This window comes from Ochlerotatus camptorhynchus, unplaced genomic scaffold, assembly GCF_037179485.1.
Source record: "Ochlerotatus camptorhynchus isolate MF236.1 unplaced genomic scaffold, CSIRO-AGI_Acam_v1.1 ptg000290l, whole genome shotgun sequence".
NCBI classification, from domain to species: domain Eukaryota; kingdom Metazoa; phylum Arthropoda; class Insecta; order Diptera; family Culicidae; genus Ochlerotatus; species Ochlerotatus camptorhynchus.
Window position 1 is genome coordinate 1,404,010 of NW_027040779.1, and position 144,179 is coordinate 1,548,188.

Consider the following 144,179-nt stretch of genomic DNA (forward strand, 5'->3'; position numbering starts at 1 on the left):
CTTTTTACAAAGTTTGTGGACTGTATCATCGCAACGACTTTTTTTTTGACTTTAAATGATCTTTAGTTTTTGTGTTTGTGTGGTTTACATGTATTCATTTTTCAAGTGATACAGATGCGTCTTTTAAACTTTAGTACATTTGAAATTTTAATTATTATTTACAGTTCCTAGTCCTATCAGGCCTATTTTAAAGTATGACCACCTTAGTGGGATTGGTTTGATTTGAATTGGAAAAAGGAGACTACTTATAACTACCATTTACAACTACAACTAACCTACAACTACTATGTACACCTAACCTACTATATACAAATTGCTTATCAAAGCATGTTCTGGTAAAATACATTTTTGTGTAAATTAAGTTTTAATCTCGTTAGCTTTGGAATCTATTTTAGCAATGCCTGCCTCTTCATGTAAATTTGTTATTCTAGTGTCGAAAGGACGATCAAGAACCATCCTCAGCACTCTATTCTGAGCTACCTGAATTTTGTTCCTGTGAGTCTGTGCACCTGATTCCCACACCGGAGCTGCGTAGAGGATCGCAGGTGCTATGATTTGTTTGTAGACGGCCAGTTTGTTTACCCTTGAGAGGCGAGATCTGTGGCAAATTAGCGGATACAGACACCTATAACCAATGCAGAACACTTGACTACTGTTTTCTCTGAGAGCCTTGGGGGACTGCTAAGGTGACTTGAATTGGGGTCGATTTCTTTCCATTGAACTTAATTATTTGTTGGCGGTTAGTTAAATATGATTCAAGCCATTTCAGGAGTCCTGGCTCAATTCCATTTTTTTCAATTTGAAGAGTAGCATTGGTAATTGAATTCGGTCAAATGTAAGTTTGTCGAGGTCGAACGTCCTCCGTGTTGGATGTCAGTAATTCTATTTTTGGTTGGTAATTGCCTCAAAAAGCTTTGGAATGCAAGAGATAATGGATGGGGACCAAAAAGTGCTACTCCTTCTATAAAATCTCAATCCCAATTGAAATTGTCGCTTGCCAAATAAATGTGAAGAACAAAGATCTTTGCATAGCTTCCGTATATGTCCCTCCAAGGACTTCCATAAACCGCCGTCATCTTTGGAGTTCAGTTAATATCTTTCCATCTCCAGTTCTAATACTGGGCGGTACTGGTTGGAGCGAAACATACGATTGCAATAGAGCGGGTATTTACTATGATTTGTGTGACGATTTCAACTTGACTATCTTGAACACTGGTGAAGCAACACGTATAGCAAACCCTCCTGCTCGAGAGAGCCGTCTTGACATATCTTTGTGCTCTAACTCACTATCATTAGATTGTCTGTGGAAGGTTATCTATGATCGCCATGGTAGTGATCACTTACCAATTATTATTTCAACCAAAAGTGGTCGTCTAAAAACAGATCAGTAAATTCAAGTTCCTTTTGACCTCACAAGGAAACTGGATTGGCAAAAAATTGTATCGGCGGTAACTCTTGGTATTGATTCTGCCGATCCTCTACCACCACTGAAAGAGTATCGTTTCTTTACCGAAGTAATCTACAAAAGTGCATTAGAAGCTCAGAAATGACGTGTTCCAAGTGCATCCCTCAAAAGAAGGCCCGTCTCTAGACTGCCAGCGAAAATGGTAATTTTTAATTTCGCTAACAAACCATATACAAAATGTTTATTGCCTCGAAAAATGACCCTATGCAAAATTTGAGCTCAATCGGACATGATTTAAGGCCCACGCACATTAGATCCGGATGAGTTTACACAAGAGGAACATTTGCCTGAAAAGATGAAAAAATACTTGTTTTATACTTTGTCATATATTTCCTTATAACCTACACCAAACAGATTTCCTGGTACTCTTATAATTTTTTCGATGATCTTCAACTAATTGTAAAATGCACTGCTTTTGATCTTCATCCGTTGATAGTTTTGAATTGTATGTTTTAATCAATGCTATACCACGCTCTGCATTATCATTAACTACTTCCAAACATTGAACCCGTCTTTTGGCATTTTTAAACTCGATGGAACTACTCCACTGCTCCATATCGACATTCAGCAACGACTTCGGAATTTGGAGAATAAGTTTTCAATACCAGTGCTGCCTTGTACAAACGAGTGATCGTTGAAATATCGTTGGATTCAACAATGGATCTGGCTGTAATGTTTTTATGAGTATCTGTAAAAAAAATCATTAGAAAATTAAATGCAAATGTATCAATTAAAGCATTTACCTGATAGAAGTAAGGCTTCGATGACCTTTTTCTTAACCGGGAGGTCTACATTTTCGTCGAACAGACATAGTCCGATAAGGCTGTCGTGCAAATATTGCAAGTGAGTTAAAATTCCTTTATGTACTGCTTTCGCAACGTCTTCATCAACAGTTTCATATTCCTTCAATATTTTTTAACAGGTTCAGATCGTTGTTGGGTGCCATTTTCAAAGAATAAATGATTTTGGCCATCCACCTTGCATTGTGGAACGCACCAGCAGCTCTTATTTGTAATTTTTCATCGATTGTTCCACCCAAATATAAAATGACAAGTTGTAGAACCTCTCGGTAATCACCACGGTGGTGTTGCTCTCTAATTTGTTTTTCATAAAACTCCAATAACGCCAATCTTTCTATTTCCGAAATAACTATTTTAAAAAAATCATGAAGTCTTTTCCAAAATGTGCCATTTTGATTGGAATTCCTTAAAAATCTCAACATTTGGAGACTTTGACGTTTCAAATTCCATAATTTTAAAAACTTTGCCAAGTAGCAGTTCATGTGTGTGGTGTCTACAAGGGAGGCCTATAAGCTGCCTCTTAAACAATTTGTCCAGGTTCTGACACGCACCTTTTTTTCTACCGGTGTTTGATGCAGTAGTATCAAAAGATGTAAACATAATTCTGAAAACAAACGATAAAATAGTCAGGATTCTGAGGTGAACATACAAGATTAAAGATCATACCTGTCCGCAAGCCTCCATTCGACGACTGCATTGTACACCACTTCTGCTTGTTGTGCCCCCGTAGAGTTTTCGATCGGTGGAACAGCCAATAATTTGCTAATGCCTTCGCCTGATGCAACTATGGCCAAGTGCTCGGTTTTTGGTAGAGCTTTGGATGGTAATATGTTAGGTAGCAGCTTAGAATCCCAATGTACTGTTAAATTTATATCTGGCTTAAACGACGCTTTTAAATCATGTTGCATTTGTAAGCGAATTCCTGCTCTGGCGATTCTGACAGATTCCTTGTTCAACAATAATGATGAAACATCGTGTCCTAAACCTTTAGCGATCGATGATATTAGAAACACAGCATTTCAATCACTCACTTTACAGCGGTCCAATGCAGCAGCTACCTCAACTGTAACAACTCGTATCAGTTGCGATTTACGTGTCAAAGCTGGTTTTGGAGAACCTAGAACGTTCAAAATATATTAATATGGATGGTAATAGGTGTATAATCTACAAGAAAAAAAAAAACATTAGTAAAACATCACAACGTACCTGTTTTTGGAGAAGCTCTTTTGGATGTACTAGGCGAGTACACTGACCCAGCCTGGCTGTCGTTTTGTGATGATGTTTCAATTGAGGTTGCACTACAAATTTGACCCGGTCTTTGGCTTGACCCTTCTTCCTCAAAATCGCTACACGAAATGGTTTCATTGGTTGGGAGAACCTCAGTTTCTTCTTCAAGATGAGCTTGTTCCCGCCGTTTTTGCAAATATTGCATCGCCTGCTTTTTTTCAGCACGCAAATGAAACATATAGGGGAAATGTAGGTAATGTCGGCCTACATGTCCCTAATTTGGGCCCATCGCTAAAAGTCTGCTATTTATCAATTTTATCTAGATGAACGCGTTATTGGGACGTTAATAATGGATATTTTTGATTGCTTTTGAAAATTTAGTTAATTGCAGAATTTATGTATGGGCCCAAATTAGGGACACTTAGGCCGACATTACCTGCATTTCCCCTATTTACGAAAAACTTCACTATACGTCGGCAAGTTAACAGAATGGCCAAACGACGGCAGATATTCTCCAACTAGCCAAATGTCAACCATTTTTAACAAACTGTCGTACTATTCACTATCAGTTCTCTGCTTGTTGTCTTCTTTAAACGCACTACTGATTGATCATACATCCTCAGATCGCATCCTTTTTTATACTAAAGCATAGGTAGAAAAAGCCATGGTAGAAAAGTTTACATAGAAATAAGTACTTGAGACCGTTGCTTGCCTGTAGGAGAACACTGTTAGTGTGTGTTTTTTAATTAATACCCAAAAGGAAGCCAGATAAACAATATGCTTTATGCGGGTACTTTTTTGGCACCTCTATAGGGTAGGAATTTAAAAGAAACACATATACAGGGTTGTCCCGTATTAGGTAGATATATTAAAAAGTCATTGTACTTTCGTCAGATTGTACTGTAAACTAAACAGCACTAACGGTTGTCCTGTACAGTTTTCGGAATTATTCTACGCTTTATGTCTGTCTATGCTTCTATTTTACGTGGTCTCAGATACTTAAAAGTAATATCATCAAATGTTTTGAAGTTTGGATTCTTAAAAATTCCAAAACACAACATGATGATATTTTCAGATACATGCGTTTGGTAAAAAGTAATGGTTTTTACATACCTATTTTGATTTTTGGACCACCCTAATGAAGAATAATTGGACCACCCTAGTGAATTATTGCGTATTAGATCCTAAATGATGGTTTAATTCGATATATAAGCAGGTTGGAGACTATTTTGAACAGTTTTAGAAGCCGACTCATCAATCTACTATATTCCATATAGAACTCATGAAAAAAGTCGATTTTTGAAAAAAAAAAAATTCGAGATAACACCAAATCTCGACGTTTCATGTGTTTTTAAGACATTTGGCATCAATTTTTTTTTTTTGATTTCCGAAATTTCATGTACCCCCCCCCCCCCATTGGGAGATTTTTGAGAGTAAAAAAAGTCAATCTTTGACGCGTTTGTGCCACCCCTAAATCATGTCCGGTTGAGCTCAAATTTTGCATAGGGTCATTTTTCGAGGCAATAAACATTTTGTATATGGTTTGTTAGCGAAATTTGATGGTCAAATTTTCCCATACATTCCATTGGCAGTCTACCCGTCACCTCGATGAGATGACGAATGCACAAAGTTGTATCTTGAGAAATCCGATGCCTTTAAAGATTATCGTAGACATGAAAGATCTGAGCTTTTTGAAAAGTATCTACAGCTTGAAAAAAAAAGCTTAAAAACTTACTAAAAGCAAAGAAACGAAATTACTGGCGTACTTTTATCGAGAGACTTTCTAGAGAAACCTCGATGACAACGCTTTCGAAAAAGGGTCGCTATATGCGAAACCGCTCATCTTCCAATGAGAGTGAAGAATACTCCTCCCAATGGATATTCGACTTCGCTAAAAAGGTTTGTCCAGATTCGGTTCCAGCACAACCAACTTTACGGGATACAGCCCGAAGTAACGGTTCTCTGGATGAACCATTCACAATTCTGGAATTTTCAATGGCACTTCTTTCATCGAATAACTCTGCTCCGGGAAGCGATATGGTTAAATTCGACCGTCTAAAAAACCTCCCCGATATCGCTAAAAGACGATTACTTAACCTATATAATTCATTTATGGAATTCAATATAGTCCCACCAGCATGGAGACAGGTTTAAGTAAAAGCTATTCAAAAGCCTGGGAAACCAGCGTCTGATCACAATTCTTACCGTCCGATCTCTATGTTATCATGCCTGAGGAAATTATTAGAAAAAATGAACCTATTAAGACTTGACCATTGGGTTGAATCAAACAATCTACTTTCAAATACGCAATTTGGTTTCCGAACGAGTTAAGGAACAAACGATTGTCTAACAATGCTTTCATCTGATATTCAACTGGCAATTTGCACAGTAGTGGATTACCCGCTATTTTGAATAATTTCTTGTATAGTTTGCTGTCAGAAAAACAAATGACCTTCAATCTAGATCAACTGACAACTTCTAGAATTAGCTACATGGGCTTACCCCAAGGCTCATGTTTAAGTCCCTTACTTTATAATTTCTATGTCAAAGATATTGATAATTGCTTAGATAAGCTGAAAAAACTGAATTGGTAGCGTTTACAAGGAAGCGGTTTCCAGCCCAACTGCGTCTAAATCTTTTTGGCAGAGACATTGCCCAATCTTTAACCTTCAAATACCTTGGAGTCTGGTTTGATTAAAAATGCACTTGGGGTACCCACATTACGTATTTGAAACAAAAGTGTCAACAAAGGATCAACTTTCTACGATCAATTTCCGGGACATGGTGGGGTGCTCACCCGGAAGACCTCATTAAACTATATAAAAAGCCACCTAACCAAACTGGAACGTATTCAATATCGTTGTTTACGTATTGCCCTTGGCTGTATGCATTCAACACACAATATGAGCCTAGAGGTCCTAGCGGGCGTAAAACCCCTGCAGAACCGTTTCTGGGAGCTCTCATTAAGAATATTGATTAAATGTAATGTCAGTAACAACCTTGTGATTGAAAACTTCAAAGAAATGCTCGAATTGAGCATCCAGTCTAGATTCGTGCGAATCTATCTTAATTATATGTCATCGGATATTATCCTTCCTTGCTATAACCCATCTCGTGTATGCTTTACTAACTACAGTTCTCCCATTGACTATGATCTCTTCATGAAACAGGCTATTCAATGAGTTCCAGATCAACTTCGACCTATCTCAATTCCCCGCATTTTTTCTGAAAAGTACCAACAAATCAATTGCAATAGAAGATTTTTCACTGATGGATCACGCTTTGATGGATCCACTGGCTTCAGCGTCTGCAATGAATACTCAACCGCCTTTCGGAAACTTCAGGAACCTTGTCCCGTTTATGTTGCTGAGCTAGCAGCAATCAACTTCGCATTGGGGATGATTTCCGATATGCCCATAGACCATTACTTCATCTTCTCGGATAGTCTCAGTTTGATTGAGGCTATTCGGTTCCCTCACATTGCTCAATCCCAGGCAATGAGAAGGCAGCCCCAGTAACAATTCAAGCTGAACATTGAGAACAGAAGCTGATTATTGGTTGATTTAAGGTGTACAAAGCTGATTAACATCAGGCTGAATATATAGTTGATTAGTAGTGCATGAAGCGAATTGTACCCCCATAATCCAACCTCAATAAGTTAGCTGATCTAAAGATTGAACAAGCCTTATTTAAGCTTAACACAATTCTCCACAAATCAGCAATGCGTTACACATATTTTGATAGCTTGATTTGTTAAATGTCGTCAGTGTCTGTGTCCCTCGTTGCATGTCCGACATTTTAGTTCTGCTAAATTTACTTCCTACCTTTCTAATTACATGCAGTGGAAGCAGTAGAGACAAGGAAAAGGAGATTTTTAGGAATAGCTGGTAGATGTGGGCTGCGACAAGTATACATTTGTATTCCTGTGTTTTGTCTGTTATATTGCACTGAAGTTTCAGACCGCATTTCAAAAATATTAGTTGTTGTTTACAATTCTGCATTGCTGTATAATACTCTTCCGGTTGCTGTAATTCAACTTAAATTTGACATGTTTCAAGTTAATGGTCATAACTTTTGCCACACATATGCTTAAATGGTCCAGTAGGTATGGTTGACGCCTGTGATTCAGCGACTGCCGGTTCGAATCCCAAAATCCAAAGGTAATTTTTAAACTTATATTAACAACATAAATATGTAAATTCAGTTAGTCAGCAACAATTTAAAGCAGTTCCATATAAATGCATAAGATATGAAGCGGTCCTCCATTATTATTTTTGAAATAAAACTAGAAGGCTGAACAAGGGTTGGAAGCTGAATTAAAATCGATTAAACAACACTTGTTAAGCATCAAATTGTTACCTGGGAGACTCTCTCGCAAAGGTGGGCGCACAACAAGGCGAGATTTATGATAAAATATTTTTACATGATGAATTTTTCCCATTAGTTCGTCAGAGTTCTCTTTTAAGTTGGCAAAACGATTGGACAAGTAATTCTCTTGGGCGGTGGTTACATTCCATTATTCCAAATGTTTCTTCAAGAGCGTGGTTCAAAGGTCTGGATGTAAGTCGGGGACTCATTCGAGTGATGTCAAGACTTATGTCCAACCACTACTCGCTAGACGCACAGCTCTATAGAATAAACCTCGTTGACAGCAATATATGTAGGTGCAGAACCGGTTATGATGACATCGATCACGCAGTTTGGTATTACCCGGGTAATGACGCCTCCAGAGCACGACTATTGGACAACCCTTCCGTGAAGTAAGAGATGTATTGGGAACACGTGATCTTCCCTACATGCAAGCCATCTACGAATTCCTTTGTTTGTTAGTCAGTCAGTCTTATTATCCTCCTGTTCCTGTGCTACTTGCCCCTGCCCAGCCAGGATTTGGTCAACCGTCCGAGAGTAGTATCTGAAGGAGGCTTCAGAAAGCAGTTTCCTACCTAGCTCCTTCCAATAGAAATTATTACCCATTAACCTCGAATCCGCCACGAGTAGTTGGTACCCAATACTAACCTAGAACTACTGCTATTTAAAATGTAAATTCAAACATGACTGATTTTGGCTCCGCAAAGTGTCACGCGCGGCTGAGCCTAGTGAAGAAACGAACTAGTTAAAAAAAACAGAGATAATGGCTATTCCACGATAATTATGTACTGTACAGCTTTCCGGCCAGATTTTAAAATAGATACTAAAAATGAGCTTTTCCAAATTTTTGGGAAGGTTCCACATTCAAGTGACGTATTAAAAAGCCAAGATAATGGACCAGTCAGTTTCATTGCTAGACTTTTTAAAAAAAAAATTTTTTAGGCTCATCAAAGCCTGCAAAATATCCTGCATTTGAAGTTGATTGACACCAATGTCCCTTGAAAATTCTGGATAAAATGCAAAATAATCGCGATCTTCTTCGGAAAATGTCGTAGTTTTTGAAAAAAAAAAAATGCAAGAAGATTACAATTTTTTCCGAGCTATCCCCGACACGTTCGTCAAGATGTATTATTGATGGAAAATTGTCAGATTTTAATTTGGTTTTCTACGTAATAGACAGGACAGGACCTTATTGCAAGTTCAGTTTCTGAATTAAATTCTTCAAATGCATTACTGGTGGCTAAATCCAGTTGATCGCATATATCCAAATAGATTGCCAAATTTTCACTATTATTGTGTTTTTCGTAATGTTTATGTGCTTTCTGTTTTCGATTTTTCAAATTTTTTATTTGTCTGTTATACCAGGCTGGTTTTTTAGTGCTTTTGAAGCGTCTTTTATTATTTCTTCAAAGGTATTTCTTCGATATTACAGTTTCGACGTTTCCATCATTTCTTAGAATTATTTGACAATTGACGTCGTTTAATTTATGTTTGATTTTTTCGTAGTCTGCTAATTTGTATTCAAAAATTTCCTCGTATTCCCAGTCGTTGGGTATTTGGTATTCGTGCACAAATAGAGAACATACAATTGCTGTGTTCGGCATTATGACTGGTAATAGTTCAGGGAGCTTACATCAGAGGGATGCATTTTGATTCAAAAAAGTTAAGGGCTATGTCCGAATCACGAACGCATTATTGACGTAAGACTACGAGGCCAACCCACTCACTGTGGCAAGTATTCAATCAGGCTTGATGATGGTCAGTTGTTGCCTGATGTGTCTGTCATTTCCAGGAAGAACAGTCGTTCGATTCCTTGCCGCAAGCAGGACGTCGTGATATACTGGGTCGGTATACTTCTAAAACAAAATAATCCTTTATAGTAATTTATCAACGAAATATATCATGTTAAATGTGGAATTCCAGTTATTTTGAATGAGAAATAAAAATTAGTATTCATTTTGGCACAGAAGCACAGTATGACGCTGGTTAAATGAAGTTTAATGAAAACATAATGATATAGGGCTTTCTTTTTATGATTTTGACGATGCACTCTCAAACGCTCTTCCCATTGCATTGCACATAAAATTGCACCAGGGTCCGGAACCAACTCATTACATTACACAATAACACTTTAACACTCTATTGAGACCATTTTTCTGATGTAAAGTAACAATCATTTGAAATACCTCATGCCTTTGTATTCTGTACTGGCAGGTTATGGTTTATCTCTAACAAGCGATGAATTTTACCCCAATGTTGTTGTGCATATTTCATTTGTGCTTCATGAATTTGGCTTGGCTCCAATGATAACCATTCGATTCACTTCGAATATCGCGACACAAGTTATTGCAAAGTTCGTTGAAGCTGATCCAGAACTCAAGTCATCAGAACAACACCAGAGCACCACTCGTTTAAACATTATCGTGACTAACGAAGGAACGACTTTCGAGATTATAGCGCAACAGCCAAAGGTGTTACGTAGAGAGAGTTTTTAGGATAAGAGAGAAGCGTATTCAAAACAAACGACTTGCTGCGTTGCTCGATTAGCTCTGGTTTTGACAGTTCGGTTGGCTTGAAATCAACCAGGCTCATCTCTTATCCTAGATCCTCTCTACGAAAAGCTCTAATCTAGGTTTAGTTATTTTTTTTTTCAAAGGTGTGGCCGTAGACCTTTATCCTTCTGTTTATTTGCGCATGAGCTAAGTTATTTATTCGTAGATTAATTCATTGCCTTTGCGCACCAGGTTTACCGTTGACCTTGCGTAATTGGGTTGACGGTTTTGACAATAAACGCAAACGAAAGGTCCTTCTCTGAAATTCATTTTTGTTACTAGAAATGAACATTCAAATTTCTTTGATTGTCTAAAACTGATGTAAAGCGACCTGAACTAGATATAGCGGCAAACCATGTTGATAATTTTATCCAGGAAGTATGAGATCAAACAATGAACCAAACGTACCTCCTCAATAAGACAGGGTCAATTAGAGGAACACTAAGATCAAAAAAACTGACACACTTACCCATCTTGTGCTAACGACGGATCTGATCCTATGGAAACAAGTGATGACCAAATAATAAACACAATACTAGTTGGCGCCAGCATCAGTGGTTTAAAAATGCTTCGCGCTAATGGCAAAGCTCCCCTGCCGAAGAGCATTCCATAATGGTGTCTTGGTTAGCTTTAGTTTGGCAATACTATTTGAAGTAATCATTGGTCAACAGGATCTTTTGAAGCCTTAAACACTTGATTCAACAAAATTAAGCGACACCTCCTATCCTAGCTCCTATCAATCTACCTGATTATTTTTCTACATATATACTACATCTAAACCCTAACACTGCCAAATACTCCGGAATGCGACGACCGAGCTCACCATGGTGGTCCTTCGAACTTCATAAACAAAAAGATCTTCGATGAAAGCATTCTGCCACATCGATTGGTTTGCTTGGAAGCCATTCCCAATAGGTATAGCCATCCAAGCACGGTATATTGAGTAGTAATCTACGAGAACCAGTAGATGAATTCCGTTGGAAACTTCAGTAAAATCCAGTGCTAATTTACGCCACGGTCCATCAGGAATGGGTGTCCTATACAAAGGTTCGATGTCTGGTTCCGAAACTAGTAGACAACCATCGCAAGAATTAGCATAATCTTTTACCATAGCATCAATGCGGATCCACCAAACTTTTCCCCTGAGTCGTTTCTTCATGTTTCCCTTTAACAAGATTTTCCCATCTGTTGAAAGATCATTCAACTTGTACTGATTTAATGTTTTTTGCCACCGTTTTACAGGGTATTTCATCAATTCACTAATCTGAATATCATTTTTGGTTGCCTCTATTATTTCAGATAGTGGAACAGCAATCGGACAGGAATCGGTTGAAGCTTAGTTGAATAATCCTCTCACTTTCTTCATCAAAACTCTGCACAGCAGATGTGCTGTCGACGTAAAGCCTTGAGAAAGGATCAGCAATGTTTGATTTCGTCGAATCGAAGTTTCCACCTTTCGATTCTAAGCGCATGGTTTAGCTTTATCTCCAAAAATAGAGACCAACAGTTTATGATCCGTGATCAACCAGAAGAATTTTCCATACAGGTAATAATGAAACCTCTCTGGTGCCCAAACTAAAGCTAAGGCTTCACGCTCTGTTTGCGCGTAACGTCTTTCGACCTCAGACAGCGCCTTAGAGGCGTAGCTCACTACTTTGGACACCTCTTCGTGGGATTTTTGAAAAAAAAAATAGTACGGGCTACCGGGCTAGATTCAGTAACTAAAAATGTTTCTAATCCTGGGTTAAAGAACGCCAAAGTGTTATTCTGAGCCAAACTCGATTTCAACAATTCTAATACTTGTTGATGCTCATTATTCCACAGAAATGCGAGATAGTTGATAAATCCGGTTAAATAACGATTTACAAATGTAACTAGCCTCAAAAAGCTTCTGAGTTCCTCTGTTGATTTTGGTTGACGGAATTTGGTGATAGCTTGTAGCTTTTCATTCGATGCCTTTACCCCTTCAGATGATAGATGATAACCAAGAAAATCTATCTGGTTTGCATCATTCAGAAGGACATTTTTCTCCTTAGGCGTCTGCTCTGTTCGTAGGTATAATGTTGGTTTTAAATATTAATTTAAAAAAAAATGCATAATATTAATATACCTTCAGAGTTTCAATATAAGAAGTGAAAGTTAAAATATCATCAATTAAAACAGTTAGCCAAGGAAAATCACCAAGAATTGTTTCCATGCATTTCTGAAACAACTCTGGAGCTGCTGATAAACCGAATACTAGTCGCTTATATCGCATCAATCCAAGGGGTGAGATGAATGTCGTGATATATCTGCATTCTTCTCGACTGGTAGTAAATGGTGAAATGCTTGTTTTACATCCAGTATAGTGAAGACCATACTTCCCTTCAGTTAACAAATCATTTGCTCCATTGTGGGTAGCGAACGATTGCCTTGTCCGCTTCTCGTAAATCTATGATTATTCTGACCTCATCTGAACTTCACAAGCATGGGAGACACCCATTCTGATGCTTGGTTAACTCTTTCTACGATACCCTGACTTTAAAACTCTTTTAATTTGAGAAGTGTAATCTCTTCAAGAGGTATGGGAATACGTCGATAAGCTTGTCTTACTGGAGGGACAGACTTGTCTATTTTTATAGATGCACACATATCTAAATGTTTAAGATAATATATTTAGTGCACGTGAAATGAAGCATTTACCGTAACTAATTATTAAATTGTAGACTTCTTACCTTTGATGTGAGGCAACTCCTCAGTAGACAACGCATGCAGAAACTTTACTACCTCAAGTTTTTCTGCAGAATTTCCACACAGCATTTTCCATCTTGAATCACGAAGAAGGTTGTATGGCAGTTGGCATAGCCGATTTCGATTTCTGCGTCCACTTCACCGAGTACCGTCAGAGGCTTTTTCGATCCACATCAGACGCGGTGAAACCAACCCGTTTCAGCATTTTCCAATCGTCTTCACTAAGCACGTCCTCAATCATCTTTGCCTACTACACACAGAACTTATTTAACCGGCTGGTAAAGATGCTGTGATGCCAACCCCCTGTCTACTGGTATAGCGTGGATGGTGCCTAAGCACACCAGAGACCTGGCCCTTGACCCCCTTCTATACTACAACATGAAGATGAAATGAAATGAGAAAGGCACTTGTCAGCGGTAAAAGAATTAATCAGATTTTTTTATTTTTAAATACTTTTATTTTTATTTAGCTTAGCTTATTTTTCGACAATGTTTATTTCTTCAAATGCACTGTTGCTATAAAATCAACCAACAAAGGTTTCCTACGAAAATATTTATTCTATAAAAACTTGTTTGTACGCTACAGTCCATAGCAAGAACCGCCATTACAGTTGTTGTAAGAAAACATGCAGAGGATGTAAGAAATCCAGTCTTGCCATTGATGTTCATGGGTACAGTTTATTCCTATTTCTACAGTTTATTTCTAATGGAGAAATTCAATGCTCGCATAGGTAAAAAAAAAATACGTACAAAGTAAAACAGTATTAACAACATGAAAGCAGTTGAAAACATTAAAGGGGAAGTGAGGAAAAGTCAATTTAAACCATTATTTATGTGATTCACATCTTGATCACACACTTAGAAATATTAATGTAGATTTAGGTGCTCTGAGACTGACATATACGAGCGTCAATTTTGACATAAAATTGAGTCATAATAGACGCGAAATTCAGCTCATTGAAACGTAATTTCGAACATGACATGTTTGTGTACGTCTCATCCTTTATGTCAAAGATGGATTCCGTCAAGTGTAAGATTGTGTATTTCTAACTGTGCAGTCAAGAATTTCACCGTATCCACATTTCCGTTATGGCTTGCATGATGGAGGGCAGTCCATTTCTTATCGTCCACCTCATATGGGTCCGAAGTGTGCTTAAGGGGATGCATATAAGTAAGTCGGTAAAAGAGTGCTGATTGAACCAGCGAGCGAACCGGATGTGTTTTGATTCTTCTCCTGTGTTTTTTGCTGCTGAAAAACTGGAGTTGTTATGGACTGGTGATCGCATTTTATTAGCTTTAGGTCCCGTGCGGTATTGTTTGATCTGATTGAATATGTTTTTGCAAGTGATACTTTATCGATTTGTTGATACAATGGTGCACTGCGCTGACTAAACACTCAACTTAGCTGAAAATGAAGACAACCTTAACAGATAGACCAACTTCCTGCATGAATTTGAATTTTGACATAAACACATTCTTTTGATCAAGGCAACCTCTGCGTATCGAAGTCAACATTTCAAGACCAACAATTGAAATGGCCTTAACTCCATTTTGTAAACAAACCTTGTAAGGCCATTTTCTCGCGTACCGAAGTCCGCAAAGGCAAACCAACATAATGAACAGGTAGGGGAAATTCTCCTCGACCCGATTGTGGTTTAGGTTTGCGAATGAAGGTATTATTATTATTTAGCTTTATTTAGGAGGCTTTCAGCCTTAGGCTGGTTCGCCTTAGGCTGGTTCGCCTTCAACCTGCGAATGAAGGTTTTGGTTCGCGAGAAAATGGCCTTACAAGGTTTGTTTACAAAATGGAGTTAAGGCCTTTTCAATGGTTGATCTTGATTTGTTTTGTTCATTCGTGGCTGGATGTTTAATTCGCCTGTGTTGTTGTCAATATCAATATTCGTCTTCATCTTGATGAGGATGATTTTGAGGATCAAATGCAGAAAGGATTATTTTCATATTGCACACATATAGATCTGTAGAAAGTGTTGTGTTGGTTATTTATACACAGATTGATGGAACATTATTGCATCATGCTGAATTATTGATAATATCGAGGTTTTGGGATCTCTAGTCGGCAATACTCAAAATAAATATTTTGCCCAAAATGCTTTTAAGGATCGCTTCTGATATTGAAATTTTGGGTTATATAATCAAGAAGTGGTGAATACCATCAAACGCGTATTCGTTGATGTATAATGAACTCATTTGTTCATTTTGCTCGTACGTGACAGCGAAGATATTCAAAACGAACGCAATTCATCCACACTGGGTTGAAACGATACTCCTTGCGTGTGATGGTAAATGATAAAAAAAAACAGACACTGGTGCTAATGGGGTGCTTACACTTAGGCCAGATCACTAGCGCTAATGAGCATGTAAACAGTTTCTAGCAGCTGATTTCCACTCGCGCATCAATTGCAGGCGCTTCTGAAATTGCATGCTGGTGATGAGAAGCTGGTACCCGACAGTAGTGAACAAAATGTCAGAAGAGTAAGACCTACCTGATCCGAGTTTATGAGCAAAATCCATGTTTGTGAGGCTTTTCCAATCTCAACTACAAAATAAAACATCCAAGGTCTATCAGAACCCACACTGACCGAACAGTTTGTTTTCGTTTTCTGGATTGTGTATTCGTAGAATTGCAAATTTCTTCATCTAACAAGCAGCACACAACATCATACGCACAATCATATAGTATTTCGGTCATTTTTTTTTAATTAAGCAATTAACCGGTCACGAGACGAACTGATCAACAGAAAAGCCTCTTTTGACTTCGTTTGCATAATGAACATTATCAGCACCCACTCACCAGCGTATTATCATATTGTCAACACTTTTTATCATGATGGTGGGCGTTTTTGCTAGCAGCGAACTCATTAGCGCTAGTGAACTAGCATAAGTGTAAACACCCCTTAAGTGTGCTGTTGCGTTTTGCTTTGTTGCCCGTTATAACCTCTACCGTGCTGATCTGTTTTTCTGTTCCTGTGATGAGCAGCGCCTAAGAGCGAGATGGGAAATGACAGGGGGGCAGGAACTCACGGTCTCCCAGTGTTGGTGAGTTATTTGCCGTTAATGTCCACAAAAAGTTCACTATTTTGCCATACAGAAATTCAAAACAAAAATTTTTATCTGCGTATTAGGACAGTTTTTGACCTGTTTCATGCGACCGGAAGGTGTATGCTGGTCACAAATGCCGTGCCAAACTGATTTCCTACGCAATTAATCAATCTTTGCAAAACTTGCCATAACAAAATGGGCGGTTCATTTTAGTAAACAAACTAACACTTCTTCCGACTGTGTCACCTCTCTTACTCGCCTAGGCATAAGAGGAACCTAGGAGGAAGTCTCTGACGTGTTCTTCCTCTCTCGCAGAAACGACCGTGCAAAAACTATTTCATTTTGAGCGACGCAGTTGTCTGTCAAAATACCAGAAAACAGATTCCCTGTTGTAGAAATTCTTGCGTTTCTATACTTTCGCCCGACCAATCAGGAGCTGGTTCGCGTTTGACAGAAAATTGGTTCATAAAAGACACATTCGATCATGCCGTGTAAATCATATCTAGTTATTAGTGGTTGGAATCGCTGGTGGAGGATGTGGGCGGGACGAGGGTCATGCTTGTCGGTTTCTCGGTGAATATCGTGGAGATTGATTCGGGCCTGTTTGCCATGTGCAGAATGTATACATTTTGTATTTGTTGGACGAGTTTCGGGTCGTTTTGTGTCATATTTGAATCAAGTGCAATTTGAATTCATAATGTATGAATCCGCAGCATTGGAAAACGATCATCGTTGGATTTGGTGCATTTGTTCTAGTTGAAGAACGTCCTTTATGTATTTATTATCAATGTTCTTGATATTTTGATTTTGTGAGAATTTGTGATTGGCCTTGTCGTCACTGATATAAAGAGCTCGGTGGATTCAATCTCAAACTCCTCCCCATAATGGAGCCTTAGTGTGAATCGGATTTATTCTTGATATGAGATAAAGCGTATTGAAATTCGGTTGGAGGAACGAGTACGGAAAAACAATCGTAATATTTGAGTTTTTGGGAAAGATGCGTTGATTGGAAATCTATAACAAATCCTTCTCAAGAGTATCTGTTATTGTAGTGATAGCAAGTTGAACGGGAAATTGCTCGTAATTGTTTTGTATAAGGAGGAGCTCGGTGGCCTTATGGCGACCGATTTTGCTCAATAAGTAGAAAATCATGGGTTCAATCCCAAGCTCCTTCCATTATGGAGTTATAGTTTAAATCGGCTTTATTTCATAATATGATGTAAAACGTAAAGAAGGGGTTGAAGGGTCGAGTACGTGAAGAAGTAATATTTGAGTTTTAGGACAGACGTGTAGACTGTATATCCAATAATGCAGATTATCCATCAACCTCGAAAACTTTTACTATCGCGTATTTCAGTCGTTCTTTACATACCAAGCGAAAACGTAGTCATATTTTGTAGTCCATTTAGATGAATTGATTTGCTTACTGAACAGAACACCCAACGTCACCGGTGGTGTAGTGGTAAGCGTGATTATCTCTCACCCCAGCAGGCCTGGGTTCAATCCCAGTCGGCGCGCCGAGATGTTCTGAGGCATAACATCTCTGATCACGCCTTCCTTCGGATGGGAAGTAAAGCCGTTGGTCCCCGGTTCATGAGTTGATGGGTCGATAGGTAGGGTCCAGGTGTGGGAGCTGCCTTCCTGGCACGTCGGTAGCATTGGTTTTTTTTTTTTTTTTTGTCTTTATTTTAGAGATTTTTAGCCTGAGGCTAGTTCATCTCTTCGGTAGCATTGGTGCTCAGCACGGAAAACAAGGTCGATGGAAAAAACAAACCAAAGGAAAAAAAAAAAAAAAGAACAGAACACCTTGGATGTAATCACAAGCTCTCCGTCATGACCCTCAAAATACAAAATCACTAAGCAAAATTAATATTTTCTTTCGATAATCGGCTATCGAGAGCTTAAACAAAATAAACTTTGGTTGCATCGCCAACTTGAGAGGTGAATCGTTACCGAAGACCCTACCCGAACCTCCAACTCCGTAGCACTTATGAGGGTGTCGCTAAGTTGGTGGCCTCTCGTTAAGGAAGTACTACATCAACATCTTCTTTCCTATCCTTAGTTATGGAAAAGATGGGCGTGGCCGGGAATAGCAAAATTCATGATTCTGGTATTCTCATTAAGATTGGAATCAATGTTTACACCCCAGCATTATTCCTGAAAGTAGTCTGACTGAGAGTTTCAAAAGAGTCGTGAGTGTCGCTACCCAACAAACAATTTTAGCTGCAGCTTAGCTTATACAAGCAAAAATTAGCTGCATAAGGCAAGTTTTGGCTGCATAAGCTAATCTGCAGCTAAAATTGTTTGTTGGGTAGTATCCAATCTACGAAGTATCCATGACAGATACATATTTCGACTACAATGTACAGTCTTCATAAGTGTCATTGCCACTAAAGACTTATCAAAAACCTATCCCCCTTAAGTACTCATCCCGTAGGTAAAAATGTCAAGATCACAGGTAAAAAAAATGAAACTACAATGTTTAGAACCTACCTAACTAATAATAAACAAAGGTTTTAGTAAAGTAAAGGAGAAAAATCTATTCAAATCACTAATAATCGTATCTGTCATCGATACCAAAATTATTTCAGTGGAATTAGGTACCAAAAAAGATAAAAATATTTTTACGGCACAAAATTCAGTCAACGAACATCAGTTACGAATTCGTGTTAACTAATACTGATACTAACACGTGTCGATTTTTTGGTTGAATTAAAACATATGAAACCCCTTTATCAAGAGTTTCACAGCACTCGTTCGCATGGCCATTCCCTGCAGCAATGTGAAGTAGAGTTACATCATGGATTTTCCAAGAGCGAGAATCAAGAATTGAACTATTTCCACATTTTCGTTTCGGAAGTTCATTTTTAATCGTCCAGCTAATTTTCTAAGTGTTCGCAGTAATCAATTCAACAACACTTTGATGGCCGTATTTCTTAGCAATTTGAAGTGGAGTACTACCAAACATTGTCTGAGAGCAGCTGTTCCCACCTTTATCAATCAATAATTGAACTAGTTCTACATTTCCGTTTCTGCATGCATAATGAAGTGCAGTCCATTTATTATCGTCCATCTCATTTGGGTCCGCATTATTTGCTATCAACAGATTAACAATATTCAGATGGCCTTTCCCCGCAGCAATGTGAAGTGGAGTTTCGCCTATGATTGACCGAGAGGAAATGTTCATACCGCGATCAATAAAGAATTGAACTAGTTCTACATTTCCGTTTCTGCATGCAAAATGAAGTGCAGTCCATTTATTATCGTTCATCTCATTTGGGTCCGCATTATTTGCTATAAACAGATTAACAATATTCAGATGGCCGTTCATCGCAGCAATGAGAAGTGGAGTTATACCTGTGATTGACCGAGAGGAAATGTTCACACCGCGATCAATAAAGAATTGAACTAGTTCTACATTTCCGTTTCTGCATGCATAACGAAGTGCAGTCCATTTATTATCGTCCATCTCATTTGGGTCCACATTATTCGCTATCAATAGTTTAATAATATTCAGATGGCCGTTCATCGCAGCAATGTGAAGTGGAGTTGCACCGTTGATTGACCGAGAGGAAGTGTTCATACCGCGATCAATAAAGAATTGAACTAGTTCTACATTTCCGTTTTTGCATGCATAATGAAGTGCAGTCCATTTGTATTTGTCCATCTTATTTGGGTCCGCATTTTTCTCTATCAATAGTTTCACAACGCTCAGATGGCCATTCACAACGGCAGAATGCAGCGCAGTGCTTTCATCGAGATTTGCATGGTAATCAATTAGAAAATTACATATTTCTAAATATCCGTATTTCGCAGAGACTTTTAACATATTATTTAGTGTGAGAGTGGAGAACTCTTCAAATTCTAGGGATGAAACCAATTTCAGACAACCACTCTCACATACCCACAAAGGTACGTTCCAGTCAAGTCTGCACAATTTGTTTAAAGTTTCGGAGCAGTTTTCATTTTCTCCAAGCTTGATCAGTGTCAGTTTCCTAATAACATCGTGTTGAGATAGAACGTTGATCAATAAGTTTGGTTCCAACTTGGAAATGTTATCACTTAAATATGTTGCTACGAAGTATTCACCAAATGATAAATGGCAGAACTGAACATTATTGTTGACTACTTTCACCAAAATAGATTTTTCTGCATCCTGCTCACAACGGTTTTTGAATGAGTCATATTTTTTCTTAAAATACGGCACCGTGAATAAATCCATGAGCATGTCAATGTCTAGCAGCTTTATCGCTAGCAGTTGATGTTCCAAAATGTACGTGTCAATTATTGAATTAAATTCAGCATCGTTGATATCAACCGTGAACTTAAATTTTTCTACAAATTTCTTGTGAAAACATTTCTTGGCAAACTGCTCTAACAGTTGCACAATATTCAATGTGTCTTCTGACCAATCAAACGGTTTCATATTGTCGGAATTTGCTGCTGAAATAAATTGTTCGAATTTGTCAGAGTAAATTTCAGCGAGCATTCGCATCATCAGAGGCAAACCGGAAATTTCACTCAAGTTGGATAAAATGCTGGAATGATATTTTTTTAAAAGAAGTTCCGAAAAGTTTTCAACCACTTTCTCATCAACACTGTCCTTCATCCATATTTTCTTCAAGTACTGGATCTGATCCTTATGCCGAAAAGGGACTAGGGATATTAGCTTCACATCGAATTTCCTTTGCAATAATTCCTGCACGTGGAGTCTCGAGCTGATTATGAACTGAATACTCTTTCTAGAGCTGAGCAGTTCAAGTATACTAATTACTTTCTCGGTGTATTTGGAATGTATTTCGTCAAATGCATCCAATGCTAAAATAATGGAATATTCTTCGTCATTTCGCCTTTCCGGGGCATTAAGGATGAGATTACAGTTATTCTCTGAAAGAGCAGCGCTGAGAATTCCCCGGACATCGTCTAAGTTTGATACTTTTTCAATTTTGTTTAGTGCATTACAAAGCGTGCTTAAATACACCAAGAATACTGCAGAGTGGCTTTGTTTTTGAACCTGAAATGCCAAAAACTGCAGTAAAATGGTTTTTCCCATACCGGGGTCTGCTACAAGTAAAATGTGTTGCTGGTATTTGAATCTTCCTCGAAGCTCTTCAACTAATATAGTATCACTTATCTTTCGAACTATTGTGCTAGTCCTATCCTTATCTGTTGCCTTGGTTAATAATTTACCGGTTGGTTCTAATGCCGTCTCTTCGTACTTGATATGGCGGTTAATATACGTAAATTGCCATTCTTCCACCTCTGCCATTACGCGCTTTATGACACCCGTCTCCATTCCACGCTTTAATTGTCCAAAGCATTTTTCGATACCTTGTTTGGCCAAAAAACGCTTCCTAGTTTTGTTATCAGGTTCGTTGCATTTTACAAAATAATCTTTCAGGTCGATATACACCTGATCCAAGTCCTTTTGCCCCAGCTTACCGAGAATGTCCGGTTGAATCCACGTCTTCATCCAAGCCAGTAGTTCACCAACGATGATAGGTTGCAAATCGTTTGGTTGACCCACCGATAGAGTCAAATCGCGAAAGAAGCCACGAATGTCATCCTCACCAACGAATGGTGGCAAAAGTTTGTTCCTTGAGTCTTTCGCCAGGAAATTATTGTTGACGGTTACTTCTTTCTCCATATCAACCTGATCGCTTTGCAACATGGTGTATAGCTTGGCAACATTGGGATTTTCAGCATTGAAGTTGCTTGCAAAGCGACACTTTTTCCGGTCTATGATCATAACGTCTTTCAATGGAGTGCAATAGTGAGTTAAAATTGGGCTGACCGTTCCGCTGTGAAAGAACTCTTTGATCGCATCTTTAATCGCAATGATATCTTTGTTGATGTAATTGAGCACCTCGTTGATAGCCTTTTCGCTTGGAATAAGTTCCAGGTTTTTGGCACTGGATCCAGAAAAACGTAGGATTTCATTTACTTCCCGTTCTTCGATCTTCACCCACTCGTTATCGGTCTGTTTCAGATCCTTATTGGTGAAGATGTAAAACATCTTCTTGAACGCCTTTAGTTCCAAACTTCCAGTCACAGTCATGTAGGATTTGGCATACTTGCACAAATCAAAGTCCCCGGTGCGTTTGGCACTATTTCCAGTTGGAAACAGGGCATCCAGATCGATATTTTTAACCTTTTCATCCTTGGTATCGGCGTGTTTTGCTTGAATTAAGTGGATCACCTTGTTTGTATCGTCAATCAACACAACATCGTCAAACTTGTCGGCCATCTTCATTTCATACGCCATCCTTGTAGCGGAACTTAATTCCCGCGTACGCAGCAACAGTACGAGGGCAACGTCTGTTTGGAATTTTTCTCCGTGGCCACCCGACTTAATTTCACTTTCATACGATTGTTGATCCATTTTGAACCACCTGAAAAAAAAACAGGATAAATATTTCATCAATAAGCTATGAAGGTCACCCGTAACAAAATTATCTTGTTAGAACAATATTAGATATAGTAACAGAATTTAAATTAACGCTTTGAACAGGGTGGATAAAAAAAAAACTTTACACCGACTACGAAGCCTCCGGAAAACGTGTTACGGAAAGTTTCCAATGACTTTGTTTGAATTTCTTGACAAATTTAAAAAATAGTGGTACCACAAGATTTTCTACACGGTAAGAAAAAAGTACCAAAATTGAGTTCCTTTCACTCAACGCGTGGCTTCAGTGGGGCTAGGTAAAATTAGGTTTATAAATAGGTAAACTTTACCCAACGTTGGAATAATTCATAATTTAATAATTTTCCATTCTTTATATGACAACGAATATATGACAACCAAAGTTAAATTGAATTTATTTGCAGCTATTGAAATTATTACACAACAATTAATAAGCACTTCCGCAACCACTCGTCAACGCGAAACCACTCGTTCACAGCAGAATATATCCTCATCGTCCTTATACCAAGTTCGACTTCTTCGGAAGCTCATGGTCGATGCAAATCTACAGTAGATACAAATTAAGATTTTTGTAAACAACGGAACTAAAACACTCCCTGCGCTTTGATCAGAGAGCGTAACGACATCGTTGTGCCAGGTTGGTCGTGGCACATTTCAGGTATGAGAGGTTGATTGAAGTTCCCTCAAAAGTGCCTGAGTAAAATGCAAATACTTTCGATGATTACCCGTAGTTGCGATAGTGAAGATGTAAACCCATTTCCCTGTTAATGTCCGGACGTGTTTACCATACATAAACCTTTTTATTTGATTTTGTGTGGGGATGGGTTTTGGGTGTGTATGGGCATATGGCGTGTGAGACGATATTAAGTTTACATTAGAATAAAGTTGAAACATTGAGAAATGTATCGCTTCAGTTTGAGCAGTACTTGACTTAGCAACCGATGAACCATTCTGATGGCCCACATTACAGGTTCCGTGGGTTGGCAGGGTCCAATATGGAACAGCTTGATGAGTCACTATCAGTTAAAACTGTATTTTTGAGCTTTATCTCTATATATTCTTTGGTGTCCATAGCATTGAACTGTCCATAGTTGGGCGTTGTTGAACTTGTGGTACTTGCACAGTAACCATATAATCAAGACATAACTTTAAATGTAGGTTCAGATTGAGACAATGTCACTGAGATACGATGTGGTTAGTTAGGAATTCAGATGAAACTGTTACTTTAAAAAGCTCATCATTTTCTGTTGCATGTAACACTATTTGATATTACTAACCATATCAAATCTATGATGCACCGAGCGTTCATTTCGGGTGGTGAGCGAACCTGAAGAAGAAGAAGAAGACCATACCGGATGAGTGGAACCATGAGCTCCTGCTCCGAACGATTCAAAGTTGGATTGGTGGCATCATCTTCATCTAAGTATTATTGACAATAATCATAACAATCGACTCGCATAAGTTATTCTCATACAAAAAAGGGGCACCCGATTGAAACGATTTGGACGGGGAGAGTGGGATTGTCAACTCCCTGTTGATAACATTTCGTTGATAAAGGGCGGGCTCTTCACCCCACTCATTGGGGCATCTTCCTGTTTGGGAACTCGTCTTGTTGACCAATTGGCTGATCATGTTGCTGGAAGGAGATTCTTTATTGTCCCGTAGATGCGTATAGGCGATTTTGTCTATCGATCCACCCAATCCGTTTTTGGCCCTTCATACAGCGACATGTTGAGGACAATCAGAGGTTATTAAGCTTGATCAAGATAAACAGAGAAGAGAGCCCACTGCTATCGGACTAAGCTTACGTGCTACAATGTGTGGTAAACCACTATCATGCTATCATCATCATCACCATGCTGCAATGGAACTAAAAACACTCACAACCTACCAGCATCCAATTTTTTTTTGTCGCTTCGTGCCACGCACTAACGAAGACTAATACGATGACCGATGGAGCACGAACGGAGGCAATGGAGCACGAAAATATGACAGCATCGACACAGTGCAGGTTGCTATGATTTTCATCGAAAAATAAGTTAAACGGATGAGTACTTTTAACTGAAAATTGAGTTCTTTCATGAGGTCCTGAATTTATCCCAGTTTTATCAAGTAGGAAATCCAAAATATATACATAGGACCGAAATCATAGGTTACTTCTACTGTATTTTAAATCAATATCTAGAAAAAATGCACGAGAATTTCACTACACTGCTTAACGTAGTCTACGTCAACCCTGCGGTCGTGTTTTGTACACAACCCCACCAATTTTTTCATTCCCTTCAATTCCACAGTGGCCAGAAACCCAATAGAGGTTAACTTGACTTACATATATAGGTTAACTTGATACAGTAAGTAGTAGTAGTTTTTCATTTCGCTGCGTTACATCAAAAAAAATATGAAAAATGAATCATAGCAAGACAAAAAATTAAACACAGTCTCATAACATTTCAAAGAAGCAGTTTCCAAGCTAGTATAGGTATCAGACTTTTCAAAAGTTTCACAACTTCGCGGCTACATTATATCGAAGTATGACTGTGCTTTTTTTTTATCTTTCAACACTGCATTTTAGGTTTTCGTTATCGGACTTTTGTTATCAATTCGTTTTGTGGTTGATCCGTTTGCACATAAACAACATGTGATTTCCGTCACTGCTAACCGTTCTGATAAAGCCCTGCTAATTTAAAATCAGTGCGTTTTCAATCGGATGTATCTAAGAATCATGTTCAGAGCTGAGTTCGTTCAATGATACCGGTGCAAAGGTCTCAAATTCTAATATCAATCTGAGTTAGAAATTAACCAGTAAAAGACCCCCATACGGTAGGAGAAAATACACAACTTAACAGCAACAGTGACAATGTCGCACATTTCAGAGTCAGTTGTTTATAAACAGTTGCTACCGCGTCGTCAGCGATGCGCGCTGGTTTAACTCGGTGCTTCGCGAAAGGTCAAAGTAAACATTAAACATTAAGCATCTTACATAGCCGTTCCTACCGCGGGGAGCATCAATTCTTGTAAAAAAAGCAGACACCGACTTTCCAAGAGAAAAAACTATCTGTCTCGCTTTATCTGTACATACTGGAGAAAAACTATTGTGTCGAAAAATAAAGAATCGGGGCAGTTGTTCTGATGAGTTATTATTCGAGGTATGCTAGGTGCGGACGAGCACAGTTCCAACCTCAGGATAATTGATTCATCAAAGAGCTTTTTCCATACAGTATAAATAGAATTGCACTGTCATTCTGTCTGTCTGTCTGCTCTACGTTGGGCGCTTCAACACGGTAGTGAAACATGAATGCGCAACGGAGTTCGGGCGCTTCAACCGGTATTTGTCAGGAACAGGTCTAGCGTCGATGGATTGCCCGCCGGTGAGATGAATGTTGGCTCGTCCGAGAATCAAACGGAGTACAGCCCATGCTGTGAGTGGTCGAACAGCAGATGACCGTTCTGGTTCTGCTGGTAGTTCCACCAGCTCTCATGGCGAGCATAGCCATTATCTCTTAAATCAATTATAAATGTTTGCCCAAATCAAAAATAGATTTACTACAAGGTAGCACGGCTTTTTTAAAGGTCGTTCGGAAACCACTAATTTACTCGAATTCATTAATTATTATCTAGAAACAATGGACAACGGCATTTAAGCATTTGACCCGCGCTTCTTTTTAAACTTAAAAATATGGGAATGCAGCCAAAACTTCTTAAATGGCTTGAATCATATCTAACCAACCGCGATCAAATAATAAGATTCAAAGGAAAAACAGATCAACCACTATTCATGCCACATCAGGGGTCCCACAAGGTTCTCATTTAGGGCCCCTTCTGTTCATTCTATTTGTACAACAAATCCTTATTCTTAAAAAAAAAACTCAGTTTTAATTTACGCTTTTTCTAGAAATTAAAAATGCTGAAGACAACAACACATTCAAACATGAAATACAGATGTTTCACACTTGGTGCAACAAAAGCCTTGTAGCAAACCAGATATTCAACATTAGATGAAGCATACCAGATAAACGCAATAGTCAAATCCATCGCTCATTAATTTCAATACGAATGAATCTCAAGTTCAGTCATCAAAGTTTATAGCGTTAGAAACAGAAAACATTGAACATTTTCCTACATTCAAACCCTGTAACTTTCCCACCGTCAAAAATCTTTACGTCACATAAATTGAATTATTACCATAGCAACAAATATGAACATGTAAACCACTTCAAATAATTTTATGTCATTCTTGCCACATTGGAACAGAGGTGATTTACCCGAGAGCCAAGCCCAAATGTTCCTTGCCAGACAATCGATTAGGCGTAGTTCGATCTCCTTACTTACGCTGCAGCGCATCGTTCCCGAGATACAAGTGCCCAAACGATTATTCCACGTTCACAAACACAATACACAATACGATGTTTGTCAATATATTGACATGTGTAATCATTGGTCCACCATCTTGAATTCCAAAATGTCAGTGGATGTCAATTTTTCACTTCCACTTATCAAGCCCAGTCCAGGGGTCGCCATATTGGAGTTTGGTTCACGATCTTGGATTCTTACATGGCTGCGGATGACAATTTTTCACTTCCACTTATCGAGCTAATTCCGTAGATATCCATATTGCATGGGTTTAGTTGTATATTCCCTGTAGGGGGGCCACGATATTGTGATTTTAAGAGATAATGATCTTGAAAGAAAGTTGATTTTGATTTTCTGATCTTGATTTTAGGCAACACTGTTCTGGACACAGTGTCATTTAATCACAGAAACCTATGTTCAAAACCCTTTGTTGTGCAAAAATACAACGATATTTAAATAAAAATGACTTAAGTAGATGTTTAGGAATGTGGCCAATTTTGAAGCGTCTTAATTTTCAAATTTTCTAAAGAAACCATTTTTTGAATAAGCTTTTTATAAAAGATAAACAGTAAATATTGAACAATGTCAATTTATGTTAGTGCAAGTGTTTTGCCTAATTCTTCTCATGAAATTTATAAATTATAAAAAAAAAAAACTACAACGGACAGCCCGATAGGGTTGTACGCAATGGTGACGTAGGACTACGTGGTCGTATATAATAAATTTTATTAAATCAGATATGAACCAGCCGATGGCTGAAAGTCTATTTAATAAAGAAAAAACCCAAATTGATCCACCGGGCAGGTGAATAGAACCTTTGTTACCCAGTATAATCTCGTTTTTGATATTATCCATAGATAAATATACGAGGCCTTAGAGGATATTTTTAGTTTTTACTGGTCTCAGTTTATGCACTGCTCAATTGAACAGCAATTATTATTCAATAATCAATTGATTTATGTCTTCACGTTAATTTTCTAACATGACAATAATTTTAAGATATAATTGTGGCTTATCTATGAGGAGCTGATATGAGTTTTACGTAGTGCAAAGTATATATAAATCACTTTCTTCTTCTTGGCTTACAACTGGAGCTTTATTACTTTATACTTAATGTGCTTTATTGTGCTCTACATATATCAATCTTATTATATACAATATATACCAATAAAGTTAAATAATCAATCAGCCTGATTATCTTAATCGATATACTCTTTCGCGAATAACCCGAGTGCAATTGAATTTCCCATTCAGTGTGTTGATTTAGGCGCAAGCTAACTATAGTCGCTATATTTATAGTCTGGCGGATAGAATTTCAATCTATTAAAAAGCGGAACAAATTCTATATATTGTAGACCAACAATTGAAATGGTACTATCAAGTTTTATAAATAATAAATGATTATTCTTTCCTCGCCAATCGAACGCAAATTACCGGCTTCTTCGGATAGAGGAAATTTTCCCCAAAGATGATGTTATTTTGCGTAGGCGAGCCTTAAGTTCTGTTCGCAATAGCTGATGTGCTCTCCTCTGTTGTTGGTCGTGATTTGACAGCTCAATTGGTCAAACAGATATTTGACAGCTCAATTGGTTCGCGAGATTCTATCCGGCATGCTATGAATATAGCGACTATAAAGCTAACATCATCTTCTGTCGAACTGTCTTGTGAGCTTAGCGAGAAATTCATTTATGTTGCCGTGGTTAATCAAAGAGAAAGTCGATGAAAAGAATCGATCAACGAGGATAGGTCCTTTTCAAATGTTACGTGAGTTAAATTCGAACAATTGTGGCATCACTGCCTACGGCACCCCCAATAGACGAGGGCACGGATGGATTTGAGTTCACTCACTCGATAAAAAGTGACACAACAGCGGGGCCCTGTTTTCTTAAAATGAACACATGAATAATACTCGCGTAACATTTGAGACGAGCCTATCAACTTTTGTACACAAAACTTGTAAAGCCCTTTTCGCGTGAACCGAATACGTCTACGCAAACTTACAACACCATCGGGTAGGGTGTACATCGGTTCTTGTGAAAAGGGCCTACACTAATAAAAATGCAATGCGAATTTTTATGTGTCCCACACATGAATTTTTGCAATGTGATAAACAAATTATATATATGTCTTTATATGTCGGACACATAGTTCTTATGTGTACACATCAAATTCATGTGTAACCACACATACTATTCATTTGACTCATAAATATCGTGTGTACTTCTGGGTGGATTCTGTTTATGTGTGGACACATGAAAATCATGTGATATTTTACATGGAAAATTACCAATAAAAATGTGTCGATCTTTAACAGTGTAGCAAATTGTTTACAAAAGTTGATAGCTCCTGTTCAAATGTTACGCGAGCATTATTCCGGTATTCATTTACAGTAAACAGGGCCACGCTGTTATGTCAATTTTTTTTTAGCAGATTAACATAACAACTCGGCAGGAGCTGATCGGTGAGAGATTCACGATGTACCAGTTCTAAAAGTGATTTTTAAAAATGAGGGTGATATATAGACCAAGGTTTAAAGCGTCAGTTACACTATCCTCCTTGTGAATATTATATATATTATATAATATATAGAGACCAAGGTTTAAAGCGTCAGATACACTATCCTGAACAAAACAATGCAGGATGCACGCTATTTCTAAACAACTAAGAACGACTCATATCCCCTAAAATTGAGTAAACAAAGTTGGGACTGACAAGATGGCGAATGAACACCTGACTCCGAATGTTAATTTGTTATCTTGTCAGTTACAATCTAGTTCGCTCTATATTGTTTAGCCCTAATTCTAATGGAAATGAGTAGATCTTACTTAAATTTGGATTGTTTAGAAGTAACGTGTGCAGACAGGTGGAAAAACTCTCTGCACACGGCCAACGAGATCAACCCAAATTTGATTTTACTTTACTCATTAATCGCAAAAAGTGCAATTTACTTCATGTTTTTCCAGTTTTTTCGCACTTTTTCAAGGAAAAAATGCCAGAGTTCTAACGATTGGATTTTCTTGGTCTATTGGTACTACTACTTGACTATGTAAAATTTTGGTAAATTTTCCTCATTTTCCAGCAGATTATTGAGGCTTTTATTTGGGTTGATCTCATCGGCCGTGCACAAATATGAAGGGACAACATCTGACTGGTCTTACAGAGCTTCTCGACGTCTAATCGGCGCACACTACTGTACAATTTAAATCCAACGAGTGCCAGCAAGAGGGAAACACATTAGTGGGAAAATACACCGTCGATTCATACATGTGTGATAAGAAGATAAAGACGATTAAGCATCGAAAAGGTCTATTGGAATACGTAGGGTACGATGGTTCTCAACGCACCCCTGGCTTTCCGATTGTCAATTCGTGAATTTGAAAATCAGCATTGCTAGTTCAGTGCTTGAACTAACATTCTGGCACATGATATTTCCAGAATTAGTAATAGATAAGCATCGAAAAATTGCACGGGGCCATTTTACCCCAGGGGTGCATTATGGACTATTCTCCCCTACGTTCCACGATTTTGCGTACGATTTCTTCTTCTCATCATAACGCCCAAACTAAACATAAAGCCTTCTTCTGACTTAAAAAAAAACAAAAAAAAAAAAACCAGAGGTTAACCGACATACACGTATCAACCATAATTCTTGATAAATAATTCAGATCGGTATGAATTTTTTTCTGCAGGTAGATATGGATGAGGTCTTTCCACTGCTGCAAATTTCACGTTGATGGGATGTACCGTTGATTTGTAAAAAATCGTTAACTAAAATCATTCTATCCTGTAAATCTCCGGAACCGGAAGTTAGATCGGTATGAAATTTTTTACCCAAGTAGATATGGATAAGATCTTTCTACTGTTAAAGAAATCATGTCGATAAAGTGTACCGTTGATTTTTTAAAAATCGTTCACTAAAATCATTCTGGCCTATATATCTCCGAAACCGGAAGTCAGATCGAGAAAAAATTCAATAGCGATCAATGGCGCAATGGGGCCTATCAAACGAGATATCAACCATATTGATCGCATGAGCCATCTCGAAAAAAGCTTGCCTAGATGAAACGCGTCCACAGACGCACATACAGACATCAGCAAATTTCACCTTGCTGGGTCGATTTTTCATATTCAATTTGATTCTACGACGTCGTAATTAAACTGTCGAGCCAGATCGCGCCGAGTTCTATCGATTGAGAATGTTTTATTCAGGTGAGATAGCTTGTGTGGATGGCTATCGGGCGCAGACGGCAGGACGTGTGAAAATCGATTCTAATACCTATGTTACGCTAGTAACAAAGGTAATAAGGCGGAATCTCGAACACCAAACGTCAGATCGGTATGAAATTTTTCTGCAGGTAGATATGGATAAGGTCTTTTCACTGCTGCAAATTTCACGTTGATGGGATGTACCGTTGATTTGTAAAAAATCGTTAACTAAAATCATTCTATCCTGTAAATCTCCGGAACCGGAAGTTAGATCGGTATGAAATTTTTTCCCCAAGTAGATATGGATAAGATCTTTCTACTGTTAAAGAAATCATGTCGATAAAGTGTACCGTTGATTTTTTAAAAATCGTTCACTAAAATCATTCTGGCCTATATATCTCCGAAACCGGAAGTCAGATCGAGAAAAAATTCAATAGCGATCAATGGCGCAATGGGGCCTATCAAACGAGATATCAACCATATTGATTGCATGAGCCATCTCGAAAAAAGCTTGCCTAGATGAAACGCGTCCACAGACGCACATACAGACATCAGCAAATTTCACCTTGCTGGGTCGATTTTTCATATTCAATTTGATTCTACGACGTCGTAATTAAACTGTCGAGCCAGATCGCGCCGAGTTCTATCGATTGAGAATGTTTTATTCAGGTGAGATAGCTTGTGTGGATGGCTATCGGGCACAGACGGCAGGACGTGTGAAAATCGATTCTAATACCTATGTTACGCTAGTAACAAAGGTAAAAAAGATTATGTTATTAAATGTTATTAGGAGCTTGTATTTTGTGTAGGAATAGGAATTTGAGCGGGGTTCTCTCTGTGTATACTCCTTAGTATGACGCGCTTGGCATAGATGGCCTACAGCGACTCACGAAGAGCTACTGATTCCGATTAATATCGGTGCGGCTTCATCCTCCTTCTATGGATGCTCATGTGGGCTGCAGCTCGTTGTGTACTGGAGAACAATGTTCAACGCCACGCGCCGGAAGCACTGCAGATGCCGACCGGATACCACCACACACGGTGATTGGAACTGAATCTGATCAGCGGTTGAGGGCAGCCTTGATAGCTAGCTGTTTGCGGGGAGCCTTTGGTCGTGTGCTGGAGAAAACCACCATTCACCAAGCGGTGATTGAATAAACACCGTTTGGTAAGACCAGATGGAATTCAACTTTGAAATCTGTGTTAGCGAAATCGCTTTTCGCAAGCAATCGGTGATAATTTTAATAATCATAGCAACAGTTGCATGTTCGTGTAATTTATAATAGTGACATTTTGAAAAATGATAAGTTCTCAATTGCGTAGAAATATTCCTGATCGATTGGTGATAAAATTATTGAAATTGGTCCAGGGACAGCTTTGTTATTAACGTTCAAAATCTATCATAATTTTGTTACATGTTCCATTTCCGGTTTTCTCAAAGTGTACCCCCATATAGAAATCACAGACGTAGTCTTACGTCAAAAAATTTCGTTTTTTCGAGTTTTCGAGCTATGATCAGCGAATCCAAACACATAAAGCAACCAACGATACAAACAAAACGCTTGCTACGACTACCACGACAAACTCTCACTGCAACACAGCTCGATCGGAGTGGTAGAAGGATAATGCTATATTACTTGCCTCCATTGTTGCAATAGACATGGCGGAGGACATAAAATGATCGTGTATCGTGTATCATCCTCGGCTAAACTTCGTGAAGAAGCTTGCAAACAATTTGGTCGTTTCCTTCTAAAGCTCGATTCAAAGTAAATCTGGACGCACGGTTTAATACACCACCGCGCCCCTGGTTGTTGGAACAAAAAACGTTTGACAGGCATTTGTTGATGTTTCATTGACGAAGAAATCGGTGAAAAGTTTTTCTCGATTGATCGATTGATTACGGATCCTGGAACATGATAAAAGAAAATTAATTGTGCACAAACATTTAGAGAACCAGACCACGAAAGGGGCCTCAAAAATAGCAAAAGTGTTAAAATTCCCAAAGTCAACGGTGAGTCTTGTAATCAAACGTTACAAGAATACTCTGAGTGTGGATAGAGCACAGCACATCTATCATAAAAGTGGCACTAGGGACAAAGAACTGAGGATTTTACCCTTCATTCGGCAACACAAGACCAACGTTATGTTTTGATCGGATCTAGCCAGCTGCCAATACTCTGAGGAGGTACTAGAATGGTATGCTGCAAACAATGCTAATTTCGTCGCCAAAGAAATTAATCCTCCGAATTGCCCTGAGTTCAGACCGATCGAAAAATATTGGGCAATTGTCAAGCGAAAACTTCGAGGATGCGGTAAAGAAGTGACAAATGCACAACAAATGCGTTTAAAGTGGAATAAGTTCGCCGGTACAGTGTCACCAGCGACTGTGCAGATCATGATGGCATCGATCACAAGTAAAGTGCGACAGTTTGTTCCAAACGGTGAAATGTAATAACTTGTTATAAATCGTTTGGAAGCTGAATAAATACCCTTTTGTTTGACGTGTTGATCAACCGTGTATGTTGTTGTTGTTCTTGAGTAATGATCACTTGAATGCGTCCAAATTTACTTTGAATCGGGCTTAACCTTCTACGAGCTGTGTTGCAGAAATTGTTCGTCATGAAGAAAAAGGAAGAAGATTATATCAGGCACAACATTTGATAACGGCACAAAAGCATTTGTAAACAAATTTTCTAAGGCCCTTTTCACGCGAACCGAAGTACGCCCACGCAAACCAACAACATAATCGGATAGGGGCAACTATCACCTTTTCGAAAGTGGAATTGGTTTGCGTGGACGTGCTTTGGGTCGCGTGTAAAGCGCCTTAAAAAGTTTGTTTACAAATGCTTTTGTGCCGTTATCAAATGTTATGCCTGATATCATTATTGCTTTTCATTTCTGACATAGCTTGTTTATCGTTTGCCATTTTGTCTTCTGGAGATATTTTTGATTCCTTGGCTATGAAACTGACGAATAGGCCATATTTTTAATTTGTACAAGGAAATGGCAACACAATAATGCAGCTTGCAATTGTTGCAACTCATTACAAAGTTCAACATAATTAATTATTTTAGTTAGTTTAGTTTAGCTCTGGCGACTTTCAGCACCTGGCTGGATCTTGTCTAACTTTATTATTTTTCATGTCGTAGCTGTTGTACAAAACCAGGGCCTTCTAAACCACCCTTGGGACCCAATGAGATGAACTAGCCAAGTGCTAAAAATCTCAATAATAACGAAATTAACAAAAAAAAAAATCTTGGGAGCCCTGGTCTATTGCACACATGAAATAAAAATTGCTATTAGCGACAATCCTTTTTCGTTTGTATTTCTTTCTGCAACCTGCTTTTATTTTAAGCGTTGTTTCCACTCAGTTGCTATAAAAAATGTTTTTAAAATTATAAAATCGTTAGATGTTATTATGATATTGTATACTTGTAAGTTAAAAAGAAGAGGTTGCAAAGTGTGCGTTTGACACATGAAACCTAACAATTTTGCTTTCAAAGTGTCAAAATCAACGATTTTATGAATTATGAGCGTTCACTCAGAGTAAGCACTCGAGGGCCGTAAAATCGCTGATTGTGACTATCTGAAAGCGAATTTGACAGGTTTTATGTGTCAAACACTTGTATTTCAGCCTCTTACAAGTACAAAGTATCATAATAACATCTAATGATTCTAAAATTCCGAAAACCGTTGTTTTATAGAAAGTGAGTGGAAGCAAGCCTGATTTTAACTGAATAAACTAAATCTGATAACGACTCCTCATACTTAAAAATCAGTTAATAGAAGTGTTGTTGATATGAATTGATATTATTTCGTATTCATGATCAGTCACCAATAATGGTTCAATTCACTGTGATGTATTTTAGAAAATTTAAAAAGAAAAACAATTTGCTTCGACGCATTATTAAAGATTGTGAAAAGGTTGCGTCATTTTACCCTTTTGCTATTTTACACAAAATGACGCGATTTTTTTGAAAATTGAATGTAAAGTTTATATTTTCCGAGTCTGGTTTATAACATCCCTCAATTTATTTTTCAGTCATTTCAATGAATCTTGAGAAGTTTGTGGTCATTATTGAAATCAAAACCCTATGGATTATTTCCACATTTCGGAAAACCAATTCCCCCAATAGAAATTTTGGTTCTATCACAGCTTTGCTACCTATAATTTGGACTAATAGCATGCTTTAAAACCTTGATAACACTGGTAATACTACTTGGGATCAGTCCATATGTCAATGATTCGTTTGTACAACTCGTCTTCTTCTGGTTTCCAGTTCAGGCTTACTAAAAGAACGAGATTACTTTCTAGTCCTAATGCATTGGAAAACCACACACTTACCGAACGTAAACATTTCCGAAAACAGTTCAATGTAGATCACAATCTTCACCAACTGCAAGAAACGGATTACCAATATACTATTACAGAGCCACGAGAGCCAACGTCCCGCGAGAGGGAAATCAAAACACATTCGACTTACTAACAGATGTACCCATATACGGCAGTGGTATGGACCGATAATAGACTTCTCTGAAGTTTATGAATTGCACAAGTATTAGTGCAGAACTTTGGGTGAATTCAAAGGTTTTCTAGCACTAATACTAATAAATTACCTCAAGTTCTGCACTAATCCTTGCGCATTTCACAAACGTCAGAGAAGTCTATAGTACGCGACGCGCGCAGCTAGGAAGCGAAGAGAATAAGAGTAGAGAGGGTAAGAATCAAGGGGGGGAGGTGGCTGTCAAATACGAACAATCGTCGCCTACCTCGCATAACTGGTTCCAAACGTAAACAAGCCATAAGAAACCTACAGCGTTTGTTTACGTTTGGAACCAGTTTCATACAAGATGATCAGTAGGCTGATTTGACAGCACATCCCCCCCCAGGTAAGAATGCCCAAAGAATTGTGTACGTACACGCTAACTCGAAGGTACCCATTAAATGAGTATCTTGTACTCTTTTTTTGAAGTTATTCAAACCTGTCAAAAAATGGGTATTTTCAAAAAACGAAGAGCGGGTACTTTTTCCCCATTTGAGAAATATCTTCTGCAATCAAAAATGGGTAAAAATATGCCTTCAATCAATGTAAACACATCTCTGACGAAGTGAAGACCCAGAGTGTTTAACTTTTTTTTTTTAACAAGTGAGTGTTGTGATCATTCCCGAAACGAGTATTGTTTGTTTCATTGGAAACAAAACGCTCCGAAACCATTGCAAAAATCGTTGCCATAGGAGTTTGGAACCGGTTGATACGAGGTAAGAATTAGAATCATGATGAACATTAAGACACGGTATTTTGAAAATGTGTTCCGTTTCAGGCTAGCGAAGAACTCCAAAAAGGGAAAAGTGGTAGGATCTGGGCCTGTGCGATAAGCAACGTCTCTCTCTCGCTCTGACCCGCAGTGAACTGCACCTGTGGTCAAAGATTTTTAACGCGATTTATAAAATCAAATAAATTATAATGATTGTGATTATATTCAATAAAGAGTATGAAGTGTTTTAATTATATCCGCTTTTTATATAATTTAATTGGTTACTTCCAGGTAGCCCAATAAAGCAAAACAAATCAATAAAATGTGTAGTTTTTACTCATCTACAGAACCATCAAGAAGGGTAACACTCAAAAAATATTGAAATCTAAATAGTATAAAAGTTACGCTAAATAGCAACACTCTTTGTACCGACGCAAAGGTCGGTATAAAGGGAGAGAATGCAAACTTAGTATATAAATGGTTTATGCGTGCCATAGTATAAAATCGAAATATACTCACAATGCATAGATACGGTTTATTCAAGAGAATGTATTTTTCGCTTCTTTATTTTATTTATGGTAAATATTATTGTTTTCAAATGAAAATAAAAATTGTCTCAGGAAGCTTTTTTCATTAGTTTATTTTTTATTAATAATATTAAAAAAAAAATACTTACAATTTCGATGCTGCCCTGCAGATTACAGGCGCAGTAGAAATCCGCTGGGACAAAGCCCTTCACCAGCACGAAGCTCCGAAGGGAATCCAGATGTTCTTATTCCTGTCATATTAGTAAACACTGATCGAATTCCACTCCGTTATTCGGACTTAGTATAATTTTGACGAAAATTTTAATCGAACCAATGTATAAATTTTGAAAAACCATAAAATGCATAAAATTTAATCTATACTCGTTTTGTAATATTTTTGAGTGTATTCATCGAATACTCATTAATGAGTAAAGTCTGTTTTACTCATTTCATGAGTTAAGCCACTTTTCTTCAAAATGGGTCTTTATTTACTCTTTATTGTGTACTTTTATGTTAGCGTGTAGTAAATAGGTTTTTTTTTCTTTCCTTTATTCACTCAAAAAATTGCACACGTCATCATCATGTGTCTCACACTTAATTTTGCGCATATTGTGAAACACATCCATTTCATGTGTGAATTTTATGCTATGAACCATGCCCGAACACTATGGATTTGAATTGTGACACTCTTGGATTCTATGTGCCTCATATGGTGATATCAATAGCTTTGCACATCATAGTTCAATATTCTACAATATTCTACTTTATCGACTTCTACTTTACCGACTCTAAAAATGAGTCGACAAATATATAAACAAAACTGCCAGAGGCCAGATCTGTCACATATCTTTTTAATGGATCTGATTTGGGATTCGATCATGGACTGTTGGGGTGAGCTGCTGCCGGAGTCTTCATTCGATCTCACTGTGCCACGGTTGTCATCATATATGAGGCGGGTTGATAGGATAAAGTCACAACTCTTGTTTTCGATGTTTACCTTTCTGAGCAAGCAATTCACATCGTATTGAAATGCAAAACACTTTAAATCCATCTGTTTTGAACAGTAGTGTGATTCAATGTGCTATACACTTAAATGTATAGTGAATGATTTTTAACATTTCAAAGTTTGAAACACCAGAAATTAACGTGTATAACACATTGAACCAAGGTGAAATACACTTAAAGTTAATGTGATTTTGCATTTAAAAAATCAAGTGTTTAAACACTTCGATCAAACGTGTGCAATTTTTTGAGTGTTTAACGTCGGTCTCTGTTCCGCAATCTGGTGCCAATCACCGACGGACATCGATTGCTATCCATTGACGGCAATCGAATGTGCAGGAAGGCAGCTTCCACACCTGCGTAGGATATCGCACCCATTCAACACACATACATGGGCCGGGACCAACGGCTTTACTTCCCTTCCGAAGGAAGACGTGACCAGAGATTTTTATGCCTCAGAAAAATCCCACCGACCTCGGCTGGGATTGAACCCAGACCCATTGGGGTGAGAAAGCAGTCACGCTTACCACTACACCACCGGCGCCGGCTATAAATAGGTTTAGGATAGGATCAAAGAAATCGATTAATTAATAAACGGGGAAGTATGTTCCAACTCGAAAAGGGTTGCGGTGGTTGAGCGAAAGTGAATTGGACGTGAATTATTTCCAACTTCTTATATGTGGGCCTGCTTTTTGTAAATCATTGGTCTTGGGCAGCATTTCTCAACATTATGAAATGCACATCTTTACCAAAGAAGCCAAATTGAAGTACATTCTAGGTGGTTGGAACCAGAATTAAACAGAAACCTTAAACATATGGTGCTTTGTGAACTTCCCTTTTTTTCATGATATCAACTTGCCTGATTTATTGATTCAAAAATAACCAACTATTCATTTCTTGAAACATATTATTGAGAGGATATGATTGGGGGCCCTGGTTTCAACCCACCATAATTACGGCACTTGTTCAATCGGTTTCTTTTGTTCACCAAAGCTGACTCTCATGCACCTCGAAAGCAGTGATGATTACTAAATTTGGAATTGGAATTGAATTTTTGATTACAGAGTATTTAATCTAATCAATACGCACTAGTTAACTGTTTTATGTGCACTTAAGTACTAACCTTTTAGGACATACGTAAAGGTTAGTGCGTAGTCTGTGTTCAGTTTTGAAATTAATCAGCTTAAGACTTCGAGGAGGGGTTCGATGGAATTACCTCGAGAGTACTATTTTTTTATCTCTTTATATGCTCCAAATTCAAAATAAATTTCATTTTATTTTAACATAGGTGCTCCAGCTACAACAGTAACTTACCAGCCTTAATTGTTATGATACATATCTAAGTGTTTTTAAATTGTTCCTGCAGTGGTATTTCATTATTTTTAACAGTTTTTTTTTTAACCTGCATGTCAGTAAGGCAGTTGAAATCTTAAAACTAAAACTAAAACTAAACCTTATCTAGGTATACAGGAAATTAATCGTTGCAATTGAGGATTGCAACGATTTTTGCCTGAAATTATTAATTATTTTGTTGGCCATTTGTTCTAAAGTCTCAACATTCGAAATTCTATGTACTTCGGTAGTACTGTACCAGGGAGGCAACTTCAAAATCATCTTCAAATTTTTTTTCTGATTCCTTTGAAGTGCTTTTTTACTGGTAGTGCAACAACAAGACCATATTGGCACAGCGTAAAGCAAGGCCGGTCTCAAAAGTTGTTTAAATATTAGAAGTTTATTCGTCAGGCAAAGTTTTGATTTCCTGTTTATAAGAGGCTACACACATTTTATATATTTGTTATATTTAAAAGTTAATTTTTGGTCAAGTACTGATCCAAGATAATTCACTTGGTTTGACCAGGAAATTGGAACTCCGTTCATAGTGACTAAGTGACTACTATTAGGTTGCAAAAAAGCAAGCTCTAGGCTTATGTTTATATATAATAAGTTGAGTTTTGTAAGCGTTGGGAGAAATTTTCCATTTTTGTAAATAAGAAGAGAAAATATCTAAACTTTTCTGCTCTCTGATGCAAGTAACACGAAGACTTCTTCCTTTAGCGGAATGCCTGTGTCTTCAGCGAACAAAGATTTGCGGCAATCCTGAGGTAAATCAGGGAGGTACGAAGTGAAAATGTTATACAATATAGGCCCAAGAATGCTACCCTGAGCAACTCCTTCTATAACAGGTAGTCGTTCAGATTTGGAATTTTGATAATTTACCTGCAGAGTTCTGTCAGTTAAATAATGTTGAACTCCTGATGAATGTGGGCGTCTTAGTGCAATATCTGTATAAAGAGAGAAAGAGAGAGAGAGAGAGAAAAGGATTAGTAATTTCCATTTAATTCCACTAGCTTATTTGCTTATCCTTGACAGATACGCGTATTTCGTCTACAATGTGCAGAATTCTTCAGTGCCTTGTACTAATACTCGACTACTCGAATTTTGAACTAATTTCATAATAAAGAGTGGAAATTGAAGCTTTTTCAATTTAGTGTAGTATACAGCTTTCCAAATCATTCAAATCATCAAAATTCACAAAGGTCTACTACCCAAACAATAACATGTATTTTCCAAGTTATAAACTACATATCAGGTATTTCCCGATTCGATTCCAAAACCACCTTTTCATGCAAATCGGCAAAACCTTTCTTTTAACTTTTCCTTGGACTTACCCATAATAAACAGAACACACAGAATGGATGCGCAGCCGCATCCAATGCCACTACTTTATTTAGACTACCTGTCCTAGAGCTATCCGAAAAACATACTATTGTAACTTAGTATATAAGCCGTTCTCCATAATAAAGACAGACATCTTTTTTAACTCTAACGTTCTCGCAGACGGACATGCTGTTCGTCGTTGTTTCATTTGAAGATCACCTTCTCCGCGAGCATAGCTGATTAGCGAACAAACCTTCATGCCAAACACTGTCGAATGCTTTTTGTATGTCTAGAAGAGCAACTCCAGTTGAGAAACCTTCAGATTTGTTTGAACGAATTAAATTGGTAACTCTTAAGAGTTGATGAGTAGTTGAATGTTCATGGCAAAATCCAAATTGATAATCTGCAAAAATTAAGTTCGTATCAATGTGAAACATCATTCCTGTCAAAATTATCTTTTCAAAAAGTTTACTTTTTTTTTTATTGTAGTCACTTTAACACTCTTGGGTTATTCGTGACTTGTCCGGGGGTGAGATTTGAACTCGCGACTTTGGCGTGAGAGGCAGTGATGTTAACCACTACGCCGGGACCGCCCCAAAAAAAAAATTGAAGAAAGCAAACTTATAGGACGGTAGCTAGAGGCTTCAGCTGGATTTTTTTTGCCTCTGGGAGTTTTTTTTGAAGATGATATAGAAAATTCCATCATCACGTGGAGCTATCTTATTATGAAACTTTTTAGTTTCCGAGAGAAAATATTCAGATAAGCATTCTGATTCTTATTAGGACTAGTAAGACCCAAACTGAAATTATGGGAACTCTAAAATTGCTTAGCAAGTTTCTGAGCTTTGAAACGATAAGATAATTAATTGCCCTTTTTGTGGGGGGCTTATGGCTTCTTCAGTTTCTGGTCTTAACGGCCCGGGACTACCATTCCAGTTCAGCTACAAAACTCGACTCATTTATTCATTAATTCTTTAGCGAGGGCAAGCTCGCGGGCTGTGGTGCCTACGTATAATTATAATAACAATAATCGCTCATGGATAAATATCCGGGCTCGCGCAGGGTTGGCATCCACCACACGCCCTATTTTATAATTTTTAAATTTTAAGCTATAGTCTAAAATTTAAAACTATTTTTATCTTTTTCTTTTTTTTTTAAACAACCTACCGTGTGTGCGATACCCCGTATCAGCACCACGTAGACCTATATTCTATCATGAAAATTTCTAACCATACTTGTGTGTGATACCCCGTATCATACACCTAGTCCTAAATGAGGTTTTTATGGATATCTCATACCCGTGATGAACCTCTTATCCTAGTGTGGCAACATCCACCACACACCCTATTCTACTTTTATCTATCATTACCTATAAAACTTTCTAACTCTATCCTTATGTATTATTTCGCTTTTGTTGTTCATTTCAATTACTACGTTTGGCTCTTTCTCCTCTATCACGGCAAATGGACCAAAATATTTGGGGTCGAGCTTTGTTCCGGTCTCCTGTCTGACCAAAACAAGCTCTCCCGGATTAAATTTAGAAACTGTTTTGTTCACGTTGTATTCTAGACAGCGTTTTTGTTTTGATGCCAAAAGTTTACTCCTCACTTCTGATTGAAGTGTCTGGAGTTTGAATTTTAAAATTTTACAATAATCCTCCATGTTATAAATTGGTTCTATAGGTGATTCGTCCGCTAAATTAGAAGGCAGTTTACATTGCTTTCCAAATACTAGTTCAAAAGGCGTAAAATTGGTCTCAGAGTGGTACGTAGTATTGTAATCAAATTGAAAGAATGGCATCCAGGATGCCCATTCAAATATTTTGCTACCAGCGTGAATTCGGAGAAAGTTACCCAGAGATTTATGGGCATTTTCCAAAGCTCCAATGGACTGATGATGGTACGCGACAGAATTTAATTTCTCAATCTTGAGAAGTTCACAAATATCTTTAAATACCGCGGACATAAACTCAGTACCTCTATCCGTCGCAATGATACTTGGAATACCAAAATTTAGGATAACCTTCTCAACGAAAGCTCTTGCAACTGCGCTCGACGATTTTTCCTTAATCGGAGTCGCAGTTATGAATTTAGTCAACTCACACTGTGTGGTGAGGACGTATTTATTGTCGTCAATATCTGGTGGTAATGGACCAACCAGATCGAGGTATATTTTCTCGAATGCCGTGTTGGCAGTCGTCGTTACTATCATTGGTGTTCTGTTTGTTGGTAAATTCTTATTCTTTTGACATAATTCGCAAGTTTTTATAAAATTTCTAATATCTTGCTTCATTTTTGGCCAATAGAACTTTTGTTTTATGGTGTGCAGGGTTCTATTGATCCCTGCATGACCAGCTGTCGGTAGGACATGATAGTCATTTATAATTGTCTGTCTTTCTTTTTCATCATTAATTTTTCTAACATCATCCCCGATTATGACTATTTTTGGCAAGCCTTCATATTTCAAATTTCTTAAATTTTTGATAATTTGTATAGCGCTTTTATGTCTTTTAATGAAAATGTGCACATTTTCCAATTTATTTTCCTTTATATATATCGCTATCCTTTCCATTAGTCTCCGTAGATGATCCAACGTACTTGTAGCCGGTATTTTTATTAATTCAGGGGAGATCTCAATAGTTTTCAATTCCGGACAGACTTTCATTTGGATGTATTTAGTCTCTGACACTTGAGGTTGATCAGACCCATCAGTGTCAGATTCTGTGTTTTGTAAAGTCAATGTTGAATTTGTCTTCGATCTTGTTGTTACTGGCATAGCCATAGCTTTTAAATCAGAAATAGATATACGTGATAACGCGTCCGCTATTACGTTGTCTTTTCCTGGGATATAGATCGTTTCGAAGTCGTATTCCTCGAGTGCTAATCTGAATTTGGTCAGGCGACTCGAAGGATCCGTCAGAGAGAAAAGGTATACTAATGGCCTATGATCAGTATGAACAATGAATTTCCGTCCATAAAGATATGGTCGAAAATGTCGAATTGCCCATACCAAAGCCAACAGTTCCTTCTCTATCGTTGGATAATTTGTTTCTGCTTGGTTCAATGCTTTACTGGCATATGCAACAGGTTTGCCATTATCGTTAGATAAGACAGCTCCTATCGCGTAACCAGAAGCATCCGTATGTAGATGGAAAGTATTGGTTTTTTCGAAGTTCGGGTAATCTAATACTGGTGGGTCAATGAACTTCGTCTTTAAAATGTTGAATGATGTTTCACATTCTGAATTCCACATAAATTGTGCTCCTTTTCTCGTTAGACGATTTAAGGGTGCACACAAACTTGCAAAATTTTTAATGTGCTTTCGATAGTAATTAGCGAAAGCAACAAATCGCTTTACCTCATCAGCATTTAAAGGAGTAGGCCATTTTTTCACTGCTTCTATTTTAGCAGGATCAGGCCTAATACCTTCTGCAGATATGAGGTGTCCCAAATACAGTAATTCTGTTTTAAAGAAATTACATTTCTTAGGATTTAATTTCAAGTTCACTTTTCGAAGTTTTTCAAAAACAGAAATCAGATTTCTGTTATGATCTTCGACTGATTTCCCAAAAACAATGATGTCATCTAGATAGACCAGACATTTTGTCGTATCTAGACCTGACATAGCAATTGTCATGAGCCTTGAAAAAGATGAAGGGCTTATTTTAAGGCCCATGGGCAGTCTCGTCATCTGATACTGCCCCGAGGGTGTTGAAAATGCTGTCACGGGTCTATCTTCCGGTCTTAAAAGACACTGATAGTAGCCCTGAGAAAGGTCCAAGTGTGAGAAATATTTCGCACCAGCAAGTGCGTCAATAATATCCTCGATATTAGGCAATGGAAATTTGTCATCTTCGATCACAGTATTCAATTTCCTGTAATCGATGACCAGCCTCCATTTCTTCTTATCCCCAGAACTCTTCTTAGGGACAAGTAAAATGGGGCTGTTCCATGCCGAAGTAGCTTTTTCAATAATTTGGTCGTTGACCATTTTTTGGATTTGCTCTTCCACTTCGGTTTTTTGCATATGCGGCAATCTATAGGGTTTACTATAAATTGGCTGTGCTTGTGGATTAGTTTTCTTGTGGTGCCTACGTGACCCTTTTCGTCGCATCAGCATAAATGCGTTCATCGCCCGGGTGGCGTGATCGCATTTATGCTGATCCTCAATGTTTATAATCGCTCATGGATAAATATCCGGGCTCGCGCAGGGTTGGCATCCACCACAGCTTTTTCCAAATTTGCGATCAAAATTTTACCACCTTCTTTATGCCCTAGAATAGGCTTTTGAGGTTTTTTTTTTTTTCAAAAATTTTGTGAGTTTCCAAAAAGGTTTGGAACTCGGGTCCAACCAACAGCGCAAAACAACAACTCCGATCTGTTCTCAGCAGACGAACTGATGGAAATTTTCGTCAACATGTCCGGTGCTCTTCGTAAGTGCCGCAATAAGCCCGAACAGATCCAAGTGCTCGGTAAGTTCATCATCCTCTAAGTATCGTCACCTGGAATGCTTGCTCTGTAAGAGCAAAAGGTATTGAGCTTGCCGACTTCCTCCGCAAGCACAGCGTCGACGTGGGCCTTCTAACCGAAACCCATCTAAAGTCCAGCGACAGCTTCTGGTTGCCTGACCACAACATTATTCGGCTTGATCGCACCAGCTCCAGGGGGGTGGTGTGGCGGTCGTCGTCAAGAAAGGAATAAAATACCACACTCTGTCCCATATCCGCACCTCTTTCATCGAGGCCCTTGGTGTGGAGGTGGAGTCGTCTGGACTGGATACGTCTACTGCCCTCGACAGTTTGCCGCCAGCAGTGGACTAGCAGCTAAATTCAAGAAGGACTTGTCCACCATCACCGGTAACGGTTCTCGCTTCGTAGTAGGATGAGATCTAAATGCTCGTCATGAGGCCTGGCGGAGCTACCAGCAAAACCAGAACGGTCGTCTGCTGTTGGACCACTCACAGCATGGGCTGTACTCCGTTTGGTTTTCGGATGAGCCAACATTTATCTCACCGGCGGGCAACCCATTGACGCTAGACCTGTTCCTGACAAATATCGGCTTGTCCAAGCCGGTAGCCTTGAACGAACTCAGCTCCGACCACCAACCGATGGAGGCTGAACTGGGCTGCAACGTGGCTCCTGCTTCAAGCAAGGACTATCAGTTAGGACGCGTGGTAGACAGGCACATCATCGACAACCCGCTGCTTGACTCCGCGGAGGACACCGACCGGGCGTTGGAGGGACTCCACCAAGCCTGTTACCGTTTGTAACATTTGTTGATGTATTTCTGTATGTTTATCGTATTCTGCATATCCATTTAAATTTGAATAATAATTACCAATTTGATACCCCTAGTTTTAGTAAACTAAACAATACCACAGTTTACTACCAACTGCTGGAATAGGTGATGAGCCAACAAATTGAGTTCAGTGGAACATAGGAGAATGGGTACGAGAAGTACAGAGAAAGGGAACGGCGAGTAGCACGGAAACTTCTTCCGCCACTTGCCAAGTAAACTGAAACAAGAGCAGTTACATAAGCTAAAACCCGTTAAAAGTTTATTGAAGAAGAGTAAGAGTGTCGTAGTAGCAGTAGTGGATAGAGAGAGAGAGAGAGTCAGGACCCGTTAGTTGTGAGGGTAGCTTTTGGTGGAGAACTGGCCTCTCGACGATACCGAGGTTGGACTCGGGAAGATTAGGATTTGGGTTCCACCCCAAATGGTACCTAGCAGGTCTCCACACACCCGTGAAATCCAAGTCTGCCATCTCCACAGACTCTCAGCATAGCCAACATTTGTTCGCCAAAGTCCGCCATTGTGCTAACCGACCGGCGTCGCCAGACGCTTTCACCGAGTCTTCATCAGCCTCACTGTTTCCCGCCATCAAGCTAGCCACCGTCATCGAGACCACCACCACCAGCACCATCACCCCCACCAGTAAACTCCAGCAGCCACCGGCCGGTCAGGTAGTACACACCACATCCCCCCCCCCCCCCCACACACACACACACACACACACACACACACCATGTTTAATTAGGGAAATAAATGGTAAAATTATATTTCACCAGCTTCTTTTTACTACACCTTAGCCGAGGTCTGATTTGCCGAGTAAAGTACACCAGCCGACCTTGAGACTCAGAAATAGTTCTCCAGCTCTGCTAGCCATTAAAAGAGGTTGTTGTATAACCCACCCTCATTGGTAGGCCGTTGCTTTGCCAAACCCGCCGAGGTGTTTGTCCTGGTAGCCCCCTAGGTACCCCACCCTAGCAGCAACAAGCCATAAACGTGGCTGACGAGGCGTGCGTCCGATGAGTTCCTGTGAGGGGTAAGTTTATTGCCATTGATTCCCACACCCAACTCTTGATTCGCCTGAGAAATGTTCGTAGACGCCAGTTCCAGATAACCGGAGATCTAGCGAGGAAACGTGGAATGACCGATCTGAACAAGGAGATTGCTTCCAGAATGGTCTCACTCCGAAACGACAGTTTCGGGCGGCTTGTCCAGAATCTGGACGAACGCTCCAGACCATTCTGGAATGTTGCCAAGGTCTTAAAGATGCACCCTAAACCCATTCCACCACTCAAAGATGTTAATGATGACGATCGGCTTCACCCCTCAGGAGAAAGCAAATGCGATTGGTGAGCATATTGCCAAATCGCACTTGCTTTGCTCCAACATCCGCTCGAAGTATAGGTTAAGCAATGCGTACTCAACCTTGATTCCTCCCATTGTGCCATCCCCTCGGAGACGGTTGCGTGTTCTTCCTGTTCGCAGATGATTCCTCAATAACCGTCAAGGGTAGGATGCCTCGCGAAATAACAAACAAGCTCCAACGATGTCTTGACGCCTTTGCTGATTATGCCACCACGTGGAAAATTAAAATCAATGCCTCCAAAACACAAACAATCATGTTCCTCCATCGGCAATCACCCAAACTAAAACCGGTTCCCTCTTGTACTGTAATCATGGAAGGCACAAGGGTTGAGTGGTCCGCTGAAGTAACCTATCTCGGGATGTTGTTTGACGAAAAGCTCCTATTCCGCTCGCATGTGGAGGTGTCTGTATCCGCTGATTTGCCATAGATCCCGCCTCTCAAGGGTAAAAAAACTGGCGGTCTACAAACCAGTGATGGACAAAACACCGGTACAGCACCGGTACGGATTTCTAAGTCATAACCAATGTGCTGATCTGTTGTACCGAGTGTTTGGTGCTGCTGTCGGTTCGATGCACACGGTGCGGTTCTGATTTTACAGTACCGGTGTTCGTGTTCACAAGGATTGGCGTTGACGGCGACTCTGTAGCTCTTTACTCCTATGGAAAATCCATAAGCAAACGTCAGACTGTGCGTGAAACATGGCGGACTTTGTACTATCCTTTCACTCCACCGAAAATTCTCATAAGAAACTGTCTATATTTGCTGGAAGAGAAATTTTTTCGGCGGTGCCGTCAACGCCAATGATGTTTTGAATTCAAGAACCGATCTGGTACTGTTGTGTGTTTATGTGCGTGGTGTGCATTATTCAGAATTGCCAGTGATGGCAAATAACTAAACATAATTTTGGCGGGGGAGTCTCCCGCCAGGGGGAGTTTGGTAAAGAGAGATGATAAAACCGATTTGTCCTAGCTCGCTATCTACTTTCTATATGCAATTTTCACACTGCCGTAATCTAAACGGAACTATCAATTCTATACTTTCATCTCCTCCTCATCTATCGTATAAAAACTACCACTTGAGGGATTCCATCCAGAATGAGCTGAAAAAACCTGAAATCGTGCTCGACCATCTTCGATTTGGATGATACTTTGCCCATATTTTCAGTATGATAGACCAAATATTTTCCGCAGGAAAGGAGACCCTTTTGACCCAAGGGTAATTTTCGAAAAGGGCCTATGTGTTTTTGCTCACATACTTTAAAAAAATGTAATTCGAAAACAGTTGGTTGTAGAAAAAAATTTACTAAGAAGAAGTTGTAGGAAACTAATAAGGCTTTATAAAAAAATAGCCACACTGAATTTTTTTTTCGTTTTTTTACAAAAAAAATAATAATAAACCTCAAAGTTCAAATAACAAAAAAAAAACATATTTTTGATTTTTTTTTTTATATTTTTTTATAAAAACTCGAATAGAAAACAGAAGTTTTAAAAACAACTCTAGGATGGACAAATTTTCAATAAAAAAGGTTTTCAAAGAGCAACTTTTGAGGCATTTTTGAAAATTTCATTATTTACGGCAAAATGTTCTGTTTGATATTAGTATATGATTATAAAAATCATTTCAAACGATAGTGCCAATATCGATAAACTTCCTAAATATAACCGTTTTCGAGATATTTCAAATTTACTTGCATCAAAATCATTTTTTTTGTAGAATATAAGCCATTTTCATAAGTTAATCGTGATTCTCCATCAACTTTGATAAATTTAACAAGATACACATATATTTACCTTCAATTTGTCTTTTGACGATTGAACGATCAGACAACCCGTTTAGAATTTACAGGGGAAATGAAAACACTATTATTTTAAATATAGAAACCAACACAAGTTAAGTTGCACTTATTTTCATTTTCGAGCGTAGTGTCATCCTATTTAAGTTGTTAATATTGATGTGCCTGTCCATCTTATTATCTTAGGTACATTATAATGTCTTCCATGGTATTTTTCTTAAAAAAAAAGAGCTTCTCTGTTAGAGTAGCTTCAATCCAAAAACAAAATTTATACCTGAATATCCAAATAGTACCTACGTTTGTATATAAGCGTGACCATCCTTTTGAAAACAGACATCACTAAAAAAATCAAGAAGGTCGAGTGTTGCAAGCCGTTTTCCTAAACGGTGTTCGTCAAAGCTTTCGAAAATTATCCGAAAATTTGATTGAAAAACATAAGTTCCTAGAGTGGAAATTTAATTTGGATACATCTCTATCAATCTGTGATACGTGTCGCTTGAATTTAAATAGAATCGAACCATGTGCTGAAGAGCTGGAACTAGAAGTGCAACCGTCAGTCATGGACATCGTGGAGCCACAGCCATCTACATCTCGACATGGCCTCGAAGAAATACCATCAATAATGTCCATCCAGAAATACCATCGAAATACGTCAATAACAACAGTATCATCTCAGGATAGTGGAGAGCAACAATTTTCCAGGACGCATAATATTGAGCTATTCAACAAGGGCATAGCTGGTGTCAACGTATCGACAAATCCAGAATGTTAACTATCCCCGGAGAAAGTATATGGACATTACCAATGGCATTAAGAAACGCATCTGCGGTTTTCAAGCGGAAGAAGATGACCTGGAGCAACTAAAATTAAAAGCTGCGGAACACAATGAGATGATTGGACAACTGAAGGAGAGATTTGCTGATCCAGGTTCATCGAGAGACGATCAAATAAGGATTCTGACGATTTTGCCGAAATCTTGGTCAACGCAACGGTAATGGACGAGTTTGAAACAAGCTCGATGCTTGGCAAACGGGAAAGGAGTATTGGCCACCCCCAACAAAAGGTTAGGACACGGTTTGGATCCCGAAATTAAAAACGAGGTATTGCAGTTCTTCGAAAGCGACCAGATAAGCAGAACCACGCCAGGACTAAACGTTTACGTTTCAGTGAAGAAGGAAGGTAAGAAGATTCATATTCAAAAGCGACTTTTAGTTTGTACATTGCGAGAAGCTTTTATTAAATTTCAAGAAGTTAGTAAAAATAGCATTGGATTTAGTTCATTTGCAGCACTAAAACCAAAGCATTGCAAATTACTTGGTAGTTCAGGTTCTCACAATATTTGTGTTTGTACCATCCATGAAAATATTAATTTAATGCTTCATTGTCTTAGAAAATATTCATTCGAAAAAGATATCAACCGTTATTTTGAAGAAATATTATGCAGCTCATCATCCAGAACTAAACATTGTTATCTCCGCGAATGCGAACGTTGTCCAGGTCTCTCAGATTTTGAATGAAGTTTTTCAGAAAAATTCGAGGAAAAGGGTACGTCTGAAATATGTTTTGAACAATGGGTTTCAACTGATCGATGTTGTTTAGAGAAACTTGAAAAACCAGTAAATGGATTTGTTCCTTATTTTTGCGAAAAGTTGGATAAACTGGTATCCCATGATTATATTTAAACTCAGCAGTCTAGTTTCTTGAGAAATACAAAAAATACTCTTAAAAATGGAGAAGTTGTCATAATTTGTGATTTTACTTTACTGGAATAATCAACAAGCTACTATTCATCCTTTTTGCATTTATTATTCAGAATCAGGTATAATTAAAAATTTAAGTTTGATCGTAATCTCTAAAGTTTTAAAACACGATACAATTGCGGTGCAAGTATTTATTTCAAAATTACTGACCTTTTTGCAAACAAAAATTCAAGTAAAAAAGCGATGATTATGTCTGATGTAAAATTTGTAAATTTAAAACGAAGTACAATATTGATATTGAATGGCACTTTTTTGCAACTTCGCATGGCAAGCGACCATGTGACGCGATTGGTGGCACATTAAAACGAATGGCAAGGAACGCAAGTGTGGCTGTAGAACACGAACATCCAATCACAAGTGCAGCAGAGTTATATGCATGAGCTAACCAGAAGAGTAATGATTATTTAACAAAAATATCATTTTGTTTTGTGTCACAAAAGGAATACGAACAGGGGGCTGCAGAATGGAAAAGCATTTTTGAAAAGGCCAAAACGATCCCAGGTACAAGAAAATATCACTGTATTGTTCCGATTTCCGAAAATAAAATATCAGCGAAACTATTTTCGAATGACGAATAACGCACCATTCATAACATATAAAAACGTGCAAATCAAAAGTTCATCAAATAAAAATATATCCAACGAAAAGGTTTATGTACAAATTATTATTTTTAAAGACGATCGAAAGTAATAAATGTAAGATGCGAAATAGCATCTTCAACTATGTAAAGCCTGACGAGCTTTCCGTTGAAAGTAAAATGGCTTAAGCGCCACTCCCGAGGGAGACCATTTACCAATTTTGAGGTTGCCCGACCGTATGAGACCTTGCAGGATTAGGTTCCTATTTTTCCCAAATTTTGGGCGGAAAGCGAGTTGGCTGACTAGAGCTATTCAATTAGAAAAAGTATGTCACAAATAGTGAAGTAAATGCAACTGAGGAGAATATGCTGCCAATAAACCGCCCGGACCAAGATTAACCAATGCAAGATTCCGGTTGTAGGAAAACTGGGAAATACTAGCAAATACCCTTCAATATGGGTGTTTTCGGAATCGGGATGACGTATATATACCGGATATCAATGTCAGACGTCATCTTGAAACCTAATATGGCTGCTTCCGGTTGCAGAAAAACTGGGAAATAATGCCAAATATCTTTCAATATGCGTATTTACGGAATCGGGGTAATGTCAAGAGACCAGACATCAATGTCTGAAGCCATTTTTAAATCCAAGATCGCGGCTTCCGGTTATAGAAAAACTGGGATATAATGTCAAAAATTCTTCAATATGGGTATTTGTCAGACTTCAAAATGATTTCCAGTTCCTTCGCTACCAATATTGTCTATCAAAATATTTGACAATTGAATTAACAACTGTCGTTTGGTAAAAATATTTATTCACATATTTGGGAGCACTGTTATTTAATTATTGCCAATGATCTGAACCAAGAACGGTATACCCGGTTTTGGTTACATATAATTGAACCATGCACACGGTTCAGATCTCCTGAACCAAAACCAAAATTCTAGCACACCGGTTTTCGGTTTTCAAGCTGCGGTTCTGAACATCAACTCGAAAACCGGCATTCGGTGGTACACGAAAACTCAACCGAACCAGTTTACACGGGAGTATTTTTTTTAACACGAACTAGCACACGGTGCGCACCGGTTGGTTCAGTTGCCCATCACTGCTACAAACAAATCATAGCACCGGCGATCCTCTACGCAGCTCCGATGTGGGAATCATGTGCAAAGACTCACAGGAACAAAATCCAGATCGCTCAGAATAGAATGCTGAGGATGGTACTTGATCGTTTCGACACTTGAATAACAAATTTACACAAACATTCCCAAAATAGATTCCAGAATTAAGGTTCAATTTACTTTGATACATTTTTTAAAAATTCAAAAGCAGTTTTTTTCGACGCATTATTTTAGATTGCAAAAAGCTCGCGTCATTTTGTGTAAAATATCAAAAGGAATCGATTAGTGCGAGCTTTTTGCAATCTGAAATAATGCGTCGGAAAAAACTGCTTTTGAAATTTTCACAAAAATGTATTTTATCAGAACATGCTTTGATAAGCAATTTTTATTTAGTAGATTAGGTGTACATAGTAAATGTAGGTTAGTTGTAGTTGTAAATAGTAGTTATAAGTAGTCTCCTTTTTCCAATTCAAATCAAACCAATCCCACCAAGGTGGTCATACTTTAAAATAGGCCTGATAGAACTAGGAACTGTAAATAATAATTAAAATCTCAAATGTACAAAAGTTGAAAAGACGCATCCGTGTCACTTGAAAATTCATACGTGTAAAGCATACAAAAACAAGAAATAAAGATCATATAAAGTCAAAACATCCCACTGCGTCCTAGCAAGAAGTACGGTCGACTTGTTTCGCGCTCCGTTAATTTGGAAGTTTTCTCGCTATTATCTGACGTAAATAATCAGTTTTTTCTCGCTTAGTGATTCCTGGCATAATTCCCGATACATTTTTATCAAAAAGTGAGTTTTTTTTTCTGAGAAGAAAGTGTGTTTTCGGCATCATCGGAAGGAAAATTGTTTTTGCGATTGCCAATTCGCCAACCATTTTGCGCACCATCGGTGCGTGGTAACGCATACTTGCACACGGATCATCGTCATCGAGTGTCAGCATCTGCCTCCGCATTACACCGCTCATCTATCATCGTGTGTTCAGCTGAGTGCCGACCCTCATACAAGCACACACCAATGAAGACCGCCCGCACACGCGGATCGAAGATCATCCAAGCTGCGCGTCGCTCCGCTGCTGCTGTGTAAACGCTCGGTGGTAGTAGTATAGGATTATCAGATAAGTTTTTGTTCTTGTCTCTTTCTTTCTCCCATCAGTTAATTTTTAAGTTTGTGTTTCTGTGTTAGTTTTCTTTTTTCGTGTATTGTGTCAGAGTAATTTTGATTATCGTTGCAGTGGTAGAGCGTTTTTCGCTCCTACTAGTACGGCAAAATGGACATTTTGTCGGAAGACGAAATGGACGTTTTGTCGGAAGATGACACCACTTTGCCACACGATAGCAAGAAGGGTCGAAAACGTCTGTCATCCCAGAAATCAGTTGATGCCATCCCTGGTTCGTCATCTCAGTCTGGTAATGGACAGGGACAGATAAGTCCCCGATCGCGAGCCTACCCAAAAGACTCGACTGGCCCATGGGTTGTTTACTTTCAGCCCAAAAAGAAACCTTTGAATGTAATGCAAATTACTCATGATCTGACGAAGCGGTTCTCGGCCGTGACCGAAATCTCGAAGGTGAGGTACAATAAACTTCGCGTTGTTGTCTCTAACCTGAAACAAGCTAACGAGATTGCTGCCTCCCAGCTCGTAATGATAGTATAGAGTGTACATCCCAGCTCGTAATGTGGAGATCGAAGGTGTGGTCAACGAAGCGAGTCTGACCCCCGAGATCTTGGCGAAGCAAGCGGTTGGCCGTTTCAAGAACCCCTTGCTTCCCACGGTTGAGATAATGGAAGTCCAGAAGCTGAACTCAGTATCTTTCAGCGAGGGTAAAAAGAGCTTTACCCCCACAGACTCGTTTCGAGTGACCTTTTCTGGTTCAGCCCTTCCTCACTACATCGAGTTGGGAAAACTTCGGCTACCTGTGCGTTTGTTTGTTCCTCGGGTCATGAACTGCCAAAACTGCAAACAGTTGGGACATACGGCCTCTCACTGTGGCAGCAAGGCACGCTGTTCCAAATGCGGGGAGAAGCACGAGGATGGCGCCTGCACAGTCACTGCACCAAAATGCGTGTACTGTAAAGGAACTCCTCATGGTCTCTCATCGTGCCCGGCGTACAAACAACGCGGGGAGAAAATAGAACGCTCTCTTAAGGAGCGTTCCAGGCAGTCTTTTGCAGCAATGCTAAAAACAGCCACACCATGAACCAACGACAAAAATCCCTTTGCTGTTTTGTCTGATGCCGAGTCTGACTCTGACTTGGCTGAGGAGGGAGTTTATTTCAGTCTTCCGGAAGGTTCTGCACGGAAACGAAAACGCATCCGTTCGCGGAAAGTTGCAGATAAGGAATCCCAAATCAGCTTGCCCAAATCAAGGAGTGATGGAAAAAAGGAAGTTTCAACTCCTCCTGGTTTCCGCAGAACTGACTTTAACCAGAATTTTCCATCTCTCCCGGGGACATCAAAAACCCCTGATGGCCCATTTTTAAGAACAGAAGCCCCTTCTTCATCCGGGTTGTTCTCATTTGATAAAATTGTGGACGATATTCTCAAGTATCTCACTATTTCTGATCCTCTCAAAAGCATTGTGAAGACCCTCTTGAAGCAATTGACATTGAAGTGGCCCCTCATTGCAGCAATCATTTCCTTCGATGGATAATTTTCCAAACGAGGTCGGGGATTTGATCACTATTCTACAGTGGAATTGTCGAAGTCTCATTCCTAAATTAGATTCTTTTAAGTTTTTAGTTCACAATAATGATTGTGATGCATTTGCTGTTTGTGAAACTTGGCTCTCTTCAGATATAGATCTTCCTTTTTATGATTTTAACATTATTCGACTGGATCGTGAGGATTCGCGTGGAGGAGGGGTGAATCTTCCACAATTTCCAGGTATTGAAGTTGTCGCATGTCAGGCTATTATTAAAGGTAAGAGCCTTTGTATTGCTTCTGTTTATATTCCTCCTAGAGCCGTTGTTAATCGAAAACAACTTTCAGATATCTGTTCGGTACTTCCTGCTCCACGGTTGATTATGGGAGATTTTAATTCCCACGGTACAGGCTGAGGGAGCTGTATGATGACAACCGTTCTACTTTGATATATGACCTCTGCGACAGCTTTAATATGACAATTCTTAACAATGGAGAAGTAACACGTTTGGCTGGCCCATCCTCGAATGGAAGTAGATTAGACCTCACATTTTGCTCTAACTCATTATCGTTGGATTGCACGTGGAATGTGATCCAAGATCCCCACGGTAGTGATCACTTGCCGATCAAAGTTTCAGTTGCCAGTGGGTTCAATCCGTCGGAACCCGTTAACGTCGCGTACGATCTTACCCTAATATCGATTGGACAAAGTTCAAGAATGTGATAGAAGATGCCATAACGTCGGTAGAAGGGCTTCCACCGTTGGAGGAATATAACTTCCTCTCCAATCTGATCTTGGACAGCGCGCTTCGAGCTCAAACTCGGCCGGTTCCAGGAACGTCTTTCCGTAGGAAACCTCCTTCCCCTTGGTGGGACCAGCAATGCACTGAGGTTTATCGTAAAAAGTCCGACGCGTTTAAGTTTTTCCGGAAACGTGGAACCCCCGTACATTTCGAAGCGTACTCGGCTCTTGAACGCGAACTCAAGAGCCTCATCAAAGCCAAGAAACGCGGATACTGGCGGCAATTCGTGGACGGATTATCACGCGAAACGTCGATGAATACGCTTTGGAATGCGGCGCGAAGAATGCGTAACCGGTCTTCAAACAACGAGAGCGAGGAGTACTCGGATAGTTGGATTCTCAAGTTCGCGCGAAAAGTATGTCCTGATTCTGTGCCGGCACAGATGATTCCTCGCGAAACGATGAATTCGGTAGACGAGATCAGCCAGCCTTTTTCAATGCTGGAGCTCTCACTCGCACTCCTTTCGTGTGGCAATTCGGCTCCGGGGGCTGATAGAATCAAGTTCAACTTGTTGAAGAACCTCCCAGACGTCACTAAGAGGCGCATGTTGAACTTGTTTGGTCAGTTCTTGGAGCTTAATATTGTTCCGGATGATTGGAGGCGGGTGAGAGTTATAGCCATTCAAAAGCCTGGAAAACCCGCGTCAGATCACAACTCGTATCGTCCCATTGCGATGCTATCGTGTATTCAAAAATTGTTGGAGAAAATGATCCTTTTTCGCCTGGACAAATGGGTTGAGTTGAACCACCTACTCTCAGATACTCAATTTGGATTCCGTAGGGGCAAGGGAACGAACGACTGTCTCGCGTTGCTTTCCACTGAAATTCAGTTGACTTTTGCTAAAAAAGAGCAAATGGCTTCTGTCTTCTTGGATATTAAGGGGGCTTTTGATTCAGTATCGGTTGAAGTCCTTTCAGACAAACTCCACGCTTGTGGCCTTTCTCCATTAATTAATAACTTTTTGTACAATTTGCTGTCAGAGAAACATATGAGCTTTTCTCATGGAAACTCTACAGCTTCACGATTTAGCTACATGGGTCTCCCCCAGGGCTCATGTTTAAGCCCCCTTCTGTATAATTTCTACGTCAGAGAAATTGACAATTGTCTAAGTGACAACTGTACGTTGAGACAACTTGCAGATGACGGAGTAGTGTCTATGACAGGGCCCAGAGAGGCCGACCTGCAAGGACCCTTACAGGATACCTCAGACAATTTGTCTACTTGGGCTATTCAGCTAGGTATCGAATTCTCCACGGAGAAAACTGAGTTGGTCGTTTTTTCTAGGAAGCATAGCCCAGCACAACCGAAGCTTCAACTTTTGGGTAAACCGATCACTCATTCTATGTCCTTCAAATATCTTGGGGTCTGGTTCGATTCAAAATGCACCTGGAGATCCCACATTGAGTATCTGAGACGAAAATGCCAACAAAGGATCAATTTTCTCCGAACAATTACCGGAACGTGGTGGGGAGCCCATCCGCAAGATCTTCTAACGTTGTACCGGACAACGATTTTATCGGTTTTACAGTACGGTAGTTTTTGCTTCCAGTCGGCGGCTAAAACGCACATCATAAAACTGGAACGGATCCAGTATCGCTGTCTTCGTATCGCGTTAGGATGCATGCACTCGACTCATACGATGAGTCTCGAAGTGTTAGCGAGAATGTTGCCACTCTCTGATCGGTTTTCGGAATTATCCCTCAGACTCCTCACCCGTTGTGAAATTATGAACCCACTGGCGATTGCAAACTTTGAGAAGCTTCTTGAGCTAAACCCTCAAACTCGTTTTATGACATTGTACTACGTGTACATAACACAGGATGTCAGCCCTTCGCAGCATAATCCCTATCGTGTTTGCTTCTCCGACTTCGTCAATTCTGTTCATTTTGATTTATCCATGACGCAAGAGATTCGCGGAATCCCAGAGCATCATCGTCCCATGATTGCTCCGTCAATTTTCGCTGCCAAGTTTGGCCAAGTTGATTCCGCAAGATCGTTCTTCACAGATGGATCACTAATAGAGGCGTCCGCAGGTTTTGGTATTTATAACGAATTTCATAGCGCCTCTCGAATGCTTCATGCTCCTTGTTCCGTATATGTTGCTGAGCTGGCGGCAATACATTATACGCTAGAAACGATCGCCTCACTTGCACCAGATCATTATTTTATTTTTACGGATAGTCTCAGTTTTGTCGAGGCTATTCGCTCCATGAGGCCGGTAAAGCACTCCTCGTATTTTCTCATGAAAATACGAGAGCTTCTAAGTGCTTTATCTTTAAGATCTTTTTATTTATTTATTTATTTATTTGATCACCATCTTCGACTACGTCGTACAGACTCATTACTTAAAACCTAATTTAATCTAAACGTCTTATTCTAGCACTAAACACATGTTTGGTCAAAATAAAATCAAACTCGCTACAAACATCATTAAAGGAACGCAAACAAGAATTAAAACAATTATTAAATCCAAAGTTCGTTCTGTGAAATGGAATTGCAAGTAACGGGGAATTACGGAATCGTCGAGGAGGAGTATTCCATGGAATCAGTTCCAGAAGTTCAGGACAGTCCACGTTTCCTGTTATGAGGTCAAAGATAAACAGTCGTTGCAATTTGAGACGCCTGGCAGAGAGGGATTCCAAATCAATCAGCTTGCATCGGTCGGGATAACTTGGAAGATTGACTGGATCATTCCAGGGGAGCTGACGCAATGCAAACCTTATAAAACTTTTCTGAATCCTTTCAACCGCAAGGACATGCGTAACGTAAAATGGAGACCAAACCGGGGAAGCATATTCTAAAATGCTGCGAACCAGCGAGCAGAATAGCGTCTTGAGACAATAAACATCGGTGAAACCAGAAGCATGACGACGAATAAAACCAAGCACAGTATATGCTTTAGCAGTTACGATGTTTATGTGTTCGTTAAACCTTAGCTTCGAATCGATCGTAATGCCTAGATCACAGATTGAAATTGCACGTTCTAGAGAATCCGGCCCCATGTAATATTGATGGTGAATAACGTTGTTGCAGCGAGTGAAGGATATTATTTTGCACTTTTTGCTGTTTACGCGCATGCCGTTGTCACCGCACCAGACTATCACACGATGTATATCTTCTTGCAACGCGACACAGTCAGTGGGAGAAACAATCACACGGAAAAATTTTAGATCATCGGCAAAAGAAAGTTTGGATGATGAGAGCATGTCACACAGGTCATTAACATAAATGATAAAAATAAGAGGACCGAGAACACTGCCTTGTGGCACGCCAGATGGTATGTTGAAAGTCCTGGAGCGTGCGGAATTCACCATCACGAAAGCATTGCGATTAGACAGGTATGAATAGAGCCATTCAGTGATCCATGTTGGAAATCCAATGTGGTTCATTTTGGCAGCGATGAGATTGTGCGGTACTGTATCAAACGCTTTCGCAAAATCAACATAAACCGAATCCACTTGTTGCTTCGATTCTAAGCTACGGGATATCGCTGATACATAACACATTAAGGGGGTATTCCCAATCTTTTGCCTTTTTTCGGCCTGTTTTTCAATTAATTTTTTTCAAGGAAAATGAATAGTAATGCGCCTAACTCTTTGGGATTCTTGTTTATTGAACATTAAAGTTTACAAATAAAAATTTTTCGACATAAAAAAAGACATTATTGACGTCACAAAATGGCAGCAAACAGACCCCTGTTCGCCGCAAACGCCTGGACGGGCGAAGACTTTTCTCGGAACGGCTATCTGAAACAGATTTCGTGATGAAATTAATAATCTGCATAAGATTCTCTGGAGCTTCTCCCGTTGGCAGCAAAAAATCTTGCAAATTAACAAAATGGCGGCCAGATGAAAAAACAGGCGATTTTTAGCCCGCTTTTTTGCAGCTTTAAGGTGCTTCAAACAATGTTAAATGTTAATATTTTTGGCTGAAAGTGGGAGAAGCTCCAAAGAATTTAATAAGGAACAAAATGCGCAAAGATTCAAGTCAATATCTCTTATAGTTTCTGAGAAAAATCTTCGCCGGATAAAAAAAATGTGGTTTCGAGAAAAACGCGTTTAAAGTTTTGACTTTAGTTAAAACCATTTGGGGGTTCTTACCATTAATCTGCTATGCCTGGACACCGAATTCGCTGATCGGAAAACGGCTTGGGGGGATGAAAGTATATAGTCTAAAGTACAAAAAAACGTGAAAAAAAAATTGATTTTTTGAAAAAAAAGATCGGGAATACCCCCTTAAGTTCGATGTTGTTGAACGATGCTTCATAAAGCCGTGCTGACTGTTGGAGATGATCGGTGCAGCAGCTCTGTACAAAACGGTGTGGATCAGTTTCTCAAATACCTTACTGAGACTACAAAGTATGGATACACCTCGATAATTGGTGACACACTTGTAGCTTCCGGATTTATGGATCGGTACTATGGACGCCATTTTCCATGCATTTGGGAACGTTCTGTCTTGGAGCGAACGGTTGAAAACAGCAGCAATGGGCGTCGCCAGCGTAGCGGCGCAGTTCTTCAAAAACACAGGAGGCAAGCTGTCTGTTCCAGGTCCTTTCTTTGAATCAAGCTCATTGAGAACTTTCTGTACTTCGTCTGGAGAAAACTGTATACACGGTAGATTAATGTTATGGGACGGTATCTGTTCAAAACAGTTTTGACGTTGCACGGGTGATGCTTTACTAAACACGCTCTCGAAGAAAGTAGCAAAAAGATTGGCTGCTTCTGAGCTTGACCGAGAAGTAGTTCCATCTAAGTTGACTGAGCCAGGGATTCCATTTCCAGCTTTCCGTTTCTTGATGAAGTCCCAGAAGCGTGAAGGATTTTGCTTGACGGTTGACTGAATACTGAGCAAATAGTTTTCATGTGTTGCAGAAAGAATGACTTTGTACTCCAACTCAAGCTCACGGAGTCTAGCTTTGTCAGACCCAGTTTTTGTAAGGAAATATCGGTTGCGCATCTTACGTACATTGTTATGAAGGTTACGTAGCTCAGGAGTCCACCACGGTTGGTTGAAAACAGATATCGATTTTTGTCTTTTTCGAGGTACATGACGGTTGATAACTTCTGAGAGAGATTCGTAAAAAGCTGATAGCATCTGATCTACCGTACCATTATTCGATAATCGTTCCCACTCAATATCCATAAAAGTAGAGTTCAACAAATCAAAGTCGCATGCCGAATAGTCAAATTTGAAACAATGATCATGATCGTCAAGTAGTGTTGGTGCGTCACTCTCGTCAAGTAGTAAAATAACTGGTGTGTGATGGTTATCTATAGGCAACAGCGGAGTAGATGGTGCAATCAGGTCAAGATATTCCGGTAGATTGGTAAAAACAAGGTCCAGCAGTCTGCCATTTGTGTTGACGAAACTATTAATCTGTCTCAACCCGTTGGCAAACATTGCTTCTGTAAAGTTCAACTCAGTATCAGTAGATACATTCGAAGGAATGAATCCATTAATGTCCTCGTCAAGATGCCATCGCAAATTAGGAAGGTTGAAATCGCCAACCGACAAGATTATGTCAGACTCCGATAGACGATCTGCAACAAGTTGCACTGCATTAGCATGAGCAGTATATAACTCGGTACTCGAATTAGGTGGGAGATAGATAGCAACTACGTAAAGCGAACGAAGTTGTGACTTTATGCAAACTGCGATTTGTTCTAGTTCATTACAGTTAGCCATCGAAACAGATTCACACTCCAGTGTGTTCTTAACCGCAATCAGCACTCCACCACCTTTGTCATCACCTTTGCATGGGTCCCATCTCATTGCTCGATTGCGGGCAATGAGAAGGCGGACTCGCTTGCAAAGGTGGGCGCTATGGAAGGCGATATTTACGATCGACAAATCGCCTACGACGAATTTTTCTTCATTTATCGTCAACAGTCACTCGCCAGCTGGCAAAATAAATGGAGTGAAGGGAGTTTAGGACGATGGTTATATTCAATCATCCCTAAGGTGTCGAAGTGTCCTTGGTTCAAGGGGTTGGATGTGGGTCGAGACTTCATTCGTATGATGTCTCGCCTCATGTCCAATCACTATTCGTTAAACGCTCACTTGTTCCGTGTTGGGCTGGAGGACAGCAATCTCTGTGAATGTGGACAAGGTTACCAGGACGCAGATTACATTATTTGGTCATGTGCTAAGCACCGTGGAGTCAGATCCGAGTTGTACGATTCCCTTCGGGCTCGAGGTAGACAACCTAATGTTCCAGTTCGGGATATTTTGGCTAGACGTGATCTGGAGTTTATGCAACTCATATATGTTTTCTTGAAGAATATTAACCATAGATTGTAAGTTTGACTAACCTTGTGTTTAGTTTGTGTTTTGTATGTGTGTGTATTTTTTTTGTAGATTTGTTTCTGTAATAATTGTATAATTACAGAGTTGATATAACGTCGATAGGATTAAGTATATGTTTTAGAAATAGTGACATTTTTTAATCATAAATCATATTCCAAATCTCCTTTTCCCTCTCCCGATCCAAACAATTGTCATCCACTAACCTCGAAAAGACCGCGAGTAATCGGTTCAAATCCTTTAATTTTAGATTTAAGACATTTATAATATATAAAGAAAATGATAACTTGGCTCTGTAAAGTTTATTCGATTGAGCCTGTACAAATAAAGTAATTAACAAAAAAAATATAAAGTCAAAAAAAGAAGCGCGTGGGGAAGTGGAACCGGTAGATGTATAGTTATGGACATACCGATGCTCTACCCACGTCCACCAACCAACCAACCGTGGCCTAGACGCTGACTCAACAACATCCCCGTATTCGACTCCATGCACGAGGCACCTGGCGACAAGAATCAGCATATCACACCAAACAGGCCAACGCTTACTCGACAAAGCACTTTGGACACCGAAGAATTCGATGACCAGCAATTGTCAACTTAGCAGTTGACGATCGGTTACCACCCAGAGGAGTTTTGCTAAGACAGCAGCAACAAAAAACAAAACCAGTTGCAGAGGCAGGAGCGAGCGTAGTTTATGTTAGGTTCTAGGTGAGAACAGGAGTAGTTCAGATTTAGTGTTAAAAGTGAAATGTTATTACCTTTTAGGGAATAAAGAATTTTTTTTTATGATGCCAAGAATCATCCTGGCATAAGTGTATCTCTTAGCTGAAATGAATAATCACTGAGATTATTTCTAATACAACCGTTTCAACTTGCCCGATGTACTTTAACTATTATGCTTACTGTCAAAGCATTGAACAGGTGGAGAATCTGTATACGAGCTTTTGTTCTGACTTTGAAATTCAATAGCTGAAACCCCCCAATTTTCAATTAATGTTGTTCTAAGCACCTACTTATTGGAAACCAAACGTTTGATTTGAGAAAACTCACAGTATTCAATTTTGCATCATTCTACGAACATGCTGTAAAGTACATAAAGATGATGCATGATAATTATGTTAGGATTGTCCTCCTAATTGGAGAACAAAGAGGTGCTAATTCAACCCTTTAATTTTTTTTTTAGTTTTTAGTGATGCATGATGACAGATTACACTATTAACTATGTCCAGAAAGTCGTGAAATAGGATTAATTTGTAGGTCATCAAAATTCGGAAGTGATTTTCTCGATATGGTAATTTAGAATTCTGCCCTTTTCAAATGTTAGTCTAAAACTAATCTTAATAAAAATAACGATAATAATACATAGAAAATCCACAATCTCGTACTGGCGAGCAGTGCTGAGCTTTGTCATTGTCATTGACAGACTTTTGCGCGATATTTACAAAATTGTTTTTCACATAGTCTTAGATAGACTTGATCCTCAAAAAAAAAAACCTTCGTCAGAGTCTTATTTATTTTTTCGTCAATGACAAAGATTCACCTGGTAACAAAAGGTGTAATTTCGTGTATTCTGTAAGAGCGTGTGTCACTTTTACTCATTCGTATGGAGAGATTTCTAAAAGCGTAGGTAGCTCCGGTGTCCGGTTTTAACAGCTCAATTGTAAATACAGTGCTTTCCCGTTTTTGGCAACAGCGAGCAAGGTGATTAGACCAAATGGAGCAGGATCTTGGAAGTGTGGGACGGTCGAAAAATTGGAGACAAGCAGCCACGGACCGAGTGAATTGGCGTAACCTTGCGATGCAGGTGCACTCCTGAGGGATGTCGGACAAGGATAAGTAAGTAAGTTACTTTAATGATATGTACTCATGAAACTGCAAGGCGTTTGGAAAATGAGGAAATTGGAAGTGTGGCTTTTAATACCTTTGATGCAACATGGGGCTGCAAATTGATTTTGATATTTTTCTTTAACTTTGGCGATACTAATGCAATTGAAAAGCGTTTGTTAAGTTTTATAAAATTGAAACTGCTGGTTTGAATGTCACTTAAGCAATAGGAGGCACAAGGTTCTTTAAATGAATTTGTTTTTATTTTGATGGCGTTCAGATTGCATCCGGAAATTGGAATGGTTGGTTTGTTACAAGTTATGCTACGGTCCTTATTTTAATTTTAATTCATACTTTGATGACACTACCCGAGCAGGAAGAAATGACTCATCAATAGCTAATTCAGATCCTGATACCAAAATGTTTAGCCTGCTCAGACAAAGCTTATCACAGATAATGCAAATGTTCTATTGAAGTGTAGTAATTGTCTGTCAGATCAGAGTTGTGACGAGCAGAATGTATCGGTTTCGGATACCAAAATGATGGGGGAAGCAATGAAGCAATTTTCTTCTGTTGCTAACTCTATCATCGGTCTACGAAACAACGTTGCTGCTCAGATAGACAACGCGTTGAGAATTGTCATGGAAAAAATGCAACAAAATTTGAACGATTCATTAAGTTGCTTTGAAAAATTAATTAGCGAGAAATGGAAAACGATGACTAGTTCATGTTTTGAAATTAGTACAGATAAAAATTTAGCTGCAACGAATGGCGCATCTAGGACGGTTCATTCTGAATCGGACCGAAATCCCAGACGCAAAAACAGTAAATTTCAAAATAGTGACAACGATTCGAATGATGATGTTTTTCAAGAAAATGCGAGATTTGCGGTTTTTGTAAAAAGATCTAGTCGTGCAAATAAAAGTAAAAATATTAGTAACAGTAACAGTAATAGTAGCATAAACAGTAACAGTAACATTAATAGTAACAGTAACAAACAGAGTAATCGTAAGACTCGTCCGGTCATTGTGATCAAACCAAAAGAGTCCAAACAAGCTTGCGAAGATGGTCGTAAGTTTTTGAAAACACAGTTAGATCCAAAAACACACAAAATCAGTAATTTCAGGAATGGTAAAGATGGCTCCATTATTGTTGAGTGTGCAACAGGAGCTAATCTAAATGATGTGAAAAATGGTATTGAAAGCAATCTGGATGAAAAATATAGTGCTGTTGTTCCCACTTCGGTGCCAAGATTGAAAATAGTGGGCATGAGCGATAAGTTTTCCTCCGATGTCTTCATTGACTACTTAAAAAGTCAAAATGAAGACATCGCTATAAATGATGTAAAAGTAGTGAACATGTTTGAAAATCAACGCTTCACTTATAACAAGTTTAGTGTTGTAATTGAAGTCGATGTCGATACTTATAAATGTTTGTTACGTGCGAAAAAAGTAAATGTAGGGTTTGACCGGTGCTCGATAGTTCCCGCGATTAATGTGTTGAGATGCTTCAAATGTGGAGAATTTGGGCACAAGAGCATGGATTGCAAAAATTGTGATAGATGCTCTAGGTACAGCCAACAACACAAAACGTCGGAGTGTACGTCAACTGTATTGAAATGTATTAATTGTTTGAAACCGAATAAAGAACGAAAAATGAACTTGGACGTCAACCATGCCGCATTTAGCTCGGAATGTTTGCTTTATAAAAGACTTTTTGATCAGAAGAAAAGCAGCTTGCGTTTCAATAAATAGCAGCCAAGTTCCAGGAATGTGAATCAATTCGATTTTTTATACTTGAATATTGCGGGGTTGTCAACAAACTACGTAGCATTACGTCAGATTGTTGAGGAAAAACGTCCTCTTTTTGTTTTATTATCTGAAACTCATATTGTTGAAACTGAAGCTTTTGATCAGTATAGTATTCCGGGATATATTGTTGCTGCTTGTTTATCACATTCTAGACACACTGGCGGTGTTGCTATTTATGTCAAAGAATCAGTTCAATTCAACCTTCGTACCAACGAAGTTATTGATGGCAACTGGTTCTTGGGCATTACAGTTGTACGTGGCATGAAGATGGGCAATTATGGTGTTTTGTATCATTCTGCCAGTTCTAGTGACCAGCGTTTTGTTGAAGTTTTAGAGAACTGGCTCGAGACATTCCTTGATTGAAGTAAATTAAATATATTGGCTTGTGATTTTAATATTACTTGGCGTGATAACCATAATTCGAATCATTTTAAGCGTTAAGCTGAGTTTTAAAACCTAGTAATTGCAAACCGCGGTCCATAACTTTTCATGGCACATTAGAACAGTCAGAACAAGTTATTGCAGCTAAGTTTAATGATTATTTCGTAGATAGCGTTTCATTGATTAATCAATCTATTAAATTGGTCGATGAACCTGACGAAATAAAACAGCCAGTTAATAGTAATTGTAGATTTGAAGTTTTTCACCCAATCACATTAGATGAACTTAGAGTTATTTGTTTTTCATTAGGAAAATCGGCTGGAGTAGATAATGTTAATGCTAGAGTTATTCAAGATTGCTTGCATGTCATTTGCCACATCTTTCTGGACCTTATTAATGAATCATTACAAACCGGACATGTGCTACAAATTTGGAAGGAATCCTTAGTGGTCCCTATTCAAAAAGTTGCTGGAACGATTAAAGCCGAAGAGTTTCGTCCCATCAACATGTTGCACACATTAGAGAAAATTTTAGAACTTGTTGTTAAAGGCCAGCTGTTGGAGTATTTAAATAGTAATAGTTTGTTGATACCAGAACAATCGGGATATCGGGAAGGTCATTCTTGTGAAACCGCGTTGAATTTGGTTTTAGCGAAGTGGAAAAATAACTTGGAGTGTAAAGATACGATTGTTGCTGTTTTTTTGGATCTTAAACGCGCTTTTGAAACAATTTCTAGGCCCTTATTGTTAAGATCAATCAAGCGCTTTGGAATTACGAGTATGGTTTGAAAGCTATTTGTCTGACAGAACTCAACGGACTGTTTTCAATAATTCTGTTTCCAGTCCCGTGAAGAATATCCTTGGAGTACCCCAGGGAAGTGTATTAGGGCCCCTGTTATTTATTATGTATATTAATGACTTGCGACGTGTTTTACGATTTTGCGACATTAATCTTTTTGCAGATGATACTGTGTTATTCATTGCAGCTAAGGATTTAGATGATGCCGTTTTACACTTGAATGAAGATTTGCGTTCTCTAAGTAGATGGTTGCGGTATAAGCAGTTAAAATTGAATACAAGTAAAACTAAGAAAAAACTAAGAGTAAATGAGAACGTCTCTGTTGTAATTGATGATGAGACTATTGATCGCGTTCGGGAGATTAAATATCTTGGCGTGATTATTGATGACACACTTAAGTTCAACTCTCACATTGACAATGTCATCAAGAAAATTGCCAAGAAGTTTGGAATTCTATGTGAGGCTGAAAAACGATTCAACTATTGCCAGTAAAATACAGCTATACAAATCAATCATCTCTCCTCATCTAGACTTTTGCCCTTCCATTTTATTTCTGGCCAATGCAACACAAATATCGAGATTACAGCGTTTACAGAAAAAATAATGCGTTTGATTTTGAGATGTAATAGATTCACTTCCTCAACTTTGATGCTAGATGCCTTACAATGGTTGTCGGTGAAGCCAAGTATTGTATATTTGACTGTGGTGTTCATTTTAAAATACTTAACGATTTGCTGCCTCGATATTTGTGTGATTGAATTGAAAGAGGAAGTGACTTTCATAGATATAATACTAGAAACACGGCTGAAATAAGAACACCACATTTCTTGACTTGTGCTTCACAAAATTCATTATATTATAATGGAATAAATGTTTTCAATTCGATGCCTAGACATATCAAACGTCCAGCAACACTTACAGAATTTAAAAGACACTGCATTTCACACGTTAAAACTGTCTTTTGAACAGTTATCCAGTGATTTTTTTTATGAATTGACAAATTATGTATCTTGACGATGTTATCTCTAACGGATTATTTTATATGAATAGCTGTCATAACGACTTTTTAATAATTATTTTAGCACTGCAGAAACTATTTTTGTTCACCACGAGGGTAATGATGGATTTTTAATATTTGATTTAAAAGTAGATTAATTAAAAAAAAAGTAGTCTACAAAGGTTTGAGCCTCGCGCGCTTATTACGAATATAGAGGACTGAATTTTACATTTGTTAAAAAAAAATGCAATTTTGAAGCTTATTTGGAAGATACCTTGAGTTAGTAGTAAGTTTTCTGGCAAATGTTAGGGGTTCGTGAGCATTCCTGACATTGCTGAAAATTATGACAGCATCAGATTGCGGGGTTGCTAGTGTAGGATGCTTTGTTGATTGTTTATTAACTCTTGATTGCTTGTAATACTTATGATGATGATGATGATGATGATGATGATGATGATGATGATGATGATGATGATGATGATGATGATGATGATGGTCCCACCTCTTACCCCTACAAAGGTTATCTTAAAGATAAATCGTCCAGCTCAAACCTTTGTAGGAGTAAGAGGTGGGACCATCAACTTCATCATCAAAAAAACATAGTTGAAATAATTTATACACACTTTTTGAACATTTTGAGTATGCATAAGACGTTTGTAAGTCTGAAATATAACTGTAATTTTAAAATAAGGCAACTTAAACAATACAATTGATATATTATGTATCCAAAATTCTAGTATTTTTTTGTTTGCAATCAATGCAACCACCCTCCTAGTGCGTGAGCTCGCTTGCCCTTTTCCCATACCTTACCATTTTTGGTGCAATAAAAGTTTCAAAGCTGCATTTAAAAATTTTTGTACTTCGACGTGAAGTTCAAAACATAATTCAGTGGATGAATTATTTTACAGAGATCTTCGTCTCAGTTTTGAATTATTTACTTTATAAACTATTTTTTTAAAGATTTGTGTCTACAAACAACAGTTTTTTTAAAGTTTTCGTTAAACCTCAAAATTTTTCAAAGAAAAGCGTCAAAATCTGGAAAGCGCAAGGAAAATGTTAGTAAGTAAACATTATCTCTTCAAAATTATTGGCGCCCTCAAAGCTATGAAGCGCCCCCTTTTGGTAGGCGGCTCCCCCAAATGAAGAGGACTGCACACGCCAGTGGTCAGCTTTAAACGACTTTCATATTATGATACTCACACTTAGTTGCGGCCCAATTTACGCTTCGTTAGTTTCACTAATTTGAATTCTTCTGATTACATTTTTTTCACCGAATTAATCACCACAAAAAGACCTCAAGGCACTGAGTGCTTCGCCTTACAGCTGAGCACTTTAGATAAGGACTAACTAACACCATCACATCGCTCTCATAAATTGATTGTGATGAACTTTTCTGCTCCACAGCGTCGAATTCCGATAACGATAATAAACCCATATTGAAACACCGGGCACGTGAATAGAACCGTTGTTACTCAGTATAGTTTTTGATATTATCCATAGATAGACGAGGCCTTAAAAGATATTTATATTTTTATTGGTCTCAGTTTCTGCACTGCTCAATTGAACAGCGATTGGAGTTCAAATCATAATTGAATAATCAATTGATTTATGCCTTCACGTTCATTTCCTAACATGGCAATCATTTTAAGATATGATTGTGGCTTATCTATGTGGAACTGATATGAGTTTTACGTAGTGCGAAGTGTATATACATCATTTACTTTTTCTTGGATTACAACTGGAGCTTTATGACTTTATACTTAATCTGCTTTATTGAGCTATTTACGCCCAATCTTATTATATACAGTCTTATAATATTGCAATCATATTTGTTGCTGCTAGGGTGGGGTACCAAGGGGCCTACCAGGACAAACACCTCGGCGGGCTTGGCAAAGCAACGGCCTACCAATGAGGGTGGGTTATACAACAACCTCTTTTAATGGCTAGCAGAGCTGGAGAACTATTTCTTAGCCTCAAGGTCGGCTGGTGTACTTTACTCGGAAAATCAGACCTCGGATAAGGTGTAGTAAAAAGAAGCTGATGAAATACAATTTTACCATTTATTTCCCTAATTAAACATGGGGTGTGTGTGGGAGTGTGGTGTGTAAGGTGGTTTGTAACAAATACCTGACCGGCCGGTGGCTGCTGGAGTTTACTGGTGGTGCTGGTGGTGGTGGTCTCGATGACGGTGGCTAGCTTGATGGCGGGAAACAGTGAGGCTGATGAAGACTCAGTGAAAGCGTCTGGCGACGCCGGTCGGTTAGCACAATGGCGGACTCTGGCGAACGAATGTTGGCTCCGCTGAGAGTTTTTGGTTCCAGGCCTGGAGATGGCGGACTTGGATTTTACGGGTGTGTGCTCGGTACAATTTGGGTTGGAACTCGAATCCTAATCTTCCAGCTTCCAACCCTTTGGTTGGGAAACTACGACTGGTATAGCACAACCACGCGGGATAATTATACAATTACTCCAAAGCGAGTCCAACCTCGGTATCGTCGAGAGGCCAGTTCTCCACCAAAAGCTACCCTTACAACTAACGGGTCCTAAAGGGCACAAAAGAAACGGTCTTAGGCCCGATTGTGACATGTGACCTTTTCAATCCCAGTTCCATACCTGACCCTCTCTCTCCACTCCTGCTACTACGACACTCTTACTTTTCTTCACTATAATTTTAACGGTTTTTAGCTTATTTAACTGCTGTCGGTTAAGTTTACTTGGCTAGTGGCGGAAGAAGTTTCCAAGCTACTCGCCGTTCCCTTTCTCTGCACTTCTCTGGACTCAAATTGTTGGCTCATCACCTATTCCAGAAGTTGGTAGTAAACTGTGGTATTGTATAGTGTACTAAAACTAGGGGTATCAAATTGGCAATTATTATTCAAATTCAAGTGGACATGCAGAATACGATAAACATACAGAAATACATCAACAAATGTTACAAACGGTAACACTACCACATACTCCCTCTATAGAATAAATCTTTATCAACGATAAAGTTTATTTTCGTTTAAACTTTCCCTCAGCAAATTAAGTCCAGGTTTGAGACAACACCTTTATGGGCTTGACTCGACAAATATGAAAATAAGCATTTTGAACGCGAAATTCGACAAAATAGTGAGTTTGTTCCGATAATCGAACAAGTACTATTTTAACCGCGCTTTACCCTATTCCTTTCAAGGGCGTATTGTACTAAAACTGCTAGAAGCTCTTCAATATTGATTTACTGCAAAAAGGTTGTATGACGAACGCATTGAGAACCATTTGAAAGCTACAACAAAAGCTATTTAGCAACAATAAAAACCCTTTCCGAGCCATTTCCCCTAGCCGCTTGCTAAATCCACTAGGAAAGCTTCAATAAAGATAGAAAAGGACTTATGAATCCGATCTTATCAAAATAATTTAAATAGAAACTGATGGTATGAAAATCTTGTTGAATATCCAAATTTTGTTACAATAGTTCTCATTAAGTGGCCTAGTTTTAAGTGCCTTATTAAATTTTATGTGAAATGTACGTGAAAACATCGAAAAAAATACGTCCGCCCTCGTAAAATGTCGATTTTACTAATTATTTTACATTGAAAAAAAAAAATTCTTCAGATCGAGGTAGGCCGAGATTTTTTTTATGATTTTCGCATTTAAATGTTTGCTCATTGCTAAATTTACCAAAAATATAGCTATATCCAAGAAACTTGTTCGCGACCGAACCGTTCGCTCCGGAAAGACTGCCAAATGAAACCGAACGACGCACACCAACAGAAGCAGCGGCAGCAGTAGAAGCGACGCACACCAACAAAGGCAACCTACAAGAAGAAAACGTAGAATAGCGCGCAGCGCTCCGCCCATTATACGTTGTCGGATCGGTGAATGACTGCAAATAAAGCAGCCCATTTGTGAATGAGCTCAGTTAATTTTTGTATCGCACACGGTTAATATCGGAGAATAAAAGATTAAAAGTAAAAACTTGTCCTCCTTTTATTCTGCCGCTTTCGAAACCGCTTTCGTTGGACTAGTCGACCAACTGACTCGATTCTGCTTTTTCCGGCTTGACGAGGAGAATTCACCGCCTTGGTGCCAAGAAGCGCGCCAACATATGGTCCTACCGAACCGGATAACCAACCAGTGTCGTGTCGACATTGAATTCCAGTGTGGAAAAAGTGGATCAAAATGCCGAAAACGAGAAAGTCTACCAACCAGGAGGCAGAAGATGATGCCAAGGCAGCATTAGTTCACCAGCGTCGCCAAATTCAGGCAAAGGTGACAACGATAAGTCGCACACTTGAAGAAGCTGAGGATACTCCAAGTAAAATTTGTGCATCGCTTTTGAAAGTGTTTTCGAAAAAGCTCGAACTACATTACAACGAGTTCATTTCAATTCACCAATCAATAGTTGCTTCCACACCCTCCAATGAGATTGAACTGGAAGATGATGCTTTGGATATTTTCGACGCTCTCCATACCAACACGTTTGTCTTGCTTGAACTGCTCACCGAAACCATTTCCCCTTCCGGTGCTAGAGGTGAAAATCAACCCGTGATCATCCAGCAGCAATCACTACGAGCTCCAGTTCCCACATTCGACGGGAAGGTAGAGAATTGGCCGAAATTTCGGATGATGTTTGAGGATATTGTCGGACGGAGCGCCGATTCCGATGCAGTTAAGCTGCATCATCTCGATAAGGCGCTAACGGGTGATGCCTCCGGTTGGATTACGGCAAGAATGATCGTTGACAACAACTTCAAACAAACCTGGCAACAGCTCAGTGACCAGTACGAAAACCCCCGAGTAATCGTCGATACGCATCTCGAAGGTTTGCTCGAGATGAAACCGATGACCACCCGCAGCCATAAAGATTTACTCGAGCTAGTGAAGACATTCATCCGTCATGTTGGCGGTCTCGAGTACCAGGGACTGGAAGTTGATGTACTATCTGGTCTCATCCTCACGAAGATCCTCACTTCACGATTGGACGATCAAACACTCCAGTTATGGGAGAGGACACAGCAGCATGCCAAGCTGCCCCAATACCAAGAAACTGTGGCCTTTCTTCGAAGCGAATGCCAGGTGTTGGAAAGGTTCCAAAACCGGCACCAGATGACGGCAAAAGAGCCATTGCCAAGGCAACAACAGGGTTCGAAACCAACTAACCAGAAAGCCCACGCTGCAACGACTGTGACCTCCAGCAGTTCCTGCCAGGTATGTAGTGGCTACCATCGCCATTTCGAATGCCCGAAGTTCCATCAAATGTCACCGGCTCAACGGAATGAAAAAGTGAAGGAGTTGAGAATCTGTTTCAACTGCCTTCGCCCTGGTCATCGAGCCATTGATTGTTCATCCAAAAAGACGTGCTATCGCTGCCAGAGAAGACACCACACTCTGTTGCATGAAGAAGCAGATTCGAATGCAGTGGAGGTGGCACCAACCATCCAAAATGAAGAACCAGCTTGCCAAACCTCTTCCGAGAACCACTCGGAGTCTCAACGAGTCACCGAAACTGTTGCGTCATGTAACCATTCTAAAGCTGCCAAAACCGTTATGCTCATGACCGCTGTGGTGCGAATCAAGGATTCTCGTGGATGGACAACTCCCTGCCGTGTTCTGTTGGATAGCGGCTCGCAAGTCAACTTCCTATCCAAGGCAATGGCTGACCGCTTGGCCACCGAAAGACGACCTGCACATGTACCCATCGCTGGAATAGGTGGGTCCAAAACCTACGCGAAGGAGAAGATGATGGTGGAAGTGGAGTCCAGGCATTCCGATTTCTGTACTACTATCGAATGCCTCGTAGTTCCTGAGATAACGGGAGCGATTCCAGCAACGAAAATCAACGTTTCGGCATGGCCAATCAACACCGATCTACTTATGGCAGACCCCAACTTCCACACTCCTTCCGATATCGATATGCTAATCGGTATCTCCCATTTTTTGCAATTGCTAAAGACGGGCCGTATTCAACTGAGTGATAAGTTACCTGAACTACAAGAAACCCATTTAGGATGGGTAGTTGCAGGAGACATCGACGACGTGTCAACCTCCCAGCAGTGTCTAGCTGCCCTGACGGATCCTATTTCTGAAGTCCTTCGCCAATTTTGGGAGCTGGAAGAGATCTCTGAGTCAGTAACACAACCCAGCGAGCAAGATGAGTGCGAAAAAGTATTCCAGTCTACCCATCGTCGAGATGAGACCGGCAGATATGAGGTGAGTTTGCCATTCCGCGAATCGGTGCACGAGCTAGGAGACAACCGAAACTTGGCCTTTCGTTAGAGCGAAGATTCAAGAAAAATCCGGAGCTAAAGCAACAGTATTGTCGATTCATCGATGAGTATGAAGCATTGGGGCATTGTCAAGAGGTGAACGAAGCCGATGATACTCCCAATCAACGAGTGTCTTATCTCCCGCATCAAGCCATCCTACGTCCATTGAGCTCGACAACTAAAATTCGAGTTGTTTTCGACGCCTCTGCCAAGGCATCCCGGTCCGAGAAGTCATTGAACGACGTTCTTCTAGTTGGAGCAACACTGCAAAGCGACATCTTCAGTATCCTGTTACGTTTTCGGAAGTATAGGATAGTATTCACCGCTGACGTTTCAAAATTTTTTCGACAGGTACGCATGGCACTACTTCACGCGTGTTTCCAACGAATTTTCTGGCGGTCAAGCCCGGAAGAACCCCTCCGTGTCCTGGAACTCACAACCGTTACTTACGGGACAGCTGCAGCCCCATTCTTGGCGACCAGATGTTTGATACAGCTCTGTGACGATGAAGGCGACTCATTTCCACTCGCTGCACGAATCATCCGCCTAGATTGTTACGTCGATGATGTCATCTCAGGTGCGAACACCGTAGAGGAAGCCATCGCAAGTTAAACCCAAATTCAACAGCTACTTGAACGAGGTGGTTTCCCGGTCCACAAATGGAGTTCTAACACAACAGAAGTTCTAGAAAACGTTCCAGAAGCCGACCGTGAGAAATTAGTACGTCTGGACAACACCTCAATCGACGTTATGAAGACATTGGGATTGATCTGGAGCCCACAACGAGATGAATTTGTGTTCAGCACCAATCAAACCGATCGAGAAGCAAGCCATCCTACGAAGCGAACAGTGTTATCCGAAATTGGCAGACTGTTCGATCCACTGGGTCTTGTGACGCCGGTAACCATTATCGCCAAAATGATCATGCAGAGGATTTGGAGATCCGGTCTCCCGTGGGATACCCCGTTGGAAGGAGAACTTCTACAATCCTGGAAACAATTCCGTGAAGCGAAATCAAGATTCCTCGATGCACCATTTCTTCTGATGCCACCACCATCGAAATCCATGGCTTCTCCGACGCCTCGGCGGCTGCTTACGGAGTGGTCATTTATATTCGCTGTATCCTACCGAATGGTAAGACTCGACTCAACATGCTGTGTAGCAAATCCGATAGCTGAATTGAGCATTCCACGCAAAGAATTACTCGGTGCCCGACTACTTGCCCGGCTACTCGTAAAAGTGCTGGACTCCCTTCAACTAGATGTATCGCAAGTTGTTCTGTGGTGCGACAGTCAGGTGGTACTTGCCTGGTTGCGGAAGCCGTTATCATCCCTTGAAGTGTTTGTGCGCAACCGCGTAGCAGAGATTTTGAAGAGCACCGAAGGCTACACGTGGAAGTACATCAAATCGAAACAAAACCCAGCAGATTTAGTATCCAGAGGTCAATTTCCGCACGCCCTGAGCACCAATGAACTTTGGTGGAATGGGCCGACATTTCTAAGTACCGCGCAGTACCAGTCGGAACTTCCCGATGACATCGCAGATGAAGATCTTCCGGAGTTGAAAAAGGTAAATGTAACCGCCATTCCAGTCGTTAACGAGGAGAAGATGGAAGTTTTTTTTAGGTTCAGCTCGTTTAGAAAGCTTCAACGGGTAGTCGCGTTGGTCCAGCGATTTATCCGTAACTGTCGACTGAAATCTCGCAACGAACGAGTCCTCCAACGTCATCCTACAATCCAAGAACTACGCTCGGCTTTACAGCTGATTGTAAGGGTCATTCAGCTTGAAGCTCTGGGTGACGAGATTCATCGTGTGACATCCAACGAACCGTGTAAGAAAATTGCTGCTCTGAATCCGATTTACAACAATGGAGTGCTGCGCGTTGGAGGAAGGCTTCAACATTTCCTGCTACCTTTTGAAACCAAGCATCCACTATTACTTCCTAAACATCCGATCATCGATCAAATCATCCGTACATACCACGAAGAGAACCTGCATGTTGGTCCAACTGCCTTATTGGCCGCTCTCCGATCACGTTTTTGGTTGCTGGATGGAAGGTCGTCCGTCAGGAAGATTACCAGAAGCTGCATCACATGTTTCCGGTCGAAGCCTAAAGGTTCTATTCAACTGATGGGAAATCTGCCGCCCTGCCGAGTAACACCCGCTGAACCGTTTTTGAAAACTGGCATTGACTATGCCGGACCAGTATTTGTGAAGGAAGGTCGTCACAAACCGAAAATTGTCAAGGCCTACATCGCGGTGTTTATCTGCATGTCAACGAAAGCTGTCCATTTGGAATTAGTTTCCGACATCTCTACCGCCGCGTTCCTAGCTGCACTTCAGCGCTTCGTAAGCCGACGGGGCATTTGCCGAGAGGTCTTTTCAGATAATGGCTCCAACTTCAAGGGAGCCAAATCCGAATTACATGATCTATATCTCCTATTTCGCAGCCGCAATGCCGTTGACGAGATAGCATCCTTCTGCCAGCCAAAAGAGATCTCCTGGAAATTTATCCCACCGGAAGCTCCTAACTTTGGCGGCCTCTGGGAGAGCGCAGTGAAGACCGATAAGTATCACCTGAAGAGAACTCTAAAAAATGCCAAATTGACTTTTGAAGAGTATGCTACAGTCCTTAGCCAAGTGGAGGCTATAATGAATTCCCGGCCTCTCTGCTCAACATCAGATCCAGACGACGAAATTTTGACACCGGGCCATTTTTTGATTGGCCGTCCTCTGATAGCCACGCTGGAGCCTAGCTACAATGAGATACCAACCAATCGCCTGTCAAGATGGCAGTATCTACAGTACCTCCGTGAGCAGTTCTGGAGACAATGGAGCCGGGACTACTTGTTGAACCTGCAACTGAGGGGGAAAAACCGCCAAAGACAACCAAACATTCGCCCTGGTATGATCGTGCTGCTTGAGCAGAAGGATATCCCACCGCAATGTTGGAAGATGGGAAAGGTCGTCCAGATTTACCCAGGTTCCGACAATTTGGTGCGAGTGGTAGACATCAACGTCGAAGGTTGCATCTATAGACGAGCGGTATCCAAATTATCCGTCCTTCCGATTGCTGACAATGACGACCAAAACATCGATTCAGTGAATTCTTCGCAGCCTGGGGGGAATATGTTCGCGACCGAACCGTTCGCTCCGGAAAGACTGCCAAATGAAACCGAACGACGCACACCAACAGAAGCAGCGGTAGCAGTAGAAGCGACGCACACCAACAAAGGCAACCTACAAGAAGAAAACGTAGAATAGCGCGCAACGCTCCGCCCATTATACGTTGTCGGATCGGTGAATGAGTGTAAATAAAGCAGCCCATTCGTGAATAAGCTCAGTTAATTTTTGTATCGCACACGGTTAACATCGGAGAATAAAAGATTAAAAGTAAAAACTTGTCCTCCTTTTATTCTGCCGCTTTCGAAACCGCTTTCGCTGGACAGGTCGACCAACTGACTCGATTCTGCTTTTTCCGCCTTGACGAATTCTCCACCGCCTTGGTGCCAAGAAGCGCGCCAACAGAACTACAGATTGAAAATCGAAGATTGTAAAAAAACAAGCAAACTAATTGTAACATGGCGGTGGCATAAAAGTTGATTTTCATGGGTCATTTGTGAAAAAGTTGTTTTGCTTTCAAGAAATCCTTAACAAATTCAAAAGGTTTTAAAATGGCTTTTATGATGAAAACTTGCAGCCTGAATTGTATTTATCTAAAGCCATTTTGCTTGATCCTAACCGGTTCAGATTTATAGCAGCATTTATGGAGACAAAGTTGCCTGCAAAACGTTAAACGTCAAACTTTGTTTATCTTTCGATATTTTGTTGCGCTATGCGATCCAGGGTTCTTCCAGGCAGTTTTCTCCCGATGGATTGGGAGCAGCTACTCAGATAGTTAACGACACTGTTTTGCAACATTTCGCATTTCGAACCGAAAAAGATCCCCTTCTTCCGCATGGTTACAGAAGTGCACCATCCAACGATGCAGGGATGTACGCTTGAATGAAATTTTCGGAGAGTTGATTCTTTCGCCGGACAAAATCGCTGCTATCGATCGGAAACCAGCTAATCTCCGCTAACTAACAGTTTCAGTGGTTTGCTTTTTTTTTTCCTTCCTTTGGTTTGTTTTTTCCGTCGATCTTGTTTTCCGTGCTGAGCACCAATGCTACCGACGTGCCAGGAAGGCAGCTCCCACACCTGGACCCTACCTATCGACCCATCAACTCATGAACCGGGGACCAACGGCTTTACTTCCCATCCGAAGGAAGGCGTGATCAAAGATGTTATGCCTTAGAACATCCCGGCGGCGCCGACTGGGATTGAACCCAGGCCTGCTGGGGTGAGAGGTAATCACGCTTACCATTACACCACCGGCGCCGTTCAGTGGTTTGCTGTCGGTTGTTATTTCGATTGTCATGTATTCGCAAGATCTGAAGAAGGCTGGTATGTTTTTCAACTTTCGACAATGTTTTACGATTTCGAAGTCCCGCTCACTTTACTCTTCTCCGCCAGATGGTCAGTCGTTGATGATATGATGATAAGGAAGTAAATTTTGCTGAAATCGACTTGAATTTTTCATCCTACTTCGTCTATCCTTCGAGATTTCCTTGTCATAAATTGGGCTTTTATTAACTATGACGAACCATCTTTTAAGCTCAATTTTTATACAGAGTAATTGGGAAGTTTATGATGCACTTTAAAAGGCCTAAAAAGCAACAATAAATGCTTTTTGCTCTAATGCAAAACCTAATGGTTTTATGGTTGCTTTTATAATGATAGAACACGTTTATAAACTATTTTATCAAGGCATTAATAAACAATTGCTAATGACGTTTATGCTTGAATAACAGAGCAGTTTTAAAGAGGGATTGAGAACTGTTTTAAATTTATTTTTAAAACAAGACAGTTTTTGACTTCCTTTTCAGACTATAAAAGGTTTTTAAAACAGCAAAAAGCTGAATTACTAAGTAGGAATGTTTTACACTTTGAAATGCTGTATGCTAAATGGTTTGTTCATTGCCGTTATAAAACCATCCTAAATCAGAGTGGATGCCAAATGGCTACTGAATTGTACCTTGGGCTGGCGGCACTCTGAATTTGAAAGACTTCACTGGATTGCACAGAACGGGAGCAGATATCAAGCATTCTTTTAGGCGGAGAAAAGCCTTCTCAGCTTGTTCGTTCAACACAATCATTATGGGTTTTTTTTTTCGAAGCAAGTTCGTGAGTGGAGCGGAAATTTCACTGAAATTATTAATAAATCGCCTGTAATAATTTCCATGCCCAAATACCGGCATAGGGCGCGAATTGAAGTCGGTCGTTCCCGGACTCCCCTCACCATCCCTCTCCAGAGGGGGAATTTGGTAAAGAGAGATGAAAAAACCGATTTGTACCTTCCTTAAAAGTTGTCCTAGCTCGTTATTCTAATATCTATATGCAATTTTCAAACTGCCGTACTCTAACGGAACTATCAACTCTATGCTTTCATCTACTCCATCTATCGTATAAAAATTACCACTACAGTCTGTTATTTGAAATTAACAGCATCTTCAACTTTAATTTGTTAGTTTTTCTCCAACCGGAAGCCACCATCTTGAATTTAAAAATGGCGACAGACATCGATTTCCGGCCCTTACACGTCACCTCGACTCCAAAAGTACCAATATTGTGGGATATTTGACAAAATTTACAAGCTTTTCTCCAACCGGAAGCCAGGCTGGCATATTGAATTTCAAAATGGTGTCAGACATGGGTTTCAAGTCCCTACACGTTAGCATGATTCCAAAAATACCCATATTGAGAGGAATTTGACAGAATTTCCAAGTTTTCTCTAACCGGAAGCCGCCACCTTGAACTTGAAAAAGGCGTCAGACATGGTTTACACGTCACCAAGGTTTAAAAAAATACCCAATATTGTGAGTAATTTGGCAGTATTTCCCTAACCGGAAGCCGCCATCTTAAATTTCAAAACGGCCCCAGACATCGATGTCCGGTCCGTGCACGTCACCCCGATACCAAAAATACCCATATTGTGGGGTATTTGATAATATTTTCAAAAAACTTTTTTATGAAATAAATCCCAAGTAATGAGGTTTAGTTACGTCTGGTTCGATTTACGAACCGCCGCGCCGGTTTGGTTCGTAAATGTAGGTTCCAGTGTATTAATAATTGAAAAAAAACACGATCCAAAAAAAAAAAAAAATCTTCGCTTGCAATCGAAAACAACAAACAGCAAAAACTGAAAGGGTCTAGCACAGACCGAACATTTTCAATTCATTTTAATGATATTTTAATGCATGATTTCAAACATGTGAACGCGGATTATGTTTAAGAAAAAAAAATATTTTAATCTACCTTGTTTGACATGGAATACGACTCGAAACGCATGTTTATAGTAAAAAATAAAAACCTGCTATTAAACTGATCAAACTGACATTTCGGCGAATGAACACCGAGTCACTTTGCAACTCACCTAAGAATTGGCGTTGACGGCACCGTCGAAAAATTTGCTCTTTTAGCAAATATAGACAGTTTCTTATAGAAATTTTCGGTGGAGTGAAAGGATAGTACAAAGTCCGCCATGTTTCACGCACAGTCTGACGTTTGCTTATGGATTTTCTCATAAAGTAAAGAGCTACAGAGTCGCCGTCAACGCCAATGAACCTCTCACGTCACCCGAGTCCAAGACGGTTTTAAGACAGGTGGGCAGGAACTCACGGTCTCCCAGTGTTGGTGAGTTCTTTGCCGTTAATGTTCACGAAAAGTTCACTATTTTGCTATACAGAAATTCAAAACAAAAAATTTTATCTGCGGATTTGAACAGTTTTTGACCTGTTTCATACTACCGGAAGGTGTATGCTGGTCACAAATGCCGTGCCAAACTGATTTCCTACTCAATTAATCAATCTTTGATGTGAAATTCGCTAATAAACACGAGGTGCATTTCTTATAGCAAACATGCCATAACAAAATGGGCATGGTTCATTTTAGTAAACAAACTAACACTTCTTCCGACTGTGGCACCTATGTATTAGGCGCCGAGACCCGAGTCGACTGTCAGAATAGAGTGAGAAGAGTCATGTGACTGCGAGGTAACAATTGTCGTCTCACCTCATTCGCCACGCAGATTAACCCTGTAAGGGAGAACAGCCCATAATGCACCCCTGGGGTAAAATGCCCACTTTTAGAAAAACAGCGATAACTTTTCCTCAGATGCATTTTCAGGGTAACGGTTTGTGATTGTTTTCAACTGGAGGTTTCACAAATAATTCTTGATCATAAAATCATGTATTGACCTGCTGATTCCTTAAAAGCTATCCGAAAAACATACTATTGTAACTTATATAAGCCGTTCTCCATAATAAAGACAGACATCTTTTTTAACTCTAGTGTACTCGCAGACGGACATGCTGTTCGTCGTTGTTTCATTTGAAGATCACCTTCTCCGCGAGCATAGCTGATTAGCGAACAAACCTTCATGCCAAACACTGTCGAATGCTTTTTGTATGTCTAGAAGAGCAACTTCAGTTGAGCAACCTTCAGATTTGTTTGAACGAATTAAATTGGTAACTCTTAAGAGTTGATGAGTAGTTGAATGTCCATGGCAAAATCCAATTTGCTAGTCTGCAAAAATTAAGTTCGCATCAATGTGAAACATCACTCCTGTCAAAATTATCTTTTTAAAAAGTTTACTTATTGAAGAAAGCAAACTTATAGGACGGTAGCTAGAGGCTTCAGCTGGATTTTTTTTGCCTCTGGGAGTTTTTTTTTTTGAAGGTGATATAGAAAATTCCATCATCATCTGGAGCTTTCTTATTATGAAACTTTTTAGTTTCCGAAAGAAAATATTCAGATAATCCCGAGCAACCTGATTCTCAATAGGACTAGTAAGACCCAAACTGAAATTATGGGAACTCTCGAATTGCTTAGCAAGTTTCTGAGTTTTTCCAAATTTGTGATCAATATTTTACCACCTTCTTTAAGCGCTAAAATAGGCTTTTGAGGTTTTTTTTTTTCAAAATTTATGTGAGTTTCCAAAAGGGTTTGGAGCTCGGGTCTAATTTAGATTTTTTTTATTTTGTTCCTCAGGACAGAGAATCGCCTTTTGTTTTTGCAAATCCTGCAAGATTGCGAGTTCTTTGACATTGTCTCCTACGGACATTTTTAAGACTGATCAAGAGCTGAAGATCGTCGATTGGTTAGGATTAGAAATTATTTCTTGGGGTCTAAGATTTTGTGACAAGCAATGCATTAGGCATAGGAAAAACGTCACGATAGGGGGGGGGGGGGTAAATTTCTCCTCGATTTAGCGTGACATAATTAATGCATGGGCCCTTGGGATTTTTCAAAAGTTACTGGAAGGTGATCAGAACCGAAGTCAGTATGAGTAACCAATTGGCTACAAAGTTGACATGAATCAGTTAAGACCAAATCAATAGTTGAGGGATTCCTTGTTGAAGAAAAGCATGTTGGGCTGTTTGGATATTGAATAGTGTAATAACCTGCAGAACAATCATCAAACAGAATATTAACATTGGAATTGCTTTGAGCATTATTCCATGAGTGGTGTTTTGCACTAAAATCACCAATAATGAAGAATTTAGGCCTATGACGTGTAAGTTTCTGAAGGTCACCCATGAGAAAATTCTTTTGCTGGCCTACGCATTGGAATGGCAGCTATAAACGTAAGTTGTCCAAATTTTGTTTCAACAGAAACGCCCAAAGTTTCAAAAACTTTGGTTTCAAATGAAGATAGAATTTTATGTTTCATTCGTCTATGAACAATGATGGCAACGCCACCACAGGCTCCATCAAGACGATCAGTTCTATAAATGAAATAATTTGCGTTCCGTTTAACCTTATGGTCAGGTTTTAGGAACGTTTCAGTTATTGCGGTAATATGCACGTTATGAACTCCCAAAAAGTTGAATAGCTCGTCTTCATTATCTTTAAGAGATCGAGCATTCCAATTTAAAATATTTAATGATTTAAAATCCATTGCTGAATTTCAATATCATGACAATATTGTTCGCAAATTTTACTCCAGTTTGAATAGCATCAAACATGGAGTAAGCGTTTAGCGTATCAGTAATCATGTCAATAAATGAATTCTGTAAAAATTCCATTTTGGGAGCAGTAATGCTTTCCAAGTCAAAATTTTTAAAATTTCCTTAAGAATTACGTTGGCGAGTATTTTGATTTCTACCCGCTGCACCCGTCATCGGTCGTCATTGAAAAGCAATGCAACTATGTTCTGTCCATCTAATTGAAACTTTTATTGGCTCTGTTGTCTTGTGAATTTTAGCTATAACGGCCGCTTATCTGATTTTTATCTCTCAATCTATGGAATCTATACGAAAACTATGTTTGAACGAAATTTCTAGAACAGTATCAGCACCTTTTAATATCATATGGGTGGAAAGTTCGTAGAACAAATACTTTAAAATTCTTCACTTTTTAATATACCTTCGGGCATGTAACTAAGTCAAAGTTCAATAAAATCGTTTTGAATAGTCAACCTTTGTTCACAAAGTTGGTAGATAACACATTGCTATGAAAGTTGTTACAGCAGTTTTCGTTGTTTCAGTCTTGAGATACAAATATTATAAGCCCTAAATTACCTTAAAAACATAGAATTAACTTGAAGCAAAAGCTGAAAATTAATTTGCACAGGAGTTTCAAATTAACATGACGAACAGTAATCACGGTTGACCAGGTGCATCTCACATATTTCTGTTAAAATGAACAGGTCTAGTGTATAGGTATTTCAAGATATCACCACTGCACAATTTGTTCAAGGTAATACATCTTCAATATTTTATCTCGCCGTTACAATGCATGAGCAAATTCAATTAAAACCATTTGATCGTGTTGACTGTCAGTCAGTTTTAAACGACTATTCATATTATGATACTCACACTTAGTTGCGGACCAATTTACTCCTCGTTAGTTTCACTTATTTTAATTCTTCTGAGTACAATTTTTTCACCGAATTAAGCACCACAAAAATACCACAAAAAGGCACTGAGTTCTTCACCTTACCGCTGAGCACTTTAGATATGGACTAACTTGAATTCACCGTCACATCACTCTCATAAATGGATTGTGATGAGCTTATCTGCTCCACAGCGTCGAATTCCGATAACGATAACAATACATAGCAAATCCACAATCTTGTATTGGCGAGCAGTGCTGAGCTTTGTCATTGACTTTTTCGCGATATTGAGATAGACTTTATCCGCAAAAAAACCTTCGTCAAAATCTCATTTATTGTTTCGTCAATGACAAAGATTCACCTGGTAACAAAACGTGTAATTTCGTGGATTCTGTAAGAGAGTGTGTCACTTTACTCATTCGTATGCAAAAAATTCTATAAGCGTAGGCAACTCAGCGCATAAATTTCTTCCAACGAATGACAAAAAGTCATTCACTCTGTGAATCAAATTCGTTTTCAGTGTAAGCATTTGGTGACCAGTCGACAAAAACATATTTTTTGGGGTTGTAAAAATTGAGTAAATAAAGAAGTTGATTGTTGATTGATTTATCGGTTTTATCAGCTCAATTTGAAATATCGATAACAAGCCTGCCATCAAATATATTATATTAACAATATGATCCACACTTCCGCTTAGCTGGCGAACCGAATTTTTAGCGATGAAAGCACCTCTGTGGCCAAAAGAGCTACCAATGTATTTGTTTATCGTCTCGAGGGGTAAACCAAATGAAAATTTGTTTAATATTTCAAATGAATGTATTTCAGCATTTTATTTTATTTGATGACATGTCAGATAAATTATAAAGTAATATACACAATGTAATTAATGAAAATAATTCGACTCTTACTTTTGTAAAAAAGTGCTATATTCGCACCCCTCGATTGTAATTGAATGATTGTTACTGACCCTTTTCAACGCTAGATGGTTGGAAAAGGCATGAATGGTTCATATTGTTAATATGATATATTTGCTGACATGGTGGTTACTCATGGTTACTTGTTTGTTTTGTTTTTTTTTAATCAAAACTAACTGGGCGCAGAAATATCGATCTACATGTGCGCAGTTCCACGCCAAACGACGAATCGATCAGACTCGACCTTCTCCAATTTCTATTAAACTTTGTTAAATTGTTTTTTTATGGGTAGTGATTCACATTCTTGTTAAAATTCGGGCCATTTCCATAATGGCGTTCTTGAAATTTTCAAAAAAATTGTATCATAAAAACAGCTTTCTGAACGGAATGACATCGTTTACAAAGTTATAGAGAAAAATAATGTTTATCTGGCAAAAATATTCAAGCCCAGTAGCGTCTGGTAGATTACCTTTTCGTGGTGCGTTACCGGCATTAAGATCTACCAGGAAGTCTACTCCGAACTACTTGAAACTAGGGTAACAGGATTGTTTTGTAATCAAAGGAACACATATTCGTCCTTATTACTTTTATGCCTTGTTGAAAGTGACAACCCAGACAACCAGAATGCACGTATATTCAAAGTTGTTTTCGTGATATAGGAACATATACACAAACAAACAATTCGTATTGGATGCAAATAAATGGCTTGTACGTACAAAAGTGGAGGCCATATACGTGCATATTTTAATTTAATTTTAAACGAGTTGATTTAACATCATATACGATTTAATCTGAAATAACAAATTCATTTTGAAAAGTCTTACGATGTAATCCGATTCAATTTGTGATACAGTACGACGGAAAAATGAGTCCTCGCATATAGGTCGGAAATTTGCATTCTATACGATTTAACTTAAACATAATGCGAGGTATGTCATTCTTTTATGCGATTTTGACTTAAACTGTAGCAATTTACGATACTATGTGTACATTGTTATACGATTTCTGGTTGTCTGGGAAGACTCAGCATTTTCCATCGAGGATGATCTTGAAACAAGGGAAAATTGAGTTAGGTAGTTATCTTTTTATCTACGTGATTCATGATTTTTATTCTCTGTTTGTTCACGCCCAAACGCGAACGACAGTCAGTGACCGTCGTAAGTCCCACCCATTTGTTAAATTTCTCTCAACCAACGATCGAGCAAGGCGAAAACCAGAAGATAAAGAAGAAGAAGCACGATAGTATAAAAGCGGCGAAGCTAGTGGCATTAGTATTAGTATGGTTTTAGTTGTCAAACTGTATACAACTAGAGAAAAATAAATAAGTGAAGCTATCCTAGTTTTTTAATAACATCCACTGATCCGGCATTGTGTTCAACTGAGGAGGAGCAGTATAGCGTTTTTAAATACAGTCCACCGCTGGTTGAGTGCTTGCTGTCGACGGGCTTGCGGAATCCCAACCGTCCTTATCAGGACAAGAAGAGTTTATCGTTATCCCATGCGCCTGAGCAGAACACTCATTTTACGAAGACTTCCTGTTTGAGCGGCACCCTTTCCCTTTCCTATATTGTCAGGACACGATTAGTTTTGCCGCAAGAGAACTAGGAAGTCCCACCATTCCTTTCATTGGAGTCTGGTACGGTTCCGACATTGGTCCTTCGAGCCGGATTGGAGCAACGTTGTGCGGAGAAACCTACGAGAAGCAGAGTTTCTGGAGGATGTTGGAAGAAAGCTAGTAGTGAGTAGTGATAATTGGACAAGTAGAGTGGACAATAAATAAAAAAGATACATTGAAGTGAAAAAGTGAAAGAAAGTGTGATGTGAAAAGTGAAACGTCATAATGCCTATCAATCACACGCCTAGGAAGCCCACTGCGGACGCCGAGAAGTTGCAGATGTGTATCCACCAACGTGGTCAAATTAAAGGCAAATTGACTAAAATAACCAACAACCTTGAAAAGGCTGAAGATGACCCATCGCAAATCAGTGCATCGTTACTCAAAGTGTATGGCAAAAAGTTAGAAATGCATTACACCGAGTACACTGAAGCCCACCGTAAAGTGATTGCCATAACTCCACCGGCAAAAATGGAAGAGCGAAGAGACGAATTCGACGTTCTGCACACGGAAGCACTCGATCGCCTAGAGCGTCTGATGGAGTATTTTGCCAAGCCTGCTCCTGTGGTTGCTATTGCTAGTGGAGCAGCCCAAGTAGTCGTGCAGCATCATCCCCTCAAAGCACCGATACCTTCTTTCGATGGTCGTGTGGAGAATCGGCCCAAATTCAAAGCCATGTTTGAGGATTTGGTCGTGAAAAGTAGTGATTGCGATGCCGTCAAGCTGCATTACCTTGACAAATCTTTGGTGGGTGACGCAGCTGGTCTCATCAATGCCAAGATGATTCAAGACAATAATTTCCATCAAGTATGCAGACAGTTGAGAGAACAGTTCGAAAACAAGCGTGTCATAGTGGAAGATGGATTGATCCACTTGAAACCGATGATGAAGAGCAACTTCAAGGATCTGTTGGAGTTAACGAAATCATGTGAGCGTCACGTCGTAGGACTGGATTACCAGGGTCTGGCAGTGGACGAAGTATCCGGGGTCATCATTACGAAGCTATCAACCTCCCGTTTGGACGATCACACCCTACAGCTGTGGGAACGTAAGCAAAAACATGGTGAGTTACCCAAGTACAAGGATACGTTGGTGTTCTTAAAAGGTGAGTGCCAAATTCTTGAGCGTTTCCAACATTCTCGTCATCCTGTTGCGGCCAAAGAGCCTCAGTCCAAACATTCCAATGCAAAACCTGTGTATCAGAAGGCATACACTGTCACGTCCTCTAATTCTGCGAGTCAATGTAAATTTTGTGGTGAAAACTTCCAAGCGTAATTGTTCGAAATGTCACAAGCGACATCACACCCTCCTGCACGAAGAATCCCTCACGAAAACCCTTGAGACCGAAACCCTCCCTGAGAAGGATTCTTCCAAGGACGCTGCTGAAGCCTACACAGTTCCCAAAATCGCCCTGTTCCTGCAACCATTCTCAAACCGCGAAGACCGTGATGCTGCTAACTGCTATCGTGAATCATGAGAGTGCTGATTGTCAGTTAGCTCCTTGCCGGGCAATGATGGATAGTGGCTCCCAAGTATGTTTTTTGTCCGAGACGATCGCCAACCGCTTGAAGATTTCCCGTGAGCCAGTGAACGTGCCAGTTACCGGAATAGGCGGAGCAAAGATCTACGCAAGAGAGAAACTGACAGTGACGATCCATTCCAGGTGTTCCAATTTCTCCACTGATATGGAATGCCTTGTGGTACAGTGTAAAGATTGTTATTGTAATTTTCACGAGTTTAGAAAAGCTTAAAGCTTTCGCTAAAACTGCTTTTCAGTCCAGATTTCAGTGAAAAATTAAAATAATTTTAAAGTTCCAAAATTTAATATTCCATTCGAATGCCCCCACAAATTATGATAACGAAATGTCAAACTAAATGTGACGTCTAGTTTTGACGTATAACTGCTTTTAAACTGGACTACAGCCCAGTTAATGAACGCCCCGCCCAGTTAAAAAAAAAACAGCCCAGTTAAAGAACGCCCAGTTAGCGAACAAGTACTGTAGTGCAACTACTTGACCATATTGGCACAGCGTAAAGCATGGCCGGTCTAAAAACTTGTTTAAATATGAGAAGTTTATTCGTCAGGCAAAGTTTGGATTTCCTGTTTAAGAGGATACAAACATTTTATATATTTGTTACATTTGGGTTGAATGCCCTCAACGTGATCTTTAAAAGTTAATTTTTGGTCAAGTACCAACCCAAGATATTTCACTTGGTTTGACCAGGACATTGGAACTCCCTTCATAATGACTATGTGACTACTACCAACAATCAATACGAAACTAACGATTTTAAATTGGCTCACTACTTGACTAGCGTATTGGTCCCAAGCAAATCGATTAACGTACCCCATTCTAGTATAAATTCCAGTACTACACTATGGCTCTGAACCATTTGGTGGATTATTCTAACTTTAGGTTAAAATTTGACAGATGGAAAGTTATCGATTAACCCTGCTATCCGAGCGTGGTTATTTCTGACAGACAAGAAGTTAAATGTTGACAACCGTGGCTGTGTTCTTCTCGGAAACCGGTCGATCGACAGCACAGGGATTTTCGAACATCATGAATAACTTTCGAAATGTCACTTTTAACCACGAGTTAAATTTAACTCGGCAAATGGTTCACAGCCTATATTTGTTTTGATTCGCTATGAAAATTTGACAGATAAAATGAGGGGTTCGTTGATTTGCCTATGATTCGAGGGGTGCATCGATTAGCTTGGGTCCGAAGATAGTACCAGAGCTGAGCCAAAAAGTTGAGCTCGTTTCTTCGGAACCTTCTGGTCTTAGAGTTACCTCTATGCTACTACTAGGCTTCAAAAAGAAAGCTCTGAAGTGTTATGCAGGTGTTCCACTAAGGAAGATTATAATATGTATTAATGAAAATATTATAAAACCTTTAATCCTTCAATTGGAAACCACTGGAAGTTAATTCTGTTCTTATGGAGAAAGCTTATTGGAAAGCGGTGGATAAGGTATTTTTTGTGTTGTACTTCTTGACTGAAGTTTTAAGAGCAATTGCATTTACATATTTATTGCATTGTATAATGAACAAGAAACTGAGGCTCTGTAAAGTTCATTCGATAGAACCTGATCAAATAAAGTAATTAACAAAAGGCAGCATTAGTTCAAACTATAAAATATGTAATACTCGAAACGAAAATCAATTATTTAATATCATGTGTTCACTAATACATTTAGTCTAGTCTAGTCTAGTCTACACATACACAGCCAGTACTTGAAAGAATCCTGGAAAATGATACATCTATCATTTTTCTTGTCATTATTAATGCTTACTGCACATCAAGGATGTGAAACAAACAATAAAGCGGCCAGGCCTACTGTGTAGCGTTTAGTTAATTTTTGTGGAAGTGAATGTTTACCATGTCTACTTAATAAGTATAGACAGTGGTTAACATTTAATCCACAGGTAATCAAAGAGCGGGGACATACCGTACCAACCGCTCCGTATGCAGGATTTGAAAAAAGGCTATATAAATCGTTGAGAGTGACAGAGCTAAGAAAGTTAATGTACACTCCTTGGTTGTCCGATCTCCTGGGATGGAACACAGGTATTTACCCCTTGTGTTCGAGCGTACAGTCCTCCCTCCGTACAAGCGTGGACGGCATCGCCAACCCACTGCCATCCCTCAATCGATCCAGCCGACCTCAGTCGAAGGACAACAGAGAGCGGTGTGCGGACGTAACCTATACGGAGGGAATGCTGTATTCGCCTAGGTTATAGCGCCCTTGCTCGCTACCATTTTCTTCTAGCGGTTGGGACCTGAGCACTAACTCTTGTCCTAGCCCTATATGGCATATGGTTATAGCGCCATTACTCGCTTTCTGAAAAGAGAAGAAGGGAAGGGAAGGAGAGGAAAAGGACTTGGGAAAAGGAAATGCGGAATTCCTTTCCTCGTTAGTATTTGTATCGTCAACTTTTATGAAAACTATATAAATCATTTTTCCTTGGTCAGAGGTATTATTACGACATTTGAATAAGATTGTCTTATCATTTGTTATTCAAAATTTAATGTTATAATGATCAACATAGCTTTGGATTATCTAATATAAATCGGTAACACTGTCCTGCAACCGATGATTTTTCTAATCCGAAAACTAAAAGTTACGAAAAAGCACTGATGCCTTCATTAAGTTCCACTTTCACGTGACGTTCAATGGTTAAACAAGTAAACAAGTTATTAAAATGAAATCACGTTCCCGAAAGCAGTCAACAATGTATCTTAAACCGGATCAAGCGTGCGCAGGCATGGAAAATCATTTGCATTCATTTTGTGCATTCACTCACATTCACTTGCCCCTAACCCTTTTCATCAAAAGATTTCCGCAAAATGGTCTAGGAAACTTTTGTAGGCTTTGTTATTAGCTACAACTTTTGTTAACAACTCAAATCCGTATCTCCCATGCATCACGAACCAGAGTGAACAGAAGCCAGTACTGTTTTTCAGTGAATGTATTTTACATTCACTGAAAAACAGTAACAAGTTCTGCCCGCTCTAATTCGTGATGCATAAGAGATACAGATTTGAGTTATGGGCAAAAGTTGTAGCTAATAAAAAAACCTACTAAAACTCTGAACAACATTTTGCGGAATGCTGATGATGAAAAAAGTTAGAGGCAAATGAATGTAAATGAATGCATGAAATGAATGTAAATGATTTTCCATGCCTGAGCGTGCGCCCTATTTTTCTAAACATTCCGACGCGTTCCGCCCAATATCTATCAAATATCATGTGTTCACTAATACATTTTTGCCAAAACATCAGCCTTATAAGACAAACTACATAGGTTATATAAGAATGCATAAAAGGTATGTGTGACCGCTTATACATTTCATTTGACACATGGTCTTCATTAAATTTTTGCAAGGCTTATTAGTTGACTTATACATTTTATGAATAATCAGCAATAGAAATTTGCCAAAAGGTATAAGAAGATTTCTATATGTGTAGAGACAGGTGTGACATATGTGACATATGTGAAAGTAATGTATTCTCAAAAATTCTTTCCTAATTCTCACTCTATCCTAATGTTGTGCATATGTTCCTAAGCGGACCTACACACAAAATCACGGCCTCCCTGTTCGGTAATTTTTTACTGGGTTTTTGAACAGCTGAAAAAGTCAGTAAACTTAAAAAAATTGTAAAAAATTGTATAAAAGTGATTTTTTCTTGAAATTTATACAGACTGTGTTCTTATTACATTTATTTGATGATAAAAATAAAATATGTTAAAATTGTTCGTTGCATTACGTGTGACCGTTATTTTCAGTTTACTGACTTTTTCAGCTGTTTGAAAACCCAGTAAAAAATTACTGACCCCAGTGAAATAATCTCTGTGTGTAAGTGTTTTAGTAAACCCTTTTGCCCTGAGATTTAGAATGCATATATACAAGAAAGATATATTCTAGTTAAGTTTTGATAAATATTCCTACAGAGCTTTTTGACGTTTAATCGGCGCACACTAATGCAGCATTTAAATTGAAGGAGTGCGAGCAAGAGGGAAACAGATTAGTGGGAAAGCAAACCATCCATTTATCCCTGTGTGCTAGATAGCGTCAAAAAAGTTTACAGATCTATTTTTGGGGTCAACGCCCATGTCCAATGGGAAGGAACAATTAAATTACTATTGATTTTAAACAAAAATTGTTTGGCAGATTCGATAATTTCTAACTGTATGGAAAACCTTTTGTATTAACACATTTGCACATCTCAAAACAACGAAAAACATTATAGAAAGGAAAGGGTTAACCACCAAGTCGGGGCTGACCTCATCTTTGATTCTGCATGACTTTTTAATTTCAAAACTTTGTCGTTAGTGTCATGCAATTTTTTTTATTGCAGGAAACTTGTTGCAAAATTATGCAAAACGTTTAATGTCCAGATTAGTAATGCAAGTCCCGTAGACTACCTACATATAAAAGTCCAAAGGTTATATTCAAAGGATTCCCTGAACAAATTTAGAGAACGTACACGAAACGAAAATCAATTATTTTATCCATGTTTTTCACTTATACATTTTTGCCAAAACATCAGCCTTGTACATTCCATAAGACAAACCACATAGGCCCTATAAGAATGCATAAAAGATATGTGTGACCGCTTATACATTTCATATGACACATAATCTTCATTAACTTTTTGCAAGGCGTCTGCTTATTAGTTGACTTATACATTTTATGAATAATCAGCAATAGAAATTTGCCCTCGAATTAGCCAAAATGTATAAGGAAATTTCTATCCTAGTACTTTAATCCAGATAGTTTTTCTCTTAAGACCATGCACCCACTACTGGTGCGGCGGTAGTATGGTATGTAGTATTGTACAACAAATATCATGCTGAAGTCGTGTGGCGTGAAAATGAGGATGATATTGGATGCCAGATTGATCACTGATAAAATTTCAAAGATTGTTTTTCTGTGTCCCACACATGATTTTTTGCAATGTGATCAACAAATGATATCTATGTGTCGGACACATACTTAATATGTGTACACATAAAAGCCATGTGTAACCACACATACTATTCATTTGACTCATAAATTTCATGTGTGCTTCTGGGTGGATTCTGTTTATGTGTGGTCACATGAAAATCATGTGGAATTTTACATGAAAATTCGTCAATAAAAATGTGTGGAATTCTATTAGTGTAGGAAATGCAACTAACATTCAATGTAATACATTTTTGGTTTGCGTTCGTATATAAATTAAGTTTACCCAAAATATGGGTAAATTTGCATCAAAACAATTCATACATGGTACATATTAAAAAAAAAAACTGGGCTTAAAATTTACCTATATTTTGCTTTTTTCGCTGAGATAATGACTTATCCGAGTCAATTGAAATCAACCGAATATTAAATAAGGGTTAAGTTGATCCTTAACATAAAAGCGTAGATGCATACCTATAGGTGAAGGATAAGAGAAAGGAGATTGAATGCGCATGTTTAAATAACGTTGATCCAGATACCTATTGGATAAATTTGCATATCATCTAGTTATAATTATTGTCAATAATACTTATATTTCGATAAAGATGATGCTACCTATTTTAATTTTTATGTGATACTCATCATCACAGAATCCAACCTTGAATCGTAGACCAGGTCCATCAACAATATACTCGTTCCAAAAAGGGGGTCATGGTACCACTCATCCTGTATAGTCATCTTCTTCTTCTTTAGGTTCGCTCACCACCCGGAATGAACGCTCGGTGTGGTTAGTAATATCAGTAACAGTGTTACATGCAAACGAAAAAGAGATACAACCAGGATTAGTTTTTCAAAGTAATAGTCATCTGAATACCCAACTAACCATATCTCAGTGACTTAGTCTCACTCTGAACCTACATTAAAAGTTATTTTGTTATGGTTACTTTGGTACTCACATGAAATGTTGTGCAAGTTCTACAAGTTCAATAACGCCCAGCTATGGACAGCTCAATGTTAATACCATTTACTCTTTGAATCAGCGTACACCAACATGATAATCGTCTAAGAAACACCTAAGAATGTATAGAGATAAAGCTCAAAACACAGTTTTAACTTATGTTATAACATCATACTTTATAAATATCAAACTATCCAATATAGGACCCTCTTGTAAAAAAAAGAACCGTAGAGGGACAATTAAATGTATTGTAACCGTACAATAGAGTGTATTGTATTTACAATAAATCGTATTCTCCACAACTATAAAATTGCAATAGAATGTATTGTTTCTACAATAGAATTTATGGTAAATGGAGGAATACACAATAGAATAAGGGGGTCGTTATGTATCTTAACCATACGAAAAATCACTTTTCCCGAACAAACTTGAGCCATTTACCATTAATTGTATTGTTGTTCTAATGTTGAAAACTCTTACTATATGGGACGTATTAAACATCTATTGTAATAACAATCTGTTAAAATTTCGTGTACTATATACGCACAATAAGATCGATTGTTGCTTATAATTGTATTTTATTTTATGGTAATTGAATGGTTATTTTTTTCCGGGCTGCCACCACACGGCGTCTGCACGGTAATGTGGGCCATCAAAATACTTCATCGGTTGCGAAGTAAAGTGCTTCTCAAACTGAAGCGATACATTTCTCAATTTTTCAACGTTATCCTAACGTAAACTTAATATTATCACCCATATGCCCGTCCACGCCCGAAACTCGTCCACCACACAAAATCAAATAAAAATGTTTCTTTATCGCAAACACGTCCAGATATAAACGAGAATATGGGTGTATATCTCCACTGTAACCACTACGGGTAATCATCAAAAGTACTTGCATTTTACTCAGGCACTTTTGAGCAAACTGCAATCACTCTCTCATACTCGAAATGTACCACGACCAAATTGGCACAACGACGCCCTATACACTATCTTACCAAAGCGCAGAGGAAACGTAACTCAAAATATAGTAAATGTTTCTAAAACATCAGTAATCGTTACTAAGTAATTAATTTTTAAACTAAGTTGTGTTTCGGGCTTAATAAATTCAAGAGAAAATGTTCATTATGTCGATTCCATATGTCATTTGCACCGATCCGAGAAAATATAAAGTTTTGTTTTGATGTCACATATAATCTCATGGTAATAGGAATGTTAAACATATTAAGCAGGGTTTTAATCATACAAAGCAGATCGCTAGCTTTCATGCTAAAAAATACTGGTTTTTGAGTCAAAAGTTATTATATTGGCCCCCTGATGCTACTTAAGTCAATGTATTTACCAGGATATTTGGGAGAATTATCACTTACGTCTCCTTACGTGCAGCCCAGCCTCATTTTAGGACAACCGAAGTCATCAACGAACAGTTCTATTTATTCACTTTAATAATGAGAAAGCGAAACGAAACGTACACGTTTTACGGGTTGCTCTGCGTTGTTACTTAAGACTACAATAAAGAATTAAAAAAAAAAGTTACTTAAGACAAATGGCATCTCCATAGAAATCGGGTGACATAAGTAACATCGAACAATATTTTGATCGGAAGGTGATTACGTCAAACAGCAATTTGGTTGGCAAATAAATTTAAAAATGGGATGTGATCCTATATTTGGACAGTAAATAGTGTAATAGTAGGAGTATCGATTGACACTGATAGCTCTACTTTGTTTACCTTTGTTACTTTCGACGTAATGAAAATTTGTTTTTGACATATCCTTGATGGGGACGGGTCCGGTGCAGTGGTTAGCACTCATGCCTCTCACGCTAAAGACCACTGGGAGGATACATAAGCTGGTTCAACTTGAGCGTTCCATGCTTATTCGAAAAACTCAATAACAAAACGGCACCAAGCGCTCACAGGAAACAAAAAATAAATTTGTACCTACATCAACAACAACGGTCCGAAAGAATTTCATATCTGGAGGCCACTGGATGCCAAACGTCCCCAATCCTACACTAGCCACGTCGTAGAACGGGTAAAAGACAGAGAAAACAGTAGAAAATCAAAAATCAATTCTACGGAAAACAACCGGAGAAAAAAGATGCACTCAAGGGAAACTACGAAGCAAACTAAACTCGTTTTCTATCGTCAAAGATTGAAAGCTTCTTATGGGAATTTTCGAATGAGTGAAAGGATAGGATTTAGTCCGCCATGCTTCACGCACAGACTGACGTTTGCTTATGGGAATTTACCATAGGAGTAAAGAGTTGAAATCCCCAGATGGGTTTCTAGTAAAGAGTTACCTGAGTCATGCAGCCCGAGCATAATTCGACCCGAGTCATGCAGATCGATCATCATGGTCACGTCTAACGTTGGTCTAACGCTAACATTTTTCCTTCTGAGTAGTATCCAATCTACGAAGTATATCATAGCAACGCTAACGCGTTAGCTAACGCAAAATGGTGAGATGCCAACCTGGAAGGAGCGAAATACCTAGCTCTGGTGCTCACAAGTTTCTACTTCACGCCTCCCCGAGTCATACGATAACAAAAGACTGCCAGCTGAAACATGGACACAGCTGGGTGGCAAAGCCTGGGCAATGTTGCCATTTCGGCAATAACAAAGTGAAGAGGAGCCATGCGAACACTGGTGCGGTAGCCATAGTACGGTGATAGAGGAAATGCTTCACCAAACCCGGCTCAAAACAGCGTCTGTTCTCCATGTTAGGAGCGGCTGATCACCGTCCTTGTGCCAGCGTGGGACTCTAAACAGAGCTGTGCACGATGGTCCCCCGGCGAGACAGGGGGTTGCGGCAGGCCCAACAAGCCGCCCTGGAAAAAAATATAAAGTTGCAAATATCGAAGAAAGAAATACGGATCGGAACATTCGGCACAGACCTACGTGACGAAATAAGGACTACGATTGGAAACTCGAAACATGGAACTGCAAATCGCTCGGCTTCCCGGGCTGCGATAGGTTAATCTATGACGAACTTCAACCACGCAACTTCGAAGTCGTAGCACTACAGAAACTTTGCTCGCTGTATACAATTCCTAGACTGAACATGTCTTTAATGCGGTATATTCTTTTATGTGGGCCTCATTTTTGTGAATCATTGGTCTTGGGCAGCATTTCTCAACATTATGAAATGCACATCTTTGCCAAAGAAGCCAAATTTAAATACATTATAGGTGGTTGGAACCAGAATCAAACAAAAACCTTTAAAATATGGTCCCTTGTGAACTTCACTTATGTTCTTCTGTAATCTTTTTTTTTTCATGATATCAACTTGCATGATTTATTGATTCAAAACTACCCAACGATTAATTTCTTCAAACATATTATTGAGAAGATATGATTGGGGGCCCTGGTTTCAGCCCACCATAATTACGGCACTTGTTCAATCGGTTTCTTTTGTTCACCAAAGCTGACTCTCATGCACCTCGAAAGCAGTGATGATTACTAAATTTGGAATTGGAATTGAATTTTAATCAATACGCACTAGATAACTGTTTTCTGTTCACATAAGTACTAACCTTTTAAGACATACGTAAAGGTCAGTGCGTAGTCTTTGTTCCACTTTGAAATTAATCAGCTTAGTGGTTGGAGAAGGGGTTCGACGGAATTACCTCGATACTACTAATTAATTGTTCACCATATAAGGGAGCGATTAAAAGACTGACTGTCATTTTGCTGCTCTGAAAGGGGGTAGGAATATCATGGCAAAATTAATACAGTAGTAGCTTGATATAATGGAGCTTTATTTTTCATTTCACTACGTTACATCGAAACAATATGAAAATAAAAAAAAAAATATAGCAAAACAACATATTAAACACCGTCTTATAACATTTCAAATAACCAGTTTCGAAGCAATAATGTTTAAGTTTTGAACACAGACTTCAGAAAAGCATTTGACCGCATTGACATACGGCCCTTTTCAGGGCCACCAAGTTCATTTAAGAAAAGAGTTAGAGTAGAATTGTTGAAGAACTACAAAAATAGTTTCCACCAATTAAGTCAAGCCTTGTTTTCTCATTGATGTCGCTGTTCCATTGATACTAAGTTAGAAATTTGGAAAAGTAGATGGAACGTTTTGGATGCATATTATGGTCAAAATAAGTCAAAATAAATCATTCATTATCGTTCAGCTTTTTCCTAGAAATTTTTGATAAATAGTATTTTCTTGCAGGCTTTGCAGCAATTTGAGATTTTTTTTATATAATTTTGATTTTTTTTGTATATAATAAAATAATTATTTACAGTGTATATGTTTGCTTGAAAGGCACAATACTTGCCCGCAACTTCGCCGAAGACACATTCCGTCTCGCACGCTGAGCCGGTCAAGTCGCATCGGTCTCGTTGTACGACACTAGTATTTGAGTTTTTGAGTTTTTCCCCACGCGAGGGTTTTTTCTCGCTAAAGTTAGTTGGCATAGTGTTAAGACAACTAGTGCGCCGAGCGCTTTGATTACGGACCAGTTTTATCTCATCATCATCGCATCATCACATCATCCCATTGATAGCAACAACGAAAGCACGTTAAATTGCCTACCGAGGCGACCGAGGCATACCAGCTACAAGGTTATCGACCCAACAGCCGTTGGGGCGAACAATAGCATCGCACCAGTCATCTGCCGCCTCAGTGCAATAGGTATAACGTATCGCTTTGTTGTCACCAGTATCGCATCTCCCCGCATGGTCCAATATTAGATTAGGTTGATTCATAATTAGGGTGATCCAAAATTTTGTAAATAGTATATTTCTATAATTTTTTTTTTCTTGATTTTTTTTTTTCTCGTATTATTTATGAGTTTAGTTAGGGTGATCTATTTTTTTTTAGTATATGTATATATTTTTTTCCTTTTTCTTGTTTTTTTTTCTTTTTTTCGTATTACTGTTTAGTAAAGTAACACAACATCATTTTTTTTTTGTTTTTTTTAGCATTTTTTTCTATTTTTGATATTATTTGAAATTACTGTAATTATTTGTAAAATATTTATCAAAAACGCCATTGCAGCGATATTTAACCGCAATGGATGAAAATGATAAAGGCGGGGATGGTCGCTTTCCATCTCAGACGACGAAACTCTTAATTCCACCTCACACGAAAGTCTCGAGGAAGTTGTGGAAATGGAAACCCTTGACGTTCCAGTTGACTCGCTCTCCAGCAAAAATACTGGAGCATATCCCAAGAAAAGGAATCGCCCACAACCCTCTCCCCCACCATCTCCTCCTCGTCCACCGTCCACCCACATCATTGCCCCCAAAAACCTCTGCGCTCCCCCGCCTAAAGGCTTACCCAGAAACCTCGAATGGGTTGTTTTTTTCCGGCCCAAACAAAAACCTTTGAACATTCCGAGGATCTCTAAGGATCTAACAACACATTTTTCGGCCGTTACCGATATTTTCAAGGTAACACCAATTAAGGAGTGGTCACCGAAGCGAGTTTGACTAGTGATGATTTCTTGGGTCCCGATTCCTTCGGAATCTTTAAAAACCGTGCTCTGCCGAAGGTGAAGATATTGGACTGCCTTCAAATGCAGTCAGTATCCGTAGTAGGCTCCAAAAAAACTTATTCCTTGTCAAACTCGTTTCGTGTGACCTTTTCGGGTTCAGCGTTACCTCACTACGTCGCTATTGGCAAGGTTCGGCTGCCTGTACGTCTGTTTGTACCTCGGGTAAAGAACTGCTCGAAATGTAAACAACTTGGTCATACATCGGACTACTGCTCGAACAAAACACGCTGCGATCAGTGTGGCGAGCAACATCAAGAGGGCCCTTGCGGTGCTCCTCCAAAATGCGTGTACTGCAAGGAGAGCCTGCATACCCTGACTGACTGCCCGAGGCAGGCATGGAAAATCATTTGCATTCATTTCGTGCATTCATTAACATTCATTTGCCCCTAACTTTTTTCATCAATAGAGTTCCGCCAAATGATGTATAGAGCTTTTGTAGGTGTTGGTATTAGCTACAACTTTTGTCAGCAACTCAAATACTTATCTCTCATGTATGACGAACCAGAGCGAAAAGAATCCACTACTGTTTTTCAGTGAATGTATTTTACATTCATTGAAAAACAGTAATAAGTTCTGCCCGCTCTAACTAGTGATGCATAAGAGATACAGATTTGAGTTTTCTGCCAAAGTTGTAGCTTATAACAAAACCTACTAAAGCTCTTTTCATTATTTTGCGGATTGCTGTTGATGAAAAAAGTTAGAGGCAAATGAATGTAAATGATTGCATGAAATAAATGTAAATGATTTTCCATGCCTGGCCCGAGGTACAAACAGCAGGGAGAAAAACTTAAGCGGTCTCTGCAAGCTCGCTCCAAGAGAACACTAGCAGAACTCTTGAAGAATACCGCTTCATCTTCTCAGACCACACCAAAAAGCAGTAACACGTTTTCCATTTTGCCAGTTGATGATCTAGACTCTGACTCAAAGGGCGGTGAGGGTAGTCCGTTTGTCTTTAAAGGCAATACGAGAAAACGAGCAAAAAAACACACCACCGAAAAGCCTCGTAAGGCCACTCGTACGGACCACCCTTCCACCTTGGAAAAATCAAGAGGTAACGGAAATGCACCGAAGCCCATTCCACCGGGTTTTCAACCTTGTAATTATGACAAGAACTTTCCGTCACTTCCAGGAGCATCTAAAACCCCAGGTGTCCCAGTTTTTCGGCCAGAAAAGCAGCTGAATAATCAGCAAGAACATGCCCCCATGTTCACGTTTTCTGGTATTGTGAATAGCTTCTTCAATATATTCAATATCTCTGACTCAACGAGGAGCATTATTAATTTAGTGCTGCCAATGGTGAAAACTCTTTTGAAGCAACTAGCTTCTAGGTGGTCCTTCCTTGCATCGATCATATCCTTTGATGGATAATTCTCCGAATGAGGTCGGGATATGATCTCTGTTCTTCAGTGGAACTGTAGAAGTCTTATGCCAAAACTTGACACATTTAAATTTTTAGTTAAGAACTCACTTTCTGATGCATTTGCCCTTTGTGAAACATGGCTCTCTTCAGACAACGATCTTGCTTTCCACGATTTCAACATTATTCGCCTTGATCGGGCAGATTCGTATGGAGGGGTGCTTCTGGGGATCAACAAGCTCCATTCCTTCTACAGAATCGATCTGCCTTCGGTGACAGGCATTGAAGTTGTTGCATGTCAGGTTAACATTCGAGGTAAATGCCTCAGTATTGCCTCAGTATATCTTCCACCGAGAACCGCGATCTCTCGTCAAAGTTTCTCGGATATCTGCACGGCTATGCCGGAGCCACGGTTGACCTTGGGAGATTTTAACTCTCACGGTACAGGCTGGGGGGAACTGTACGACGACAACCGCTCAACCTTGATATACGACATGTGCGACTTCTTCAAAATGACAATTCTGAACACCGGGGAAGCAACACGAGTAGCCAAACCTCCAGCAAAAATAAGCAGATTAGACCTCTCACTTTGTTCGAGTTCACTATCGTTGGATTGCTCGTGGAAAGTAATTCAAGATCCCTACGGTAGTGACCATTTGCCAATCAAAATTTCTATTACCAATGGTTTATCTTCTACTCGCTCGGTCGACATCGCGTACGATCTTACGAAAAACATTGACTGGCGAAAATTCGCGACCTCGGTTCTTGATGCCAGTCAATCGGTTGACGTACTTCCTCCGCTGGACGAGTACTCCTTTCTCGCGCGTATCATCATCGATTCTGCGCTGCGAGCACAGACGAAACGTGTTCCGGGTGTTTCCGTCCGCAAGCGACCTCCCACCCCGTGGTGGGATAAGGATTGCACCGACGCGAACAGCGAGAAGTCCGCCGCGTTTAAACGCTTCCGCAAACACGGTAAGGTCGGGGATTTCGAGCGGTACACCGACCTCGAGAAAACCTTTAAGGACTTAATTAAAGCAAAAAAACGCGTTTACTGGCGTCGGTTCGTCGATGGTTTGTCGCGAGAGACTTCCATGAGAACACTCTGGAATGTCGGCAGGAGAATGCGAAACGCGTTCTCACCGATAAATGAAGACAAGGAGTACTCGGACAGATGGATTTTCAGCTTCGCGTGGAAAGTTTGCCCGGATTCGGTACCGGTTCAAACCAACGTTCGTGATCGTCCGTCTGGTAGTAACGAAATAGATTCCCCATTTTCGATGGTGGAATTCTCACTTGCTCTCCTTTCATGTAACAACTCAGCTCCAGGAATGGATAGAATCAAGTTCAACTTGCTCAAAAATCTCCCAGACGAAGTGAAGAGACGCTTGTTGAACTTATTCAATCAATTTCTGGAGCACAACATTGTTCCGGATGACTGGAGGCAAGTAAGAGTTATAGCCATTCGAAAACCTGGTAAACCCGCGTCGGATTATAACTCGTACCGTCCCATCGCGATGCTGTCCTGTAGACGGAAATTGTTGGAGAAAATGATTCTTTTTCGTCTAGACAAATGAGTCGAGTCGAATGGTTTACTTTCAGATACGAAATTTGGATTTCAGAGAGGCAACGGAACGAGCGACTGTCTTGCGTTGCTTTCAACTGAAATTCAACTGGCCTATGCGCAAAAACAGCAAATGGGTTCAGTTTTCTTGGACATTAAGGGGGCTTTTGATTCTGTTTCCTTTCGGATAAACTCCACGATAGTGGGCTTTCACCAATTATGAACAACTATTTGAGCAACTTGTTGTCTGAGAAACATATGAGCTTTTCTCATGGAAACTCGACAACTTCACGAATTAGTTACATGGGTCTCCCCCAGGGTTCATGTTTAAGCCCTCTTCTTTATAATTTTTATGTAAAAGACATTGATGGTTGTCTTGATGAAAATTGCTCGCTAAGGCAGCTTGCAGATGACGGGGTTGTGTCCGTTATAGGGCCAAGTGCACCGGACCTGCAAGGACCATTGCAAGATACCTTAGACAATTTGTCTACTTGGGCTATGAAGCTGGGTATCGAATTCTCTCTGGAGAAAACTGAGTTGGTTGTTTTTTCTAGGAAGCATCATCCTGCACAGTTACAGCTTCAACTAAAGGGTAGAACAATCACTCAAAGTATATCTTTCAAGTATTTAGGTGTCTGGTTCGATTCCAAAAGCACGTGGGGAAAACATATTGCGCACAGCAAAAAAATAATGTTGATATCACGTCAAAGTGGATGCACTACAATCATGTCGAAAATATGGTGTAATATTACTTGCTAAAAAGGACAAAATTATCATTAATACAATGCATGAACTGACATTACGCTGCTTTTACTGCATTTGTTTATTTATGTGGTCATAAAAATTACATGAAATTTTCGACATGATTGTAGTGCATCCACTTTGATGTGATATCAAAATTATCAAATTGTGTGAAGCTGCAACGGGTTCAACACCGTTGCCTCCGAATCGCGCTTGGCTGTATGCACTCGACGCATACGATGAGCCTCGAAGTACTCGCGGGTGTTCTCCCACTGACAGATCGTTTCGTGGAACTGTCCTTCCGGTTTCTTATCCGTTGTGAAGTAATGAACCCATTGGTAATAGAAAACTTTGAGAAGCTGCTCGACAGAAATCCTCAAACAAGATTCATGAGTCTCTATTACGAGTACATGACGCTGTAGATTGGCCCTTCTTCATTCAATTCCTCTCGTGATTGCCTCCAAGACTTTTATAGTTCCTCTGTAAATTTTGATCTGACCATTTTGATCATGACCATCACCATCGGTCGATGGTTGTTCCCTTAATTTTTGCAAACAAGTACCACCATGTCAGTAACAATAAGAGTTTTTTCACAGATGGGTCAACTATAAACGCTTCCACTGGATTTGGAGTATTCAACGAATTTCATAACAGCAAATTGTGCGCTTGTGGTAGTGGCTATCATGATATCGACCACGTGCTTTGGTCATGCACCCTCCATTGTGTTGCTAGATCCGAGTTATCCGCATCCCTCAGGGCCCGAGGAAAACAAGCTATGCGGACCGTTCTCGAATATTTTAATTTAATTTATGTGTTTTTAAAACGGATCGATCTGAGGATTTAGTAGTTAGTGTCATCTTGTGTTCCCCCAAGTTGTTAGCTGCCCATCGGTGTACCCCCATGTTTGTCTTTTTCATCAGTTGGTCGCTTAGTTCGAGATTAAGCGCACATTGCTCTCCAAACCTTGTGTTCGCAATCCCTACCCTGCCATCCATTTGTTACCATTTGTTACCCCTAACCTCGAGATAGCCGCGAGTAATCGGCCCCCGCTTTACTAACGTTAGTTTTAAGAAATTTTGTAACCTAAACAATGAATATCGGCTCCGCAATGCTACGGCAAATGAACCTGGAAAAATAAACGCATAAAAAAAAAACGTCGCTGAAGACACCATCTCGGTCAAACAAATATGTCTTTCTGTTGATGCAGATCATTTTTGCATAATCCCTAGTCGTGTACAAAACTAGGGAACCAAATATGTAAAATAATATGTTGGACAATAATAAACAACTGTGTAAAACAACAAGTAATCCTAAAAACATCGATCCGAATCGATTGGCGAATCTGTGTGGAACTACTCAACTGGAAGAAACGGATTATCAATACATTATTGCAGAGCCACGAGGGCCGACGTCTCGCGAGAGTGAAAACAAACACATTCGACTTACATAGCATTTAAGGTTCAATTTACTTTGATGCTTTTTCGAAAAATTGAAGAGCAGTTTTTTTCGACGCATTAGTTCAGATTGCAAAACTCACGCACTTTTCGATTCCTTTTGCTATTTAACACAAAATGACGCGAGCTTTTAGCAATCTGAAATAATGCGTCGAAAAAAACTGCTTTTGAATTTTTCGAAAATGCATCAAAGTTTATTGAACCATAAGGCAGTGGTATGGGCCGATAAAATGTACGCGACGTGCGCAGCTAGGGAGCGAAGAGAATAAAAGTAGACAGGGTAAGAATGCCCAAAGAATTGTGTACGTAGTAAATAGGTTTAGGATAGTATCAAAGAAAATGATTTATTAATAAACGGGGAAGTATGTTCCAACTCGAAAAGGGTTGCGGTGGTTGAGTGAGTGTGAATTGGACGTGAATTATTTCCAACTTCAAAATCCCAATAGGGAAGTCCACTTCAAACATTATTGCGAAATGCTCCATAGGTTTCCTTCCACCTGGTGCTCAATCTTATCTCATCCCCAAAGTATCGCAATCCTAGACTGAAAATGTCTTTAATGCGCTATATTCTTTTATGTGGGCCTGCTTTTTGTAAATCATTGGTCTTGGGCAGCATTTTTCAACATAATAAAATGCACAGCTTTACCCAAGAAGCCAAATTTAAGTACATTCTAGGTGGTTGGAACCAGAATTAAACAGGTTCACATATGGTGCTTTGTGAACTTCCCTTATATACTTCTGTAATCTTTTTTTTTTCATGATATCAACTTGCCTGATTTATTGATTGAAAAATAACCAACTATTCATTTCTTGAAACATATTATTGAGAGTATAGGATTGGGAGGATAAAACGGCATCTAATCTATTCGCACTAGTTGACTGCAACGATTTTTGCCTGAAATTATTAATTATTTTGTTGGCCATTTGTTCTAAAGTCTCAACATTCGAAATTCTATGTACTTCGGTAGTACTGTACCAGGGAGGCAACTTCAAAATCATCTTCAAAACTTTGTTCTGAATCTTTTGAAGTGCTTTTTTCGTGGAAGTGCAACAACTAGACCATATTGGCACAGCGTAAAGCATGGCCGGTCTAAAAACTGGTTTAAATATTAGAAGTTTATTCGTCAGGCAAAGTTTGGATTTCCTGTTTATAAGAGGATACAAACATTTTATATATTTGTTACATTTGGCTTGAATGCCCTCAATGTGATCTTTAAAACTTAATTTTTGGTCAAGTACTAATCCAAGATATTTCACTTGGTTTGACCAGGAAATTGGAACTCCGTTCATAGTGACTAAGTGACTACTATTAGGTTGCAAAAAAGCAAGCTCTAGGCTTATGTTTATATATAATAAGTTGAGTTTTGGAAGCGTTGGGAGAAATTTTCCATTTTTGTAAATAAGAAGAGAAAATATCTAAACTTTTCTGCTCTCTGATGCAAGTAACACGAAGACTTCTTCCTTTAGCGGAATGCCTGTGTCTTCAGCAAACAAAGATTTGCGGCAATCCTGAGGCAAATCAGGGAGATACGAAGTGAAAATGTTATACAATATAGGCCCAAGAATGCTACCCTGAGCAACTCCTGCTATAACAGGTAGTCGTTTAGGTTTGGAATTTTGATAATTTACCTGCAGAGTTCTGTCAGTTAAATAATGTTGAACTCCTGATGAATGTGGGCGTCTTAGTGCAATATCTGTATAAAGAGAGAAAGAGAGAGAGAGAGAGAGAGAGAGAGAGAGAGAGAGAGAGAGAGAGAGAGAGAGAGAGAGAGAGAGAGAGAGAGAGAGAGAGAGAGAGAGAGAGAGAGAGAGAGAGAGAGAGAGAGAGAGAGAGAGAGAGAGAGAGAGAGAGAGAGAGAGAGAGAGAGAGAGAGAGAGAGAGAGAGAGAGAGAGAGAGAGAGAGAGAGAGAGAGAGAGAGAGAGAGAGAGAGAGAGAGAGAGAGAGAGAGAGAGAGAGAGAGAGAGAGAGAGAGAAGGATTAGTCATTTCCATTTAATTCCACTACCTTATTTGCTTATCCTTGACAGATACGCGTATTTCGTCAACAATGTGCAGAATTCTTCAGTGCCTTGTACTAATACTCGACTACTCGAATTTTGAACTAATTTCATAATAAAGAGTGGAAAATTAAGCTTTTTCAATTTAGTGCAGTATACAGCTTTCCAAATCATTCAAATCATCAAAATTCACAAAGGTCTACTACCCAAACAATAACATGTATTTTCCAAGTTATAAACTACATATCAGGTATTTCCCGATTCGATTCCAAAACCACCTTTTCATGCAAATCGGTAAAACCTTTCTTTTAACTTTTCCTTGGACTTACCCATAATAAACAGAACACACAGAATGGATGCGCAGCCGCATCCGATGCCACTACTTTATTTAGACTACCTGTCCTAGAGCTATCCGAAAAACATACTATTGTAACTTAGTATATAAGCCGTTCTCCATAATAAAGACAGACATCTTTTTTAACTCTAACGTACTCGCAGACGGACATGCTGTTCGTCATTGTTTCATTTGAAGATCACCTTCTCCGCGAGCATAGCTGATTAGCGAACAAACCTTCATGCCAAACACTGTCGAATGCTTTTTGTATGTCTAGAAGAGCAACCTTCAGATTTGTTTGAACGAATTAAATTGGTAACTCTTAAGAGTTGATGAGTAGTTGAATGTCCATAGCAAAATCCAATTTGCTAGTCTGCAAAAATTAAGTTCGCATCAATGTGAAACATCACTCCTGTCAAAATTATCTTTTTAAAAAGTTTACTTATTGAAGAAAGCAAACTTATAGGACGGTAGCTAGAGGCTTCAGCTGGATTTTTTTTTGCCTCTGGGAGTTTTTTTTTTAAGGTGCTATAGAAAATTCCATCATCATCTGGAGCTTTCTTATTATGAAACTTTTTAGTTTCCGAAAGAAAATATTCAGATAATCCCGAGCAACCTGATTCTCAATAGGACTAGTAAGACCCAAACTGAAATTATGGGAACTCTCGAATTGCTTAGCAAGTTTCTGAGTTTTTCCAAATTTGTGATCAATATTTTACCACCTTCTTTAAGCGCTAAAATAGGCTTTTGAGGTTTTTTTTTTTTTTCAAAATTTATGTGAGTTTCCAAAAGGGTTTGGAGCTCGGGTCTAATTTAGATTTTTTTTATTTTGTTCCTCAGGACAGAGAATCGCCTTTTGTTTTTGCAAATCCTGCAAGATCGCGAGTTCTTTGACATTGTCTCCTACGGACATTTTTAAGACTGATCAAGAGCTGAAGATCGTCGATTGGTTAGGATTAGAAATTATTTCTTGGGGTCTAAGATTTTGTGACAAGCAATGCATTAGGCATAGGAAAAACGTCACGATAGGGGGGGGGGGGGGTAAATTTCTCCTCGATTTAGCGTGACATAATTAATGCATGGGCCCTTGGGATTTTTCAAAAGTTACTGGAAGGTGATCAGAACCGAAGTCAGCATGAGTAACCAATTGGCTACAAAGTTGACTGAATCAGGTAAGACCAAATCAATAGTTGAGGGATTTCTTGCTGAAGGAAAGCATGTTGGGCTGTTTGGATATTGAATAGTGTAATAACCTGCAGAACAATCATCAAACAGAATATTAACATTGGAATTGCTTTGAGCATTATTCCATGAGTGGTGTTTTGCACTAAAATCACCAATAATGAAGAATTTAGGCCTATGACGTGTAAGTTTCTGAAGGTCACCCATGAGAAAATTCTTTTGCTGGCCTACGCATTGGAATGGCAAATAGGCAGCTATAAACGTAAGTTGTCCAAATTTTGTTTCAACAGAAACGCCCAAAGTTTCAAAACTTTGGTTTCAAATGAAGATAGAATTTTATGTTTGATTCGTCTATGAACAATGATGGCAACGCCACCACAGGCTCCATCAAGACGATCATTTCTATAAATGAAATAATTTGCGTTCCGTTTAACCTTATGGTCAGGTTTTAGGAACGTTTCAGTTATAACGGCAATATACACGTTATGAACTCTCAAAAAGTTAAATAGCTCGTCTTCATTATCTTTAAGAGATCGAGCATTCCAATTTAAAATATTTAATGATTTAAAATCCATTGCTGAATTTCAAAATCATGACAATATTGTTCGCAAATTTTACTCCAGTTTGAATAGCATCAAACATGGAGTAAGCGTTTAGCGTATCAGTAATCATGTCTATAAATGAATTCTGTAAAAATTCCATTTTGGCAGCAGTAATGCTTTCCAAGTCAAAATTTTTAAAATTTCCTTAAGAATTACGTTGGCGAGTATTTTGATTTCTACCCGCTGCACCCGTCATCGGTCGTCATTGAAAAGCAATGCAACTATGTTCTGTCCATCTAATTGAAACTTTTATTGGCTCTGTTGTCTTGTGAATTTTAGCTATAACGGCCGCTTATCTGATTTTTATCTCTCAATCTATGGAATCTATACGAAAACTATGTTTGAACGAAATTTCTAGAACAGTATCAGCACCTTTTAATATCATATGGGTGGAAAGTTCGTAGAACAAATACTTTAAAATTCTTCACTTTTTAATATACCTTCGGGCATGTAACTAAGTCAAAGTTCAATAAAATCGTTTTGAATAGTCAACCTTTGTTCACAAAGTTGGTAGATAACACATTGCTATGAAAGTTGTTACAGCAGTTTTCGTTGTTTCAGTCTTGAGATACAAATATTATAAGCCCTAAATTACCTTAAAAACATAGAATTAACTTGAAGCAAAAGCTGAAAATTAATTTGCACAGGAGTTTCAAATTAACATGACGAACAGTAGTCACGGTTGACCAGGTGCATCTCACATATTTCTGTTAAAATGAACAGGTCTAGTGTATAGGTATTTCAAGATATCACCACTGCACAATTTGTTCAAGGTAATACATCTTCAATATTTTATCTCGCCGTTACAATGCATGAGCAAATTCAATTAAAACCATTTGATCGTGTTGACTGTCAGTCAGTTTTAAACGACTATTCATATTATGATACTCACACTTAGTTGCGGACCAATTTACTTCTCGTTAGTTTCACTTATTTGAATTCTTCTGAGTACAATTTTTTCACCGAATTAAGCACCACAAAAATACCACAAAAAGGCACTGAGTTCTTCACCTTACCGCTGAGCACTTTAGATATGGACTAACTTGAATTCACCGTCACATCACTCTCATAAATGGATTGTGATGAGCTTATCTGCTCCACAGCGTCGAATTCCGATAACGATAACAATACATAGCAAATCCACAATCTTGTATTGGCGAGCAGTGCTGAGCTTTGTCATTGACTTTTTCGCGATATTGAGATAGACTTTATTCGCAAAAAAACCTTCGTCAAAATCTCATTTATTGTTTCGTCAATGACAAAGATTGACCTGGTAACAAAACGTGTAATTTCGTGGATTCTGTAAGAGAGTGTGTCACTTTACTCATTCGTATGCAAAAATTTCTAAAAGCGTAGGCAACTCAGCGCATAAATTTCTTCCAACGAATGACAAAAAGTCATTCACTCTGTGAATCAAATTCGTTTTCAGTGTAAGCATTTGGTGACCAGTCGACAAAAACATATTTTTTGGGGTGGTAAAAATTGGGTAAATAAAGAAGTTGATTGTTGATTGATTTATCGATTTTATCAGCTCAATTTGAAATATCGATAACAAGCCTGCCATCAAATATATTATATTAACAATATGATCCACTCTTCCGCTTAGCTGGCGAACCGAATTTTTAGCGATGAAAGCACCTCTGTGGCCAAAAAAGCTACCAATGTATTTGTTTATCGTCTCGAGGGGTAAACCAAATGAAAATTTGTTTAATATTTCAAATGAATGTATTTCAGCATTTTATTTTATTTGATGACATGTCAGATAAATTATAAAGTAATATACACAATGTAATTAATGAAAATAATTCGACTCTTACTTTTGTAAAAAAGTGCTATATTCGCACCCCTCGATTGTAATTGAATGATTGTTGCTGACCCTTTTCAACGCTAGATGGTTGGAAAAGGCATGAATGGTTCATATTGTTAATATGATATATTTGCTGACATGGTGGTTACTCATGGTTACTTGTTTGTTTTGTTTTTTTTTTTAATCAAAACTAACTGGGCGCAGAAATATTGATCTACATGTGCGCAGTTCCACGCCAAACGACGAATCGATCAGACTCGACCTTCTCCAATTTCTATTAAACTTTGTTAAATTGTTTGCTATGGGTAGTGATTCACATTCTTGTTAAAACTCGGTCCATTTTCAAAATGGCGTTCTTGAAATTTTCAAAAAATTGTATCCCAAAAACAGCTTTCTGAACGGAATGACGTCGTTTACAAAGTTATAGAGAAAAATAATGTTTATCTGGCAAAAATATTCAAGCCCAGTAGCGTTTGGTAGATTACCTTTTCGTGGTGCGTTACCGGCATTAAGATCTACCAGGAAGTCTACTCCGAACTACTTGAAACTAGGGTAACAGGATTGTTTTGTAATCAAAGGAACACATATTCGTCCTTATTACTTTTATGCCTTGTTGAAAGTGACAAGACTCAGAATTTTTCATCGAGGATGATCTTGAAACAAGGGGAAATTGAGTTAGGTAGTTATCTTTTTATCTACCTGATTCATGATCTTTTGTTCTCTATTCCCTAGTTTGAAGTGGTTAAGACTAGGATTCGGATGCATGGTCAGTATCGGTGTTATTGCTTGATTTTGTTGCAAAGGAATCCTTTTTTTGACTGACAAAGGGGTGCACCTTTGGAGGGTGCTCTCACTCTTCAAAGGGTATAAAGAGCGAGACCTTACAATGAGAGTCGGATTCTTGCGATAAAGGTAAGAATGACAACTGTAAAAAAATCAAATACTTCAACATTTTTCAATAATGATGGAGTAATTCGATTTGCACTAAACTATGGACATGATCACAATAAATCAGCATTAAATAACTGGTCGCAGTGGATTTATGTCCCAAGCAGAGGAAAACAATATTCAAATAATCCGTTTTTTACGTAGAATTGCGTCTTTCGGAAACATATTGGGGGTTCAATTTCAAAAAACCAAAATCGACCGCGGTATGCAAAGTGGTCAGGTTTTGACCAATTATAACTCTGTCAATAGCGGATGGATATTAATTCTAAACAAGCCAATCAATTGGAATGTCATCTACATTTTTTCTTAAATGAACACTTTAACAATTTTCCAAAGGTCACTATTGAAAATTACACGAATGTGCAACTGTTGCTATAATAATGAAAATTATCACCGATTGACTGCGAAAAGCGCTTTCCCTGACACAGATTTAAAAATTGAATTCACTCCGGTCTCACCGCATGTGGTGAGTGTTAGTGTCCAGTGGTCATCATCATCAGCAGCAGCAGTGCTTTCGGTGCGTGGTTGTAGATTGTTCTCCAGTACACGACAAAAGACTGCCCGCAAGTGCGAGCTGCAGCCCACTGAGCGGTCCATTTACCGAAGAAGGAGCAAAAAGTTGCAATAAGTGATCCGCTGATATTCATTTTCGCTAAAAGATACACGTAACGTTTCAACTTACCCCGGTTTACCTTAACTATGATGCTTACTATCAAAACATTGAACAGGTGGAGAAGCTGTATACAAGATTTGCTCTGACTTTGAAATTCAAGAACTGATTCCCCCTAATTTCAATTAATGTTGTACTAAACACCTACTAATTGGAGACCAGACGTTTGATTTGAGAAGAAAAGTCACAGTATTATATTTTGCATCATTCTACGAACACGCTGTAAACTACATAATGATGATGCATGATAATTTATTTTAGGGTTGTCCTCCAAATTGGAGAACAAAGAGGTGCTTAAGTCCCGTATGATCGTTATACCAACCGGTATAACTACTTGACTAGCCTATTGGTCCCAAGCAAATCGATCAACGTACCCCATTCTAGTTGATATTCTAGTACTACACTATGTTTGTTTTGATTCGCTATAAAGGTTGAAAGATAAAATGAGGGGTTAGTGGATTTTCCTACGTTTCGAGGGGTGCATCGATTAGCTTGGGACCGAATAAAGTACCAGAGCTGAGCCAAAAAGTTGAGCACGTATCTTCGAGACCTTCTAGTCTAAGAGCTACCTTTATGGTTATACCCCTTCCTCCCCTACTTCGCTGACATATGAACCAACATTTTGTTCAATATTGAAAGTACCGTCTTCTGATTTTTTTGATGACAGCCTGTTGCGTTATCATAAAATGCAACCTTCTCTGCTACAGAGACCAAATTTAAAACTAATGATGGAGCAACTGAAAAAAAACGTATTTTTTGGCAATTGTTTTATCTTACAACATGCATGGCGTCTTTTTGAACTATACTGGGGTGCTACTCCAATATATATATAATTTTAATAATTTATTACATTCCACAAAAATACTTCAACCAACATTACACCATAAACGAAACATTGTAATACTTGAAAAATTTAAGATAAAGTATAATAGTCAAAATTGCATGTCATACATCACGTAGTTCTCCGTCATACTGCGGTTGTGTCTAGAAAACAACCCTTTAATTTTTTTTTAAATAATAACTAATGTTAATGAATCACTGAACGCTGTTAGTTTTAATTTCTCTAATATCATGGCGCCACCCACCTTTCTATTGGCATGGAGAGTTTATTTTCTGTCCATGTTTATTTTATTATTTTTTTTTTTTAAGCGTTATGAGAGAAAACAATATTTTGTCCTTGGGTTCCGCAAAAATATATTGAACCACCAGTGTAAATTTTTACATTCAAACCAGTATTTCCCATTTTTTCATTTGGCAAAAACAAATCGTCGTATCTTTTTCTAGCGACATCGGCGGCATTGGCTGCGTCTAGAATTAAAACTCAATTTGACAACGTTAATCGACTGGAGATTTTTACAGTATTATGGAACCAGATCACAGTATCTGCTGTTAGACTCGGACAATTTCTGCAGCAAAGCCTCAACGCGATCATTGTTGGACACAGGAGTTGAAACGGTTGACGTTTTTACTACACTCGCTTCGTTGTCGTGCGCGACAGTCTGTTTGTATTCATACACTCATGCTCTACCGTCGTCTCTCTCACACAACACAAATGGTAGAATAATATTCGAGCAAAAAGAAAATTATCAAATAACTATCATTTGCAAGGCGTATTCAACTCTGCACACCTCAATCTGTACCGAGCACTTTATCTGTGCCGAAAACTGTGGCAAGCGATGGGTCGAGTGTGGCAATCAAGCTGTCGATCTCAGTATCCCATGAGTTAGGAAACCATGCAGTTATGACTTTTGAGATTGTTTGTTTACATTGCCTAGTTCTCATGGATGGTTAAACGCAACCTGGTCTATACAAGGTGTGGAGATCTAGCCCTCACGTATGTGTTGGTAGAGGGAAAAAGGTAAACATTGCTGGAGAGGATGACCACGACGTCATAGCAGTCGAAAGCAAATTTGTGAAATATGAAGTACAGCAAATTCTAGATATGTTTGCATGATGATTGCTCTTGCTTGTATGCTTTTGTAAAGTATCCGGGAAATATCAGCAGCCGTTTTGTATTTTTATAGTAGCTACTTACTTGAAAACGGGCAAAAACTGACCAGGAGGCTGCTTTTTCCTGGTATACAGTGTGCTAATAAAATAATCAATACATTATCTCAAAATTCAGTAGAAAAAAAAATCATATAGGGTTACGGTATGTAATGTGGGTCTAGTCCTTTCATTCGGCCTATCACGCAAATAAATAATTAATTAAGGAATATTACACAAAAAATAAGGAAAATATTGATCACTGATGATTGATAAATGTGTACCACACACAAATCAATTTATATCACAACATTTCAATACATTTTCAGCTCTCGTAAGTAATAAAACTGGTTGAGAATATCACTCTGTTCGGAGTTTTTAGCCGCCATGACTTCTAAGGTTAAGATGGGAAGGTTGCACTGACGATCATCAAATGGCCTGATTATGGCATTTATTGAATGGAATTACCTGATAATACACACTAGACGTAAAACTCACAGTTACTGTTTGAATATTTTATGTTTATTTTAATTGTTTAACAACGTTTTCACAAGTAAATCATGGACCCAACTTTAGGGACACATTTCTTTTCTATGTTCCTAACTTTGGCCCATGAAATTCATTTGACAGCATATAGCAATAAGAGTAACGTCAACAATGTGGTTTGCATTTGGATGATAAGGAACGAACAGGAAGGGAGATTTTTTCTGCCAAATCTGTATAATGAACATCACAATGTTTTGATTTAGATATTCTGCGGTCGAAAGACGATAAGCGAAATTTTTAATTTTTAATTTTTAACTTGAGTGATTTAATGTAGTTTTCGTAAAATTTTCTCTACGAAATGTTTTGAGGAATGAAGAGTATTAAGTTAACAGTGATAGTGATAAAAAAAAATACATAAGAAAACGTTACCAAGAGCGTTTTTTTTGAGAATCAAACAGGATAGGACGAAGTTGCATCCATAAATAGACCCAATTTGGGGACAATAGACCGATATTACATACATTTCCCTGGTGAGTTTTTGTCTTAAAAAAAGTAAGTTTTTCAACTTTTTGCGGTTCCTGATAGCAAACGACATGATAAGCATATCTAAGCATACCATTTAGCAGTAGAATATCGTTTGCAGGTAAATTAATTGATGAGTTATGATTAAAAACGTAATCTATGGCTGCATATTAGACCGAGGTTAGGGACGTATACCCTATGTTGGCTTCATACAGAAATTCTATAATTCATATTCAATTTCCAATGCAAACGCTGATTGAAACAAACATTATGACGTAACTACGAGCGTGTTTGAGCGTACGGAAGAAGCAAATCGTGCGAAGCCGACTGAAAGCCCAGTGAAAAACGAACTGCACCAATACGCACAGGCCATCAATTCCACACCTTGTATAGACCAGGTTGGGTTAAACGAGCTATATCTGTGTAGGGTAGAGCTCTACTTCGTCGTAACCGCCCATTTCCGTTCTATCGATCAGAAAAGATCAATAATATCAATGATTTCACCATGCACAAAGTATTAACGGCGCCGGTGGTGTAGTGGTAAGCGTGATTACCTCTCACCCCAGAAGGCCTGGGTTCAATCCCAGTCGGCGCCGCCGGGATGTTCTGAGGCATAACATCTCTGATCACGCCTTCCTTCGGATGGGAATTAAGCCGTTGGTCCCCGGTTCATGAGTTGATGGGTCGATAGGTAGGCTCCAGGTGTGGGAGCTGCCTTCCTGGCACGTCGGTAGCATTGGTGCTCAGCACGGAAAACAAGATCGACGGAAAAAACAAACCAAAGGAAAAAAAAACATGCACAAACCAATGATAGGTTTGTTCAGATACGTTAGTTCATTAGCTACAACATAAATCCTATTAGAGCGCATTGTATGAATATTTTCGCTCATTGTTCTCAAAACAAAAGAAGCGCTTCAAGAGAATCCCCTTTTTCTACGTTTATCCATAGGACGAAGAAAATATAATGGCGTTTCAATGCGTTAGGACGGAATTGAAACTCGTAGAACGAATCTAGAATCAAGAAGCAGTATTAGATTTTAAACAATATCTCAACGATTTGTGACTCTTTATCAAATCGGTACGTATGGAAAGGTGAATAAATGTAAAAGTCATCTTTGACAGCAATTTTCTATTTTTTGTTTAAGCTCGTTCAAAAAAAGAGAGGTAAAGCGCGGCTTGTGCGTAGTAGGATGGAAATAAGATCAAAAACCCTATATTGCATAGTATATACGAGGGTAATCACTCTGCCTGTCCTGTTAAAAAGTAAAACGTGCATCAAATAACACGAATGTGCGTTTTTCTTTGTACAACATTCATTCCTCTGAGCGGTTCCATATCATTAAAGCAACGAGTAATTTTCATCTGTTTTGATTTGCATGAAACCTTGCATACAAGTTTTTGGGGAAGAAAAACGCCGTTTTGCATACTTGGTTCGCCATTTTGAATCTAGCCTTACTTATGAGAAGGGCCTATGAAAAATGCACATGATATCTTCAAAAAATTGTATCTCAGAAACGGTTTGTCCGATTGGTTTGGTGTCTTGCGCGAAGTTTTAGACAATTGTTGGTGTTATATGGAAAAAATATGCACGGTAAAAAAAAGTTTGGTATTTGTGTTTTGAACTAAAATATAAATTTTCCCTTTAAAATGACATGTCAATAATTTTTTTATTATCCTTATGTTATAGCTGACTGAAAATGCTATCTAGTGCACAGTAGGTTGTTCTGGAGAAAAATAGGTTACGATGAAAAAAATTGTTTTTTAAAAAAATACAATTTTCAAAAAAGCTATTAAAAAAACTCAAAAAAGTTTGTCACCCTAATTTTATGAAAGTACATCAAATTTGCAAACAAAAAGTACTTCGGTAACATTTTTCTAAGATGCACCGTTTAGAAGATATTACTGATTTAATATTGTTTTTTTTGATAACTTAATAAGTTTTGGCCCTTTTTGGATGTACTCCGTGTTTTTCCAGTTTCAAAAGTATTTTTTTCGGAAAGATTGGAAAATTTTGAGTTAAAATGACACTGACAGCTTAAAGATTCGAGTGAAATTCTCTGCCTTAAAAGTATTTTGAAAAACAAGTTACAAAATCCCACTATCAGGAACAATGATTTCTTCAAGTGATTTTTGGTGCGTTGTGCTGAAAATGTGCATTCAACTCTTGCATATCGCCTAACAGTTTAATCCATTTAAACTGGATGTGTTTATACTGTGCATATTTTCTCTCTATTGCCGAACATCGCCACAGACATCAAACCGATGAGACAACTCGATTTCGAGATACACCTTTTTGAGAACTGCAAATGTAAGCTCCTCAATTAGCAAGATTCAAAAGAGCGAATTAAGCTTATTTTTCAGGGATGGTGATTGTGCGCAATAAAAAATAACATTATATGTTGGATATCATCAGTTTATTTTTATTCCTGTATTTTTATAAAATTATTGTTTACACAACTTTCTTAACAATATTGAATATTTTGGCATCATTGTCAGGACAGTTTGAATAAAGCTTTGCCTTTATTGTATTTTCTGATAGAGGAAGAAATTAGTGGAATTTTAGAGTTCCTTGAATTGTTTTTGCATTATTATAATGATTATTTAGCTGCATCTTGCATCTGATGCCATATTTCTACTGGTTTTAAATTCGTCTACAATTTTTTGTACTGACCATGATTTTGGCAACAATGATAAAATTGATAGTTTTTCTTGCCTTGTGGCTGAATTTAAAAATTTAATTTTCATATTTTTTATGACTTCATCAAACTCGTTTGCTTTTTCTGTTTTAGCGTCTAATTTAAAAAGATTTCTTCGTACACCTTCGACGATTTCAGCGCACTTTTTTTCAGGATAGTGAACATTTTTAACCTTACCTAAATCTATAGGCGAAACACGAATAGCTGCTATTCCTAGGTTGCATATTTCGACGTCTACAGGCATCGTGAAGTCTTCATTTGATTTAATTGTGCTTAGCGTTGACTCTGATGGTATCGTGACCAAACTTTCAACAGTTGGCATCCTTGAGCCGCCGGCTACGCTTTGTTCCTCGTTTTGGGTGAGGTGAGCTCTTGAATCAATATGTAGACGGCAAGACGAACAAACACGAAAATCCTTGGTGTTCAGTGTGGATACCTTGGAAAATCCAATTGATTTCAGTTTTTGGATGATACCATCAGTGAGATATCGCAGCTGTTTCGAACACTGAATGTCTTTGAATGGGCGAATACATCTTAATTTACTCATTTTGTAATCTGTAACATAGAAAATATTTTCCAATTGTTAGTTTTGTACGAAAATATCACAAAACATATAATTAAAATGTGTATTTAAAACTTACCTTTGCACCAAAACGTGTTACACTTTCCTTTACAATTATTATGTTATCAAACAACACTGGATCTCGTTCAAAAACACAGGATTCTGAGCTGAAATTACTATAATCACTATGCTACTAGCAACCTTTCTGCATTTACAGTTTGGTTTTCCCTAGTAGATACTGGATGAATTCAGAACCGAGTCAGACATTATTATACAGCTCACGGGTAAAAATCATAGAATGCTGGGTAAAGACTGTTGGAAGATAGGTAGAGTTGAACGCTCAGGTATCGTCGAACCTTCAGGTACGATTTTGGAGAGTTGGAGCGAGGTAGATTTGCTGGCGTAGGTATATTGTTATTGAAGAAGATTGTAAATTGTATATACCTGGAATGAATAAAGAGTGCGGCGGTTGTTGATTGAGGTATCAGTCGGCAGCCCTCTAGTTTGATGGAAGGTGACTACTGCGTTCTTTTTATTTATTATTAAGGAACGGTCAACGACGGAGCTAGCCTCGTTATGGCCAGCGTGGCCATGGTGGACTAGTTCCAACAAAGACCATGTTTACAATCACCAACTGTACGTAGTACAGCTAACTGGTATCTGATTACTTGTTAGAAATCATTGTTCCTGATAGTGGGATTTTGTAACTTGTTTTTCAAAATACTTTTAAGGCAGAGAATTTCACTCGAATCTTTAAGCTGTCAGTGTCATTTTAACTCAAAATTTTCCAATCTTTCCGAAAAAAATACTTTTGAAACTGGAAAAACACGGAGTACATCCGAAAAGGGCCAAAACTTATTAAGTTATAAAAAAAAAAAACAATATTAAATCAGTAATATCTTCTAAACGGTGCATCTTAGAAAAATGTTACCGAAGTACTCTTTGTTTGCAAATTTGATGTACTTTCATAAAATTAGGGTGACAAACTTTTTTGACTTTTCTTAATAGCTTTTTTGAAAATTGTATTTTTTAAAAAACAATTTTTTTCATTGTAACCTATTTTTCTCTAAAACAACCTACTGTGCACTAGATAGCATTTTCAGTCAGCTATAACATAAGGATAATAAAAAAAATTATTGACATGTCACTTTAAAGGGAAAATTTATATTTTAGTTCAAAACACAAATACCAAACTTTTTTTTTACCGTGCATATTTTCTCCATATAACACCAACAATTGTCTAAAACTTCGCGCAAGACACCAAACCAATCGGACAAACCGTTTCCGAGATACAATTTTTTGAATTTATCATGTGCATTTTTCATAGGCCCTTCTCATAAGTAAGGCTAGATTCAAAATGGCGAACCAAGTATGCAAAACGGCGTTTTTCTTCCCCAAAAACATGTATGCAAGGTTTCATGCAAATCAAAGAATACAAAAAATAAAAACTGGAAAAATTTCCCACTTGTTCGTGGAACCGCTCCTCTTGCTTTAACGATGATAAGTTTGGTAAGCGCGAGATCGTCGGCCACTGCTGGAACTGTTAGCCAGTATATGCTGACCGTTGCCAACCATTAAGTTCAACTCCTCCACGAGAAGGAGAAGGGTGAGTGATGGCAGAAGCTGTCCATCCAGCACAAGACATTTCTTTACCGTATCTCATTCTGGTAGACGTTTGCCGAAAACTGTACTTATGACCCACCCGGCAAGTGGAAAATGTACCTCTACATTATCATCATGGCTACTCAGACAATGCTACAACCTAGAAATCAAGAAGGATTCGACCTAAAATTCCCACTGGCGATAGTAGAAACAGCAATAGACCTTCAGTTACTTCCTAGTATTAGCCTTAACTTTTGGGTACTGAATTCATCTATGTTTGCTAAACATATTTAGGTGGGAGAGTCAATCGACTGCGTCCATGGTTTTGAACTTTTGAACAGCCTAATAAATAAATAGGAGATCCTGGAAATCACTGAGATTGTTCAAATCGTACGTTTTACGTGTGCAAACTAACCTAAGACGAAACCCCAAGAGCTTTTGGAGGTACGTAAACTCGAAGAGGAAAAATTCTACTATATACCCACAAACATGTTTCTCAATGATGTTAAAACATCGATAAGCAACGAGAAATGTGAGCTCTTTGCTGCTCATTGTTAGATATCCGAGTGCCGCCGAGAACATTACGAAGTGGTACCCTACTCTAACCACGATACCATCGAACATCATTCGGTTACAACGAACCGCTACCAACTATGATGCGTACGTTCATGGCTGTTGAAGAATTGTTTGAATTTAAAGAACCTTCTGCTCGCTTTTTGACTCGTATTAGAAACGCATTAATGGTATAGTTTTTATAGATATTTCATGTAGACTGATTAATTAAACAAATACATAATTAAATAAATAAATAAATAGCAACTTATCATAAATAAATAGTGCTGCTCTTCTTCATTCTCATGGCTCTCAACTATTTACTTTTAATCAGTTTATCCTCATCGTCCATCAAATAATTTCCAGCAGCATGCAAATACGTATCTAAGATCTAGATACAGGTTGTCAACGTTTGATTACTACCTTCTCTTTGAATTTGCTTGTTGTTCCTACATAACTTTCATCCTTACTTGGTTTTGCCGGAATTGCATACTTATCCCCTGCTGCCGGTTCCGATCGCGTTTATAAATACCGCGATTCAGATTGGCTCCTTCGAGGGCTCCGTTACCTCCTGTGTGGTTACCTTCACAATTCTGTTAGCAGCATTAAGCAGGACTCACTCGTTTTCTCAGAACGGCAGAGATTTTTAGCCTAAGGCTAGTTCATCTCTTGCCCACTCGCATTCAGAACGGCGTTCAGAAGTTACGTTCTTATCCTATTTTCCTTGCAAGTGGGTGATTTGCCCTTTTATTACCTATCGGGGGTCTCCAAGATTCCAGGTTCGTCTCCTGTCACGGTCGCCAGAAATGTGAAAATCCGCCGATATTAATTATGGGGAAATCACCCACGACGCAGCTTATCAATGTCCAACTTAGCCGTGCAGCAACTTGAATCCAAATGACCTTTCACCAACTGTCAGGAAATGTGTATGAAAGGTCATGACCTACCTAGTTTTTATCCATCTCATAGTATTGACCTGACATAAGCGATGTACAATGTTTTTTTTTTATCGTATACGGGTCATGAAAGTTGTAACAGAATCGTTTTATAAAGCCAATCATATTGTTGGCTCTGTTTAAAATTGTGTTATGATGATCAATGAATGTGAGTTTAGAGTCTAAGAAAATACCTAAGTCCCTAACTCTATCACACTTTCGAACATTTTGGTTTCCTAAAGTAATTGTTATATAACTTATGTTTCGTTTTCTGCTAAAGCCGGCATTACAAGATGGTTAAACTTAGAACTGTGGAGTCAATCAGACAATTAAAACACGCGGTTCAATTTTCTTTAACTTTATATTTTCCCGTCCGAACGTGGTGAGGGTTGAAAGACAATTGATTCTCCTTTTTTCTGGCTCACGCTCGTACCTACTTTTCCATTCATACTTCACACACACAACCATATATACCGGAAGTCAGTCGCGTTCACACTCACATTCGCTCGATGCAACAGTGCTGCCAGCGGACCACAAATCACAAAATAACACACATAAATCTAAATACTCAGAATACTACAACTCGGCCATTCCTGACCAATGATCGACTCGATCATCTTATTTAATTATGGGAGACGATTACCCGCGTCTCACTCGGGGTTAGTAAACACATAAATACAAACACAAAACTATATACATCCAATCTGACAAGTGTTGCTTTATCCATCAGTGCATCTCATCTTTAGAAGGGGTTCTCCAATCAGCCCAGCTCTTAATTCGAGCAGCTTCAATTATACCATCGTAAGGAAGTTGGGATATTTGACAATTTTCAATATCTCGAACAACGTAACGATCATTTGGCAGTACCCTGTGAATGCGATAAGGCCCTCGATACTTCGGAATGAACTTTTTGTTCGTTCCTATTGTAGTATCAACGTTGCGTATTACAACATATTCCCCTTCGGTGAAAGTATTTGGCAATTTATGTCTCTTGATGAATTAAGCGGAATTCTTACTCTGAGAGTCTTCGATATGACGTGAAGCTTTTTCTCGTAATGTAGTTAAATCACGATCTACCTCTGAATTGAGCCTATCATCCAGATATTCAGACAGACTGTCGACCTCCCTCCCTCTCTGACCGACTCCAAACAAGAGGACAGATGGAGTTTGTTGCGTACTCGAATGAATAGAGTTATTGATAGCGTACTCTACCTTGCTTAACATTTTAACCCAATTTGCATGTTGAACTGGTTCAGAAAGTTTTCCCAACATGGACTTGATCACCCGGTTAACACGTTCCACTTGTCCATTCGCTTGAGCAGACGCAGTAGCTACCTTTACATGTTCTACATTGTTTTCCAATAAGTAAGCGCCAAATTCCAATGAAGTAAAACACGTACCTCGGTCACTAATAATTCGTCGTGGGCGACTATAACATTCAAAATACTTATCTAAACATGCACACACTTCTTTCGTACTCGTGGAATTGACAGCATACAACTTAACATACTTTGTAAAAGCGTCAACGACAACCAAAATGTGTTTCCTCTTGGAAACAATCGACGGAAGGGGACCAAAGTGGTCTACATGAATAGTATCAAACGGAACAGGTTTCTTCGGAATACTGTGCAGAGCACGACCACCATCGGAATTTGAGTCGGAATACATAATTTGGTCAAGGGAAAATGCGTGTAAATCGGTGAAATCGTTTATTTAAAAAATCAAATTAAATTTCTTTTTCAAGTTCAATTAGTATAAAATTCAGGAAAAATATTCAGTTAGGCTTCCGCTTTTCCAAATCCGAATTGCCGGGCCTTACGCTTGACCCCTGCCATCAGATTTTGTACAGCCACCTTGTCCACCTTCTTCGCCGCAGAAAGCCAGTTTGCCTTGAACTGCTGCTCGCCCTTAGCAGTTTTTTTGGTCTTCTTTAGGTTCCGCTTGACAATAGTCCAGTATTTCTCAATTGGGCGGAGCTCTGGCGTGTTGGGAGGGTTCTTGTCCTTGGGAACCACCTGCACGTTGTTGGCGGCGTACCACTCCATGGCCTTTTTACCGTAATGGCAAGATGCCAAATCCGGCCAAAACAGTACGGAACAACCGTGTTTCTTCAGGAAAGGCAGCAGACGTTTTTTCAAACACTCTTTCACGTAAATTTCTTGGTTGACAGTCCCGGAAGCTATGAAAATACTGCTTTTCAAGCCACAGGTACAGATGGCTTGCCAAACCAGATATTTCTTTGCGAACTTTGACAGTTTCATGTGCTTGAAAACATCTGCTACCTTTCCCCTTCCTTTTGCCGTATAAAACTCCTGTCCCGGAAGCTGCTTGTAGTCGGCTTTGACGTAGGTTTCGTCGTCCATTTGCAAAAGCCTCAAATTCCAATATCAATCTGAATAAGAAATTAACCAGTCATAGACCCCCATACGGTACGAGAAAATACACAACTTAACAGCAGCAGTGACAATGTCACACATTTCCAGGGTCAGTTGTTTATAAACAGTTGCTACCGCGTCGTCAGCGATGCGCGCTGGCTTAACTAGGTGCTTCGCGAAAGGTCAAAGTAAACATTGATGAGTAAGCATCCTACATAGCCGTTCCTACCGCGAGGAGCATTAATTCTTGTTAAAAAAACAGACACCGACTTTCCAAGAGAAAAGCTATCTGTCTCGCTTTATATGTACATACTGGAGAAAAACTATTGTGTAGAGTTTAAGTAACAAATTCATGTATAAAAGGTTTCGAAGAATAAAGAATCGGGGCAGTTGTTCTGATGAGTTATTATCCGAGGTTTGCTAGGTGCGGACGAACACAGTCCCAACCTCAGGATAACTGATTCATCAAAGAGCATTTTTCCATACAGTAGAAATGGAATTGCACTGTCTTTCATTTTACGGAGAAAGAAAGACCACGCTAGTTGTTGCTCTACGTTGGGCACTTCAACATGGGAGTGAAACATGGATGCGCAACGGAGTATGGGCGCTTCATCTGGTGACAGCGGAAACTAAACCGCTATTTTCAAGTGTTGGAACGCCAAAATTTCGACTGGCTAAAATCAGTAAGTGTTAAAAAACCAAAAAGTGACTTTGATTAAATTACAAAAAAAGGAAAAAGTGAACTAGTGATTAATAAAGAGTACAGCACATTGGTGCACATCTGGTCAACTATAAAGATATGCGGACTTCATCTGGGAACATCATCGCAGACTCAACAAGGAATAACCCTGATCCTGCTCCTGATAGGGTGAGTACACAGTTTAAAAAAAATGGTAAGGTTCTATTCTAGATACACATAAATGGAGCGTCTCATATCATACAAGTGAACATTATAAATTGATTAAAGTTCTGATACGTTTCAAGCAATGTTTTAAATATTGTACATTTAATCTTTGTAAGCAATATTTCTTGCAAGATGCTGGATTGCGTGATATGAAATATAAGTTTCCACTCATCAATGTCTACATCATAAGTAAAATTCAGAATTTTTGCGGTGTAATTATTATCCTTTTTTTCAACCACTTTAAGGCAACGTTAAATTAATTTCAACAAATTTAAAAGGCCAGCAGGCAAATTTAATTAACAAAGCACAAAACATGAAAAAAATAATTTTGTCTTGAATTTACGCTGAAAGCGTTTTTGATCCAAATAAATTCGCGAAAACGGAAGATAAGAGCAATATCCATAATTTAATAAGAGACTGAGAAACAGTCGCATTTTTTCTCGTTTGCTTCGAAAAACAAACAAAAAAATGGCAGAGTTCCCAACTGAAAGAGCTATTCAATGCATTCCAGAGTTCAGAGGCGCGGCCTCAGAATTACGATCGTTTTTATACCAGTGCGATTTCTTCGCTAAGAAATTGCCAGTAGAAGAATCGCATGAACCTTTAATTCAGGTAATTTTGATGAAATTGAAAGATCCGGCATCAGGGTATTTCAAACGCATTTATGCGGAAACATGGCCCGAAGTGAGAATTAATCTCGAAAGAGAATTTGGGACAAATGTTAAACTGGAAGAAATTTTTCAGAAAATCGAAACTTTGGAGCAAGGACCAAACGAATCCTTTCAAGATTACAAAGATAGGGCATTAACGTTAAAAGAACACGTGGATGAATATGAAGAAAACAATGCCAAAGGCAGAGAGTCATATGCACTACGGAATTTGAGGATACATTTTTTGGGAGGTTTGAAAAATAGAAACTTGAAAAATATGGCAAAATCACAGAAAAATAACACCTTCAATGAACTAGTCAAATATTTACAGGAAGAGTGTATCTACGAAAAACAAATTGAGGATATCGAAAAAAGACTTCAGTGTATTCACATCGCTGAAAAATCAAAATCACAAAGGAACCGAAATAATTGGGATAATCATGTCAATCAACCCAAATATTTTAACCAGTATCAACGAAACCATCAACAAAACAATTCGTTTGATAGAAAATTCGTATCTCATAGAGATTTTCCGAATAATTTCGTTAGGTCTAATCAAAGGCCGTTCAATGGAAATCAAAATGGTTACAGGGGCACGAGTTACGAATACCAAGAAAATAATAATTTTAGCAGAAATATGAATAACAATAATTCACCGAATAGGTCAGACAATTACAACAGGAATGATAACGGAAACTACAACATAAATTACCAAGGTGAATACAGCAATAGATACAATGACGAAAACCGCAGAGAGAATTTCAGTATCAGAGATAATTTCAACACAAAACAAAAACTAAAATTCCGGAATCATGGAAAGACACATGTTACAGATTCCCAATGTTTTCACGCTGGGATAAAATTTGACCCAATCATTACAACAAAGCATAAATATCCAATGTTCGGTGGAAATAACGGGGATTTCTACTGGTATATGTCAACAGCAGAAAACCCAGAGTTCTTTTGCAGATACTATTTTAACACAAGTAAAACCGAAAATTTTATGCACAAAAGTATAGCATTGAAAGTGGGAGCAAAACTGATAAACCCACTTAGTGTGGCATATACAGAGATAGACGGAGAAGAAGAAGAATCATTTGGAGACATTTGGGTCAATTTAAAAATAGGCAGAAGTAACATACCAATAAAATTTAACTTAGTTCATAATTTAGCTGTACCAGCCACAATAGGCACAGCATTTGCAAGAGATCATATCGAAAGTATAGGTGGGAGCTTCAGATTTGCAATCTTCAAAAGCTTCTCTCATCCTATAAATAAAAAATATATTGATTATATACACAGAGAAAGTAGTGTGAAAGACATTAAACGATATGTGGAAATTGAACCATACGTTTTTAAAAAGGACATGGTAGGAATTACAGCGGACGAAAATATAATTGAGAGAAATAAGGAGCTTTCAAGTAAAAATAGTAAGGAAATAGAATTTAATTTTCACGCAATAATGGGGAAACAAAATAAAAATAAGCAATATAATAACAGCGAATCAACCCTTTATAATATAATATCAAATAAAATAGCACTTAAAAAAATCTATTCTAGAGATAACTTATTTTTTGTCGAGATACCTACATCTAATAACCCCGCATATAGGCTGCGATGTTTAATCGATACAGGTTCATCAGTAAATCTGCTCAGATATGAAGCAGTCAAATCGCTAAGAATAGACCAAGTAAATACAAATGATACTATAACAATAGCGGGAATTGGTGGAAATACAAAAACAATGGGATCAGTTAATATAGGTTTAATCATAGGAAACATAGTATTCCCAGCAAAATTTCATTTAATGACACATTTATTAGTACCATGTATACTCGGAGGAGAGTTCCTTCAAGAACATGTAACACAAATTGGAAGAAATTTTGAATATGCTATTTTTGAGCTTGACACTTGCAAGAAAAACTATAAAGAAGACGAGTGTAAAGATTTTACACAAGTCCATACATTCAATGGAATGGAAATAGATGACCCGTCGGAAAATGATTTTTATCATGAAGAATATAATGAAGAAGAAAGTGAATATGACGACAGAGAAATGTTGGACTTAAATGCTGACATAGACTACGATGTTGTCAAATACAAAAATATTAAAATGCTTCAAGGACACGAACGATATAATAAAATCTTCGAACAGATCGAACTTGATCATTTATCACGAAGCGCTTTAGAATCAATTGAATCAATTTTAAGTAATTTTAGTGATGTGTTTTTTCTTGAGGGCGATAAACTGACCCACACGGATGCGGCAGTGCACGAAATAGAAACTTCAACGAACGTACCCATTAATAAACGGCAATACAGATTCCCAGAAGCAACAAAAAAGCAAATTAATGAAGAAATCGAAGAAATGTATAGGCAAGGGATCATCAGACCAAGTAAAAGCCCGTGGAATGCACCAGTCTTGTGTATACCAAAGAAGGACTTGGATTCAGCTGGAAATAAGAAATATCGAATTGTAGTGGACTTTAGGGCTTTAAATTTGATATTTAAAATTAAATATATCCAATTCCACTCATCAATGAAATCATGGATAATCTTGGAGATAGTGTATATTTTTCAACATTGGATTTAAAATCAGGATTTTATCAAATCCCAATCGATCCAAAAGATGCCGCTAAAACAGCCTTCTCAACCCCAAAAGGACACTTTGAATTTACAAGAATGCCTATGGGATTAAGGAATAGCCCATCAACTTTTCAAAAATTAATGAATACGGTACTATACGAAATCGGAGATGTTCGAGCCGTTGTTTATCTGGATGATGTCATCATTTTAGGAAGAACAATCGAAGAACATAATGAAAACTTATATAAAGTGTTGCAAGGACTACGCAAACATAATTTAAAATTGGAACCGGTGAAATGCAAAATTTTGAAAACAGAAATCAAATATCTTGGTCATATAATAGATCAATATGGTATGAAACCAACCAAAGAAATAGTGATAGATCAAGGTGCGAACTTCATGAGTAACCTCATGAAAAACATATGTAAAATTTTGAAAATTAAAAAAATCAACACAAGTGCATACCATCCACAGGCGAATTTAGTGGAACGTTCAAACAGAGAGTTGAAAACCTATTTACGACAATTTATTGGAGGTCTCCGAGACACACATATTAAAATAACAATTAAAATTTGGATGTTACTCCAGAAGATGGCTATGAAAATGGAAAGAATACTGCGAGCAAATAATAAAAATATTAGTGAAAAAAAAGAAGTGATAAACTGTAGCTAATGTATAAGAGGGATACATGGAATGTTTGTGAGAGAGTGCGTTAGACAAAGGAAGACGTTCCCGGAACGAATGATGTATATGGTGATGATTAAATTGAATAGTAATATAAACAAATAATAAGAATAAAAATCGAATGGATATTATTGACTAAATGATAATGACCCCGGGATATATGTATATGAAATTAAGCATTGTTATTTGAAAATGAATATATGGAATTACCAAAATGATAAGAGACAATTGAAAATTGTAAAGAAAAAGTATATATTAAATTTCAATTGGGATTAATAAGGGATTGAACAAAATGTTCAAAACATGCATATATGGAGATGGAAACATAAAAGCGAAGCTTCAGATAAAGTTTCAAGAAAATGAAAACAAAGGTAAAAACACATATAGTTAATAATAGTAAACAGTATTTTCTAATATAATTAGTGATGAAAACATTTCAAAGAGATACAAAAAATTTCGACCTATATGTAATGCATGTAGTAATTGAATGATTCAGCTAATAAAACAAATGTATTCATCAAAAAAGAGCAAAATATTTTGTAGTACGATTTTGAATGGATCGAAGAGCTAAGGATTGACATTACAGCACACAATATGGGTTAAATTACTGAAAAACAGTTACAAACAGATTTATAGAATAATTTCATAAAAAAAATAACACGTTGAAAAATAATACTAATGACAATGATGAAAACACAAGAATGGTGACAAACAAGATCAAAGTGGACAAGAAGATTGTACCTACAAAGCGCTTTGGACTAACTGTGCACTAGAATCTCACAGCGAGATTGAATACAAAACAATTTTGAACGGAAAATACCGTCAAAACACAGAATTAATATACTGTAAATGATCCCAGAGTCGTAAATGATGTTATGGTTGACAATTTATTAAAGGCTGTTTTATTTTTTACAGACCGTTACAGATGTGGAGATGAACAATTGGACAATGGCATTCGGAATCCAGAATGCACGAGAATTTATGAATGAGTCTAACTGAAATTTAAGTTTACTTACAGATACCCACCGTTTCCACTCAATTAGCGAAGACGAGCACTTGCAGCAATTTGGCCACGTACAAGACATTAATTGAATTGACTTAATAAAAAGTTAAACGTATGGCCAGAGGAACCTGGAACCGAGCATAGATGAATCGAACTACAGATACGTGCCGTTTTAAACCTCACTAGGAGAAAGAGAGTACTTGCTGCAATTTCATGACGAAGCCATTCAGATGCTTTGATTAATTGGTGAGTTACAACTACAGACAAAAAGAGTTAAACAAAGTAACAGAAAAAGTAGGGTAATAAAATAAAAATACTAGCAAAATATGATGAAAGATATCAGAATAAGAAGTATGACACAAAGGAACAAAGTTAAGAGTAAAACAAGAAGTGTAATATCGACAACCAGATAAAAATGTTCAGTTAAAGTAATTAATTCTGAATTTGTTTGCTGTAAATAGATAGTATACTGATTATTTATTGTGTGGATGAAAATATGAAATTGAAAAAAAATAAGAGCAGCAAGCAACTAAGGAAGAATATTATTAATCATATCATGTCAATGATATCAAAGTATGTAAACCATGTTAAAAAAATATAATAATTATAGATGAGTAGAAAATAATTTGAATATACCAAAGTAATAGTTTAATGAATGTTTTAGAGTGAAATTGATAAAAAAAAATATCCAAAAGATAATTATTGGTGATACAGTGAGAAAGGGAAAATCGATTTTGGATATCCTTGGATGTACCAGGTGGCGAATCTAAGAGACCGTCAACAGCGAAGGAAGAGTCACATTCACAATGGCTAGATGACAATCGAAAGACAAATCATGCGGAAGATTGAAGATTGACGGTGTTGGGTAGGATGATCGGAAAAGTACAAGGAACAGGAAGATGGAATCGAGTGGTTTATCGAGGATAACAGAATTGATCAACACATTATACTGTATAGATGAGATCTTTGGCATAAGCTCATCACACAGCATCTAAAATGACAAACTACTTCAGCAACGGTTTCGCAAACATCATCATAAAACTACAGAACATACAACGTAACGTTGATATGACATCATTAAACATCAAACTCAAAAATGGCAATGAAGCACAAGCAAGTACACAACTAACGCATGGTATGGCACGAACAATAAATTGACTAGCTGCATATATAAACACAGATAGAAAACAGTCATGGATATAATCCAAAACAAGTTTACATCTTATAACGAAAATCATCGAAGATGTGGAATCAAACTACACCATAGAGAAAGTTGAAGTTCTAATAAGCACTAAAAAAGTTTCCAACAGAAACATACATAATGACGAGATGCGATCAGTACAAGACATAGATATGAAAGACAATGAAGAGTAACCTGAATACGGCAAACAACGAATCATAGATGGCGGGGAATGGCAGATACACCCACACCTGATATTTGATATCAACCAAATGACGAGTCAGGAACAGCTATCAATTGCATGGATGAACGAGCAGAAATGAAGGAGCTTTTACGAAAGGTACAATTGAGGATCACCCTAAGGTTAGGAGAAATATGACAACAAGAAAGCACGAAATTTTCAAATGGAAGATTACCAACTCAAGCTTATTGATAATAATTTTTGAAAAATGATTCTCAAGCTCAGTAAGTAAGGGGGGATGCAACAACCCCAAATTCTAACATCACTCCTTATAGTGAATTATTCGTAATAGTTCTATACAATGTTAACATTAAATATCAATTGCCACAAGAATGGTATAACTCAACTAAACGCATAATTAACGTAAGTCAGTTAGGCAAATTTTCATATCAGCAAAACGCGTGATAAAACTTGTTAACACAGATGATTTAGCCAAATGACAAAATTTAGTTAAAGTATGAACGACTGAATATGTTTATCAATAGTACAAAGTAGGGTCTTAAGAAAGGCACAGTAGGAGTAAGAACCATAATACGAAGATTCAGTTAAAAATTTAGCAAATATAGAATAGTTACCAGCGCATATCCTTGAGAAGAATCTCTTAGATATTATTCTCAAGCTGGTTAAGTAAGAGGGGATGCAAAAACCTCAAATTCCAATATCAATCTGAATAAGAAATTAACCAGTCATAGACCCCCATACGGTACGAGAAAATACACAACTTAACAGCAGCAGTGACAATGTCACACATTTCCAGGGTCAGTTGTTTATAAACAGTTGCTACCGCGTCGTCAGCGATGCGCGCTGGCTTAACTAGGTGCTTCGCGAAAGGTCAAAGTAAACATTGATGAGTAAGCATCCTACATAGCCGTTCCTACCGCGAGGAGCATTAATTCTTGTTAAAAAAACAGACACCGACTTTCCAAGAGAAAAGCTATCTGTCTCGCTTTATATGTACATACTGGAGAAAAACTATTGTGTAGAGTTTAAGTAACAAATTCATGTATAAAAGGTTTCGAAGAATAAAGAATCGGGGCAGTTGTTCTGATGAGTTATTATCCGAGGTTTGCTAGGTGCGGACGAGCACAGTCCCAACCTCAGGATAACTGATTCATCAAAGAGCATTTTTCCATACAGTATAAATGGAATTGCACTGTCTTTCATTTTACGGAGAAAGAAAGACCACGCGAGTTGTTGCTCTACGTTGGGCACTTCAACACGGGAGTGAAACATGGATGCGCAACGGAGTATGGGCGCTTCACATTACCACGCAGTCAAACTTCGTCAGCATCGTCGTGTACAGCCTCCGGGATCGCACTTTGGCCGTCGTATTTTGTTTATCATCGCGATTTGGAGTCACTACCTTCTTGTAAGTCGATAGTCCGGCTCGTTTTTTGGCTCGATGCACGGTTGTAGACGATACACCCAGCTTATTTGCGGCATCTCGGAGAGAGAGGTTAGGGTTTCGCTTGAAACTACCGGCAACTCTCTTTGTCGTCTCAGCGGCTTCCGGTTTTCGATTTTCCCCCGATCCAGACTTCCTGGCTGTCGACAAACGTTCCCCAAACACTTTAATTACATTTGTAACGGTTGATTTGGCAACTTTTAGCGATTTTGCCAACTTTGCGTGCGAGAAGCTCGGATTTTCGCGATGCGCGAGCAAAATTTTGATACGCTGCTCTTCTTGCTTGGACGGCATTTTGACAACTGAAGAGGGAATTCCAAAATCAAAATAGGAGCAACATTCTACACACACACACCTTCAAAATGAAGGGTGTTCAGGTTTTTTAAATGCAAAATTGAAAGAAATACGTCAAGTTGATATTGACCAAATTTTGACCGTATCACCCTTTAGTACCGAGAAATATGTTTTCCCTTCAACTCGTTCCAAACAGTCATCAATGAGCGGAATTGGATAACTGTCACGTACAGTTATTTTGTTTAGCGAACGATAATCAACACACATTCTTCGTTCATCGGATTTTTTGGTCCTTAAAACAATCGGAAACGAATACGGAGAATGGCTGGGCCGGATGATACCAGCTGCCAATAATTCATCAACAATGTGATCTACCTCCACCTTATCGGAATAGGACAGGCGTCTTGGGCCATAACTGATGGGACGTCAGACGTCAATCTTAACCTCATTGCATATGAATGTTCTTTTTCCGGAATTCTAGTAGTGTCCAGGTAATTTCCTTTAATAACAGTCAACAACTGTCGTTTGTGATTGGGTTCCAATTTTGGATTGTCCCAACAAAACGGGATGGACCATGAAATGATCTGAAACAACATAAAACTTTAACTTCTCGGAATGAGTACCATAAGCGACACGAGCTGGGATGACAGCGCAAGCACACAGGGGAAAATTACCAATACTACGGAATCCGGAAAACTCCTCATTGGGAGGAATCAATTCTCTGGGTACTGTGGATCGCTTAACAAGATTGATCGGACTGCCCGTATCGAAGAGAGAAAGAAAATTTCTTAGTGGATGCACTTTCCTCCCAGATAGAAAAGCAACACTTACCAGATTCAGCTCGGAAAGAGCTGCACTCAATTGGGTGTTGGGGTTATTGACCGGTTTGGCTCCACGGAAGTCGTCCACTAGTGCCACTTCATCCTTATTGCGTGGCGATGGTTTGGGACAGTTCTTGATGATGTGTTCTCTAGAACCACAACGGAAGCAGGATCCTGGCTCTCGGCGAGGCTCTGGACAGCGAGCGGAAACGTGTCCTTTGCCGGAACAATTGTAGCATCGTAATTCGGAATTGGAACCACCCTTAGCCTTCGGTTTGTTGCGTGCCGGAACAGATATAGTATCACGAACGGAACTGGAACGTATTTCACGGAGCTGCGCATATCGTCGGGCTAGTTGTTTCAGTTGCATCATGTCCTTGGCCGGATAGAGGACGGAAATATCGGCGGAACGATCACGGAATCCATCGACGATCATCTGTACGGTCTGGGCCTCGTCACGTGAAGCAATCTCTTGCATCTTGAGGATGTATCCCATAACTGAGGTCTTGCTGTTGATGTACGTAGTTTTCTTGAGCTTGTCGACGATTTCTGCCACCGTGAATGGGTGACCGAAATTTTGTAGAAAATTTGCACGAAATTCGGCGTAAGTGACAGACCGGTCCACACGCAAGAACCATTCTGCCTCTGTGCCCGGCTCTATTAGTCTTCGGATGCATTTCAATCGGAAATCCGCATCTCCTCGAACTGAATCACAAGCCCGTTCAAAATCATTCAGCCAACTCTGTGGAACGTAGGAGTCGCTGCCAGCAAACAGTGGAACCAGGCATTTTACATCCTGGAAATCTGGTGGTCGGGCATACAGAAATTCGTTGCCGGCCAGCTCCCGACGCAGGTCTGCGATCTTCTTCTTCTTCTGCAAAATCCGGATTTCTTCATCCAGTGCCTCTTCCGCGTTGTCCTCCTCCTCGTTGTCCTCTTCTTCATTGTACTCCTCCTCGTTTGCAGCGCGATTATTCGGATGGCTGTCATAGAGAGCTCGCAGGTGCCAAATGGTTGCTGAAGCCGGAACCTCAATTTCGTGTGCCTGCAACCATTCCTGAAGCTCTTGCTTGTTCATCCGGTTTTCCATACTCACTTCCACAGGAATCACCGAAAATTCTTCTAAACAGATCGAATCCCACTTCTGAAGTTGTGGAGTCAATCAAACAATTAAAACACGCGGTTCAATTTTCTTTAACTTTATATTTTCCCGTCCGAACGTGGTGAGGGTTGAAAGACAATTGATTCTCTTTTTTTCTGGCTCACGCTCGTACCTACTTTTCCATTCATACTTCACACACACAACCATATATACCGGAAGTCAGTCGCGTTCACACTCACATTCGCTCGATGCAACAGTGCTGCCAGCGGACAGACACAAAACAACACACATAAATCTAAATACTCAGAATACTACAGAACGTTTCTTCAATTCAACATTTTTGTTACAAGAAGTTTCGGCTACAAATATTACTTTTGGGGAGGAGCTTGGAGTTAGTTAGACTATTGACTGCGAGCCAATCAGTGTAGATGCATTACATATTCATAGATTGGTGATGGCTTAGTGTATTGTGTTTGTGAAAGTGGAATAATCGTTTTGGGCACTTGTATCTCGGGAACGATGCGCTGCAGCGTAAGTAAGGAGATCGAATTACGCCTAATCGATTGTCTGGCAACAAATATTTGGGCTTGGCTTTAGGTGTCGATGACGTGGGTCATCACCTCTGTTCCAATGTGGCAAAGATGACATAAAATAATTTGAAGTGGTTGGCATGTTCATATTTGTTGCTGTGGTAATTCACTGGAACCTCCATTTACGAACCAAACCAGGGGTTCGTAAATCGAATTAGTGCGTAAAAAAACCTCGTTATTTGGGATTTACTTCGTAAAAAAAAACCTTGTTATTTGGGATTGGGAAGAGGTTTTTGAAAATATTGTCAAATACCCCACAATATTGGTATTTTTGGAATCTGGGAGACATGTAGGGATCAGAAATCGATGTTTTAAACAATTTTTAAATTAAAGATGGCGGCATCCAGTTCATGAAAAACTGGAAAATATTGTCTAATACCCCAAAATATGGGTAGTTTTGGAATCTGAGTGACGTGTAGGAACTTGAAATCTATGTCTGACGCCATTTTAAAATCCAAGATTCCAAAAATGCTCATATTGTGGGGTATTGAAAGTATTTTTCAGTTCTTCATGAACCGGATGCTGCCATCTTGGGTTTCCTTCCTAAATGTCACTTCGATTCCAAAGATATCCATATTGTGGGGTGTTTCCCAGATTTCCAAAATAGCAACAAAAAAAAAACTCGTTATTTGGGATTTACTTCGAAAAAAGAGGGACGTAAATTGAATACTGCGTAAAAAAGACTTCGTAAACGTAGGTTTCAGTGTTATTCAATTTATGTGACGCAAGGTTTTTTGACTGAGGGAAAGTTACAGGGTTTGAATGTGGGAAAATGTTCAATATTTTTTTGTTTCTAACGCTATAAACTTTGATGACTCAACTTGAGATTAATGAGAGATGGTTTTGATTATTGCGTTTATCTGGTATGCTTCATCTAGTGTTGAACATCTGGTATGCTACAAGGCTTTTGTTGCACCAAGTGTGAAACATCTATATTTATTTTTGAATGTGTTGATGTCTTCAGCATTTATAATTTCTAGAAAAAGTTTCATATCGTCAGCGTAAATTAAAACTGAGTTTTTTTTTTAAGAATGAAGGATTTGTTGTTTACAAATAGAATGACAAGAAGGGGCCTTAAATGAGAACCTTGTGGGACTCCTGATGTGACATCTTTCTTTCCTTTATTTAACGTCGGTCTCTGTTCCGCAATCTAGTGCCAATCACCGACGGACATCGATTGCCATCCATTGACGGCAATCGAATGTGCAGGAAGGCAGCTTCCACACCTGCGTAGGATATCGCACCCATTCAACAACACACATGGGCCGGGACCAACGGCTTTACTTCCCTTCCGAAGGAAGACGTGACCAGAGATTTTATTGCCTCAGAAAAATCCCACCGACCTCGGCTGGGATTGAACCTAGACCCATCGGGGTGTTAGAAAGCAGTCACGCTTACCACTGCACCACCGGCACACAGTGGTCCAGATCTGTAAAAACCCGGTCAAAAGTGATTATCTCACGAATGATGCATTTTAGACATGTGGTGTCTTCAGGAAAGTCTCTGGATATGAAAAGCCGCTTCTTATGACATTGACAGATCAATGATTAATCCCCCTAGAAGTGAGATCGAAAATTTATTTTTGTCAAAGTTTCATATTTTGGATCGGTGTCTTTGGCAAAGTTTTAGAAAATATCATAACAAGAAACTTTGCTGAAGGCACTAGGTGTCCATTTCTTTACCCTATTGAAATATGGAACGTTTTTTATAGAAACCCCCTTAATTTAAGTTTTTGCTCTATAACAATTTTCATTTAACAGCTACAGGCTTAAAATGTTCTACAAAATTTTTTAAAACATCAAAACACACAAAATTTCTGAACATTATAGGATACTTAATTGCATAATAGGTCAGTTATTATTGATTTTTCCGAAAAAATAATAATTTTTGGCCACTTAATTATGATTTACTACCATTCTCCACGAAATCTGCATAACGTTTTTGGTGCAACGTACATAGCATGCGTTGCTTTATTGTGTACCCTTCGGTCTTTCAAAATCACATGGTTGTGAGTCCGCACGTGTTTTTCGAGAGATTAAAATTCCAGTATCCAAATCGTGTGCTTGAAGCCGAAATTTAGCAGGTTTGTTTATCCCTTCTTATCATTTGAATAGTGAATTAATTACGTTTTTCATAGAATGAAGCCATTTTCTTCAACGCGACGGAAGCTGCTAGAAATTATCCGTGAGAAATCAGCTTTTAGTAGAGATGAGCAGAAAAACCACGTCACTTCTTATGTGTTGAATTGCGTTTGTTCATTGAATGCAACAAATCCAACGGATCTCATCATTCAACATGTTCGAAGCATAATTTCATCATTTTGTGGTATGTTTTGATTATTAATACTAACTACCAATAGCTTAAGACCCATTCAATATATCTGAAATAGACAAGCTTTATGAGCGATGGGACAAATGTCACAGAAAATTTTCTGCTTTTGAAGCTAAGTATAGTAAGTGGCTTGATGAGGATGTTTTGTTTTATATCGAGGATACTTCTGTGGAAATGAAGGAAAAGGAGGCGAATAAAGGTCGGCCATCTGTGGCTTTCGAGAATTCGTCAGCTCGCAGTAAGCGGCGGAAAACAGAGACACTCAGAGAGCAGCATAGTGGTGCAGAGTTGCTGCATGCAGCTGCCATGCAGTTCAGAACCGTTGGGAATGAGTCTGCAGCAAAGCTGCTTCAATTTGTTGCTGAAAATCCTCAAAAAGCCAGTGATTTTCTTGATGCGTACAAGAATACAGAGATGCATTCATTGCCTGTCAAACTGACTCCTGAGGAAGGTGTTTCATTGATCGTTGAAGCTGATCTAAGTAAAAATCAATATAATTTGCTTAGGTCTGTTGGAAAAGCGCACCATGCTGACATTTTCCCTGCATATAATGTGGTACTAGAGGCCAAGAAAAAAGCGTACCCCCCAGCAGAAGCTATCACAGTATCTGAAACAAGTGCAGAAGTTAAGCTCCAGGATTTGGTAGACTTGGACGCTAAAAGGATCGCGGAACACTTGGAAAGTGAAGGATTGTTGGAAAATTCAATTGAGATGAGATTGGAGTTGCTGCATAAGTGGGGCTGTGATGGCAGTAGTGGGCACTCACAGTATAAACAGTCGATTTCCTCCGAGTCTTCAGATGATAGCTCTGTACTGTTGACAGCTATAGTGCCACTACAGTTGAGAACTATCAATGAATCCGGTCCTCCAATCACCATTTGGACAAATCCTGCGCCCTCGTCAACAAGGTTTTGCAAGCCTATCCGCATACAATTCATAAAAGAAAATAAAATAACCTTGAAGCGTGAAGAACAGTATGTATCTGACCAAATTGCGTCACTGCAGCCATCCATGGTACAACTGAAAAATGGAAATGAGTTGAAAATATATCATCGTCTCAGTATGACCATGATTGACGGAAAAGCTCGAACCATCCTGACGGATACGTCATCGATGGCTACCTGCTATGCCTGTGGAGCAACTCCATCCGCAATGGCTGTGGATCAAGTGTTATTGCGACCAGTAAACGCTTCAACATTTAAATACGGAATTGCAGTTCTTCATGCACGGATTCGCTTTCTGGAGCTAGAGTTGCATGTTCCCTACTAAATGGAGCTTAAAAAATGGAGCGTAAACCAGCAATTGTATAAAGAAAGGAAAGAGATGATCCAGAAACGATTAAAGGAAGAACTGGGATTGCTCGTCGATGTTGTCAAGCCAGGAAGCGGAACTACCAATGATGGCAATACGGCTCGCAAATTTTTTGATAATATTTCCATTGTGGCAGATATCACTGGGTTCGACAGAGAAGTTATGGAGCGATTCTCGGTGATTTTAACTACTCTAGCCTGTGGTCGCGAAATTGATACCGAGAAGTTCAGAATATTCGCACTGGAGACAGCCCGTTTATTTGAGAAAAAGTATCCTTGGTACTACATGCCATCATCAGTGCACTTTATACTAATTCATGGTGCTGATGTAATGGAGTCGATGGAGCTTCCGATGGGTCTTTACTCGGAAGAAGCGTTAGAAGCTCGGAATAAAAATGTAAGGTCATTTCGAGAGCATCGGACGCGAAAGACCTCTCGCCAAGCCACAATGACGGATCTGTTGCAAAGATTAATTTTAACGGGTAAGAAAATTCTTTTAAAAACAGGAAAAATAAGAAATAACATATCTCTTGGTTTATTACAGGCGATATACTTTTGTCAATGGCCAGACCAATGAAATCCAAGTTATCCCAAACATTACCTGATGCTGTGCAAAATTTGTTGAATTTATAATGCATGAATGAAGACTGTTTGAAATTAGCCAAGTTTTTATATAATATTAATATCTGTTACTTAATATGTACGTTTACCAAACCATGATTGTGCCAAGCTAACAATAAAGAATTAGCAATACTGAAAAAGAAGTTAGGCTTTGAAAAAATAAAGAAAGCTTAATTTTGTTTTGCGGCAGCAAATCGCCATCAAACTGCAAAAACATATATTTTTCAATAAAAATAAAGAATTACTTCTATTTGAGAATACAGAACGGTGGAATATTTTGAAAATATGTGGCCCTACTTTGAAGCAGTAGAGGTTCAAAGAATATTATATGTACGAAAAACTCAATATTAAGGTGTTTTCCATAGAAAACATCGCATATTACGCATTATGTTACCTCTAACTCATGTTTCTGCATGTTTCTGCATGAAATGTCGAATGTTTTGATAAAAACACACCTAAACGATTATTTTGCAATTGATTTCATCGTGGGGTTTCGTGGAGAATGGTAGTAAATCATAATTAAGTGGCCAAAAATTATTATTTTTTCGGAAAAATCAATAATAACTGACCTATTATGCAATTTAGTATCGTATAATGTTCATAAATTTTGTGTGTTTTGATGTTTTGAAAAATTTTGTAGAACATTTCAAACCAGTAGCAGTTAAATAAAAATTGTTATAGAGCAAAAACTTAAATTAAAAAAAAAAAACGTTCCATATTTCAATGGGGTAAAGAAATGGACACCCAGTGTCTTCAGCAAAGTTTCTTGTTATGATATTTTCTAAAACTTTGCCGAAGACACCGATCCAAAATATGAAACTTTGACAAAAATAAATTTTTGATCTCACTTCTAGGGGGATTAATCATTGATCTGTCAATGTCATAAGAAGGGGCTTTTCATATCCTTACTTTCCTGAAGACACCACATGTCTAAAATGCATCGTTCGTGAGATAATCACTTTTGACCGGGTTTTTACAGATCTGGACCACTGTGCGGCACCGGCTGATGTGACATGAATAGTGGTTGATTTTTTTCCTTTGAATATACCAATAATGTTTCAATAATTTCCGATTTTCGATCTATTTGAAGCCAGTCCCCTTGGACCCCATGGCGGGTTGTCAAGGTGATCATGCCGTGATCCACCTCTAGGGGTGTTTACATCTGTGCTTATTTGCGAGCCCTAGTGTACTAACATGCTGGTAGACTCTGATGCCCTGCTTACATTAAGCTGCCTACTTTTTACACAGTGCTAACACATTAACCGCTAACTTGCTCCTGCTTGCAGGACCCAATGCCACACCATCCGAAGAGGTAATGAGCAGAGGAACGACAGCAGCGCAGTTTTATATACTTTTAGGTTCAAACAGAACGTTGTGCATCCAAATGATACTCGATTATGATGACTGGGCTTAGGGAAAACGTTTATTTCAGAAAACATTGAGCAAATTATCATTTGCACACTTTTCAAAAGCTTTTTTTTTGAAATTTTTAAACTATTTATTTCAGCAGATCCGTAAAGTAATATCCTATCGATTGGCGTATTTGGATTTTAATTTCATCTATGAACGACAAAGTTATTATCGTTCAAAACCTAACACAATTTCACCATACATATTTGTTGATTTGCACCCCATTATAGTCGAAAAAGACGTAGTTCTACGTCAAAACATTTAAAACTTTTATATCGAAGGAGAGGGAAGATATGAGATGGATAATAACTAGGTAGGTCATGACCTTTCATACACATTTCCTGACAGTTGGTGAAAGGTCATTTGGATTCAAGTTACTGTACGGGTAAGTTGGACATTGATAAGCTGCGTCGTGGGTGATTTGCCCATAATTAATATCGGCGGATTTTCACAAATACTAGAATATTGACGTGTCTACTTTTTCAACTACACATGAAAAAAGAATAGAGTCAGTACAAAAGCAATTTTTACTATATGCACTCCGCAAGTTAGCCACCGCCTTAAAAAGCTCGATGCATGCTCATCAATATTCAAACATTAAAATAGTGTCGTGATATCGTCTCGCACAAGATTGATTCTATGGAACTCTTATCAAAATTAAAGTTTTATATACCATTACGTCATTTACGACATCGACAATTATTTTCTACAATAAACTTTGCGATTCTATTGACTTTACCATGTCCATAACCAAATTAAAGCAATATTTCTATCAATAAAGTAAATATCTAAACTTTTCCAAAAAATGTGTTATTTATATAAGTGCTACAAAGTGCACTTGAAAAATTGCTACGTTCTTGCCCAGGAATAAAAAATATCTTCATATTGATTCGTCCGAAACGAGGTCAAGATATATCGTCCAGGTTGACGGAAATCCTTAATAGTCCGGTAGGTGTCTGATGGTTGGAAGAAACAAAATGCTTTCGATTGAAGACCTAGTAATAGTAGTTAATTAGGTTTTATTTAATTGCAGGCTTGGGTAGTGAACCGAGGACTGCGCGCGTCAAAGTTCATTACGGTTCACTGAAAATAAAATTCTATGCGTCAATTCGAATTTTAACTGTTCATGAACTAACATGCCTCAAAAATCGGGGTTAACTGCACTGGTTCACGAAAACCATGGTTCACAAACGGTTTTTCAAAACACGATTTAGGTTAAATGTTCTAATTTATTCGTCACACTGATTCTAAAAAATAAAATATAGGCAATTCACACGTTCATGCAAAAAATCACTCATCCAAATCCAAAAGCAATTTTTATTATATGCACCACGTAAGTTAGGTTGCACGGTTTTTCCTCTCCCGTCATATGAATCATTTTAACATGCTGTTATATGGCTGTCAGTCAGCTTTAAACGACTATTTTTATTTTGATACTCACACTTAGTTGCGACCCAATTTAAGCTTCGTTAATTTCACTAATTTGGATTCTTCTGAGCACAATTTTTTTCACTGAATTAAGCACCATAAAAATACTACAAAAAGGCACTGAGTTCTTCACCTTACTGCCGAGCACTTTAGATATGGACTAACTTAGCTTCACCGATTGTGATGAACTTATCTGCTCCACAGCGTCGAATTCCGATAACGATAATAAAACATAGCAAATCGATGGTTGTCGGTTGTTGGTACGCACTATTCCTTACTGGCCGCAAATGAATGGTCTTGGCGAGCAGCAAAATCAAGGTATACTCCGTGCATTGCGTATCGCTAAGGTAACAACCAACACTGATTGGAGGAAAGCGGTGCAAGATTACATTTACATGTATAATACTATACCGCATTCGGTTACTGAAAAAGCGCCAATGAAACTGTTAACCGGTCGTCCAGTAAAAGATCTTTTACCATCCCTGCGAACTGATCCTCACTGGCGTTGAGATGTGGACGTACGTGAAAAGGATGCGATGAGAAAGATGCAAGGAAAACTTTATGCAGACGACCGCAGACAAGCAAAAACTTCTAAAATCAAGGAGGGTGATATGGTCATGCTACAGAACTACGAGACGGGTAAGCTTGAGCCAAAGTTCAGACTACATTTGCGGAAGTAGTAGCATCATCGGGTTATGGATACCAAAATTACTGACTTTCAACAACCTAAAGAACCTCAAATATCAGTTCCAGATGCACAACCGAATAAAGCAGAAAGGAAGCGGAAAATCTAAGGAGAGAATGCAGCAGATGATGAAGTACCAACAGTAAAACGCCCCTTGAGGGATAAGAAGCTGCCTGCTCGATATTTGGAGTGATCTCGCTAACATTTTTTTTATTTCTGATAATAGTTTGATGAGATTAACTGGATTGATTCTTTAACTTACTTTTTTATATGTATAGAAGGATGACAATTGCACTGATTATTTGAATCAGTGTATGATTCTTGGTATGATCGCAGAATCCATCTATACCGACTAATGTCTGCATCAAGTCGACCCTCCCAGTCGGCACCGCCGGGATGTTCTGAGGTATAACATCTCTGATTACGGCTTAGGGAAGTAAAGCCGTTGGTCCCCGGTCCATGAGTTGATGGGTCGATAGGTATGGTCCAGGTGTGGGAGCGAAAAAATGAAGTCATGTACATTCCCATCACACATGCAGTTTGAAGAGTGTAACACTGAAAGTGAGGATATTTGTAACCTATTTTCTCGTTTTTTTTCCAAAACATAGGTGTTCGGATCAAAGAAAACAAACCCGTTTTTTTGTAAATCAACCGTAAATAAAGTTGATCATACTGCAAGCATTCGTTTAATATATAGTGTTAGTGTTTACAGTTTGTGGTTTTAGTTAAGGTTCTCACAATTTTACTGCCAGACTTTTTATCCAAATACCATCTGTAATTAGAAGTCATGACATCGGTGCATTGCAGATTTACTT

The 144,179-nt window shown here is 38.8% G+C and overlaps 3 protein-coding genes across 3 annotated transcripts; 2 read left to right on the forward strand and 1 right to left on the reverse strand.

Annotated features, from left to right (window-relative positions):
• Nucleotides 1-20,718: 20,718 nt before the first annotated feature.
• LOC135706756 (uncharacterized) lies at nucleotides 20,719-94,283 on the reverse strand. The gene is made up of 4 exons (XM_065228409.1): nucleotides 94,225-94,283; nucleotides 40,184-40,248; nucleotides 20,784-22,593; nucleotides 20,719-20,739 (listed from the first exon to the last, which is right to left on the reverse strand). The coding sequence occupies exons 3-4, from the start codon at nucleotides 22,581-22,583 to the stop codon at nucleotides 20,719-20,721; spliced, it is 1,821 nt and encodes a 606-aa protein (XP_065084481.1). The 5' UTR covers nucleotides 22,584-22,593; nucleotides 40,184-40,248; nucleotides 94,225-94,283.
• On the forward strand, nucleotides 72,264-74,360 carry LOC135706757 (uncharacterized). Its single transcript, XM_065228410.1, has one exon. The coding sequence runs from the start codon at nucleotides 72,264-72,266 to the stop codon at nucleotides 74,358-74,360; it is 2,097 nt and encodes a 698-aa protein (XP_065084482.1).
• LOC135706758 (uncharacterized) lies at nucleotides 75,482-77,614 on the forward strand. The gene has a single exon (XM_065228411.1). It carries the CDS (start codon nucleotides 75,482-75,484, stop codon nucleotides 77,612-77,614), a length of 2,133 nt encoding a protein of 710 aa, XP_065084483.1.
• Nucleotides 94,284-144,179: the final 49,896 nt, after the last annotated feature.

What these genes read in the sequence shown, in the direction of transcription:
- LOC135706756 (XM_065228409.1), bottom strand. Translation starts at nt 22,583, where the DNA reads ATGGATCAACAATCGTATGAAAGTGAAATTAAGTCGGGTGGCCACGGA. An exon ending in ACAGTGTTGATGAGAAAGTG is followed by an intron (nt 20,740 to 20,783) that starts GTTGAAAACTTT and finishes ATATCATTCCAG; the next exon opens with CATTTTATCCAACTTGAGTG.
- LOC135706757 (XM_065228410.1), top strand. Translation starts at nt 72,264, where the DNA reads ATGCCGAAAACGAGAAAGTCTACCAACCAGGAGGCAGAAGATGATGCC.
- LOC135706758 (XM_065228411.1), top strand. Translation starts at nt 75,482, where the DNA reads ATGGTAAGACTCGACTCAACATGCTGTGTAGCAAATCCGATAGCTGAA.